The sequence below is a fragment of the Chionomys nivalis genome, chromosome 2 (genome assembly GCF_950005125.1).
Source record: "Chionomys nivalis chromosome 2, mChiNiv1.1, whole genome shotgun sequence".
NCBI lineage: Eukaryota > Metazoa > Chordata > Mammalia > Rodentia > Cricetidae > Chionomys > Chionomys nivalis.
This window is the reverse complement of record NC_080087.1, coordinates 132,569,719-132,696,600: the sequence shown is the minus strand read 5'-3', so window position 1 is coordinate 132,696,600 and position 126,882 is coordinate 132,569,719. Positions and strand designations below refer to the sequence as shown.

The following is a 126,882-nucleotide window of genomic DNA, read 5'->3' as shown; positions in this document are numbered from 1 at the left end:
AAGCCTCCATATGGTGGTCCATAGCCATCTGGAACTCCAGAGTCAGGAGATTCAGCACCCTCTTCTGACCTCTGTGAGCACTAGGCATGCATATGGTGCACATACATGCATACGGGTGAAATGCTCACACACATCAAATAAAATGAACAAATCTAAAAAGAATTTTAAAAAGGAATGTTATGCTATAAGAAAAATGTATACAGTTATAATAAAAAGACATGTTTGTTAACATGAGTAGTTGAAGACTTTTAAAAGGTTAAATGATAATTAAATTTAAATAAAATTTTCTGCTCCTCCAGTAATGAATGATTTAAAGTAAAAAAATAATTTATCAGATAAATATAATTTTAAATAAAAATTACTTCAGAGACTGATTCCATTTTTTTCTTTAAAAATGATAGTGAGACGGGGATGTGGCTCAGTTGGTAGAGTACTTGTTTAGCATGAAACTGTGGGTTTGATCACAGCCCATAGAAAGTAAGTATAGTGACGTGTGGCCATAGTTGGGAGGTGAGTTCAGGGGATTAGAACAGCCTACTATATATGATACTCTGTCTTAAGTTTTTTTAAAAATTAAATGAAACAAAATAATGGCAATAGTGGCAACCTGAGACGCCACAAGACCTTGGATGTTTCTGAATGTGTCAAGGTGTCTGTTTGGAAAGACGCAGCAAGAACTATGCTAAGCACCCTCCTCCACGTAGCAGTCTCCCACACACGCCCTCTGGAACCCGGGGGTGTGGAACAGCTGGAGATGCACAGTCATCGGCCTCTTACCTTTCTCAGTTTCCTTCTCTGTAGCTATGACCCCACAACTGTGGAAGAAGGGAAGGCTGAGCAGTAGCAGATTCCCAGGTATGGCATTCTCGCGTAGGGTTGATTTCCCCTTCTGACTGCCCAGCAGCTTCAGGCACAACAGTGGTAATAGAACTTGCACTGTTTTTTTTTTTCAAGAGCTCTAAGAAGTACATTCATTAGTAATAAAGATCCTGAATAATTCAAGGTCGCTCATCGTCTCTGTTTCAAAGGGTCATTTCCCTATTAGTTTCAGGTAACAAGGAGGAAAGGAAAGTATCTCCTAGAGCTGTAGGGAACATAGAACTTCTGAAACAATAACAAGGGCTCCAAGTCCCAGTGATGGCACCTTGCAAACCAACCCCAGAAAAAGAATTACACAGGAATGGAATCAAATTCATTTTATTAATTCTTTGGTAAATGCAGAGGTGTGCTTATACATTTTTTAAAAACCCTAAATATAATCCCAATCATCAGAAGGAGAGTAATAATTTTTGATGAATTCACACTTTCTCCTAAGTTAGAAATATAACTGTGTTTTATTTCTAAAGAATTCCAGACTTAAAACTTAGCTGTTTTAACTTTGTTAGGATCTTTAAAAAGTGTCATTATATAAACCAAATGTATTGAAACTTTACAGTAAAGAATATTCAGGATTTTGAACAGCTAGGGAATCAATTGTCACTTATTCAAAAAAAAAAAAAAACTGAGGTCAACCAGATGGCTCAGTGGGTAACCATACTTTGTACCAAGCTTGAAGATCTCAGTTTAATCCTAGAAACTACATGGAGAGAGGGAAGAACCAATTTCTACAAATTGTCCTCTATCTTCTATATATACACATGTACACTCACATAATACGCACACCACACATAGAGACAGACATACAGACATATACACACACACACACACACACACGAGGGAGTATGGAGACAGAGAGACACGGAAAAGAATAAATAAAACATATTTTCAAAATTAAATGAACAATCCACTCAAACTCAAAGCACAGGCATGTTAGTGCACGTGCAGACATGTAGTAGCCGGGGAGGCAGAATACCTACCTGAAAGTTCATGTTCAACTATGACAAGAGGACATGCAATCTCTCTAGAACGTCCTAGAACCAAGATCACTTTGAAGTGAATATGAAGCCAAGGAGAAGCAGTTTACTCTTTCCTTATTTGAAAAGCATTCTATTTTTAAAAAATGGAAAATGAAAAATGACGGGGGCAAGGATGGGATCAAGTGGGGATGGGAAAATGTCATCATTTTTCTGTGTCTACACATTGATTTCCTGTGAACAGGTAAGACAAAAATTCAGGAAGAAAGCAAATCTATTTGGCATTAAATCTCTACCTGGCTGAGTTCAGTGGACTTGGAGTTGAAACCTTTAGTTTTGTACATTATATCTCCTTCAAGCCAATATAGTTCCAGGTACTGGCAATGGGAAATGTCTGAAATGTTCAGATTTGGACAGTTAGATACCGTGGACTGATTCTGTCAATCAAAAATCTATACCCGTAAAAAGAGCTGTCTAAAATCCTAAATCAAACAAACCTAAATTAGATAATTTTTAAACACTAAGGATGTACTGAAAGTAATTTTGGTGAATTGACCATCAGTAGTCTTAAACTTGGCCGAACTTCTGGACTCATTGACTTTTGATTAATGGAAATTTACAGCTTTCTATTGCAAACCCTGGCTTAAGCCCAAAGTCACATAAAGGGTTTCTCTTTCCTTCTAGTCCCTTCTTACCCATCCTCTCTTTCCCCTTCTCTTTTTGTAAGTGTTTTAGGTTGTGAATCAAGTCCAGTTGCCATTTTACATTGTAAGCAATTGGCAAGGTATCTTTGCTAATGTGGCAGTTTCTGAAAATGCTGATTGGTAACCGAGTCTGTGTCTGGAACAGCTTCAGGAAGCAAGCAGGTAGGAAGGGTCAGGCTTCCTCTGCTACCACGACCTTTCCTGGGTTGGCTGTAGGGACTCCAGGCCAGCCAGAATCTCACTAGGCGATGACTCCTCTAGGCACACAGGACCTTACTCATGCTCTGTTTAGGACATAAATATAAAGAATGTGACTGGAGAGAGAGAGAGCAAACAGGGGCTTGGTATGTTATATTTGAACCTACATAGGCAGTCCTACATGTAAATCAAGAATACTTTATGAATATGTTTGTGTATGTTGAGTCCTTTCAGAGAAGAAGTTAAGCTGTTAACACCAATGTAAGAAAATAAAAGCCATCACCAAGGATGGTGTATTAAATGAGCTAAAAATATCATGTTCTGAGCCCACATGACTGTGTGTTTCAAGGATTTGCAGCTTTCAAAACAAAAGATTCTTAATTTATAATATATGAATATAATTAGAAGACACACCAGTTTATCAAATTCATTTTATGAAACAAGTAAAAAATTTTATAATGAAATAAAGGATTTATGATTCTCTCTGTCCCTTTTTTTCTGTCTCTGTCCATTCATTCATACACATGCTCACAAAATGTTTATGGGCCAATATTATTTACAAGCCTTTAAGAGAAAATTCTAAAGAAGCTATAAATCATGTGTTAAAAGACTACTCTAGCCGGGCGTGGTGGCGCACGCCTTTAATCCCAGCACTTGGGAGGCAGAGGCAGGCGGATCTCTGTGAGTTCGAGACCAGCCTGGTCTACAAGAGCTAGTTCCAGGACAGGCTCCAAAACCACAGAGAAACCCTGTCTCGAAAAACCAAAAAAAAAAAAAAAAAAAAAAAAAAAAAAAAAAAAAAAAAAAAAAAAGACTACTCTACCAAGTAGCTTTAATTCTATGGATACAAACAAGGATGACTGATATTTTGGAACTGATACCATATTAGTAAGTTCAAAAAGAGAAGTCTGGTAATCTTGGCAGATATTACACAGGTATTTAGTATAAATATTATTTTTATAAATTAGTCAGATTTAAATGACACAATTCTATAACTTGATGGACAAAACAATTTTTCTTTTTCTTTCCTTTCCTTTCCTTTCCTTTCCTTTCCTTTCCTTTCCTTTCCTTTCCTTTCCTTTCCTTTTCTTTTCTTGAGACAGGGTTTCTCTGTGTAACAATCCTGGCTGTCCGATAACTCACTTTGTTCACCAGGCTGGCCTCCATCTCACAGAGAACTACCTGCCTCTGCCTTCTGAGTGCTGGAATTAAAGGCATGCACCACTACTACCCAGCTCACTCAACACAACGTTTTTAGGTACATAAACATTGAGAAACAGATAAATTGAGCTAATATGTTTCCTCACATACTATTATTTTGTGGCAACAAAAACTCTACCCTCTTAGTGATGTCTTTCTCAAAATACATTATTATAATCTCTATGCGGTTATGACCTACTGTGCAATAGGTTCCTTGGACTTGACTTTTCCTGTCTAGCTGAAATTGTGTGGCCCTGAACTAACATCTCCACAACCCTAGGGACTTTCACCCTACTGTCTACTTGAGTTCAACAGAAATCTACATATAAATGAGATTACACAGTATTTGACTCTATGCGCCTGGCTTTACATTATATAATGATGTTCTGTAGGTTCCCCAACATTTGCATTTTTCTCACGAACTGTTTGTTGACTACATGGAAGTGCAGACATTTCTTTTCCCTGTTGTTTCCTTTTCTTTGCATGTGATCTCATTAGTGATAGCACCGACTCACATAGTTGCTTCATTTCAAAATGTTTACACGTTTATGTGCACGCACATGTGTGTGCATGTGCAGTCATATGTGGGGGAGGTATACACACGCATCTGTGTACAAGCAGTGGCCCCAGGTTGATGTTGGGAACCATCTTCCACCACTCTTGTTCGCCTCATTCATTGAGGCAAGATGTCTCAATCAAGCCCAGAGCTCACTGATATGGGTAGTTTTGCTAGCCACTTTGCTCCAGGAATCTCTTGTCACAATGCCCACCCAACATTTATGAAAGATTCTTGTGATGCAAACTCTGACAGTCCTTATGCTTGAGTGGCAAGTGCTGTTACCACTGAGCCACATCTCCAGCCCCTATTTTTATTTTTATTTTTGAGCAAGCTCCATATAGGTTTTAATAATGGCTGTCCTAATTTATATTGTTATCCACAATATAAAATGGTTTCTTTTCTCTATATCCCCACAAAGGCTTTTTGTTTCTTATTTTGGTTAATGGATGTCTCAACAGGTGTGAGGAAGAAAGAAACCGTGCTATCCAGTCAATTGTGAGTTTCATGGCTCTGCTACAGCCCTGCTGGAGTATTGTGTGTGACGTGGGTTTCGTCACCAGGACTGGGTACCATGTTGCATCTAAGTCATTCACATAGTCATTTAAAACTGTTTATACAGATAATTAGTATTTTAAAATTGATTTTAAGCATACAACATAGAAAGCTCCATCAAGACATTTTCACACACATCGATTGCTACGTTGTGTTCTTCTTCGTCGTCACACTCTTCCTCACCCTTCACTTTGATCCTGCCTGCCAGTCCCTCCCTCCTGTCTAAAGCCCCGTCCTCTGCTTTCTTGTCATTGTGTTAGCTGCTTCTCCCTCCCCCTCTTGTAGGACATCTCCCCCCATCTCATGGCCCCCTTTCTATCTTCATAACCTACATGCATATTCAAATCTAGATTCCACACATGAGGGAGAACATGGGGTGTTTGTCTCGCTAATTCTCGCTTGTTTTGCTTCACATAATGGTTTCCGGTTCCACTTACTTTCCTGCAAATGTCATGATTTTAATTTTCATTGAATAGACTCCACTGCATATATAAACTAAATAGTCGTTATCCATTCACAGACCCCTGGACCAGTTCCTTACTTTGGTTATTATGAACTGGGCTGCAGTCAACAGGGATTTGTGAGTATCTCTCAGGAACATTGACTTCAGAGTTCCTTGAGCGAATAGCCAGGAGGAATTTAACAGAGTCACAGAGTAGCTCTGTGTTTAGTTGACTCCCTGCCCGAGGGAATTCCACCCTGATATCCGCTGTGGATGAACTAATTTACATGTTTACTAGCAGTGTGTAAGGTTCCTCTTTCCCTGCTTCTTCCCAGCATTTGTTGTTTGTAATGGTTGCCATTCTGGCTAGAAAAGATGGAATCTCTATGTAGTTTCACTTTGCATTTCTTTGATGCATTTCTAGTAATGCTGAACATGTTTAAAATGTCTATGGCCCGTTTATAATTCATATTTTAAGAACTGTTCTCTTCATTAGACCACTCATTTATTGGGCTATTTGGCTTTATTGATATTTAGGTTTTTGAGTTCTTTATTTTTAATATTAACCTTCTCTCAGATAGTAGAGATTTTCCCCTGCTCTGAGGGCTATTTCTTTACTAAATAATTGTTTCTTTGTTATTTAGAACCTACGGAATTTCATGCAGTACCACTTGTCAATTTTAGATTTATCTTGAGCTATCAGAAAGTCCTTGCTCATGCTAATTGCAAAGTTTTCCTGGCCCAATAAGCCTCTCTGCCAACACAATAATCCAAATCAGACCGAATCAAACTGAATTAGAAAAAGCCCAGGTTTAATGGATACCAGCACTCTGGGTGGACCTCTGGGAAAACATGGGGGGTGGGGGGGTGGGGAGGGAGGTGGAGTTTGGACTGCGGCAACTCCCAGGGGAAGGGACTTGAAATGGAATTTTCCACTCAAGCATTTCAAAATGGACGTCAAGGGCTGGGGTGAAGCCCCACCCAAACATTCCAGACTCTTTGGATAAGGTGATGCTTCCAACCAAACACTTTTATCTTGTAGCGTTTCCCTCTAACAATTTCAGAGTTCACGTCTCACATTAAGGCCTTTAACTCCCTTTGAATTGCCTTATGTACAGGGTGTATGGATATCAAATTTCCTGATAGCATTTCTTGAAGAAGTTGTTTTTTCTCCAGTGTATGTTTTTGATAACTTTGAAAAGTCAGGTACCTGTGACTTTGTGGTTTTATTCTTGGGTCGTCTACTCTTGTAGAGTAGAGGTGACTTCCAGCCACCAAACTGTGGTGAGTTTTTGAGGCTAAAGGTTAAAATCATTCAGTGATGGCTCTGGTGAGGATCTTCTCGACTGTACCATATGGCAGAGGGCACTAGGAAGGGAGAAACATGCTGGAAGGAGGCATTACCTGGTCAGGCAGGAAGCCACACTAGATCAAAAATCTTGTTCTTTTTTATAATTATTTCAGAGCCCTATAGACCTACCTTGATCTTTTCTGAGGGCAGTGATTTCAATGGATCCACCATCTGGGACCCCCATCTGGGATCCATCACTTGAAACTCTCATCAGTTATTAACACTGCCACCCAGGGAACAGACAAAGCTTTGAGGGATAAACCACGTCAAATGCACTGTGTGGTGCTTTGAAGGCTCATCTGTCTGAATACCTGGTTCACAGTTGCTGGAACTCTCTAGGAAGGATTGAAGGGGTGGCTTTGTTGAAGCAGATGCATCACTGGGGTGCACTTTGAGGCTTAAAAATCACACACTCTTCCTAGTTAGCCTGTTTCTCTGCCTCATGCTTGTGGAATCAGATACTGTTCAGCAGCTGCCTGCATGTCTGTTTCCACACTCTTCATTATTATGGTCATGCACTCACCTTCTGAACTGTAAGCCCCAAAGAATTGCTTTCTTCTATAAGTGGCTTTTGTCATAGCGTCTTATCGCAGCAATAGAAAAGTAACCAGGAAACACAGCAAATATTAAAAACTCATTATAAGATTTTTGCAAAAACATATGTAATCTTGAGTGTGTACAATAGTTAATTTTGTAGCGCTGTTGGAATGGGACTGATGTATATTGTTCTTGACTAGGATGCATAGACTTCGTGGCCTCCTTTCCGGATATAGGTAGCATACTTACAGGAAGAGAGGAGTCTAAGCGCATTACAAAGATGCCCATGGCTTGTGGCATCTTTAGTAAAGACCATGCATCTCTGTACCAGCAAAGTGAGAGGCTTGTGATTAGATATCTCCCTGGGTTCTTAAATTCTGCCTGGAAAAAAGTTAATGAGAGGGGCAGAACAGATGCTCACATTGGGAGGTTACTAGCTTGCAGCCAACAGCTCAGCTGCAAGCTTGGGTAACCTTTCTGTGTCCTCTGCAACCCGAGAATGCATGCAGCTTTGGGCCAGAGCCATCTCAGAGATAAAGATGTTCACTATAAGGCCAGAAACTGAGCAAGTAGGTAGATATATATGACCTTACTTCACTTGTATCTTGTGAAGGCTAACAAGTCTCATCTCCATTAAATAAAAAGCATTATTAAGCCAGAAGACTGTTAAACCTAAAGAGACCCCAATAACACGGATTTGTGGGACCCCAGAAAGAAAAGACGTCATATAAAAAGTGGCAAGAAGCTGAGGTGCCATCAGGTCATGAAGACTGGTTAGATGGTGATGGCATTAAGAAATCCTAAAATGATTTCCCAGATCAGATAAGAATTCTGTGATCAGAACATGAAATCCAGACAGAAGTATCTGGAGCACAGGTGTGTGTGAAATGAATTCAAGGACTGGCTGGTTTAGTTGACTGTCCAGTCAGCCTGGGACAGTGGTTGTCCAAGTGTGGTCCTTACAGCTACAGCAGCACCTGGAAATATGCGAAAATGCAGATTCTCAGGCTCCACTGGTTGTCATAAATTCAGGTCTTTGTTCATCTGTTCATGGTTGAGACAAGGTCTCATGGAGCCAGGCTGGCTTTGAACTTGCAATGTAGCTGAGCTTTGGCCCTGAATTTCTGATTTTCCTGCCTCTACTTCTGAAGTTCTGGGATTACAAGTGTGTGCCACCATGCCTAGCTAGGAATCTGTTTTAACTGGTGGGCTCAATTGGCACTAACGGAAAACAAAACAACAACAACAATTATTGGTGGAGGATTGATGTATCTTGATGAATTTTCTGTCTGGGTCTGGGGAAATTATTAAGAATTTGAGACAACTCAGATTTTAAGCCTGGTTGAGTGGGAAAAGTGATTTGTTTATTTAAATACATTTAAAAAAAATTCCGCTAAATCACACTTGGAAGATATTTATCAAGTTATATAGATCTTTACAGAAGTTACCGAGAAGTAATAGAAATCCCCAGCTAAGAGGAGTTTAAGTCGCAGAGTTCAGTATTTCACCGAAGTTTAGAACTGGCCTTGGGTTGGCTGAGAGGCACTTGAAGCTCACCATGGCCAGGATTTTCCCTACATTTTGCATTGCTTTTTATCACCTTATTATTCTAGTGATGTGTCTCTCCTTGTGTCCACAAATAGCTGCCGATAATGAAGGCATTGTGTCTTGATAGAATAGCATTTTAGGAAAGAAGTACAAAACTTCCCCCTACCCCAGCTTGCCTGGACATCCGGAAGATGCTCCTTAGACAGCATTGTTTAAACCTGAGTCATATGACTACCCCTAGATCAGTTGCTGTCAAGCAAGACTAGATTACACACATCAATGTTTACTAACTAAGAGGACGGAGGCAGAACTCTGAAGAGAGAACTAGCAGTGACCTCTAAAGATCAAGGACTTTGACCACTGGACCCAGTAACTACTACCGAGTGCCCTTCCCATTGACATGCCCTAGCTTTCCATTGAATTTACTGAAAATCCCTCTCTTGTACCCCCACCATGCCAGCTTCAACAACACCAAGAAAATTATTTTTAATAGGATTGCATTAATGCTCTTTCTAATAGCAAAAACTAGATGTGAGATTCCCAAGTTGGTCTATTACATATTAGGCTACAGTAAGAACGAGGCATCAGTTGAAAAGCTGAACCTCCCTAAAGGGGGATGAGAAGCACTGCCTTCAATAAGCAGCAAGTGCTAACCCCTTCCTCCCAGCATAACCCATAGCTGATAATCGGGGCAAATGCGTGGGAATGGACTGTGATTAAAGTTAAGTTTTTTATTCACATCCAGGAATCTATTCCAAAACCTGCTATGCTGGTCCAAAGGCAGGACGTAGTTCATATGCATGCTAGGATTGTGACTGACTGTGCCCTTGAGAGGAGAAATCTCTGCCTTTGCTTCTCTCTAGTTCCTTGTATTCTAGTAGGAGAATCAGCTAATTATTTGACTGGGCGGAGTGGGGAATCGTAAATGGGCCGCTACACCGGAAGGTGGCATGTGTCTACGGTCGTAGTCACTGTTTTTTTTAAATTTTATTTATTTATTATGAATACAATATTCTGTCTGTGTGTATGCCTGCAGGCCAGAAGAGGGCACCAGACCCCATTACAGATGGCTGTGAGCCACTATGTGGTTGCTGGGAATTGAACTCAGGACCTTTGGAAGAGCAGGCAATGCTCTTAACCTCTGAGCCATCTCTCCAGCCCCATTGTATTCACTGTTTTAGCTTCTCTGCCTTGTACTGTGTGCTAAGTTAGTCAAAGTGCTGATTTAAGGGAACACAGTAAGATGTTCTACTTTGGCTGAAGACACATTTTCTTGACCCCAGATTCATTTTTCAGTATAATTCAGTTTTACCGGGGTTAAGGTTTACATGTCAGAAACGACATGCATACACCTTCATGTGTGACATCCATCTAATTACTGTGCTTTGTGGTCATCCTCTTTCGGCTGAGTACACATTGCAGGAAGTTGGTAGGATGGACCTCAAACCTCTACTCTTGATGCAGAATCAGGCTATCTGCACGGAGCGTCAGATAAAGTGCTAACTTTGGGAACAAGCAAGCCAGTTGTGTTTTGAGATTATCCATGTATTATCATGGTATGGAGGCAAGGCAGAAGCATCCGAGACGCCCCAAATTCCCAGGAAGCAGTTTGCACCTTAAAAGCTGCAGTGCTTCACCAGACTCCTGGGCTTCCATGAGTCCCTAAGCAGCATTGGTACACCGTCCTAGGAATGTGGAAATGTATGTGAACACTGATTTGAGTGGTGTTGCTTTAAAAAAGACTTTCATTTTTACTTCCATGGTGATGGAGGTGGGTCATCTTTCTATCTGTTGTTTCATTGGTTAAGTAATAAAGAAACTACCTTGGCCCCTTTAATAGGACAGAAAATTAGGTAGGCAGAGTAGACAGAACAGAATGCTGGGAGAAAGAAGCTGAGTCAGGAGTCGCCATGATTCTCCCACTCCAGACAGACGCAGGTTAAGATCTTTCCTGGTAAGCCAGATCGTGGTACTACACAGAATATTAGAAATGGGTTAGATCAATATGTAAGAGCTAGCCTATAAGAGGCTGGAACTAATGGGCCAGGCAGTGATTAAAAAAATACAGTTTCCGTGTAATTATTTTGGGGCATAAGCTAGCCATGCGGGCGGCTGGGTGCCGGGGACGCAGCCCCGCCGCTCATATTACAACAGAGTGGCGCCCAGCGTGCTAATGAACTCCACGTAAAACCTGAGAGGGCTTGAAAAGGAGAGAGAGAGAGAATTTAAGACAGCTTTTTGCTGTTTGTGGGTTGCGTGCGGCAAAGAAATTGTCCTGACTCAGCAACAGGAAAAAACTGGCTGTTTTAAAATGCCGGCTTTCTGGGCTGTGCCGCCATCGCGATCTCTGTCTGGCTCCTGCTGGAGACAGAGCTTTTGAATGGAGCATTTGGAGTAAAGTGCTATGGCTTGCTTGATGGCAATGTGGACTGCTGTGTGCCTGGAACTGTGTGTGGCTCAGGGGCACCAAATGGCTCTGAGGCAGGAGGGCTCAGCTCCACCATGCTAAATTGTGCTGGTCTCAGGCAGGAACTACCATAATTACCGTAATAACAGCGCAGTTAAGGTTTGGACTGAGCAGGACACAGGCGGTACCGTATTACCTGTACATGGTGCAACTTAAGTTTTTAAAAAGTGCTTAACATTTTAAGAAATGCTCCTGGATAATAAAAAAAAAATTATGGATTCACAATAGGACAGATTCAGACCTATAAATGGATCACACTGTTGGATGAATGTACGTAGGCTTGAGAGAGAAAAAAAAATATATAGAGAGAATAAAGTTAATGCCCTTAAAAAAGGGGGATAAAGTCTTTAAAGAGACAGAGTACAGATAGTTATAGATTAAAAGAAATAAAGAAAAATAAGCCACATAAAAATGAAAAATTCACAGAGAGTCTGGATTCTTTGTATTATTGTGTTTTCTTTAAAATTTTTGACTGTAAAGGAGCTAAGTACAGAGAGACATTTCATTATATGGGCTGCTAAGCTAAACCACAATGGATATAAGGGTATTATGATTTCAGAATATGGGTCTAAGGATATGATGCTTTGGAGAGGGTCTTCTTTTGTTTTCACAGAGGATGAGACTCTGTGGATTGTGTCTATCCCAATATGGTATGATAGACCACGCCCTCCTGAAAGGTTGCTGTGAACACCTTCAGAAAATTACTTCACTCAACTGCCAACTGAGATGACCCTGACACACAGGTTACCCCATAAAAGACCTGAATAACAGCGCCCCCATACAGCAGGAAGCAGTTTGGAGAGAAAAAACTGCGCCCATGTTCCCAAATATTGTTTATAAATGTTCCTTTACATTTAAAGGGGGAAATGATATAGGTATAAATAATTTGCATTGGTGTGGATTTGAAGGTCAATTTTGTTATATGTATATGCATATATCTAATCTTGATTAAGGTATTGTGATTGTATAGTTCATTTAAAAATGTAATGAATATAGGTTGTTAATGGATAATCATCAATAATTGTCAAGCTTTTAGTCATGTTAGTTAGATTTTCTAGATGTGCATAGATATATTTCACCTAAATAGGCATTCTTCATATCTTTCAAAGACTGCAGAATATGGCATTTAATGTTTTAATAACTTAGGGCTTTTTATGAAAATGAGACACATCTGCTCCTGACAGCACCAATCTACTTCAAGAGGAAGATGGGCATCGAAGAGGCTCCTTATGGAGTTTGATAGCCATTTGGGCAAGAAACTGCTCTTGCCTGGACTGTTGCATAAACTGGACACAGAGAACCCTCAGAGAGAGGACTACTGAACTTGCCTAAAGGTGAGATGGTTTTTCGGGGTTCCTGACTCATAAAAGAGTCTGCGAGACATTCTGCGTGACACAGCAAAAAGTGACTGAACTGTCTTTGAAATTTCCTGCCTCATGGAAATGTCTGCTGGATACTATGGGCCTGAAGGCTGAAGACAGATGCCCCAATGGTACAAAAGAACTTTGGGTGACTGTACAGGCAGCAAGATGTCTCTGTCATTTCTAGAGTTTTTGATTTCTTGTTTGCATAGGTAATATATCCTTCTGGAGTCTTTGATGGAGTTGAAGAATAAATAGATAGTTATAGTTTTCCTTAGTTATGATAAAAGATAAAGTAGATATAAATATTGTAACTGTAATTCTTGCTTGATAACTATTTTGTTATATGTAATCTTACTATGTTAAAGTGAAAGCCATTTTTTGTTTAAACAGAAAAAGGGGAAATGATGGAGGTGGGTCATCTTTCTATCTGTTGTTTCATTGGTTAAGTAATAAAGAAACTGCCTTGGCCCCTTTAATAGGACAGAAAATTAGGTAGGCAGAGTAGACAGAACAGAATGCTGGGAGAAAGAAGCTGAGTCAGGAGTCGCCATGATTCTCCCACTCCAGACAGACGCAGGTTAAGATCTTTCCTGGTAAGCCAGCTCGTGGTACTACACAGAATATTAGAAATGGGTTAGATCAATATGTAAGAGCTAGCCAATAAGAGGCTGGAACTAATGGGCCAGGCAGTGATTAAAAAAATACAGTTTCCGTGTAATTATTTTGGGGCATAAGCTAGCCATGCGGGCGGCTGGGTGCCGGGGACGCAGCCCCGCCGCTCATATTACAACACCATGGTGTGATTCTTTGGGAAAAATCTGCTTTTCTTTCAAAATTCAGACCATATCACGTGTCAAGTGATAGAAGCCTAGTTAGTCAATATTAACCAAACTATATTATTTGTTGCAGCGACTCTTATACCAAATATTTCCAAAGCAAGCTTAGCACATCTGGGTTTTCAGAAGGAGAGTGGCTTGACTAGACCAGAAGATCCCACAGAGTTTTCAGTTTTCTCGGTTTACTGCCATTTGCTGGACTTGATACCAACTGCTCATCCTCTTGTCTCAGCTAACAGGGTTCTGTGTGCAGAGGGATGGAGGGGAGAAGGGATGGGAGGCAGGGGAAGGAGAGAAGAGGAGAAGAGAGAGGGGGATGAGTTGATGACTCTGTTCTTTTTGGCTCTGGCCCAATCAGCTGAGGTGTTGAGGAGATGTGGACACATGGCCTTAGCGTCCCAGTTCAAGAATGACAGGTGGAAGCTGGGCGTGGAGGTACACACTTGGGGTCAAAGGCCAGCTTGTTCTATATAGCGAGGTCCAGGATGACCAGCTGGAAGGCAACAGGTGGTGTCCAGACAAAGATACGCTGATTGACGGCACTCGGTTAAAGTACTGACAACAGTGGTTGGCATCCATTTATTTTTGAGGACATGCAAAAATCAACAAAAGTGGGAGTAGACGCTGGCAGCACAGTGGCTGCACTGGAGCTGTTAGTCTGCTAACTGCTGTTTAATTGCTCTTCCCTAAATGCAGACACTCAGGGGTCTTCATTTCATACAATTTCAATTCCTTTGAATTTGGTCTGGTTGGAGCTATTGTTGGTCCCCAGTTTTTCCCTCAGAGTCTGTAAAGAGAAGAAAACATGGAAAGATGTAACAATCTCTAAAATTCACCGGTAACTTCTGTTTAGCTTAGCTGTGTCCTCCTCTCCCACCGCCCACCAGATTCCTGCCTCCAGTTTGGCTCAGTGACTGAGAGGAAGCATGTGTGGGGCAGGATCCGTGGTGACTGTGGTGAGTGAACCATTTCCACACGGCAGTGTGAATTCTGGCGTCCTTGCTGACGTGACTGCTTCCGTGTGTGTCTTCCTGTCTTTGCTCCTCATTCTGAACTGTGGGTGCAGCTCCAGTCTCCCCATTCCATCCCTGGGTCTCGCCTCTCCTCAGTGCACCCGTTCTAGTCCTTCGCAGCCAGCTCATTCCCAAGCCCAACACGCGCACTGTCAGAACAGGAAGTGCACTGGGCTGTGCTTACAGGATGTTACACACAAGGGGGAGGTACATCCTGACTTGTACAGGCCACTAAGAAAGCCATATCAACTGTTTTCGTAAGAAAAAGGGAGAACTTGGGGAGACCTCAGACAAATGCTTTGACGAAGGGAACTCACAAGGCTGGACACATCTCCTAGCTTATTCTATCATTCATCCTGAAGAAAGAATAGACGGCCCTTATCATGGGTTGGTCATTAGAGAGAAGAGGTTCCAGGGAAGCGAGTCAGCCACCGAATCTCTACCGCATTGTTGGGGGCAATTGTTAGGGGAGAATTGTACTGCGTGGAGCCCGGATCAGCTGCTAACCAATCCCGCTTGTAGAGGAAGACAACCGAGAGCTTATTAACGCTTTGTCTACCATCTACCATTTGTGGATTCTCGAATTTATAAATTTTCAGAGGTGAGCTAATAATTCAGATCTGAAAAATCCTCTGCAGCAAGTAGAGAATGAAAAGAATTACTATTTAAAGCGTGTCGACTGTTGTGGCCATTCTTGCTTTCTCCTGTCTCGTTCCTTCCTCCTAGGCACTTCCCCGGGGCCTTGCTCTATTAGGAGCTGCAAGGGGTGAGGCCACGTCTGTACGGAGTCCTGGCTCCATGTACCACAGAGCAAGCAGCTGTCCCGACAGAGAACTGTGCTCCAACTCTGCTAACTCCCACAAACGCTGGCCTCCCAGTGCAAATCACTGGGCAACTGCCCCGTGATGCCCGACTTTCTTCTACAGAAAGGGATCTGGATAAGCACACTGGATTGTTGTTTTAGCCACTGATTTGTGTGCGCACATTTAGAACCCATACTTGCTTCTGTACTGGTGTTCTCAAGTTTTCTCTGCCTACTCCCAGTTCAACTGCTGAGAACAAAGTTGTCAGAGTCAAAGAGCATTCTCACTTGGGTCTCTCGGGCTCCCGCTCTCGGGACTCTCTGAAGAGGACTCCCTTCTGCTCCGTTGGCTATTTTGGGCTTTGTAAAGGAGAGTTGAGTAGAGAAAAGTGGGGCCAGGACTGAGCTAAAGTGTCTTGGGAGTTCGAGGTTTGAGGAAGCGGTTTCAGTATGAGAGCAGTTACCAGTGCTTTCATCCCCTTCTCCAAGTGTTTATGGGGCATAAGGGAGAGACTGGGTTGTTCCTGAACCCTTCTTCCCACCGTCTCGAGCTCTGCAGCTAGACAGGAGCCTGACCGCGAGGTTCCACCACTCACCGTCTGACACTCCTGGCTCCTTTTCTTCAGCTGAGCCCGTGTTGGGATGTATGCTATCCTTACGTTCTGGAACTGAAATGTAAAAGTCAGGGTTCAAATATCACAAACAGCCTGTGAGATAGTCTGAGTTGGTGCTTTTCAAACTTTGTGCCAAGTTTAATAGTTAAATCTCTCTCTCTCTCTCTCTCTCTCTCTCTCTCTCTCTCTCTCTCTCTCTCTCTCTCTGTGTGTGTGTGTGTGTGCGTGTGTGTGTGTGTGTGATATCATAGTTCATCATGTTTGTGGACACGCAGATTGACTAAAAATTACTTTCCACAATACTCCTAATTAACCAAAAAACTGCTTTCTAATCTCTTTTTACTTACCATTCGTTTCATTTTTTTTTTTGAGAAAGTATCTCAATGTTTAGCTCAGGCTGGTTTCTGATTCTGAGAAGTTAGTTAACTACTTAAATACTAGGATCACAGGCAGGAGCACGCCTGGCTTCACATTGTGTGTATGTGTAATATTAATATATACATATTATTAAAGCATATTAACATACAGATTATGGTATTGATATGTTGTATACGCTATTATTAATATGTATAGAATTTATTTATCTATTGTTTTTTTCCTCTCTCCCTCTCTTTCTGCTGTCTTCTCTATTCTATTTTGTCTTGGTCTATCCTGTGCTGCCCTGGTCTATCCTGTGCTATCCTGGTCTGTCCTGTGCTGCCCTGTCCTGTTCTGTCCTGTGCTGCCCTGGTCTATCCTGTGCTGTCCTGGTCTGTCCTGTGCTGCCCTGTCCTGTTCTGTCCTGTGCTGCCCTGGTCTATTCTGTGCTGTACTGTTCTATCCTTTCCCAGTTCACTGGAAAAACAGCTCTCTTAACCCCCTTGTTGCTAGTTTTATAATATTTCAATGGGAAAGTCCTGGTGATTAAGTTGATTTTCTTAATAATTAACATTTTGCTGCCCAATTCAGAAAAAAACTATATGGTATGCTTGATTTTAATGCTTATTCAAAAAATCACACATATCCCCAAAGCCTGAAATCAGTGCCATCTTCTCTACTCAGTCAGGGGCCTCAGAGTTCTTTAGTCTGATATCTAATATCTTCGACTAAGGATATCACTTGGCAGAAGGTTAAGTACCTCAAATTTCAACTAGCAACTTAAACTGGAATTATTCTAGAGAATGTGTTTTCTATAGCTTGGTTTCTTGTCTGCTCATCCCAGAAATCAGCTAGTCACCTTCTTCATGACAGATTTTATAGATTCGCAGTTCTCTCCGGGCCTCTGCACTGCCAGTCAGCCTTCCTGCAGGAATAATTCCTCTCCGGATTAAATCCAGGCTTCTCAAGCTCTGCTGAAGCTGGGGCCCAGGTCTCTGGACAGTGACAGGGCTGTAAACGACCTCTAGAGGCTACTGAAATGGCCAGGGTAGTTCAGAAGGCTTGACCTCCAACTAGTCCATGATTTGGTCAACCATCCACCAGCCAAATAACCTATTATTGCCAAACATCACGTGATTGCTTCCTACTTTCCCAGGTCTGTCAGGTCTATTTTGCATCCCCTGTCCTAACCCTTATGCACCTCTGGCCTTGCCTTGGTTACCCAAAAGGCCTCTTTGCTGAGGGAGGTGCCTTTTAGTATCCCCCTCTCCTCTCCACTTCAAATACACACTTTTGTTCTAAATCCCAGGAAGGAAGGATCCATCACCACGCAGCCCAGCACCTACATCATCTGTTCCGGGAAGTCTTTCCTTACCCTCCCAGTTACCACAGGGACCCCCAACTGCTTCCACCCTGCCTAGGCCTCTGTCCCAGCACTGCTTCTCCACAGGATGTAAACAATTGTGTTCTGCACCCTATCAACCCATATGTTGAAGTGCAAACCTTCTCACGATTATACTGAAAGGTTGAACTTGGGGGAGGTGACCAGAGGAGGGTGTAGCATGAATAATAAAAACCCAGAGACAGATACTGGGGTTCAGCCTGAAGATGAGAAAAGCAAAACAATCAACCACTAGAGAGACCTTTTACTTATACCAAATCTTCAGACCGAAAGGGCAATTCTGCAACACTCTCCACCTACCTCAGACCCCACACTCCACTGAGTTTCTGTCTCTTCTTTATCTTCCTCTCTCTGTACAGCCATATAACTTCTGTCTCCACCTCCGCCTCTCTCTGTACAGCCATATAACTCTGTCTCCACCTCCTTAGTGCCAGGATTAAAGGTGTATGATTTCAAGTGCTGGGATCACCTTTGTGTGAGCTCCATTTCTCTTTTAGACAGATTCAATCTTGTGTAACCCAGGGTGGCCTTGAAATAACAGAGTTCCCTCTGCCTGTCTCCCAAATCCTGGGGTTAAAGGTATGTGCCACCACTCCCTGGCCTGTATGGCTGACTAGTGTGGTTGCTTTGCCCTCTGATCTTCAGGCAAGCTTTATTTATTAAAACACAATCATATATCACTATAGGAGGGTAGAGCCTTGGTGAATTCAGAATCACAGTCTTCTAAAACAGGCCCATAAAAATTTGTTTGGGCTTGTTTTCCATGTGAAGACAGAAAAATAAATAATAAATCTGGCCCTGACCTCACACTGAATCTGCCAGTGCCTTCTTCTCAACATGCTCCTTGAACCGTGTGAAGTGACTTCCAGTTGTTTTTTACAATAATGACCAGAACAAAGACATCTCTCAGAACTGAATTTTTCCTCTTTGCTCTGCTATTTCACATGCTATAAAGGAGCTACTTTGGAAGGCAAGCATCTGTTTGATGTGTTTTAAAGCACCTAGCATGGCTCCTCCCTCTCTCCCCACTTCTTCCATCTGTGATATAAAATACATCTCACATGAAAACTACCTCATGAAAACGTAGAAACACCATGCAGCACCATTAGCGTGCACACTGCTAAATGGCGGATTTCTAGAACTCTTAAGCTGAATGACCAATACAGTGCTGTTTCTGAACAAACACCCATTTAGTTCTCCTCTGCCGTCTTAGTTCTAAAGTAACTTTAAAACTTGTTTAGGTTTTCTACTTCATGTTACTGGATCTTTCCTCTCCCTCTGAATGTTTATATCGCCAATCATGTTTCCTTCATCTTGATTTTCTTCTTTCTTTCTTTCTTTCTTTCTTTCTTTCTTTCTTTCTTTCTTTCTTTCTTTTTTTCTTTCTTCTTAAAGATTTCTGCCTCCTCCCTGCCACCGCCTCCCATTTCCCTCACCCTGCCCCAATCAAGTAACCCTCCCTCGTCAGCCCGAAGAGCAATCAGGGTTCCCCACCTCCATCCAGGTCTACTAAGGTGAGCATCCAAACTGCCTAGGCTCCCACAAAGCCAGTACGTGCAGTAGGATCAAAAACCCATTGCCATTGTTCTTGAGTTCTCAGTAGTCCTCATTGTCCGCTATGTTCAGCAAGTCCAGTTTTATCCCATGCTCTTTCAGACACAGGCCAGCTGGCCTTGGTGAGTTCCCAATAGAATATCCCCATAGTCTCAGTGTGTGCATGGACCCCTCACGGTCCTGAGTTCCTTGCTCGTGCTCTCTCTCCTTCTGCTCCTGATTTGGACCTTGAGATTTCAGTCCGGTACTCCAATGTGGGTCTATGCCTCTGTCTCCTTTCATCGCCTGATGAAGGTTAATATTCAGGAGGATGCCTACATGTTTTTCTTTGGGTTCACCTTCTTATTTAGTTTCTCTAGGATCACAAATTATATGCTCAATGTCCTTTATTTAAGGCTAGAAACCAAATATGAGTGAGTACATCCCATGTTCCTCTTTTTGGGTCTGGCTTACCTCACTCAGGATAGTGTTTTCTATTTCCATCCATTTGCATGCAAAATTCAAGAAGTCACTGTTTTTTACTGCTGAGTAGTACTCTAATATGTATATATTCCATACTTTCTTCATCCATTCTTCCATTGAAGGGCATCTAGGTTGTTTCCAGTTTCTGGCTATTACAAACAATGCTGCTATGAACATAGTTGAGCATATAATTTTGTTGTATGATAAGGCATCTCTTGGGTGTATTCCCAAGAGTTGTATTGCTGGGTCCAGGGGTAGGTTGATCCCGAATTTCCTGAGAAACCGCCACACTGCTTTCCAAAGTGGTTGCACAAGTTTGCATTCCCACCAGCAATGGATGAGTGTGCCCCTTTCTCCACAACCTCTCCAGCAGAGGCTATCATTGGTGTTTTTTATTTTAGCCATTCTGACAGGTGTAAGATGGTATCTTAAAGTTGTCTTGATTTGCATTTCCCTGATGGCTGAGGAGGTTGAGCATGACCTTAAGTGTCTTTTGGTCATTTGAACTTCTTCTGTTGAGAATTCTCTGTTCAGCTCCTTGCCCCATTTTATAATTGGGTTGATTAGCCTTTTACGGTCTAGTTTCTTGAGTTCTTTATATATTTTGGAGATCAGACCTTTGTCAGTTGCGGGGTTGGTGAAGATCTTCTCCCAGTCAGCGGGTTGCCTTTTTGTCTTAGTGACAGTGTCCTTTGCTTTACAGAAGCTTCTCAGTCTGAGGAGGTCCTATTTATTCAATGAGGCCCTTAATGTCTGTGCTGCAGGGGTTATACGTAGGAAGTGGTCTCCTGTGCCCATGTGTTGTAGAGTACTTCCCACTTTCTCTTCTATCAGGTTCCGTGTGTTCAGACTGATACTGAGGTCTTTAATCCATTTGGACTTGAGTTTTGTGCATGATGATAGATAGGGATCTATTTTCATTCTTCTACAGATTGACATCCAGTTTTGCTAGCACAATTTGTTGAAGATGCTCTTTTTTTCCCATTGTATACTTTTTAGCTCCTTTATCGAAAATCAGGTGTTCATAGGTTTGTGGGTTAATGTCAGGGTCTTCTATTCGATTCCATTGGTCGACTTCTCTGTTTTTATGTCAATACCAAGCTGTTTTCAATACTGTAGCTCTGTAATAGAGTTTGAAGTCAGGGATGGTAATGCCTCCAGCCGATCCTTTATTGTATAAGATTGTTTTGGCTATCCTGGGTTTTTTGTTTTTCCATATAAAGTTGATTATTGTCTTCTCCATGTCTGTGAAGAATTTTGATGGGATTTTGATGCGGATTGCATTGAATCTATAGATTGCTTTTGGTAGAATTGCCATTTTTACTATGTGATCCTCCCAATCCAAGAGCAAGGGAGATCCTTCCATTTTCTGGTGTCCTCTTCAATTTCTTTCTTCAAAGACTTAAAGTTCTTGTCAAATAGATCTTTCACTTCCTTGGTCAGAGTTACCCCCTAGATATTTTATGCTATTTGTGGCTATCGTGAAGGGTGATGCTTCTCTGATTTCCCTCTCTGCTTCCTTATCCTTAGTGTATAGGAAGGCAACTGATTTTTTGGAGTTGATCTTGTATCCTGCCACGTTACTAAAGATGTTTATCAGCTGTAGGAGTTCTTTGGTAGAGTTTTTGGGGTCGCTTATGTATACTATCATATCATCTGCAAATAACGAAAGCTTAACTTCTTCCTTTTCAATATGATCCCCTTGATCCCCTTATATTGTCTTATTGCTATTGCTAGAACTTCAAGCACTATATTGAAGAGGTATGGAGAGAGTGGACATCCTTGTCGTGTTCCTGACTTTAGTAGGATGGCTTTGAGTTTTTCCCCATTTAATTTAATGTTAGCTGTCGGCTTGCTGTAAATAGCTTTTATTATATTTAGGTATGACCCTTGTATCCCTAATCTCTCCAAGACCTTTATGAAAAAGGGGTGTTGAATTTTGTCGAATGCTTTTTCAGCATCTAATGAAATGATCATATGGTTTTTTTCTTTCAGTTTATTTATATGGTGGATTACATTGATAGATTTGCATATGTTGAACCAGCCCTGCATCTCTGGGATGAAGCTTACTTGATCATAATGGATAATTTTTCTAATGTGTTCTTGGATTCGGTTTGTCAGTATTTTATTGAGAATTTTTGCGTCGATATTCATGAGTGAGATAGGCCTGTAATTCTCTTTCTTGGTTGGGTCTTTGTGTGGTTTTGGAATCAGGGTAACTGTAGCTTCATAAAAGGAATTTGGCAATGACTCTTCTGTTTCTATAGTGTGAAATACCTTAAGGAGTATAGGTATTAGCTCTTCTTGGAAGTTCTGGTAGAATTCTGCATTGAAACCATCTGGTCCTGGGCTTTTTTTGGAAGGGAGATTTTTGATAACAGTTTCCAGTTCTTTGCGACTATCAGGTCTATTTAGATCGTTCACCTGGTCTTGGTTTAGCTTTGGTATATGGTACTTATCTAAAAAAAAAAAGTCCATTTCTTTTGCATTTTCCAGTTTTGTGGCATACAGGCTTTTGTAGTAAGATCTAATGATTCTCTGAATTTCCTCTGTGTCTGTGGTTATGTCCCCCTTTTCATTTCTGATCTTATTTATTTGCATGTTCTCTCTCTGTTGTTTAATTAGTTTGGATAGGGGTTTGTCGATCTTATTGATTTTCTCCAAGAACCAACTTTTTGTTTCATTGATTCTTTGGACTGTTTTCTGTGTTTCTATTTTGTTGATTTCTGCCCTCAGTTTGATTATTTCCAGTCTTCTACTCCTCCTGGGCGCGTCTGCTTCTTTTTTTTCTAGAGCTTTCAGGTGTGCTGTTAAGTCCCTAATGTATGCTTTCTCCGTTTTCTTTAAGTGGGCACTTAGTGCTATGAACTTTCCTCTTAGCACTGCTTTCATCGTGTCCCATAGGTTTGAGTATGTTATCTCTTTATTTTCATTAAATTCAAGGAAGACTTTAATTTCTTTCTTAATTTCTTCCTTGACCCAGGTGTGGTTCAGTAGTTTACTGTTCAGTTTCCATGAGTTTATCAGCTTTCTGGGGGTAGCATTGTTGTTGCCTTCTAACTTTAGTCCGTGTTGATCTGATAAGACACAGGTGGACACTGATATTTTTTTGTATCTGTGGAGGTTTCCTTTGTTCCTGAGTATGTGGTCAATTTTTGAGAAGGTTCCATGAGCTGCAGAGAAGAAGGTGTATTCTTTCCTATTTGGGTGGAGTGTTCTATAGATGTCTGTTAAGTCCATTTGCTTCATTACCTCCAACAATTCTCTTAATTCTCTATCAGTTTTCTGTCTGATTGACCTGTCCATTGGAGAGAGAAGTGTGTTGAAGTCTCCTACTACTAGTGTGTGTGGTTTGATGTCTGCCTTGAGTTCTAGTAATATTTCTTTTACATAAGTGGGTGCTTTTTTTATTAGGGGTGTAGATATTCAGGATTGAGACTTCTTCCTGATGGACTGTTCCTGTTATCAGTATAAAGTGTCCATCTCGATCTCTTCTGATTGATTTTAGTTTGAAGTCAGTTTTGTTAGAAATTAGTATGGCCACACCTGCTTTTTTCTTAGGACCATTTGCTTGAAACACCTTTTCCTAACCCTTTACTCTGAGTAGATGCCTGTCTTTGTGGTTGAGATGTGTTTCTTGCAAACAGAATGTTGGATCCTGTTTTTGTATCCAATCTCTTAGCCTGTGCCTTTTTATAGGTGAATTGAGACCATTAATATTAAGTGATATTAATGACCAGTGGTTGTTTACTCTGGTTATTCTTATTGTTTTTGGTAGTAGAGTTTGTGTGTCTCCCTTCTTTGAGATGCTTTGGTGAAGGGTCACTAGATGCCTGAGTTATTGTAGGCAGTGTTGGCAATGTTGGATTCCTTGGGTTGTGATTTTCCTTCTATTACTTTCTGTAGAGTTGGATTTGTGGTTACGTATTCTTTAAATTTGTTCTTATCCTGGAATGTCTTGTTTTCCCCATTGATAGTGAACGATAGCTTGGCTGGGTATAGTAGTTTGGGTTTGCATCCATGGTCTCTTAGTTTCTGCAGTACCTCTATCCAGGACCTTCTGGCTTTCATAGTTTCCATAGAGAAGTCAGGTGTAAGTCTTATCGGTTTACCTTTATAAGTTACTTGGCCTTTTTCCTTTGCAGCTCTTAATATTCTTTCTTTAACCTGTATATTTTGTGTTTTGATTATTATATGACGAGGAGATGTTTTTCTTTGATCCAGTCTGTTTGGTGTTCTGTATGCTTCTTGAATATTCAAAGGAATATCTTTCTTTATGTTGGGAAAGTTTTCTTCCATAATTTTGTTAAAAATATTTTCTGGGCCTTTGAGCTGTGACTCTTCTCCTTCTTCTATCCCTATTATTCTTAGGTTTGGTCTTTTTATTGTGTCCCATATTTCCTGAATGTTTTGTGATGAGAATTTGTTGGCTTTGCTGTTTTCTTTGATCAGTGCGTTCATTTTCTCTATGGTGTCCTCAGAATCTGAGAGTCTTTCTTCTATCTCTTGTATTCTATTGATTATGCTTGTTTCTGTAGACTCTGCTCGTTGACCTAGACTTTCCATATCCAGCTGGTCTTCAGTTTGTGTTTTCTTCCTTGCTTTCATTTCAGTTTTCAATTCTTGAACTGTTTCCATTACCTGTTTGATTGCTTTTTCTTCGTTTCCTAGGGTATCATGTACGTGTTTACTCCTTTCTTCAAACTTTTTGTTATACTTCTCATCCATTTCTATAAGGGCGTTTTTTACATGTTGTTTAAGGGACTCTATTGCTTTTATAAAGTCAATTTTTCCCCCTTCTTCTGTGTTAGGGTGTTCAAGTCCTTCTGTTGTAAGATCATTGGGTTCTGGTGTTTATGTTGTTTTCAGATTGTTGGGTGAATTCTTGCCTTGGCACCTGCCCATCACCTCCTATTGATGCTATCTAATGGGTCTTTTAAAACCGGATCAGGTTTCCCTGCTGGCCAGGGGCTTACAAAATGCCCTCGCTCCGTTTCCTGGCTCCTGTCGCAGGCCAAGATCCCTCTCCCCACTCAGAAGGGTCTTCAGGAACAGGACCCGGCTCCCCGTTTGCCAGGGACCTTGCCAACAAAAGGCCTCCCTCTTTGATTTAATTGTAGTGGGACGATCTGCTCTCGGAGTTGCGCACTTGGCTCTCTGTGCTGCGCCGGGTCCCGCCGCTTGGCTGTCTCTCATCTTGATTTTCAAAACCCTGTTTTGTTAAACTGTGAGTCTTGATTTTCAAAACCCTGTTTTGTTAAACTGTGAGTCTTGATTTTCAAAACCCTGTTTTGTTAAACTGTGAGTCTTGGCATGTCATAGGCTCTTAGGCCCTTCTCCTATACAGTTTGTATGACTAGAGCTTCTGTGCTAGCAAGTTTTATGTCAACTTGATGCAATCTTTAGTCATCTGGGAAGAGGGAACTTCACTTGAGAAAATGCCTCCTTAGAACTGGTCTGTGGGCAACCCTGCCGGGCATTTTGATGATCGATATGGAAGGTCCCAGCTCACAGTGGATAGTGCCACTCTGGGCTGGTGGTCCAGGGAGATTTAAGAAAGCAGCATGAGCTGCCAATAAGCAGTACTCCTCCATCGCCTCTGCATCAGTTCCTGCTTCCAGGTCCCTGCTCTGACTTCCTGCCCTGACTTCTTTTGATGGTAGTCTCTCAGGTACAAGTGTAGGATGAATAAACCTGTTCTTTCCCAAGCTTGTTTCTGGTCAGAGTTTTAACACAACAACAGCAACCCTAACTATGACAGCCTCCTTATTTATTGTATTTCCATTGTCTCTCACAGAAATCAGTGATTCCGTGAAGCTCAAGGAATACTCTATAGTTTGCTACGAGGATTTATTAGTACCTTTAAAATATGATCTCATGTAGCTTGACATTTGGGATAGGATCAAGTATAAAATATGATCTTATTTTTTAGTACGGGATGAGGATTTTGAAGGTCTTAACTGTTTTATGGCTAACAGATGATTAAATTTCTTTATTTGAAACTCAGTGAAAATTCTTAGATTGAATGGAACATATTTTTCCTCCACCCAAGTCTACTTACTACTCATGGCCTTATACTCTCCCTGGCTGTCGTTTGTGGAGAAGTCAGAGATATTTTGACCTTTTTAAAATTTAGTTTATAGCATGAAGGTCAGATTATTAAGTATTAAAGTAACTGAAGAGATCTCACAAGCCTCCTACATGAATTTTCTCACTGATGAGCTAGTTAACAGAGATCTCCAAAATGAGAAGTACAATGCTCTGGTTATTTTTGGAATATCTGGTGATGGAGGAAGGTCATTGGTTAAATAATAAAGAAACTGCTTGGCCCTCATAGGTTAGAACATAGGTGGGTGGAATAAACAAAACAGAATGCTGGGAGGAAGAGGAAGTGAGCTTAGACACCATGCTCCCCTCTCCCGGGCAGACGCGATGCAGCCAGCCGCCAGGTCAGACATGCTGAATCTTTCCCAGTAAGACTGGTGCTACACAGATCGGGATATGAGAATTAGACAGTAAGGGCTAGAGCTAATGGGCCAAGCAGTGTTTAAAAGAATACAATTTGTGTGTTGTTATTTCAGGGCATAAGCTAGCCAGGTGACCAGGAGCTGGGGCGGCAGGAACACAGCCCGCAGCTCCCACTACAATCTGGGACAGTGGGCTTTATTTTTGGGGTGGATACAAGGTCCAAAGGTAACAAAGTAAAAAGCAATGTAAACCTTTGCTAATAAATAAAAATTCAGTTTATACCATGTCATATTCTTTCACAAGACTCTTCATAGTCAAGCATAGTTGAGAAATTTAGGACCAGTTACCAGTCAATGAGTCAAACTGAGGATGACAGTTTTGAAGCCCTTTCTAGAGGAAGAAAATTACATTCTTGCCTGCCAAACCCATGCAGCCACCCAGAGGACCTGTAAATTTTAAGAATAAAAGAACTCAAGTTAAAACCAGCTGCTCCTTGGACTTCTACAACCTGAACACCTCCCATCTTGCCTATGGGCTGTGTTTGTTTTGGCTCTGTTCTGGGGACTGGATCATCAGCCAAGCTCTGAATTCCCCAGTCTCACATTCTGTCCATATTCCACTAAATCCTCCTTGGTCTAAAGCCTTCTGTCAGTTTCTTCTCACTAGTTCATTCTGAAAGAAAGCAACCATCTTTGGTTGGAATTTGCACTGACTGATTCTTAGACGTTTAATATCACCTCTGGTTGGGCTTTGAAAACTTGATTTCTCATTATTTTTTCCTTCTTTGTGCAAATACAGACCCACCAAATACAGTCTATCTGTATCACAGTTCCTTTCAACCTCTTTGCCTTAGCCACTTCCTCAGAGGCTAAGCAAAACAACAAGACTGGTTTCTTCCATTCCCGTGTTCAATGTAGGTACCCAAATCACCCCAACCACTTAAAGCCTGAGTAATAAAAGGAGAGAAAGTGAGAAAAAGAAAAAAAAAACTTTAGGGAGATAATTTATTCTTACAAATAAAGTCAGTATGAAAAACCTTAGAGTAATATGTGGAACACAGCATTGATAGGATAGAAGCAAAATAGGATAGAAGCACACATTAATATTTAGGATAAAAGCACAGGCTAATATTTGGGGCATGTTCCACTTCTGCATCCAGGAAGCTGGGCATCGTCTTAAGGAATCCCACAATCACACTCTGGACTCTTGGTTTTGGTCTCTGACTTGCATTGAACTCCCTGTACCTTTTCCACATAATGTATCTCCTTTTCAAAATTAGTTATTTCCAGCTTCCCTTCTTCATTATGGTCTTTGACTCCAGAGATTTGCCCCTGCCTCCTGCTTTGTTCTGTGCTCTCCCTGCCCACACAGGCACCTCCCTCTGCAGCCCCACCCTCCAGACTTAACACTAGACATGCTTCTGGATTAGATCTGATCCTGTGTTCTGCCGTGAGGACTCATCTCACTCTGCTCTAGCTTCATCCTCTTCCTAATGGCAGCTAAACATTAATATTTACCTATCCAGCTATCTACCCATTTCTTTTTATTTTTGGATATGTATGTCCAATTTTTTTGGATGTGTAATTATCCACAAAACCAAGTCCAAAGGAATTAGGGACCACGGGTGAGGAAGTGTTCGTTTTCTAGTCACTTGGGACCTCCTCCTAGAGGTCCACATAGTTACCAGCTTCTTCTAAGAAATAAAATAATGGTTGCTGATCACTCCATCTCTTCCTTTCCCACCTAGATCTCTCTTATGCATGGAGACATGTGTCCATTGTCCAGAGGACACGTTCACTTACAGGATTCCTGAAAACCTGCTCCCTCTTCTCTATGCTCTCCCTTAATCATGCCCTGCCCGTCATCCTCATGAAAGCACACATAGCGAATGACGATGTCAGTCAATGCGGCCAGCTGGAGCTGTTGCTGTTCTTAGGACTGAGATCAATAGCTCCACATTGTTAACCCATTTGGTGCTTACTGTTGGGGAATTCTATTCCAGGGATAGTCTTAAATGATATATCCTAAAGCCAAAAATCCCCTGGGCACTTTGCTTGTGTGTGTGTCCATGTGTGCATTTACCCATGTGTGTTTATACATGTGTATGTGTGTAGGCAAGAGGTTGATTTCAGCTCTCTACCTTATTTGAGAAATGGTCTCCTTGAATCTAGAGTTCACTCTTTGTCTAGCCTGTCTAGCAAGCACCAAAGATCCTCCTGTCTGCCTTCCGCCTGCATCCTCACCCTTGCGACCAAGGGCTTAAGCTACTGAGCCATTTTCCCATCCCAAACTCTTGGGCACATTGTAGACTCCCTTGACTTTTTCTTCCCCTCTGTTTGAGATTTCCCAACTTCTGTCAACAGTAACTCTTTCCATACTGCCATGGCCACTGCTTTGTTCAAATCTAGCTGCACCTCCAAACTGCTATGGCCACTGCTTTATTGGGCTCTCCTCTGGCTGCAGAGCTGGTCTTCTTGCTTCTAGGTTTTCTTTCAACTCATTCTACCATATCAGACATCACAGATAACAACCACTCTAAACTTAAAATTTACATCTGTCTCTCTCCTCTCCCTAATCACTTGTTTGTTTAAAATGGTTCTTTGTTCCGTTCCCGGTCTCCAGACATTCCTCAGGTCAAGCTCTACTTCTATAGAAATTGTAGCAGTTCTCTGAGCATTTTTCCTTCCTTCTTGTGGACGTTGCTCCCTCTGACTAGAGCCCTCCTATTCACCATTCTTCCCATGCTTTCCTCATAACTCAGTAGTTTGCCATCTCCTTTAGAAAGTCCTTCCAGTACATTCCTCTAGCCCAGAGCATTTAGCGCATGAGCTCAACAATCTAACGTCCTTTCTGGTCTCATGTCTTCCCTTTTCAGTCCATAAAATTATTCTCACCAAAGCTATGAGTGACTTCTAGGCCATCCATCCATTGGGTGTGTTTGGGGTCTCATTTCATGTGACCGGCCCTCTTCCCCACCACTGTCAGCCTCATACAACTTGGTCTTCCTTCCATGACATCAAATCATCTCATCCCATCTCTCCGTCAAGCACCTTTGCCAACCTCCTCTGCTCTATTTAACCCTCATAGGCTGGATCCTTCCTTATCCTCTTGTTTTCCAGATAAATCCATCATAGTCATGTGTCCATGACTGTTTATGAGTCAACAGCTCCCAATTTGACAGCTATAGTCCAGGACTTTCTGAACTCTAGGATTAAGACATTATCTCTCTGATATTTCTGTTTTAGACATTGCATGGGTATTTCACTGTCAGAATGGTAGCCCCTAATTTGCCCTTCAGTTGCTTTCATATTACAGCTCCTCGTGTCCCACTCACACCCTTTACTGACACACACCATGTGCTTATCACCTATTCTGAATGATGTCGCTCTCTCTGCCATTTCCCCTGTCAACAAACATACACCTTTGCCCAGTTTCGAGAGCCTTGGCTGACATTCATCCTTTCTTCATGTTAATGTGCTGCTCTCCTCATCCCTTCGCTTTCTGTGCACAGCTTTGCTTTTTGAACTATTTACACACTGGACCAGACAGCATTGCCTGTCCTGTATGGCTGACTCTTCTGCTCCTCTTTCATCATCCCTCTGCCGCCTGTTCCCAAAGTCTTCCATTAACTGGCACAGCCATTCTTTATGGCTCTGCCTCTCTGCCATTCTCCTTGGGCTTCGGCCACCCAAGTTCTTCTGTTGTTCTTCCAAACAAGTCCATCTGTGTGTTCCTGGCCCAAGGTTTTCTCTTTTATTCCCAGGCATAAGCACCCCCAGAATCCCTTTCTTCTCATTCCTCAGGTATAGAGAGACGCCATTTGCATCTGGCGTGGCCACTATCTATTTTATCTCCCCTGTACTTTCAGTTTCTACTGTCAGCTCACTGTTGGTACTCCACAAATATTAGTGGAAGAAGAGAATCTGAGGTTGGGAAAGACATTAGGTTAATGCTCTTTGCATAGATAAGTGTATTCATTTCAACATGTCTTCTTCCAGATGTAAACTGAGAATTTGCTGTTGTTTTTGCTTGTTTTTCTTTGCTCTGCTTTTCAAGACAGGGTTTCTCTTCAGAGAGACTATGTAGACCAGGATGGCCTCAAACTCACATAAGCCTGCCTTTGCCTCCTAGGATTAAAGGTGTGTGCTACCATGCCCAGCTGGGAATTTTTTTTTTTTTTTTTTTGGTTTTTCGAGACAGGGTTTCTCTGTGGCTTTGGAGCCTGTCCTGGAACTAGCTCTTGTAGACCAGGCTGGTCTCGAACTCACAGAGATCCGCCTGCCTTAAAAGGAGAGAAGGCAGCACTTCCTTATGAGTTCATGATTAGAAAACCGTCAAAGGGAAAAGTATGTTTACTGATATTTACTGGATTGTAAATAAAGTTATTTAAAAGTAAATATGGTATAATAGGTTAGACTGTGCTTCCCCAAAGATAGATAGCAGTTTTAACTGCTGGTGCCTGCACTTTTAATCTTGTTTGTAGACAGAGATAATCGATTTAAAATAAGGGTCTTATGGGGGCTGAAGAGACAGCTCAGCAGTTAAGAGCATTTTCTGATCTCGTAGAGGACCAGACTTTGGTTCCCAACACCTACAAGGAAGCTTGCAAATGCCATGTCCAGGGGACCCAACACTCTACTGTAGTCTCTGCAGGCTTTTGCACTCATGGGGTACACATAAATCATGCATGTACACACACATACATATAACAAAAAATACAAATACAAGATTTAAATGGAGTCATAGTGAAATCAAAACTGGTCTTAAATGCAATGAGGTCTAGTCCTTGTGGCTCGAGAGATTTGGAAACACAAACATCCAGGGCACATACAGATGTGTGCAGGCTGGCAAAGAATGTGGTCTGGTTCCGACTCAACACTGCCAAGCACCTCTACTAGAAGCCAGGCTAGCCAGGAAGGGTTCTTCTCTAGAACTTGCAGAGAACAGGGCTTTACTGACATCTTAGTCTTAGGCCACCTGGTGCAGGCTAACTTGTTATACTAGTTCTGAAAAACTAGTAAATGTGGAATATACAAAACTTACAAAGCCACAGTATTCTAAAAATGTGATTTCTTTAGCATTTTATGCTTTATTTCTAAAGACACATTGAATTTAGCCACTTATTTTGCTAACAATTTAGTTTTAAAAACAAAATATGTAGTCTAGTTATCTATATTAGTATTAAAAGCAATTCAGCTATAACAAGCATTTCATAGCTGTGTGTATGCATGCACATGTGTGTGTGAGCACTGCATGGTATGTGAGTGTGAATGCAGGTGCATGGGCCTGACCATGTGTGCACAGAGGCAAGAGGAAGAGGTCATGGCTCTTCTAGCTCTCTCCACTTTGGTTTTTTAAGACAGGGTCTTTCATTGAAATGGAGCTTGGTTGACAGCTAGCAAGCCTCAGAGACCTTCCCATTTCTTGCCTGCCTGAAGCGTTGGGAGTTACAGGCACACATGTTTGGCCACACTCGCTCTTCTTTGTGAGTGCCACCAATCCAAACTCCTTCTTGCAGAGCAAGTGCTCCTACCCACAGGCCACCTCTCCAGCCCTGTGGTACCTTTTAAAAAAATTTAAAAAGATTTATTTTTATCTTATGTTTATGAGCATTTTGCCTGTCCATATATCTGTATACCACATGCATGTCTGTTGACAAAGGAGGCCAGAAAAGGCTACCCTGAAACTGGAGTTGTGGATGCTTGTGTCACCAAATGGATGTTGAAAAATCAAACATAGGTCCCTCGAGCAGTCAGTGCTGTTAACCACTGAGCCTTCTCTACAGCACCCTGTAAATACCTTTTCGGCATCAGATCAATGAGTCAACAAATTTATGAGATTACCTTCTTTAACTGGCTGAAAAGTTATTAAGTCTCCAAATGCAACACGTTTTTCCTGTTGAAAAAGTTATAATCAGAGCATTAAATGACAGCAACTGCTAAATCATTCTTCAGCAGAAAAATTATTTGATACTTGATTTAAAACAAATATTTTTAGCATACTGAAAATTATAAAACCAGATGCATGACATGTTTTTGATATATTTTCCACACCTTTGCTACTTTATCGTTTTCAGGAACATGATAGAAATTGAGCTCATGCATGTCTTAGCTGCCAGAACCATTTTGAGATCGTTATCAAAGCCAGCTCCTTCGTAGGCCCTCTGCCATACCTGAATCAGGTCATCCGTGAGCCAGTTTATTATCTGCTTACTCAGCGAAACACCCTCAAGGTCTGTAAGAACTTCCCACATTCCGTTCTCAAATTTCACAGGCATAGAGAACACGACCCCTTCTGGAATACCAAATTGGCCTGAAGGGAGCATAGACAGGGCAAAGCACAAGTAAATAAAGAATTTGGAAAAAGGACTGAAAACAACACACATAGTACATGATTTTAAAACTCTGTGTGTGTGCGTGTGCGTGTGTGTGCGTGTGTGCTCATGCATGTACCTAAGGAGGCCAGCAGAGGGTATTAAATGCCCTGGATCTGAGGTTATAGGTGGTCAGGTGGTGTGAGCTTGCCTGATATGGATATTGGTAATTAAATTCTGGTCCTCTACAAGAGCAGGAAGTGCTCTTTACCCCAGAGTCAGTACATGATTTTTAAGGACACTGGTGGTACTAAGTTTCTAGAATTCCTGTCTGATTAGGACTGGAGCACCCATTCAGTCCTTAATGCACATCTGTCCTAGTTCTGACCATTCTTCCTTCTCTTTCATATCTTTCTTTTCCAAGCCTTGTGTATAATTCGTACCTGTTTCCCATAGCTGTCCTATGACTGCATGTAACACACGAGCCTGAACCACTCGAATAATTTGGCCTTCTTTTCTAGCTTACTACATGTCTTAGGGTTACCATTGTTGTGATGAAACATCATAACCAAAGCAACTTGGGGAAGAAAGGGTTTATTTGGCTTGTGCTTCATCATTTACGTAAATTGATGACATGGCCAACTCCATGGTATGATTAAGGGGAAGATTTTTATTGTAGATATGGGAGAAAAAGAACACCCAGATGAATCTGGAAGAGTCCAGAGAAGAAAGAGAGAAAGAAGTAGTTTGAACATGTCCAGCAGCCTGAACCTAGACACAAGAGAAGTAGGAACAGATCAGAGAGTGTAGATAGAAGTTTCTGTCCCATCTGGTCCTGCAGCAGTTCAGTTCCAACAAAACATACAGAGGCTTATATTAATTATAAACTGGTTGGCCTATTAGCTCAGACTTAATATTAACTAACTCTTACAACTTAAACTAACCCATAATTCTTGTCTATGTTAGTCATGTGGCTTGGTACCTTTTATCAGTGAAGCATTCTCATATTGCTTCCTCTGTATCTGGCTGATGACTGCAGACTGAATCTTTCCTCTTCCTAGAATTCTCCTAGTCTGGTCACCCTGCCTATACTTTCTGCCTGGCCAATGGTCGATGAGTGTTTTATTAAACCAATACAAGTGACAAATCTTTACAGGGTACAAGAGCATTATCTCCCAGCAAGAGAGATAGAGGAAGAGAGAGAGATAGACAGACAGACAGACAAACAGACAGATAGATAGATGGCAAAGATAGCAGGGTTATAAGTATAGGGTAAAGGGACCGTGACCCTGAGACCACAGCCAATTCACTGACCCTGACACCGGAGTCAAAAGGTTAAAAAGGGAAAGAAACACACTCTGGCCCTGACTAGCTCAGCATGAAAACCAACCAATTCCTGAGCATGGAATCTAGCTAATCCCTGAGCTTGTCCAAGTTTAAGGATTGAAATCTGACCAATTTCCACCCTGATAATCTTCACCCTGGAAAACCTCTGCCTCTAAGAAACTCTATATAGGCCCTGTATCTGTTCAGTTTACAGCTGCCTTTTTCCAACCTCCTGGATTCCTCCCTCCCAATAAATCTCTTGAATGTGGTTTGGGTGAAGACCTTTCACTGGAATGCAGGGGAGTGAGGCAGAGAAGTAACACTTTTCACAGGAGCAGGAGCAGAGCAGCTACATCCCTGAGGGAAAACCACCCCCACCAGAACAGAGCTGTAAATATGGCCTGGCTTTTACAGGATATCTTCCCTTCCAGAGCAGTAACACTTACAGTAAGGAGAATGAGTAGCTGGGGAAGGACAAGGAAGAAGCCATGAGCTTGAGGGAGTAGGAAAGGAGGTTGAGAGAGCTAGGAGATTAGCATGGACTTTGAACTGTGTAACAGGCACTTGTGATACTGGAGGAGCCTGGAGACCAGCATGTACTTCAGCGTGCAAATAGGCATGGCGAGTAGCCATCTGTCCATTCTGCCACAAGTAAGGAGATGATTTCTTTTGGGAGAGGTAAACCAGGTTCACAAACTCCTGAGAAATTCTGACTTTTATCTAATAACCAGAAATTCTCCTATAGTCCAGATTGAGCACATTTCTGGATATTTGGACAGCCTTTTGGAGTTCTGGGAACTAGAGTTTCCTTTGGATCTAACAATCACCATTGTTTATCATTGAATGAAGTCAGGACAGGAACTCAAACAGGGCAGGAACATGGAGGCAGGAATTGATGCAGAGGCCATGGAGGGGTACTGCTTACTGGCTTGCTTCATATGACTTATTCATCCTACTTTCTTAAAGAACCCAGGGCCACCAGCCTAGGGATGGTGATGAGGGATTCCCCTTTGTATACTGTGAATATGATTGGTTAATGAATAAAGAATCTGCCTTGGCCTGTGATAGGACAGAGTAGAGCTAGGTGGGGAAAACTAAACTGAATGCTGGGAAAAAGAAGGCAGAATAAGGAGACACTGTGTAGCTTCTGGGAACAGATGTGCTGGAAACTTGCTGGTAAGCCACAGCCACGTGGTGATACATAGATTAATAGAAATGAGTTAAATTTAGATGTAAGAGTTAGCCAATAAGATGCTAGAGCTAATGGATCAAGCAGTGATTTAATTAATATAGTTTCTGTGTGGTTATTTCAGGGCTGAGCAGGCAGGAACAAACGAGCGGCCTCCTACTATAAAATGGCACCATCCACAATAGATGGGGTCCTCCTGTGACAATCACTAATTAAGAAAATGCTTTATACACTTGTCTGTAACTTGATCTAATGGAGGTATTCTTTCAGTTGAGACCTCCTCCTCTCCAGTGACTCTAGCTAGTGTTGAGTTGACATAAAACTAGTCAGGACATTATAGCAACCATGTAGTCAATGTCTGCTAGGCTAGGAAAAGAAAGGAAGTGGACAGGAGACCTGGTTATTTCCTTGCAGCTTCAGTTCTCCATCTTTGTTCTTGTAAAGCTAATCATACTTCCTTCCTATTCTAGTCACTTCCTATGAATGACTTTCAGTTGGTAAATTGCTAAATCCTGGCATTCTGCATACCAGAGCCATTGTTGTCAGTAGCTGTGGGAGGCCCAGCTCAGTACTGGTCTGTAGGTGGCCAGGGTTCTTTTCAGAGACCCCACCAGGGGAGAGATGAAGGTACTGAATTACTTTGCAGATAACAATTTCAGGACAAGTCAGTATAAAACAAACCTGGGTTTTCTAAAGCAGGGTTTACTAAGTAAAGGGCTTCAGTATACACTTAAAGGTAGGTGTAGGCTTCTTGAGAGAATCACAATGGTGCCATCTTGGACAGTCATCTTATTCACAGAATTTGAAGGCTGTGGATGTTATTAATGAGTTAAGGTAGAGAGAAATGTGGAAAATTATAGGACTATGTCAGAACAATCCTGAAAGTTCATTTGTTCTCCCTTTCTTCTTTTAATGGAGTTTTCCTGGTGTGCCATGGTGTCAGATGCATTGTGGGAATGGGCAATTTTGCAAGGCTAATGATGTGGAAACACCCCTAAAATGAGGAAAAGAAAGGCAGTGGTCATGTGGGTTAGCCATGTTGATTCCAGCAGCCTAGAGAGTCTTGCTGCAACAGCCCTGTGATCTCATTTTCTAAATACTGCTAAGTTGTCCTACGGCACTGCGTTTACCTAGTCTGTCTCATTGCCAGATCTGCCCATGGTGCCCGTAACCTATCTGTGGAGAATGTGTTTCATCGGGACAGAGTGTATGGTAGCTTATCTAACAGGGTCTCATGAGAATAGAATAAGAAACAAATAATTTTTAGTTTTGAGTGGAATTCCTACAGAAGTTAATAAAGCTTACAAATATAGAGATTTCTCTCTCTCTCTCTGTCTCTCTGTCTCTCTCTCTCTCTCATTCTCTTGGGTGTGTGTTCACATACACACATTTGAAGGTCCTCTCCTTCTTCCATATGAATTCCCAAAAGCTAACTGAACTTAGAGTCACTTCCATGTCCCATCACGGGGTTTTCAATGCCTGTCTCTCCACAGTCTTAACCCCGGGGTGGCAATGGCCAGGCATTACCACTTAAGCTGTTCACTGTGGCCTGAGTGTCACATAAGATGCTTCTCCCATGGAGATGTAGCAGGAGACACAGAGGGAGCCTACCCTCAGTGCAGAGATTCTAATGAAGAGGATACATGCATCTACAAAGGCATTATAGAATATTCTGTCTGACAAATGAACTGAGAAACAATTAGGGAAACAACACCTTTCACAATAGCCTTAGAAAAATACAAAGTATCTTGGGATAACTCTAACCAAGTAAGTGAAAGATTTGTGAGATAAAAACTTCAAGTCCTTGAAGAAAGAAATTGAAGAAGGTATCAGAAGATGGAAAATTCTCCCAGGCTTATGGATTAGTAGAATTAGTGTGTAAAAATGGCCATCTCACGAAAAGCAACCTACAGATTCAATGTAACCCCCATCAAAATTCCAACATAATTCTTCACAGACCTTAAAAAAACAATTCTCAACTTCATATGGAAAAAAACCAGGATAGCTAAAACAATTCTGAACAATAAAACAACTGCCGGAGGCTCTCACCATTTCTGATTTCAGTCTGTACTACAGAGCACTAGTAATAAAAACAGCATGGCTGGGCTGTGGTGGCATACACCAGAGGCAGGCAGATCTTTGTGAGTTCAAGGCCACTCTGGTCTACAAGAACTAGTTCCAGAACAGGCTCCAAAGCTATAGAGAAACCCTGTCTCGAAAAACAAAACAAAATAATTTATTTATTAGTTTATTAATTAATTAATTAAAAAACCAGCATGGTATTGGCATAAAAACAAACATGTTGATCCCTGAAGACCAAGCCATAAAGCCATGCACATATGGACACTTGATTTGATGAAGAATTCAGAAATGCACACTGGAAAAGTGGGAGCATCTTCAACCAATAGTGCTGACCAAACTGAATGCCTGCAAGTAGAAAAATTCAAATAGATCCATATTTATCACCCTACACAAAGTCCAAGTGGCTCAATGACCTCAACATAAAACCAGATACGCTGAACTTGGTAGAGGAGAAAATGGGGAATAGCCTTGAATGAGTTCCCACAGGAGAAGGCTTTCTAAACAGCACCCAAAGCACAGGTATTAAATCAACAATTAATCAATGGACTTTGTGAAATTGAAAAGCTTCTGTAAGCAAAGGACACCGTCATCCAGACAAGGTCCAGCCTGCAGCACGGGAAAAGATCTTTACCAACTTTGTATCTGATCGGTGACTAATATCCAAAATCTATAAAAAACTCAAGAAACTAAATATAACAAAACTAAATAGCCCAATTAAAACGTAGGGTACAGGTCTAAATAGAGAATTTTCAATAGTGAAAACTCAAATTCCTGAGAAACTATTAAAGAATGTTCAATGTCCTTAGCCACCAGGCAAATGCAAATCAAAACTACATTGGGATTTCATCTTTCAACTATCAAAATGGCTAAGATCAATATTTGAAGTGAAAGTTCACGTTGGTAAGGATATGGGATAAGGAGAGCACTCATTTATTACTGGTGGGAGTGCAAACTTGTACAACCACTGTGGAAATCAATATGGTGGGTCCTCAGAAAGTTGGGAATCAATCTACCTCAAGATCCAGCTATAACACTCGAGCATATATCCAAAGGACGCTCCATCCTACCACAAGATACTTGCTCAACCATGTTAATTGTTGCTTTATTCATAATAACCAGAAACTGGAAACAATCTAGATGTCCCTCAACCAAAAAAATGGATAAAGACAATGTGGCAGATTTACAGAATGGAGTACTACTCAGCTGTTAAAAAATAACATCATGGAATTTGCAGACATATGGATGGAACCAGAAAAAATTATTGAGTGAGGTAACCCAGACCCCAAAAGACAAACATGATCACTGCCTCACTCAGTCGTTGTCAGAGAAGTTTCCTCAAGCAGCATATGGGAACAGATGCAGAGATCTACAGCCAGGCATTACACACAGAGAGAGTCTAAAAGGAGGTCTCCATCAAATCCCTTCCCTCACAGTTCAGGGAACCCTTTGGAAGAGAAGGTGGAAAGAGTGTACAAGCCAGACGGGGTGGAGGAGAGCAGGAGAACAAAGCCTCTGACTCAGCTGAGATAGGTGCATGTGACCACAGAGACTGGTGCAGTGGGCACAGTGTCCACACTGGGCTGCATCAAGTCCTCTGCAGAGATAGCAGAGCTTCAACTTATTATTCTGATGGAACTCCTGAGTACAAGAATGTGTGTGTCTCTGATTCCTATGCCTGCTCTTAAGACTTTCCTTTTGTTGAGCTGCTGTGAGCATATCTGATATGATGGTTTTTGATTTACCTTTTTGTTTTGTTTTGGTTTTTGGCACAGGGTTTCTCTGTGTAACAGTCCTGGCTGTCCTGAAACTCTCTTTGTAGACCAGGCTGGTCTTGAACTCACTGAAATCTGCCTGCCTCTGCCTCCCAAGTGCTGGGATTAAAGATGTGTGTCATCACCAGCAGCTAGTTTTTGCTTTATCTTAATTATATTTTATTTTGTCATCTTTGACAAAAGGAAGGGAGGAAGGAAGGAAGAAAGGAAGGAAGGAAAGAAAAAAGGAAGGAAGGAAGGACACACCCACAAATATTGTGTTTGTGTGTGTGTGTGTCCTTTTGACTCATAATTAAATTTCTACAAATTCTTCTGACATTTGTCTAAATGAATGTCCAAACATATATGCAAATTTTAAATTGTAATGTTCTTTACAGGGAAGGGGGTGAGGCAGCCCAACTGTTCACAAACAGGGAAAGTTACCTAAATGATGGCATGATGGAATGATGTGAAATTATTTTAAAGAATGAGGTACATTTTCATATTTTCATGTGCTAATAAAAGATTTGCAGGGGACTTTGTCCATAAAAAAAGGAATATTCTGTCTGAGCTGAGTGATGGTGCATGCCTTTAATCCCAGCACTCAGGAAGCAGAAGTAGGCAGATCTCTATGAGTTTGAGGTCACCCTGGTTTACAGAAACAGTGCCAGGTTACACAGAGAAACCCTGTCTCAAAACAAAACAAAACAAAACAAAAACCAACCAAACAAACAAATAGGAATATTTTTTTTCTCTCTGTCTGAGAGAGTTTGGAGAGAGAGAGATATTAATTCTCATACTAGAGGTTTTTGGAGACATCTCTGAGATGCACTGAAATTGGAGCGAGGAAGAGATGGTGGTCCTACTGATAACACAAGCGATGCCAGAGGGAAAAAAGCCGGCGGGTTCAGGTTACCCTATGTTGGGTTCACAGCATGGCGTTGACATGACCATGTTTCCAACCGACTGAGGCTTGAACTCAGTAGAGAGGCCAGGGCCTGAAGATCAGGGAGCCAACAAGATGGACAGAAACAAAAGGGAGGAAATGCTGAAGGCCGAACCTACAGAGGACACAACAGCAGCCACTGCCTTTGCTGGTTTGTAAGAGTGATGCAGACTTCTACATACTTCTTAGCTTGTAGCATACCTCTGCAGTGTTTACTGATGGGCAGCAGCCTGTTGTGGATAATCTTTTTGTACACTGTGAAAATGTTTCACTCTGATTGGTCTAATCAAAAGAAGAACGGCCAATCACTAGACAGGGTTTCCAGGCACAGAGGATGCTGGGGAGAGAAAGGGTAGATACTCCAAGTATGCAAAGGAAGCACGGTGGGCCCTATGGAGTAAGGTGATAAGGCCTTGAGGCAGAAAGTAAATACAAAGGAATGGGTTAATTTAAGTTTCAAGAGCCAGTTAGAAACAAGTCTAAACTATCAACTGAGCTTTCATAATTAATAATAAGTCTTCATGTCATTATTGGGGAGTTGATCGTATGACAAAAAAAGTCTGACTACAAATGACATCCAACCATTTGTTATGTGGGCTCAAATATCCAAATACAGGACCTGAGAAAGTGGGAAAAAAAGTTATAGGCAAAGAGCCAGACGTAACTTCTTAGTTCTGCAGTCTGTCAGCCTGGTGCTCAGTGTCATACAGAGGCACAGCCACCGGCTGATGCCTGCAGGCTGGAACCATCTACCACCACCATGTGCCAGCGCTGTGAGCTAAGCTGACCCATGCAGGTGGCTGACCTAACAGTTTAAGATTTGTCTCACACGATCATAGAATGTTGCAAATACTTAGTAAAGACAGATACAGATGGAAAGAACCTCTAAACAGGTTATAGTGTGTTCAAAAGTGTGCACAGGCTTAAGAAAGAAAAGAAAATGGTATCAACAGTCATAGAAAAAAGAAAAGCATTTATAAATAATAATAAAAAAAGCAAGAGAGGCAGGCGGATCTCTGTGAGTTCGAGACCAGCCTGGTCTACAAGAGCTAGTTCCAGGACAGGAACCAAAAGCTACCGAGAAACCCTGTCTCGAAAATCCAAAATAAATAAATAAATAAATAAATAAATAAATAAATAAATAAAGCAAGCCATGCAACCAACCTATACATTTTAAAGATGTTTTAGCTTCAAAATGGAAGCAAAAAAAAAAAATGTTACTATGAGGTTATGCTTTTACTTCCAAGGAAATAAAAGGCTGTGGATTTATTCAAGGTCAAAAGAGCTCAGATTTGATTGGGTGAGTACCCTTTGAAAATCCTGACTACAGACATGAAGAAACAACCTAGAAAATCAACAAGGCAGGTGATGTACATTTTAATGCTCAAACATAAAACAAGAAATCACCTTTGGCTGGCTTGTGTACAGTGCACACTCTATACTTGTGTTAATGCAGTTATATATGTTATCTTCAAAAGTTTGTGTGTTTTCAGAGCAAGGGGACCAGACACCAATGAAAGTGGGCGGTCCAAGTGATTCAGTCTCTCAGAGTGCCCCTATTTCAGTTTCCTCAGAGTTCTGCATCCAGAACAGCTTTAAGGCTGTTAGCTGAGATGGTCCAGCCTCAAAGACTATTCTAGCCAGGATTTGACCATTATCCAGTTTTCTCAGGGTCCCTTAAAAATGCCAGTGCCCCCAGGAAGCAGCCTGAAGAACATTATGGCCACTTTCAGAAGAGGTAGGGTGGGAGGTTTCTGTTATTGTTAAGGGGTTTGTTAAGCTAATCAGAGGAGATTAGCTACAGGGATCTTTTCCTAAGGGAAAAAGGGAGACTATAATATAGAACCAGTGAGATAAAAGGGTGGATCATTGAATCTACTTTTGAACAACCACTAGTCTTAAATATTTTACATTGATTTGGATTTTTGTATATTGATGCAATTTAAGAATTTTGTGACACTGTATATATGTTTCTATCTTGTTTAAGAGATTGTACCTATGCAACTTATTTAAAAATGAAATGTAAAGTTTTAGTCCTTGAAAGCTATTTAGGAGAACAAAGAAATACAGGTTTTTGTCAATCATCTATAACAATTAAACTTATAGTCATGTCAGATGTGTTTTCAAGGTCAATTAGAGACATTTTAAAAAGATTGTCTTCAAATACTTTGGAGACCTACAGAATATAGCATTTTAATGTTTTAAGAGCACAAAGATTTTCATGACAGTGAGACATGTCTGCTCTTGGAAGCACCAATTTACTTCATAAAAGAAAGATGGCCACTGAAGAACCTCCACAAGGTGTTTGCTTTCTTTATGGCAAAAATTAGCTATTTGGGCAAGAAACTGTTCTTGTCTCAACTGCTGACAGTATGCTGTCCAAATTGGACAAGCAGGATATCAAAGAAAATGACTGCTGAGCTTTTTAAAGACCAGGTACAACTTTCTGCTTTATAGGAAAGTCTGTAAAATATTCTAGACTGAAAGGCCAAAGATGGAAGCCACCAGAATTACAGAGGAACCTTGGGTGACTATCCAGGAAGCCAGCTGTTTTGTCATTTTTTATAGTTTTGGAAGGTGCTTGCTTTGCACTTCCTATGCACTCAAGTAATATTTTATCCTCCTTGGTTCTATGATAGGAACTCCAGACTAGAGAGTTATAGTTTTATAGTTTTCCTTGTTACCAAATCCAGAAAAGAAACTTATATAAGAGATGTAATGTTTAGAAGGTTGAGAAACATAAAAGCTTAAGTTGTTTATCTAAAAAAATGTTTTAAGGTCTAAAAAGATATTTTTAGGATGATAATACAAGTTATGAAAAATGGTTTAGATATAAATTTTGGGCTAAGATAGGATATATAATGGAATATTTTCTATAAATTTTCAAAATGCAAATGGACTGGGCATTGTAAATGTAATTCTTACCTGATAATTGTTTTTATCACATACAGTTTTACTGCACTGGAGTTAAAACTTTTTCTTTTTTATCTAGACAAAAAAGGGGAAATGTTGTGGAATAGTCTTTTTGTACACTGTGAAGATGTGCCACTCTAATTGGTTTAATAAAAATCTGAATGGCCAAAAACTAGGCAGGATTTCCAGGCACAGAGGATGGTGGGAAGACTAGGGCAGAGATGCCAGGGACACAAAGCAAGCAGGATGGGCACTAGGGAGACGAGGAAATAAAGGAGAAAGTAAATTAATAGAAATGGGTTGATTTAAGTTATAAGAGCCAGTCAGATACAAGCCTAAGGTATTGGCTGGGCTTTCATAATTAATAATAATAAAATTAATAATTAATAGCAAGCCTCCATGTCATTATGTCATTACTGGGGAACTGATAGCCCTGTCGAAAACTCTGACTACAGTGTTCTTTCGGCATTCCTGGTTCTGCTTGGTCTCCTGAAGGTTGGGTCTCCTTGCACATTTGCATACTGACTCTGAGTTTTCACTATTGGTGTTCAGTGCTCATCCACAGCCTTCCAGGTCAGTATCAAAGACTTCAAGATTTCCTGCAATACCTTCTCTTCACAAAGCCTGGCCTGCCTCCCTGTCCCTGTCTAGAATAGATTTGGATTTCTTTTTCTCAGCTGGATACAGAGATGAAAACACCATGAGCCTTTCTAGCGACCTGGCTCTTCTTGATTCTACTGAACTGCTTTCTAAAGGCTGCAATCCCTTGTCTGCCTCTCTAGTACATTCACAATAAATATTGTTGAGTTTTTGAGTGAGCAGTTGGATAATGAATGAATGAATGCTTGCATTATGACCCTGTTAAAACCTACACAAATCATATACCATGCTATGATCTAAACAGAGCATTAAGACAAGAATTATTGCCAGGCAGTTGTGGCACATGTCTTTAATCCCAGCACTCGGGAGGCAGAGGCAGGCAGATTTCTGTGAATTGGAGACCAGCCTGGTCTATAATAGCTAGTTCCAGGACAGGCTCCAAAGCTACAGAGAAATCCTGTCTTGAAAAACCAAAAACCAAACCAAACCAAAACAAAACAAAAAAACAAACCAAAAAGCCAAAACAAAAAACAAAAACCCCAGGAATTATTACCTTCACTCATTATCCCCAAGGAAACAATCTCTCCAGGTGGTGAGCCATGATACCAGTACTTCAGTGTGGTGGCTATGCTGTGTGCAGCCAAAATGCCACCAAATTCCTTTCCAGTGCTGCTCAAGTTCCGAAGCTTCATCACAAACTCTTTCGTTACCCACTCACTGCAAGAAAAGAGAAAAGCAATTTCCCAACAGAGAGAGGGATGGAAAGGATATCCTCTGAGCCCTGGAACTCAGCACAGAGAGCTATATGTGCCATCTAGACAGCAATGTGACCCAATACCCTTTCTTCTGGCGTCCTCATTACCTATGAAAGAAATGCAATTGGGCAGAAAGGAACAATTAAATTTCAGTCTGAAGTGTAGTAGTAAATTATGGAACACTGAAAAGATACCATAGGCTACAAGAAAAATTTCTTTTATTCTAAGTAATTAATTATATGTTGATGCTTTCTTGGGATCGATCAGACCCTTCATTTAAAATCAAATACATTCATTAAACAGTGAATCATTCACAATGAGATTTGGGGTAACATGTTTTATGGTCTTGAAGAATAAACTCAGGAAAGAGCTGAGCTGGATGAGAGCAAGGCTTGCCTGATTAGCCAGTCAGAGAATGGTCCCAGATCCCTGCAACATTGACCCTGTGCAGGTAACACATGCAAAGGACCGGGGTTTCAGGAGAGGGAGACCAGCACACCCGGTTCCTTGGCATGTATACCATCCCCCTGGTCTGAAGAGGGCGGGGCAATAAAGGATGGGGGAAAAGGAAATGCTGCACTGGGGAACCAGGGCAGAGATCAGAACGGTGCTTCAGGGAGCTCGGGCTGCCTCTCCTTTCTCATCATTATATGGGTGTTAAGATGAATTCATCAATTTCCCCATTTCTTCTATATGTGACAGGCCACATCACCATTTCCATTCTATCAGTAGAGACACGGAGGCACAAATTTGATGTAACTTCCTTAAAGCCACACAACTAATAAATGATGTTGAATTCCACCTCAGGAGGTTTCCTGTTCCTGGGACACATGGCTTCTCAGCTCTGCCTCTCTTGGGACTTATGGTAAACCTGACAGTGGCCTGCTCGTCATCACAACTCCTCTTCCTCCAAATGCTCAACTACTTTCTCCTTGATATACACCTGTCTTTATATTGACATCTGCTTTGCATACACCTACTTTAGAGACAACTTTGACAGAATACATAAACTACCTTCTGGGCGACTTGAAATGTAAAAATTCATGATTTTAAACCAAATCAAATGGGGATGAGAGCCAATAAGTTACTATTCTGTGGATTTTTCTGATTCTTTGGTAGAAAACAGAAAAAAATGTGCATAAACAATACAAGTTATTTTATACAAATTTTACAAGATGTTTCAATAGTGCTTTCAACTGTTATATATCATTATATTATTATCTAAGTCTATATACACTATATTATTATCTAATGTTAGTATATTTCACTTAAAAATATACTGTACCTGTCAAAAATCAAGTTTAACACCGAGTGACAATATCCAGGAGGTCCCTTAATAGCACTGTCATAGTCATAAACTTTGGCTTTCCTCAGATCAATGTAGTTATTTCCACTGATATTGCCCCAAATTATTACATCTTTGATGCCTATACAGAACAGAAACAGAAATAATCATAATAAGGGCCATCAATATAAAATGTACTTAAATGCAAAGCTTTGTATATATTTGTTTTAGGGTTGAGCCAATGAATCCAAGCTCTCTAGCCTGTGCTGAAACTGGGGTTCACCTCCCTAATTATCAGGGCTTGGTTGTCACTAATACTGCCTTGGGAATCATGGGCTAGATGGGTAATTCAAGCAATACCAAGAACCTGCCCTGAGAGATTGCTAATGGAAATTGTATCCTTTGTGTTGCTCAACCTCTCTCTCTCTCTCTCTCTCTCTCTCTATATATATATATATATATATATATATATATATATGTCTTTCACACACACCCCCACACACGGCTGTGTAATGCACAAGTGTGTACGGGTGAGCGTGCTCGTGTAAGCTAGAAGTTGCATTGGGAATCTTCCTCAGCCACTCTTCACTGTATCTTTTCAGAAGGGACGCGGCTGGCTGGCCAGTGAGTCCTGGAGATGTGCCTGTGTCCATCCCGGTGTGCTAGGGTTACATGTAGTTATGCGTGTAGTCGCACCTGATATTTTACTGACTGAGATGTTTCTCTGACCCTAAGGGAAACTTTTCAACTGTTTGGATTTTGAAAATGCACTTTTGATTCTAGACTGAAATAGAAATGTACATAAATGACAACTCTCTGGTGGGTTTCATCACTTGCAAAATAACATTGTTCATGGGAGGTACTTTTAGAAACAAGGTTTGGACCAGGCAGTGGTGGCGGGACACACCTTTAATGCTAGCACTCGGGAGGCCGAGGCAGGCAGATCTCTGTGAATTCAAGGCCAGCCTGGTCTATAGAGTAAGTTTCAGGACAGCAAAAGCTACACAGAGAAACCTTGCTTCGGAAAAACAAACAAACAAAACAAAGAAAGAAAAAAACAAGGTTTAAGAGAAAACAAATCAGCCAAAAGGATAGAGGGGATGAATGAGAAAACAATCCTACAGAGTTATATATGTTAGCTATATGATAGAGGGGATGAATGAGAGAACAATACTACAGAGTTATATATGTTAGTTATATATCTAAGGAGAAAAATAAAAGAATAGGAGCTGAGGAAAATAAGAATTGGAATTTAATATTTTGATTTTGCAACTGTTGATTTTCTAGAAAGGTTTACACAATTTAAAAAAGAATTTTATTTATTTACTCACTTATTGTTTTAGTTAGGGTTTCTATTGTAATGAGATCATGAGTAAAGCTATTGTGATGGAAAGGGTTTATCTGGCTTACAGTTCAACTCTGTAGTCTACCATTGAAGGAAGTCAGGAGCTGATGCAGAGGATACAGAGAAGTGCCCTTTACTGGTTTGCTCCCTTTGGCTTTCTTTAGCACAGAAGACCACCACCCACAATGGGCTGGGCCCTCTCCCATCAATCACTGATTTAAAAATGCCCTACAGGCTTGCCTACAGCCCGATCTTATGGAGGCATTTTCTCAGGTGAGGTACCTTCCTCTCAGATGACTCTAGCTTGTATCAAGTTAACATACAACTAACCAGCACATCTATGTACTTAAAATCTGTGTCCAGGAGATTAAATTCTTGTCTGTTCGAATAAGCTTTAGGGTAAATGTGAATCTGCATGCAAGAAGACAGAAGTATTCTGAGCATTCCTGCCAAGAGATGACTGACAGCACTGTCTGGTCCTCGCTGGCATCCTGTGCTGCACTGACTTAAACGACTGTCAGTTCACGTCCACTGTCTCCCCAACTTTTGTTTCCAGCGTGCCTGTAATTTCATCCTTAGGGATGCTGTTAGTCTAGACATAAAGGACCAGCTCTAGGGATGCAGAGCTAAAATACACTAAATGTGATCCAGTCTCATTTTCATATGATTCTGATATCTATCGAAAGATCAATAACAAAATTTAATTAGATATAATAAACCTGTAGGTTTAATCTCTTTTTAAGTTTTACCATGCATCAGGCAACTCTTATGGGCACTTTTGAAATACTGACTGTGGTGGTTTGAATGATAATGCCCTCATAGGCTCATATGTTTGACTACTTGGTCCCAGCTGGTGGAACTGTTTAGGAAGGATTTGGAGGTGTGGCCTTGTTGGAGGAGGTGTGTCCCTGGGGGTGGGCCTCAAGTTTATAGGTCAGATGTAAGCCCGCAGCTACTGCCCCAGCAGCATGCCTGCCTGCTGCCATGCTCTCTGCCGCCATGATCATGGTCTGACCCCCTGAAACTGTAATCAAGCCCCCAATTAGATGCTTTCTTTTATAAGTTGCCTTGGTCAAGGTGTCTTGTGACAACAGAAAAGTGACCCTGATGTTGTCTCTTTGGATCTTCACATTAATTCCAGGAGGGAGTTGCTGTTTTTTAAAAATGATAATTCTGAGGACAGCAAGTGTGGAAGGAGGCAAAGCTGTTTTTATAAAGCCTTGAGAATTTGTAAACAACACACACTACTTTCCCCATTTTTATTGTGGGAAAAGTGGGATATTAGGTTAAATTATTGCTTGACTAATAGATATCTTATTACAACAAATATTTGCTAATTTTATAATGATGGGCAAAGTCACAAAAGTAGATGAAGAGAAGTTTGCACAGCCCCTCTCCTCACCCACAGGCTCATATTCCAGGGTTGCCTCAGTTAAACACTTTCTCTTTTTATGGAGGATGCAGCAGGTTCGGTGCTTGCCTGGGCTTTCGGGCCTGCTAGGCAAGAGTTCTACAACCAACCTACAATTCTGTCCCTGCACTTGATTATATGAAAAATTCCAAAAATAAGCAGTAGGTAACTTTTAGGTCACTTTAATTATTGTATGTTGTTATTTTTAACTTATTAAGTTATCACTCTTTACTGCTGTTAGTCTTTTATGGCCCCGAGTTCATGAATTAAACTGATCACAATATATGTATATGTGTACAGGAAAAAGCTAGTTGGGAGGATGGGGTTGTCAAGTGGCATCCCCCAATGAGGGAGGACCACACTGGCTCCACCCATCACTCCTAAGACACTCCTTACATCTCTTTTCTACTTCTGTGTCACACACCCTAGGTGGTCCTTAGGACGCAGTTTTTCTTTCCCCGCCTTTTGAACCCATGTATCAGAACACAAACAGGACGGTAGGCGCTCACTCACTGGCTGAGGTTGTTTTCATCTTCCGGGCCACTGCTGCTTTTGCTTGGCCTTCCACCCCCAGAGCCACTGCAATGATGTTGTGCGCGATATTAGGGGCATATTGCATAAGCAAGGCTGTTTTAAGATTCACAAAGGTTTTCCCGCCCACGATGACCTTGACGGACTTGTGAGCATTTTTTTCCATCAGGTAACCGTAGAGGCGGCACAGCGGCACCCTGCTTCTTAGGCAGCTCTCCAGAGTGTACACTTCCTCGTCTGTGCTGTCGTCCAGGATGACGATGACTTGGGCCCGGAGGAAGGCATCCTCCGTGTTCGTGCAGAGGGAGACGCTGCGGAGGACGGGCGATGCCAAGTCCTCGATTTCCACCACTAAGCTTTCCAGGTAGTTTTCCATCTGCTCCCGGTCAAACAGGGTCAGGCTGATCTCTCTGTGCGTCCCAAACACTTCTCCACTTATCAAGATGGGGATTATGTGGTAGCATGCAGTATTGCTCGCACTGATTAAATGCAAAAGTTGAATGGAAAATGGTTAGGTCCTTTGCTCCTTTACACGTTTCACTCTTAACAGATATTTCTGTGTGTGCTCCACAGCATGAGTCACTGTTTTCCACGGAAATCCTCCCACCTGCACAGACATGCCTAGAGATCCCAAGTGGAATGAGAACGTCTCACTCCTCACACATCTTGGCATCTAGGGATACCACAAAGTAAGAGCTGACTGGTGTATTGGATGTTTCAAATGAAAGAGCTTGCTCACGTGCAGAAAACAAAGCAAGAACAAATAACTAAGCGGGCCAAAGCTCCCTTCAGACTGCTCTGCTTCTCTGTGGAAAGAAAAAGGTGCCTGCTTCCGTTAGCCACAGCCTTTTCCATCTTTATCTAGGAGTGAATGCCTTTAGTTTGGGGCAGACTATCTTTCCCATAGTCTCACAAAGCAAAGGCTTTCCTGAAATAGCGAGGATAAGCACTGAATGTTCACTCTATCCGAAACTAACTGTACCTGAGTATTCTATTTCAGTGATGATCAACTGTGGGGAGTTGGAAACTGCATCTGAGAACATCTACTGCTCTTGGTGGACTTGGGGAGGACACAGAGGTGATATCCATTTCAGTTCTTTCTTTTGGAGAGGGTCATGGATATCTATGTAAAATTTCTGAATCTTTTCAGTGTTTGTAGTTTTCCATAACTGTACATATTTCCTTCAAGCAGGTGTATGTTAGGATGCCACATATTGCAAGAAGGACAATGTGAGTTAGCAGAGGGGATGGAAACTCAGAGAGAAAGAACTACAAAGAGAGAGGGCAGAGATGGAAAAAAAGGAAGTGACAAGTGGGGACAATGAGAAGCACACCTGAGAAGGAGAAAAGGAAGACTTTGGGGATCAGGATTGCGTGAGTGCACAAGAACCATGGGAATCCAGCAGGTGGGGAAGAGGGAGGGAGAATGAGCAGAGGACACATGCCAGCAAAGCTGGTTTAGATCGTGTGAAGACGCGTACACACATGAATCCTAAATCACACGGGGATGGGTGCTGAAGGATAGAGAAACTTGTGTACATGCACTAACCCAGACCTGTGAACACAATCATACACACATGCGTCTCGAACATTTTTTGGTGTTCTTCCATTATGCAATCAATCCTATCCCACTGTCCTTTCTAAAAAATAAAAACCCAGACTCCTAAATCCTGGCGCTTCACCTGGCAATCCAGACCTGCAGGGGGGTGATGAGATCTTTCAGGGTTTTTTTCTCCACCTCTTCTTCTATATGTGCCTCCAGGTTCTCTTTAGCAATGAGCATCATCAGGTCCGTTGTCATGCTGGAAGTGACACCATAGTAAAGCTAAATATCAGAAAAGAAAAGCTCAACCTCAGAGAACAGAACATGGTCAGACAAACACTAGAACAGAAAATAGGCAAGGAGAAAAATGATGTAATGGCTTAGAAAGCAAGACATTTGAAATACAAAATAATGTCAAAAGAAGGATGTTTGAACAGATAAGCAATGCAGTTCCCACACCTGGGCGTGCTCCAGGAATTCATTGTATCCTCCCAAAAGCAAGCCCTTGCCTCCACGGTCCAGTAGCTCTCTCCAGATGATGGGGGAGGTGCTGTGGTCCCATTTATTCTGTTCACAAATGTCTTCTAGCCACTCCTGTGGGAAAATATTCCAATAAAAGTCATATATTAAATCTGCCTAAGAATTCAGTCCAGTATTGTTGGATTTAGACAACAAAGGATCAGCTTGCTTTTAATGCTACTATGTGTGCATAATACATTTAGATACCTTCAAATGGTAAAATATAAACATAGAAAATGGTGGTGAGCCTGGTTGCTCATGACTTTAATTGTATCACTGGGGAAGCAGAGGCAGGTGGATCCCTGTGAGTTCCAGGTCAGTCTGATCCATATAGGAACTTCCGGGTCAGTCAGGGCTAATGGTAAGATCTGAGAAGCAGGGAGGACAGCATTCTTATCGGTAAGGTACAACTGAGCAGTCCTAAAGCCCCACCACTGGAGGCACATGTACTGAGGCCATCTCACAAACAAACTATTTCTAGCTAGTTCTGAAGATGTCCGTGCTCTCAGTTCATCCCAAAGCAAGAAGACAGAGATTTCCAACACGGCCTCTCTAAGCACTGTACCACTTGGCTGGTGACACACTGGGCTGGGGGAAGAATGTGATCTACTCCAAGAGACTGTTCCAAGGAGAATATGCCAATGTTCTTTCAGGCCCTGGAAGAATGTGTAGGACCAAATACTCAGAGTCCTGAATCTGGAACGGAACCTAAAGATGGGCAAGAATATTTCTTCAGTGTGACTCACTCTTCTGCAGTTTGGGAGGGCACACCCCTGTGGAGACCCTAGAATACAGTGGTAATGTATTACTTGATTGGTAGTCAGAAGTTTGGGAGGGCACACCCCTGTGGAGACCCAGAATATAGAAGTAGTATGTTACTTGACTAGAAGTCAAAAGTTTGAAGAAAATGATTACTCAAATAATGTAGAAATAGTAAACCTGCCAGGGAGGATGTGGAAGCAGAGGTCAAAGGTGTAGGGCACAGCTAGTGAGATGACTCTGTGGGCTACAGTGATTGCCACCAAGCCCGGCCAACAATTCCATTTCTGGGACCTGCATAGTCAAAGAATAGAACTGACTCAGCAAAATATTCTTAGCAAAATATTCTCTCACCTTCCCTTACATCTTAGCACATGCAGGCCTTACCACAAAATAAATAAATACCTAAGTTAATTTCAAAAGGCTAGTGGGCACAGGGTATGGGAATCAACCACATTTTGGGGGGCCAGATAATGCTTGATTCACCAGAGTCACAAGAAATACACTGAAAATAAAAGGAACCTTGTGTGGCTGCCAACTGGGATGATAAGATATGGAGGTCCAGAGCATGGGAAAATGTTCTCTAGAGAGTATCAGCTTTGAGAGGAATACTGGCCAATGCCACAGACGTGATGACATGCGCAGTCACAAGGAGTTAGGCAAGAGTTCAAGAGAAGGGCCTGTAGTCTTAAAACCCTAGGTAGTTCTTTTTTTTTTTTTTCTTTTTTTCTTTTTTTTGTTTTTTTCAAGACAGGGTTTCTCTGTGGTTTTTTTGGAGCCTGACCTGGAACTAGCTCTTGTAGACCAGGCTGGTCTTGAACTCACAGAGATCCGCCTGCCTCTGCTTCCCGAGTGCTGGGATTAAGAACCGCCCTAGGTAGTTCTTATCATGGCTGAAGGATCAGTGAGCCAGTGACAAAGACCAGTGCTAGAATTTGATGACAGCACCATCCTTTGAGGACGTCAAAACTGCCTCTGTGAGAAACAGAAGACTCTGGCTTCTCTTCACAATGTAAGGCAAACAATCTGTCTAGACTGAAATGCTGGGTAGGGAACGCCCTTTCCTGCTCTTCGGGCTTTCAGCAGAAACCCTGCCAGGGACTTTAGGAAATGCTTAACCTGCCAACGCTAGGTCCCGCACATACCTGTGAGCCAAGGGGATTGCTTTGTAAGAGAAGGGGTACAGTGCTGAGCATCACCAAGCTTGAGAGCGGGGCAAGGCAGGCCAGCAAAGCTGCCGACAGCAGCTAGAAGACTGACACACGGCAAGGACGGCCCCGTCCTCCCCGTCATAAAATGTGATACGTCAGTGTAGTCTTTCCAGCCATTAGGAAGACTACACAGAGTTCAGGAACCAAGGGGCAGAATTAAGAGAGACCTTGTTCCATCATTCCCAGGGGCCCTCTTGGAGAATTTATGCTTCCCTAATTTTTTTTTTTTTTTTACTCTAATCTGTGTGAGTTGAAAGGTTTTAAAAGTCTGAAGAGGAGCTTTTCTGGCAGAAGACACAAGACCTTTAAGCTATAGCTGACACTGGCCACAGTGAGATGAGAGACCAGCGGGCAAAGAAAGAAGCTGTTGCTATGGAAGGGGTAACTGGGCCTGCTAATTAAGAGAATGTCCAACAGCTACCGCCCAGAGTAAAGCATATTTAACATCCAGGTTATAATTTGAGCATCTTTGCTCAAATTTTGACCATACAAGGGGCAAGGTGTAATGGCTGTGTCTTTCAAAGGGACTGGGGCTCACATCCCCTAAGTATACAGAAGTAGGCCATCATACCTAACAAGTGGCCTAGAGCGGTAGAGGGAGACCTCTAATGGAGGGCAGGGAAGAGAGATGAGCGCCAGTTTGGCTCTGAAACCATGTGCCATGGGGAACACAGTTCATTAACAAGCCTTCCCTTAATAAAGTCTTCCCAGGGAAAGATCTTGATCTTCACCCCAGTAGAGCTGTTACCAGACGCTGTGAATTTCCTTAATGGAGCACGTGGATTCAGAGGCACGGCGGGTGGACTGTAGCAGATAGTCACGCACAGTCCAGGTTCCTTCCCGCCTATAACCAAGGCATTTGTGGCCTCAGTCCCTAGAGATATCAGAGGCCAATGTTAAGGACTGACCTCAGCTAAAGAAATTCCCCTTGACTAAGAGTAAGCCCCCTTCCTTGGGGCAGTGCCCGTCAGGTGACTGGTTGATGCTCGCTACCTGTCTTTAGCATGGGGTGCCTCTGGAGGACCTGCTGACGCCTCTGCTGTAGCTGTGTCGTAGCCCCCCCCCCACCTTCGCCTAATGCTGCTGCCTTCATCTTCATTTCTTCCTAGGATGTCCTAAGAGCGATTTCCAGTAAGTCTTCCTCTTCAAATTCTCCACCTTAAAAGTCTGTTTAGGGGGCCACGCAGCCACAGATACGGATTTCTCAAATAGGTCCTCACACCAGTGTGACTCCGAGTGAAGGAGACAGAAAGGCTAAGAGCAGTGCCTGCTAAACACGAACTGCCTGTTTTCTTGGCAGGGGCGGGGTGGGCTCAGCACATTTACCCCACTTATTGGAGTCTCCTTTGTGCTATTAGGTGTGGGAAAAGAACATGTTTTGAGGCTGATAAGTAGGAACTCCTTTTTACTAGTATCCAAATGCCATTAATCCATCATCATCAGAATACAGTTATCATCGGAAGCCCAAACGATACCCTAGCAAGTATTTAATCAAAGTAGAACCCTTTCTCGCATAAACACATTTAATAATTGTAAAGGTTCTTACCTCCCACACATCAGGATGCTGTGTGATTTTAAAAATCCGAAAATCAGGAAGATTCTTTTGCAAATAGTCTGCCAGGAGTTCTGCCTTGGCGTAGTACGGGCAGTTTGCTTTCCCTGGAAGAGTTCAAGTGAGCTAAGCTTTCTTTTGACACACACAAACTGCCATTCTGCTATCAGGACTTGACAGACACTTAGAGAATGCACCACGGCCATAATATATTATAACAAAATTACAAAACAACCTTCTATAACACAAACCTCAAGTTTTCGTTATATTAATAAAAATAAGAAATATTTCACAGATAAGGATCTTACCTAATAAAATGTTGTGGAAAAGAGAATGTTTTAAATATTTACCCTCCTCCAGTACTCTGCCATACCACATAGGAAACTGTAGTGTACTATTTAAGCATGGCATACTAACACTGACAGTGAACTACTCATTAGAAGCCACCCCAGGGTCCAGGAAGGCGGCTCGGCTGATAAAGGAACTTGCCTCCCAACCTGATGACACGAGTTTGATCTCCAGGACACACGTGGTAGAAGGAGAGAAGTGACTCTTGTAAGCTCTCCCTTAACCTCTGCAAGCTCCTCTCCCCTGACTGCACACATAAAACAGATAAAACCAACACCAGAAGGTAAAAGGAGTGGAAATACAACCCCTATAGACGTGACACATGGTCCAGAACTGTGGGGAAGCTGAGGGGGAAGGACGCATCTGGAGCTAACTTCTATTTCCTGGCTGACCTTATCTGAGAGAATCATGGGTGAGCTGTTGAGACAAGTGCATTAGGAAGGACAGGCAGAGCACATGGGCGCATAACAGTGGGAGGGCATCTGATCCAACCTGGGGTGCAGGCGCCAAGGGACAGCTGCAGGTGCACATTTTGTAGTGAGGACCACATAGGAAGTTAAACCTCCCCAAGAGAGCAGGTGGATGTGAGTTTAGGAAGACAGACAAAGTGCAGTAGCTCCTGTGCAACATCCTTCCTTAACCTCATGAACCCCTCAACATCAATCCTTCTCAACACCTCTGTATGTATAAACCTCTCTGTCTAGTTCAAATCCATTGTTAATTACTTCAAACCCACTTTATGGCTCACGTTTAATTATCCTGTCCATTTCCTGGGAAGTTAGCTTGTCAAAGCCCTGAACCCTGCATGAACTCAATTACCTGCCTTTTCTGAATCTGGATTTCTTCTGCCCAGACATCACTGAGAAGATAATGGACTAAAGAATGGAGAAGCTTCCAAAGGAAAGGGGTCTTGTACTCTAACTCCCGCTTTTGTCTTCTGAAAAGCCTTGCTCAACAAACTATTCCCACCCCATTAGACACTTTTTTATGTTTCTAGTGTCTCCTTTCAAGAATATTTAAAATGCATTCAACTTAAACTTCACTCTCTCCTTCCAATAAGTCCATGTCTCTTTTTCCCAGGCATTGCTTTCTATGTGCCCCTTTCTATTAAAACTTCTTTTAAAAATCCTCTGTCCTTGGCGCTTATATTTTCATTTATTTATTATTCCACTATAACCTAGCATTTCTCACCATTTCCAGGAACGAAATTGTATTAAGTATACATTACATATTTTTGCATAATTATACTTCATATTATATACAAGATGCTAAGTAATTATTATATTAAGTTTATTAAATGTAAGTTAAATACAAAAAAATTAAGAACCCTGAGGTCCTTAATACAATAAGCAGCTTTTGATTCTTTCTCCTTGGCGCTGGTAGTGTATATCAGTCTTGCTTGTTTCCACTTCCTGTGGCGTAATTCCTGGAGTGCACCACTATGGTGGTATACTCCGCAGGTTTTCCTTCTAAATCTCTGGCTAGTCTTTTCTATACTTTGCAAGTTCCTGTTTCTTCATCAATCCATTGGATGGTACCGTTCTGCAAGGCACATATTTTCCATATTTTCATACTTTTTCTGTATATTTTGCTGGTCAAGTTCCTTGTTTTCAAGCAGCAATCTATTCCTGTCTCAAGCACAGTGTCTTATGTAGACGTCTGCACTTTCCCGTGTTCCACCATCTCTTTCCGCATGTGTCACGGGCGCTTGGATTCCCTTCTGAAACAACCGAGGTAACAAGCACCATCTCGTTCCAGTCCTTACTGGGTTTGTTTAAATAGTTCTCAGCCCTCCATTCCTCCAACGCCCCCTCCCCCCAATAGTTGTGTCTGCCTTGGCAACACATTTGAGATTTGTGTGGCCTTGACCATGTTCTGGATGTATTAATCAAAGTAATTAACACAATTTAAAATAACTAAAAAGACATCATTGAAAAATAATTGTCTTGGTGTGTCTGAAATAATTACTAAGCTCTGCCGGGAATGAGTTTTTCAGCAATACTCTGACCCTCACCTAACTTCGATGCAAATTACAGATGTAAAAGGTAGGTTTTGCCTTTAAAAACGCTGTACCTGAGCCTGGGCACCAGGGGACTTTTCAGAGTCACGAGCCCACTCTTATTCTAGCCATTAATAAAAGAACTAAAAACTTTTATTGGCTTAATCAGTGCAGTTGACAATGATTATCTCATGTGGGTCATTTCAATTCTAAGTTCTAAATCTCCTAGAGTAGTTATGTCAACCCATCTCCTTATTTAAGAATATTAAGGGTAGTTGGGTCCAGTGGCGTATACCTTTAATTCCAGCACTCTGGAGGAAGAGATAAAATTTGAGTCTAGCCTCAAATCAGCCAGGGCTACACAGCGAGACTCTGTCTCGAGAGAGAGGAAGTGCTACGAGTACCCAGATTATTAATCTTATTCTTCTGATGAAAGCTTTTCAGACAACCCCAATCTACCTAGCTGTCCACTGTTTGGGAGTCTAACTTTTCCTTTATTTCCTGCGTCATTTAGTGAACTAGACGTCTTTTCCCACACATTTTGTCTCTCAGATCGCTCCCTAGTCCATTTGCTTTTCTCCATTCATGTTGACCACAATGCTAACCCCGTTGCTTCCTACGCTTGCTCGAATCTTCTAACTGTCCTCTTGTTGCATCCATAACACTCAGGTAAGATAAAAAGTCCATTGCCTTGTATCCTTAAGGAAAATCTCCCACATACTTTGGTCAAAGTCTAAACTGTGGGACGTGCCTCAGGAGGATCTGTCTTCGGCTTAGGACACTCTTCCCTGCACCCTTTCTTCCAGTCCTACTCGACTCATTTCAACTGCGTGACCATCAAATCCTCTCAGTTACCACCAAATTTGACTATGATTTCCAGCCAGACCTAGGGACTGGGACCGTGGCTTCGTGGTTCTCTGGCATCTGCACCACCAAGTGCCCTCAGATATTGTGGAATATTCCTTTACACTGTGTGAAGCTATGTCACTGGGGTTGGTTTGATAAAAAGCTAAATGGTCAATAGCTAGGCAGGAGGTATAGCAGGACGTTCTAGACAGAGAGAGCTCTGGGAAGAAGAATAGCAGAGTCTCAAGCCAGTGGCAAAAGAAGCAAGATGGGCAAAATGGAGATGTGGTAACAAGTGCACGGAAGAAACTAGGTTAAAAATATGGGTTAATTTAAGTTATATGAGCTAGTTAGAAACAAGCCTAAATTAAGGCCAAACTTTCATAATAAACCTCCATGTTGTTTTTTTGGGGGGGAGCAGGTGGGACAAAGAAAGAAGAGTTAGGGGTTCAAAGTTACTACCTGAGTGTATTGGGTTTCCACACACAACCATACATTGTTGTTGTAAGGGCCACAGACTCCAGTACTGCTCCAGGTGTTAGCCACACAGAAATTATTCTGTTTCTTCCTGCATCGTCTCTGCTTGGTAGCTAATTGTTCAGTCATCTGCTTAACCACCTCTCTCCCTGGAAGCCCTGACTAGGAAGGTCCCCTGCCCCTCTCCCCTGGAAGCTCTGACTAGGGAGGTCCCCTGCCCCTCTCCCTCTGGAAGCCCTGACTAGGAAGGTCCCCTGCCCCTCTCCCCTGGAAGCTCTGACTAGGAAGGTCCCCCTGCCCCCTCTCCCCTGGAAGCTCTGACTAAGACATCCTCTGCCCCCTCTCCCTCTGAAACGCTGCTCTGTTACTGTTATATACAAAACGCCATGAAACTTTTCTACTGTATTCCCACAATCCAGTCTTCTAGTGCTAAAAATATCTGAAGCAGTAGTGAAGCAAAAGAGTACTTCCAAGGAGATGGTAAAGATCAATTGTGTCCAGTGTAACAGAGACGTCCACAGGGAACAGGGCTCCAGACCTTAGCACACCTGACTCCATGATGGAAGCACCATTCAGGCTGTAATACTCAGCATGTAGACAGCACCACCTCCCAAAACTAAAACAAAGGTCCACTCCATCGAAGTCTTATAGTTCTGGGGACGTCTCTAAGTGTGCTAACCTTACCTTTGGCTTCTGTAGTTCTGCTTCTGGGTAACTGAAATGTGTCAACCCAGAACATGGTTTTGTGCCCAAAAGCTGACCCTAAGAAAGACTCAGGGCTACCCTGGGATCTGGAACACCCAGTGTAGTTGCCAGCTGGCTAATAAAGACTTTCTGTTGGCTTAAACCCAAGTCGGAGCAGTCTTCTCCGGTGTATACCCCAAAATAAACTTAGACAAAAACTGAACAGTTTATCTAAGATTGGTGATTGCAGGGGGAAAAAAAACCCGTTTGCATATAAGGCAAATTAGAAGCCAGACTGAGTGGAATGAAGGGCTAGAGATAGAACAGCCGGGAACTCTTTTAAACAACTCGGGGAGAAGGGAGGAGGCAGACACACAGTAAGCATCCTGTTGCATTAGGTGTTGTTGTTGCTTATGGCTGCGGAGATGAGTTTTTTAAAAACGCAAATCCACTGACTCTATTTTACTTAAATTCTTTCAATGACACTTCTTTGTGTTCAAGATTTAGTTCAAACATTTCCCCCTAGGTGTTTGTAAGATACAAGAGTCTTGTTTCTATTTTGTAAGTCTAACCCCATGTCCTGCCATACTCCCGCATCCAGTTCCTCCATTAGACTGCAGCTCTTTTAGCCCTTATCTGGGATAGTGCCGTTAACAGTTTCTCTGCTTAGTTCCTTGTGTCCATCCCTTGTCTATCCCACACCCCCACATTAAGAGAATATTCGCCCAGAGGCCTGTGCACCTCTCCGTCATTGCATTAATCACGGCAGATCAAAGTAATTCTCTATATATTTGTACCGCCGTGGGAATTAAAACTCGCCAAAGCCAAACAAAGATGAACATTTTCCCCATCCGGTCTCCAGTGCTCGCTAGAGTTTGGCACACCGCCACTGCCTAACATCTTGGAACGAATGCCTGTAAAGACTGAGGTGATCCATCAGAGGATGGATTGCGGGAATAGAAGGCAGTTAACAAGGCTGACCAGCGGCTATGGGAAACTGAAGAAGAACTCACCCGCGATCACGAATTTGGCCATGATCTCTAGCAAGACCTAGAGTCTGGGACCACGGCGTCTCGGTTGCCTGGCAACCGCGCCTCCGCACTAAAAATGGCGCAGGCGCTCTCAGAAGCTGCCGCTCTGCCAGTGGCAAGTTCAAAGTTACTTCTTGAACGTGTTAAGTTTATAGAAACAACCATACATGCTCTTTATAAGCTCCGTGGCCTCTTACGGAGACTCTTGCGTGGTCTAGGGTCTATCTCTTCATCTGAGAAACCATTCTTCTGGCAGTTTCCCCCCCCTCCCCGCCCCCGGAACACGTGGCCGTCTACGGCCGCCGCGAACTTAGGCTTTTTGACCTATACAGGAATCCGTAGACTGTCCCAGACGCGGCTTTGAGCGGGACTGTCATGGCTGCGCCCATGTGCAGCCAGGGAGTACCGTTCTATGGTGAGTGAGTAGTGAGCATAAGCAAGATCGTGGGCGGTATCGTGGTTGTCTTTTTATTGGGTAGAGAAAAGTTTGAGAAGTGTCTTCGATCTTAAGTTTAGGGTGGTGTGTTGATGCTGGGTGGCCCAGTTGAGGAAGGACGCTGACTCCGGTTTCGGGATCTTGATGAGGCTTACTGATTTAAGGACGGAGAACATCGTTTATTTTTTGTTTTCTTGTTTTGTTTTGTTTGTTTGTTTTTTTCGAGTCAGGGTTTCTCTGTGTAGAAACCCGGCTGTCCTGGAACTCACTCTGTAAACCAGGCCGGCCTCCAACTCACAGGGAGCCTGCCTCTGCCTCCCGAGTGCTGGAATTAAAGGGGGAGCCATCTGCGCTCGGCCGCTTTCATTTCCGTTCTGTCCAAGTACATTTTCTTTCTTTTTAAATTAATTTTTAAAGAATGATCTTTTCTCATTTTACATACCTGTCCCAGTTCCCACTCCCTCCCCTCCTTTCACTCCCCACCCCATCCCCTATCCACCTCTCAGAGAGGGTAAGGCTTCCCATGGGGAGTAAACAAAGTCTGACACGTAACTTTGAGGCAGGACCAAGCTCCTCCCCCCGCCCCCCCCCCCCCCCCCCCGTAAGTTTAGGCTGAGCAAAATGTCCCTCCAAAAGGAATGGGCTCCAAAAAGTTAGTTCAAACACTAGGGATAAATCCTGGACCTACTGCCACCACACACCTGTCACCCACATTCAGAGGGCCTAGTTCGGTCCTATGCAGGTTCCTCTTGCTGTCAGCCACTAGCTCAGGTCAGTTGTTTCTGTGGGTTTCCCCCATCACGGTCTTGACCCCTTTGCTCATATTATTTTTCCTCCCTTTCTTGGACTGGTCTCTAGAAGCTCAACCCAGAGCTTAGCTGTGAATCTCTGCATCTGTTTCTATCAGTTTCCTGCTGAAGGTTCTGTGATAACAATTAAGGTAGTCGTCAATCTGATTGCAGGGCAAGGCCAGTTCAGGCACCCTCTCCACTGTTGCTTAGGGTCTTACCTGGTGTCATCCTTGTGTATTCCTGGAGGAATTTCCCTGGTGCCAGGTTTCTTGCTAGCCCCATAATGGCTCCCACAATCAAGATATCTCCTTCCTTGCTCTCCCCTATCTCGATCATTCCATTCCCTCATGTTCTCCTCCTCCCTCCCCTCCTACCCCTCTTCTCCCCTACCCAAGCTTCCAATTTTCTCAGGAGTTCTTGTCTATTTCCCCTTCCCCTAGGGATCCATGTATGTTTCTCTTAGGGTTCTCCTTGTTCCCCAGCTTCTCTGGAGTCATGGACTATATATAGGCTGGCTATCCTTTGCTTTGCATCTAATATCCACTTATGAGTGAGTACAAACCGTGCTTGTCTTTCTGGGTCTAGGTTACCTCACTCAGGATTTTTTTTTTTTATCTAGTTTCATCTATTTGCATGCAAATTTCAAGACATCATTTTTTTTTTTTTTTAAATTCCACTGTGTGAATGTACCACATTTTCTTTATCCATCTTTCAATTGAGGGGCATCTAAGTTGTTTCCAGGTTCTGGCTATTATGAATAATGCTTCTATGAACATAGTTGAGCACATGTCCTTGTGGTATGGGTCTGCATCCTTTGGGTATATACTCAGGAGTTGTGTTGCTGGATCTTGATATAGATTGATTTCCAATTTTCTGAGAAATTGACATATTGATTTCCAAAGTGACTGTACAAGTTTGCACTCCCACCAGCAATGGAGGAGTGTCCCCTTACCCCACTTCCTCTCCAGCATAAGCAATCATTGGTAATTTTGATCTTAGCCATTCTGACTTGGGTAAGATGGTATCTCAGAGTTGTTTCGATTTGCATTTTCTTGGTGGCTGAGGATACTGAGCAATTCCTTAAGTGTCTTTCAGTCATTTGAGATCTGTTGAGAATTCTCTGTTTAGATTTGTTACCCCATTTTTAAAAATTGGATTATTTGATATTTTAACGTCTAGTTTCTTGAGTTCTTTATATATTTTGGGGAACAATCCTCTGTTCGATGTGGGGTTGGTGAAGATCTTTTCCTATTCTGTAGGCTGCTGTTTTGTCTTATTGACTGCGTCCTTTGCCTGTCAGAAGTTACAGTCCATGACTCCAGAGAAACTGGGGAGCAAGAAGAATCTTAAGACAGACATACATGGATCAATGGGGAAAGGGGGAAATAGATAAGATTTCCTGAGAAAATAGGGAGCATGTTGGGGTGGGGCAAGGAGAAGGAGGGACAGAACATGAGGGAATAGGATGGTGGAGATGGGGGAAGGACAGAAAGGGACAGCAAGGAAAGAGATATATTGATTGTGTGAGCCATTCTCAGTGCCAGAAGGTCCCATTTATTAATTGTTGCTCTCAATGTCTCTGCTACTGGTATTATATTTAGAATGTGGTCTCCTGTGCCCATGCATTTAAAAGTACTTCCCACTTTCTTTTCTGTGACATTCATTGTGGTTGAATTTATGTTGAGGTCTTTGATCCATTTGGACTTGAGTTTTGTGCATGGGGATAGATATGGATCTATTTACATTCTTCTACATGTTGGCATCTAGTTATGCCAGCACCATTTGTTGAAGATGCTTTCTTTTTTTCCATTGTATGATTTTAGCTTCTTTGCGAAAAATCAGGTATTGATAGGTGTGTGGATTAATATCAGTGTCTTTGATTTGATTACATTGGTTTACCTGTCTTTTTATGCCAATATCGTTTTTAATTACTGTAGCTCTGTAGTAGAGTTTGAAGTCAGGGATTATGATGCTTCCAGAAGTTTCTTTCTTGTACAGGATTGTTTTGACTATCCTGAGTTTTTTTGTTTTTCCATATGAAGTTGAGTATTGTTCTTTTGAGATCTGTGAAGAATTGTGTTGGAATTTTGATGGTGATTGCATTGAATCTATAGATTGTTTTGTTAAGATTGCCATTTTTATTATATTGATCCTACCTATACAAGAGCATGGGAGAACTTTCCATTTTTTTGATATATTCTTCGATTTCATTCTTCAAAGACTTAAAGTTCTCTTCGTGCAGGTCTTTTACTTCTTTGCTTAGTGTTACCCCAAGATACTTTATGTTATTTGTGGCTATTGTAAAGTGCGATGTTTCTCTGATTTCTTTCTTAGCCCTTTTATCATTTGTATATAGGAAGGCTACTGCTTTTTTTTTTTTTTTTTTTGAGTTGATCTTGTATTCTACCACATTGCTGAAGGTGTTTATCAGCTATAGGAGTTCCCTGGTAGAATTTTTGGGGTCACTTATACATACTATCATATTATCTGCAAATAGCGAAAGTTTGACTTCTGGTAGAAATCTGCCCATCTGGCTCTGGGATTTTTTTTTTTTTTTGAGACTTTTGATGACTTCTATTTCCTTAGGGGTTATAGGGTCTATTTAAATTGTTTGTCTGGTCTTGATTCAATTTTAGTATCTATTACCTATCCAGAAAATTTCTTTTAGATTTCCCAATTTTGTGGACTATAGGTTTTTGAAGTAAGACCTAATGATTCTTTGAATTTCCTCAGTGTCTGTTGTTATGTCCCCCCCTTTCATTTCTGATTTTGTTAATTTGGATCTTCTCTCTCTGCCTTTTGGTTAGTTTGGGTTAGGATTTGTCTATCTTGTTGATTTTCTTGAAGAACCAGTTCTTTGTTTCATTGATTTTCTTTTATACTGTTCTCTTTGTTTCTATTTTATTGATTTCAGCCCTCAATTTGATTATTTCCTGTCTTCTACTCCTCCTGGGTGAGTCTGCTTCTTTTTGTTCTAGAGCTTTCAGGTGTTCTGTTAAGTCACTAGTGTGTGGTTTCTCCATTTTCTTTATGTAGGCGCTTAGTGCTATGAACTTTCCTCTTAGCACTGCTTTCATAGTGTTCCATAGGTTTTTTGGGGTATGTGTGCCTTCATTTTTGTTAAATTCTATGAAGTCTTTAATTTCTTTATTTCTTCCTTGACCCAGGGGTGATTCAGTTGAGCATTGTTCAATATCCATGAATTCATAGACTTTCTGCAATTAGTATTGTTGTCGAATTCTATCTTTAAGCCATGGTGATCTGATAAGATACAGGGGGTTACTCCATTTTTTTGTATCTCTTGAGGTTTTTGTATCTTTGTTACCGTGTATGGACCAATTTTAAAGAAGGTTCCATGAGGTGCTGCTGAGAAGAACGTATATTCTTCTGTGTTTGGGTGAAGTGTTCTATAGATGTCTGTTAAGTTCATTTGAGTAATGACATCTGTTAGTTCTCTTCTTTCTCTACAGACCTGTCCATTGGTGAGAGTGGGGGTATTGAAGTCTCCTGCTATTAGTGTGTGCGGTTTGATGTGCGATTTAAGCTTTAGTAATGTTTCTTTTATATATGTGGCTGCTCTTATATTTAGGGCATAGATGTTCAGAATTGAGACTACATCTTGATGGATTTTTCCTGTGATGAGTCTAGAGAGCTGGGCTCTCCATACTTGAACACAGACTCTCACCTCTCTAGGGGCAATCAGGGCCAATGCTCCGGTGATCAGACCTAAATACTTCTTAATGTTTTGGTTTTGGCGATTGCTAGATCATTCTGTTGAAAGTGTCCATCAATGATACTATTTTCAGTGGAGGCCTCCAAAGTAGCATTAACAAAATTACTCTTAGCAGAGGAAGATTTATTGAACACCTACATGGGAAATAATAATAATAATAATGTTAATAATAATAAAAATTATTATTATTATTAACCAGGAAGCTATTTTATACCACTGCTAAAATGACTGACCTGGGTACTTTACAATGATGTGCACATTGGAATAAAAGTGGAAGAGACATACTGGGGATATAGTTTTGCCTTTTTAATATGAAGCTCTAGTGGCTCATAGGTATCCATGCAGGCTCCTGTTAGATGCAAAAAATTTTAACTGTTATTTCTTTTGTTTGCCTATCCCCTGCAGGATAGTCCACAGCATATGCTCTATTTTAGGAAGAAGTCAAATTTTGTTGCATTTTGAGTATTTGGAAGTGTGCCCGTGGAGAGAAAAATGAGTAACAAAGCACATTCCTTGCTCTGGAACATCGGACAGTTGAGTGCTGTGCTTCCAAGAAGCAGAGTTTTGAGGATATATCTTCTGGGATTTTGTAGACCAGAAGTTGTTTATTCAAAATGGAACCCAAGAAACCACCTGTTACATAGTTTTGAGGATGGACTGCGGCCATCTGTTAGATACCTCTTTCAGGGTATTTTCAAATCAGTAGATGATTGTACTCAAACTAAAGGCGTAAGACATGCAGTTGTCTTTAAATTTGGCAGAGAGCTTTGTCCTAGAAGACTGTCCTCTGACTCAGAACATTCTCTTGTCTCTGATGGGGCATCTGATCGTGATTTAATGAAAATAAACTTCCATCATAGCTCCAGTGAAGACGTGCTCACCAAGAAAATGAGACCAACCCCTATGAGTCATAAAAAGCTGGCCCAGGAGTGTAACTCCTTGAGTGATGTGCTCGATACATTTTCAAGAGCGCCCACATTTCCTAGTAGTAGCTATTTCTTAGCGATGTGGACAATTGTCAAAAGGATATCTGGAGACAAGAGGCGCTTTGAGATACAGCTGATGTTCAGTCACCCCGTCTTTCATCAGCTGTGCACGCAGATGATGAGAGAAGCCAAGATTGTGCACTATGACCACCTTCTCTTCAGTCTGAATGCTATCATGAAGCTGGGCATCCCACAGAATGCTCTTATGGTTCAGACGTTGCTGAGGACAATTCAGGTAAGTCAAATGGAGACTTAGATGTGGCTTTACTGTGTTTAACATAATTTGAATGAGTGAGGGGAAGGAGATGTGTATAGCTTCCTTAAAGGAAGGGGCTGTCAGGGGCTGGAGAGGTGGCTCAACCTTTAAAGGCTAGGCTCAGAACCAAAAATATAAGAAGAGACTATCAGTGGAATATATGTTTTTAACGTGCATTTCTGTATTGTATAGTATATGTCTAGGAGACCTTAAGTTAGATAATTTTTTGCTTTGGAAATTTGTGGAAGCCTGCTCCACTTACCTTCTCTAGGGCTAAGTAGGAACAAAGAAGCTAAAATGAAGAGAAAGGCAAGCCATACAAAGAAAGGTTGGTAGTTGAAGGAAAGAAGGGTAGGGAAGGAGGTGAGCTAGCAGTTTCTTTGCATAGTGACCTAATCTCCTCACCAGCTCTGAAGACAAGGAAACAGATTTAATGATACCAAACTGCTTGCTTAGCAGCTCGTGGATTCCTTGATTCACACAGCGAACGCATATTAGGTGTCAGTCATGTACAAGGTGCCACAGTTTTATGCCCACTGGAGCTTGAATTTGCCGGTAGGCTTAGGAGTTCATTGGAGAATTTCAGGCAAGGGACTGGCATGCTCAAGTTTGCACATTATGTCATTTATATGGCACCAGATGTGAAGAAGTAATCACTTACTTTTAAAGAATGGCTATGTCAGACGTCTAAACTCAGTAATTAAGGAAATATCTTAAAATGCATTAAATGCCTGGAGATAATGTGTCACATACTCTTGTTTCACTGGAATTCATGAGTTGAGTTTATAGGTAGATGAGTTTTTAATTTTTTATGTAAACTTCATATGTTCTCAAGCAAGAACTATTAAATTTTATATTTTGCTTGTTAAGCCTTGTATTTGTTTCTTGTCCAGCCACTTGCAATGATTGGTATGACTCAGTTCCCACTACAATGATGACTGGTGTGACTCGGTTCCCACTACAGTGGTGACTGGTGTGACTCGGTTCCCACTACAGTGGTGACTGGTGTGACTCGGTTCCCACTACAGTGGTGACTGGTGTGACTCGGTTCCCACTACAGTGGTGACTGGTGTGACTCGGTTCCCACTACAGTGGTGACTGGTGTGACTCGGTTCCCACTACAGTGATGACTGGTGTGACTCGGTTCCCACTACAGTGGCGCAGCTATGTAGTAGACCTTGCATAGGCATTCCCAACTGTGCAGCATCCTCACCAGGAACATAGTCAGCAAATCTGCATGTGCCTGTTCCTCCATAATATGTGGGTGTCATAAAGACGCTTAACCAGAGGTGAGAGGGCAGTGTGCCGTCAGTGCATCTGAGCCAAATAGTCTCACCATTCACAGCAGTCAGCACTGTTCTCTGCCCAGATCTCCACTGGCATTTCTGGACTAAACTAGCACCTGACTGAGACCCAGAGAGTGGTGGTCAAATGCAGTGGGTCACGTGAGTAAGAAGATTCACAGGCACTTGTAGCATGGTGCTCAGGGAAGGCTATGTGGAAGTTGTAAGGACAGCCCTCTAAGGCTCGTTGAGGGGAGCAATTGGCCTATGTACTTTAGTAGAGCTTCTGTTATTCTATGGTATTCTACTGTGTTACTATATCATAACTTGTGTTATTCTTACTTTTAGGGGAGCAATTGGCCTATCTACTTTAGTAGATCTTCTATTATTCTACTCTGATGTCCCCATGGTGGTTTGGGGTCCCATGAAAGGGTAAAAATGATGTTTAATGCAGTTATTTCACAAACAAAGGAATAAAATCAATATCAGATAGATTTCCAGTGATGCATAGGAAAGTGTTGATGTTTAAAAGGTTACGTGTCAATTATCTGGAAAAGCCACTGAATTGTCACAGCTTCCTTCCTGGGTATGTGTGTGACGGACTCCGTGACTTGCTGGTCTGGTACTTAGTCCTGTGAAAGTGTGGGTTCAGAGGTTTTGCTGGGAAAGCTAGTGCACATCTCATGGCCTTTGCTGTTTGCAATTGTGTTTTCCCAGGAGCGCATCAATGAGTGTGATGAGAGATGTCTTTCAATTTTGTCAACTGCTTTAAAGACTTTGGAGCCATGCACGAATGTGAACGCACTTCGAGCAGGGTTGCGGTAAGAGCCTCCTAGGTTTCTTCATGTGGTTTCCCTGTGGCCCTGATATGGGCAATTTAGAAGCCCAACGAAAATTGATTCCTTTTTTGGGAGACACTAATAAAGTAGGCATTGGTGATGGTTAATATTTTATTAAGCTTAAAATTCCAACTCTGAATGATATAAACCTGAAGATAGTAATTTTTAAAGGATCTCTTTCTAAAAATTTGTAGGTAATATTGAAATTAGTTTTTCTTAGACTCTAGTACTGATGTAAAGTCAGGGGGAGAGCTGACATGTGTACTAAATTCAGAATGGTTACTAGGACACTGTGGGATCACACTGGATCTTATGAAGATATAAAATTGATCCAAGTGATCTGACGTCACAGACTAGGGAAGGTTATGAGGATACCTTTAATCTGATGTGATTTGTTCATTAATAAAGGCAGTACAGTAATGTAAGAGGACGTATCCTAGAATGATTTAGGTTCTTCTCTAACCGCTTATACCCTCTAGGGCAGGTAGACCACGTCTGTAGATTTCTTATTCCTGGTCTATTCCAAGTAGGGGCTGGAGCAAATGAAATCTTCAGATTTCTGCTATGGATTCTAGGATTATCCTATTTCTTGTATCTAATGACAGAATCCTAGTTGATCAGCAAGTTTGGAAGATAGAACACATCTTTACATTACAAACAGTGATGAAATATATCGGGAAAGACACGCCATTTGCTCTTAAGAAGAAACTGGAGGTAAACACCTGGCTTTTCTCAAGTGGATAAAGTTTGAAGAAACTGTCCTTTGACCTGTCACTCCCTAAAGTCGGTTTTGAAGGAGGATGTGGCTGTACTTTTGCTGAAATGACTTAAGACATCTATCTGTGTGTGCAAACATATCTGTGTATATATATTTACTTCTGTATTTGTGTACACCTTTCTTAAGCCTCATGCTTGTTTCTTCAGCATTAAATTTTCCACAGATGGTAATTAAATGCAAGTTTGTTTTCTGTAGATGAAAGCCTTGAAGGAGTTGGACAGATTTTCTGTCTTGAATAGCCAACACATGTTTGAAGTACTGGCTGCGATGGATCACCGCTCTGTTGTCCTTCTGAATGAATGCAGTAAGGTGGTCATAGGTAAGGAGGCTTTTCCATATTATCTGCAGTCTCTGACCATTCACTTGTTTTGAAATCTTGGCTCTTATGATGCAGAACTGATAACTGGTTACATATAAATTTTGTTTTTGGCCGTTGTTTTGTTTTCCTTCAAAATAGTGTTGTTTTTTTCCCAAAGAAGGTATGAATATCTTGAATCTTATGCTCAAAGCCATCTGGTAATGCTTGCATATTTAACTCATTCTTAAAGATAATATCCACGGGTGTCCTTTTAAAGTCTTGATTGGCATACTGCAGTCCTGTAGAGACCTGCGATACCAAAATGAAGATCTCTTCAAGAGCATAGCTGACTATGTGGCTACAACTTTTGAAATGTGGAAGCTGAAACAGGTGAGTTTCTGTTGGGGGTATACCAGAGAAACTTTCAGGAAGCTTGTTCATTCACTTGTTTCTGCTTAGAGAGGTCATTATGTCAGAATATGCCAGAATATTCCAGTGGTAAATTAGCTCAGCACCATCTCCTTCTACAGGCTACACACTGATAGAGTAGACCCTCTCTGGTCAGTTTTCTGTGGGAAACAAAAGTTCTTCTGCTTGGTTATCAGAGGGTTTTATGATAGGTGAACTAACTATTTAGCCTTGTGGATCCTATTTTCTTATTAGCTTTGAATAATAAAAATGGGTCTAACTAATGATGTATGACAGGCTCATGGTTTTGAAGAATGAAATGTTACTACTTTATGATCTTACCTATTGTTTTCTTTGTAGTCCTAGACTTTCAGGATCCATGTTTAACAATCCAGATGTCTAAATGTAACAGTGTGTGAACCTTACTTTTTCTAGTGAAGTAGGTGGAGGCTGATCAATGGATTCAGTTGGTTAAGAGAGTAAGATGAATTTTGAATTTATTATTGAAATTGAGTTCAAAGACAGTAATTCTTGTGGTAAATATTACCCAACAGGAAATTAGAAGTGAAATATATCTTAATCATGATATTTCACTTCCATATATTAATATAAAATAGACATATTTGAGTTACAACAACAAATTTTGTTTGAAAATGCCATAAAGAAATGGAATACTATGCATACTAATTTTAAAAAAAGTTAAAAAGACAAGGAAAGATGGGAAAATATTTGTGCCTTATTAGTGTTAAGGCTCGGATAATCCAACTGGACTTGGTGGCACACAGCTAGGATCCCATGTTGGCAGAGACTGTTCATTCATTTCCGACTGCTCACACCCAAATAGTCACACAGAAACTATATTAATTACAACATTGGCCAATGACTCAGGCATATTTCCAGCTAGCTCTTACATTTGGATTAACCCATTTTTATTAATCTATGTATTGCCACGAGGCTGTGGCTTACCCGAAAGGTTCCAGTCCTTCTCCTTCGGCAGCTACATGGCGTTTCTCTGACTCTGCCTGTTCTCTCTCTATATCTCTTCCAGCCTGGCAAAATTTTCCCCTCTTCTAGACTGAGGCAGCTTCTTTATTAACCAATGGTAATAAAACATATTCATAGCATACAGAGGGAAATCCCCCATCAATCCACCTAGCCTCTCAGGAGGCTGAGACTGGAGGATCACAAGCTCACGCCAGCCTATGGGTAAAATAAAAGGAAAAAAATGTTTGAGTTGCCATATATATGAGAATCTAGGCAGAATTTAGAAGTGGGAGCAGTTCAAGCACAATATAAAGTAATTTTTAGATCTTATGAAAAATGGGTAAGAAAGGATTTGTTGTTGTTGTTTGTGACAGGGTTTCTTCGTGAAGCCTTGGCTGTCTTGAAGCTCATTCTATAAAGCAGGCTGGCCTCAAATTTAGAGGTCTGCCTGCCTCTAGTTCCCAAGTGCTGGGATTAAAGGTGTGTGCTACTGCCTCCTGCTAAGAAAGATTTAAATGAGGTATGGAGATTATTCTTGGCTCTTGGTTATTAGTCTTGGTTCTCAGCTTAGAAGAGATTGCTCATTAAGTTGATATCTGATTAAAGACAAAACACATCATTATCCTTTTGGGGTAGTATTTTGTTGCTTAAGTTCTTTGAGATTTAAAACCACTATAGTAGCTGTTGAGTAACTTCCCCTCCTTTCTGTTTTTAAGGTCATCTTTTTTCTCCTGTTATTTGAAGACCTTGGTTTTCGACATCCTGATTTGATGGATAAGCTTATGGAGAGGGTAGTGGAGGAGCCTGGTGCTCTAAACATGAAGAACATTGTTTCTATCCTTCACGTGTATTCTTCTCTCAATCACGTCCGCAAAGGCCAAAACAGAGAGTACGTACTGATTTCCTTTACATTGTCACAGGTGTGCTTACAGAAAGGCCTGCAGATCTTGGGCTTCCCACACTAGTAAGCATGACCGTGTTCCCAGCCACCATGTCTGGAAATACAGCAGCATTTATTTTTAGAGTTGAATAGAATAGTCTTACCTTTGTGGTTCTTTGTTTGCTTGTTCCTTTGTTCTTTAGGTGCAGTTGTTCATTATAGAAGTTTTCATTTTGAGCTTGTCTCCTTTACTATTAATTCCTAAATTATTTGTCCTTTTGAACTTCATCAAAAAGTCAAGAAATGTCTCTTTAAAATTCATTGTTTTGGGCAAGAGCGGTGGTTTACTAGCAACTTTCAAGTGGACAGTCCAGTGCTGCTGACTCCAGGCGTAATACATCTGCCTGGAGCTGCATCCTCCTCCATATTTGAACAATCCCTGATGAACAGCTTTTCCTCTCTTTCCCCTCTTTCCTTCCTCACGTTTTTCTACTGTTTCTCAATTTGGAATATGTGCTATGTGTCCATCTAGACAAGCTTATTCATTAAACACAGTGTACTCCAAGTTCATCTGTATCGTCATATGGAAGGATTTTTCTTCCTTTAAAGGTTAAATAATATTCCAATTGTATATTAATAGCATGTTATATTTATTCATCTATTGATGGACATTTAGGTTTTTGGCATAAGTTAACTTTTGTGTTGCACATAAAAGTATACATATCCTGTTGAGATTCTGATTTTAATTATTGTAAGTCAAAATGTACTTGGAAAACTTGCTGTGATTGCCATGCCTATAAATCCAGCACTTAGACAGTTGGGGCAGGAGGATACCTGTGAGCCAGAGGCAAACCTATGCTACAGACTGCAACTCTTGCTTCAAAAACCTAAAGCTAAAAACAATAGAGAGAGAGACAGAGACAGAGACAGAGACAGACAGAGACAGACAGAGACAGAGAGAGAGAGAGAGAGAGACAGAGACAGAGAGAGAAAGAGAGAGATCCCTGAATGTGAGATCAAGATATGGTAGCCCTCTTATTTTTTGTATTTGGGTTTTATTTTTTTGAGGAATCCTCACTGATTTATTTAATTTTCTCCCAGTAGTGTATGCAGCATGGAAGGGCTATACCTATAATAGTGTGCACTACTTAGTATGGAAGGGCTGCTCCCCCAATGGTGTGCACAGTGTGGTGTGCCAGGGCTGCTCCCCCCACGGTGTGCACAGTGTGGTGTGGGGTGGCTCTGGGTCTCCATGTCTTCTCGTCTTGCTTTTAGCCATCCTAGCAGGTACAAGGGCACATCTCTTCATGAAATCCAAACAGGTTTGCATTACCTGTTACTTGTGTTGAACATCCTTATTATAGCTGTGCACTGCATGTCTATTCTGGTGATTCTTCTGTCATTCCCTTTGTCCGTTTTCTGATCATGACAGCATCTGATAATGCTGTTAAATTGTAGGCATTGCTTCTATGTTTTGGATGATAATCCCCTGTTGGGTGTGCAGTTTGCAAATATTTTCCACCCTTCTTTGATTCTGTCAGCTACTTCATTTCTTTAGCAGAAGAATTTTAGTTTGCTGTTGTCCCCTTGACTATTGGTTTTTGTTGACTGTACGTTTCATATCATAGTCTAAAAATGATTGTTCTACACAATGTCATAAAATAAAGCTTTCCCATATGTTTTCCTTGTAGGAGCTCAGTTCTCATGCTTACTCAGTTTTAAGTAGATTTTTATGTGAAGTGTAAGACAGAGATTTAGTTTTATTCTTTTTATGTACATACCCAGTTTTCCCGATGCTGTTGTAGACGTTGCCCATTCTCCATTGTGTGTTCTTGGTGCCTCGTTTGTTTTTCTGCAGAACTGCTTGGTCTTCAGTTACCACAGCTTTGTGATCTGTTCTGAAGCATGAAGGTGTATGATTCCCACCTAATTCTTTCTTCCTGGATTGCTAAGGGATTCAGGCAACTTGGTTCCCATATGAATGAATTTCAGGATTTTGTTTGTTGTTTGTGTTTGTGTAAAAACATGCTATTGTTAGTTTGGTAGAGATGGCCTTGGGTCACTGAGCCACTGCACATAACACAGACAATTCAACAGTGTTGGCTTCCAGTCATTGAGTGAGTGGTGTCTTGCCATGTTTTATTTGTACCATCTTTAACCAGTGTTTTATAGTTTGCAGTGTGTGAGTCTCTCACTCCTTGGTTGGGTTGTTCCCCTGGAGTTACTCTTTTCGACGATACCATAAAGGAGACTGGAGAGCCCGTAGTGTAGAGAAATGAAGCAGATGCTACTTCTCTATTTACATCTTATTTATTTCCTTTCCCTTTTCCTGCTTTAATATTTATGGACCTAGTTGTATTTTTATTTATTTATTTATTTCACCTTAAGCTAGAATTTCTAGTACTGTATTAAATAGAAATGGGCAAGAGGAGGTATTCTTGCCTTATTCCTTAGTTTTTCACCATCTGATATGCTGCTGATTATATGGGCTTTTCACATATGACTTTATTATATGCCAGGTATATTGGGAACTTTTATCACAAAAGGGTACTGAATTTCTCAAATTCATTTCTTCAGCTTAAAGTAATGGTGTGATTTTTCTTTTAACCCTTCCGTTTATGTGACATATAGCATTAATTGATTGCATACACTGAGCTACCTGGGTCTCACTCATTTGTGGTTTATCTATGATCCATTTTCATGATACTGAATTTGGTTTCCTACTGTTTTGTTCCATATAGCATGGTGTGAAGACGATGTTGGGCTTGTGAGTTGAGAAGAATGTTCTCTCTTCTGTAGATGTTTGGATGAGTTTAAGAGGGTTGCGTTAACTTAATTATTCTCCTTCTCAACACTTGGTAGGATTTACCAGTGGATTCCCCAGTGAAGCGCTCTGGTTCTGGACATGCTCATTGTCGAGAGGTTTGTTTTCTTTTTCAGTTATGTGGGAGAATGCTTTGCCTGCACTCTAAGCCACCGCTCCATATTTTTTTGTGAAGTTTTTGATAGCTGATTCAATCTCTGTATTCATTATTGGTCTATTTTGATTTTCTTTTACTCATGCTTTAGTCTTTGTTGTTTATATATGAATTTATTTCTTCTTGGCTACCAATTTGTTAGCAAATGTTTTCCATAATATCTTATTAGTCTCCTTTTATTATTGTGTTGTGCTAGGGAGAGGCTGAACATGTACAGACTTTATTGTCATTTTCCTGTGAAAGATCGTATCACAGCTAATTATGTAGAATTGCATTATATTAGATATTATGAATAATTGAAAGATGATTAGGAGTATACAAGACCATGTGTAAAGATTACATGAATCTTTTTTAAACTTGAGCTCACTATGTAGCCCATACTGGCCTCTAAGTTTTGATCCTCCTGCCTCCGCCTCCCAAATGTCAGGGGTTATAGGTGTGCCCTACCATGTCTGGTTCATGGTACTGGGGACTGGACCCCAGGCTTCAGGCGTGTGAAGCATTTTACCAAGTAAGTGACGTCTCTGTGGCATCAGTGCTGTTTTCTGTCTCTCGTTTCTGCTCTCCAGATTACTGTCCTTACCCTACTGGTTTAGTTGTGGGTTTGCCACTTTGGTTAATCATTCTCTCTGGTTCACATTTGTTTCTGCTTAAATCTTCATGACTTTCTTCCTTTACTGACTCTGGGTTTGGGTTGTTCTTTTTCTAGTTTCTTTTTTTTTTTTTTTTTTTTTTTTTTTTGGTTTTTCGAGACAGGGTTTCTCTGTAATTTTGGTGCCTGTCCTGGAACTAGCTCTTGTAGACCAGGCTGGCCTCGAACTCACAGAGATCCGCCTGCCTCTGCCTCCCGAGTGCTGGGATTAAAGGCGTGCGCTAGTTTCTTTTCTTTTAAAGATTTATTTACTTTTATTTTATGTACATGGGAATTTTGTTTGTAAATATATGTGTATAATACATATGTGCCCAGTGGCTCTGCAGCCAGAGAAAGAAGTCAGAACCTGGAACTGGAATCAGACAGTTTCTGACTAAAATTTTGTTTTTTCTAACATAAATATGGCCACTCCTGCTCTTTAATCACCATTTGTTTGTGTGTCTTCTGTTCTTTCACTTTCAGACCATGTCTTTAATCTAAAGTGAGCTCTTTGCACATAGTATATACTTAGATCTTATTTGTTTTTATTCTAGCTTTTAATTGTAGCATTTAATACATGTATCAGTTATGTTTCTCATTGCTGTGGCAAAAATGCACGGTAAAGATGTAAGAAAAGGTGTCCTCTGGCTGCCAGTTTAGAGTTTAGCTGATCATGGAGAGGAGGAGCATGGTGGCAGAAGCATGGGCTGGCCAGTGCATCCACACTTAGGAAGCAGAGATGACTTCTGCATGCAGTAACTTTCTCATCTTTATTTAGTCCAGGGTCCAAAATTATAGGATGGTGTTTCCCGAATCGAGGATAGATATCTTCCCTTCTCAGTTTAGCTTTTCTGAAAATACCTCATAGACATCCTCAGAAGTCTGTGTCCACGCTGATTGTAAGCCTGTGGAGATCAATGATTGCAGTACAGACATATTTAAAGCCTTTATTGGTAGAGATGGCTTTATTATTGGCATTTAGTTTTTTGCCTTAGAATTTTTTTTGTTTTTTCTCTTTCACTGTGTCTTTCTTTGTAATTTGATATATCTGTTTTCCTTCATGTATCTTTAGTAGGTATTTTTGTGGTTACTATAAGTTTTATGTAATTATGCTATTACAGAAGATAGTTTAGGCAGCCACGTAGAAAATCTAGACAGTTTTATTCTTTCTCACTCTTTGTTATTGATTTTATAATTTATATCTTTTTTTTAAGATTTATTTATTTATTATGTACACAGTGTTCAGCCCCATGTATGCCTGCAGGCCAGAAGAGGGCACCAGATCTCATTACAGATGGTTGTAAGCCACCATGTGGTTGCTGGGAATTGAACTCAACCTTCAGAAGGGTAGTCAGTGCTCTTAACCTCTGAGCCATCTCTCCAGCCATATAAATATATCTTTTAAGATCATATATTTACTAACTGTTTAATAATTGTATTCGTAGTAATTTTTCTTTCAAATTTTGTACTAGATTTAAAAGTGGTTTACATCCTCCTATGACTGCTGCGTGAGCCTGGCTCAGTCAGCTCACAGTTTAATACCATTGCCTTGCTATTCTCAGGATCTAGTGTGTGTTGTAATATGAGTGGCGGGGCTGCGTCCCCGGCACCCGGCCGCCCGCATGGCTAGCTTATGCCCCGAAATAATTACACCGGAATTGTATTCTTTTAATCACTGCCTGGCCCATTAGTTTCAGCCTCTTATTGGCTAGCTCTTACATATTGATCTAACCCATTTCTAATATTCTGTGTAGCACCATGAGCTGGCTTACCAGGAAAGATCTTAACCTGCGTCTGTCTGGAGTGGGAGAATCATGGCGACTCACTGACTCAGCTTCTTTCTCCCAGCATTCTGTTCTGTCTACTCTGCCTACCTAATTTTCTGTCCTATTAAAGGGCTAAGGCAGTTTCTTTATTTAACCAATGAAATTAACTCCTCTATCAAGTGTGCTTGTCCCTTCCTGTGGAACTTTATTCTCTTAACCTTGCAGGTCTTACTGCTGCCCTGGCCTCTGAGACTCTCCAGTTGGTCTCAAAGTCTGGTCTGCACCATCTTGTCAGTCTGAGCTTCCTTCCAGACTCACTTGCCCTTGACGTCATCCCTGACCCATGCCTTTATCATACTGTTTTACTGACAGACAGAGCCTGTGCTCTCAGGGCTCCATTCAGATGGTCTCCCCTTTCCTAGCGCATCCACCCTTCAGCTTCTCCCTGAAGCTCCTCTCTCCCGTCTACCCTGCCATAACCATCTGTAAATTTCATCTTTGTGTGTGTTGTTCTAGGGATAACGTACGCCCTGAGAGTCTGTCTAACCCGGCTGCAGGGAAGTCCACCATTTATTAACAGTGTCACCTCCCTGAGTGTTTTCCTCCCTCTCTGTCTGTGCTTAGCCCTGTTTATACCGTACAATAGCTGTGACTGCTAGGTTTAGGCTTGTAATTCTTTACCAAGAATTCAATGGTTAAGAATTTTTCATTGCTTATAACATGAGAGCGGTAGTCCGGGCCTTGTGCAGACTGTCTGAAGAGTAGAGGGGTTTGGTGCCGGACCATTCAGGTTCTTGTATGAGAATAATAACACTGCCGCCCCGTAGACCTTTAATAGGGTGAAATGGTTGAAAGCCTATGAAAACATATCAGGCAGTATATCCACAGTAGCGATTTATTAGATATGTACACTTACCATGGGGTTACTATGTCCTGCACTGTGTATGGATGCTTATTTACAGATCTGATTGGTTCATCTTATTTCTTTGCATTCACTAAAGAGCTGGGTTCTATGGCATGGAATCAGCTCTTCTGCTCCCTTGTCTTGTAAGTTTATTTGAAATCTGACTTCCCTTTGTTCCCCAAAAGGTTCCTAGAGGCTATGACCAGTGCTCTGACTGTCCATCTTCACCACATCTCTGCTGAAAACCTACTAAATACTGTGTATTCGTTTTGCCTGATGAATTATTTCCCCCTGGCCCTGATTAACCAGCTTACTGAAAAGAACATCATCAACGAATTGCTGACTTCAGGTAGTGTGTCACCTTGTCATTCAGAGTGGGCTTTTTAGAGCAGCTTTAGTTCAGATGTGCAGAGCAAATGTTGCTGAGTATAGCTGACAATGGTGAAGTCAAAGACCTGTGTTTCAGACCACAAGCCCAGAGAGCCACCTTTAGTGACATACCCTCAGGAGGGGAAGGTGCAGGGTCTGCCCAGCTGTTACCTTTTAGCCTGCGCCACATGCATGGCGTTCACTGTCTGCACATATTCGAAGCTCAGTGTTCTACACCAGAGGTGTTTGCATTCCTTTTCTCAAGTACACCATTAAATAATCAACCCAAGTCACCAAGAAAAGTCACTCCTGGTCTGGAATGTGATGCCTGTTACATCTAGTGACCAAATTAGTCGTTCTTGGATGTTTTTTGGTTTGTTTGTTTCTTTTTTATTTTTGTTTCTTTTCTTTCTTTCTTTCTTTCTTTCTTTCTTTCTTTCTTTCTTTCTTTCTTCTTTCTTTCTTTCTTTCTTTCTTTCTTTCTTTCTTTCTTTCTTTCTTTCTTTTTTTGTTGTTGTTGTTGACCAATCTATGTAGCCCAGGGTGGCCTGGAAATCACAGACATTGCCCTGCCTCTGCCTCTCTAGGGTAGAATTCCTAGGTGCTGGAATTAAAGATGTGTATTACAATGCCCTCTAGTTATTGACTTTAAGTGAAGAACAATAATATTTGGGTAGATGTACAAAATTTAATAATGTGTCTTAAAGTAGCTATAATTCATTTCATAGACAATACTATAAAATCCTGAAATTGAATTGTGAAAAGTCAACCCTATATACTGATTTTATAAGAAATAGTTTATTGTTGGAGAATAGGCTTGGAGGCCTGTATTCTAGTCCAGTTCTTAGAACTTTCTCTCCTATAAAATGATTTTAGACCAAGTTACTTTTAAAGATAGCTTTAAGTTTGAAACATTGGTAGTACAGGCTACCAATCAAATCTAGACATCAAAAACCAGGGAATCATTGAGAGAATCTGGGAACAAAGAAAAGACGTCAAACTCTTCCTGCAGAGTGAGCTGTACAGAAGAGTGGGCAGAAAGACTCCAGAGGGGATAGAGAACTCCAATGAAACAGTGCCGTTCAGCCCTAACAGGACTGACACACACATGAGCTCCCCAAGACTGTGGTAGCACAATAGGCCCAAACCAGGGGGCCACCAGCACCGAGAGGGGTATCAGGACACAAGTCCCCATCCCAACCAAGAGGCTGTCTGCCATTGATGTTACTTGCAAAGTAACAAATTAATTTTCTCCAGTGGAGTCTCAGTGGGCTACCACACTTAAGGGTGCCCCGTGCCCGACAGTAGACGGCTGCTATAGAATGAACTCAGTGGTATTTTTGTATTTTGTCTTACATTACCTTGTCTGGGCTTTTTTTTTTTTTTTTTTAATTTTTCTGATTTTTTGCTTGTATATTGTGGTTTCTGATTTTATGCTTTTGTGTGTGTGTGTGTGTGTGTTTCTTTTTTAAAATTCTGGTTTGTGTTTTTTTTGTTTTGTTTTGTTTTATCTTTTTGCTTGTTTACCTGTTTGTTTTCCAAAGAAAGAGGAAGGGTTTGGTATTGCATGGGCGGGAGGATCTGGGAGGAGGTCAGGGAGAGGAAGCCGTGACCAGAATATAGTGTATGAAATTTTTTCTTTCAGTGAACAAAATAGAACAAAGTGGAGAGGGGAAGGAAGGATAACTGAGGGTAATAGGGGTGGGTGAATATGATCAAAGTTTTATATAGATAAAAAGGTTTTATATATATAAAAAAAAGTTTATATATATATACATGCAAATGTAAGCCATTATTTTGTACAGTGAATTGATACACACTAAGCAAAAAGAGTTTATGAGGTAATTAGAAATATAATTATATTAGTATTTTAAAATATGGCACTAATGTTTTAATCATGTGTTTGCTTTTGTATTTGTAGGTGACACAGAGAAGAATATTCATAAACTTCATGTTTTAAATACTTGTCTGAAACTTGATGAAAATGCTTGTTACAAAGCTACACACGTACCGCTGCCTCTGCTACCGCTGTCCCCGGCGCACCCCAATGACAGGCTTGCAGAGGTGCTCAGCAACCTTTTGGAAGGTGATGGATGCTTCTCGAGAAATGTGCAGTTGCCACATAATTATCACATTGGTATGAGTTTCCCTTTACTTTGTTTTATTTTTAAATTTTCTTCTGTCTGTCCTGACAGAGGAGTAGGAGATTAGATTCACACACGAGTACTATATTTACATCAGTTCTCCTCTCTTTCCCTCAGCTCTCTCCCTGACACACTCCAGACCCGTCTCAGATTCATGACCTCTTCTTAATTATTGTCATACACGTGCACATACGCACACATGTAAGAATAAATACAGCTGGCTGAGTCCATTGATTGCTGCTTTTGTTACCACTGACCACTTGGAACCAGATTATCTTAAGCCACCTTTTTGGGGTGACTCCTGCCATGATCCTAGAAGCAGTGAGTTTGTATGTTCCGGGGTAGGGCGGGAGCATTAGAAACATTAGGTAGGAGGAACAGACATAAGATAGGAACACAGAGACACAGATAGTACTGGGAGGGCAACTCAGCGGATTCTGAATGCTGAATTTCCCCTGCATGTACTTTTCATAGACTTTTATACCCAAATAAAAATGGGGGAAGAAGGCAAAAAGACTGCTTTAACATGACACAAAGGACAACCAGAACAGTCACTTGTTCCAGTACTTGAGACATCAAGCCTGACATCAAGAGATTGGTTCCTGAGTTAAGCATTTGATGTTTGCGGCAATGAACCCACCCTAGACCAAGTATCTCATCGGCAGCCACTCTTCCTAAGTCAAACCTCCTATTTCAAAAGAAGATAACAGAAGTCTACTTGAATTCTCTGACCTCTCTGGTCAGGGTGAAGCACATCTACCTCTACCTCTATGGGCCATCTTAATGTCCAAAACATCAAGCAGCCACACCCTAGGTCAGGATGTCTTGTTTTGTAGCCACACCTGTTGTCAACAACTTTGAAAGAACAAAAATAAGCTCAAATGAATTCTCTGACCTGCAGACAAGGTGGAATAGGCTCACATTTTGGGTCCCCACACCAGATTACATATCCTGAGGCTTGTCCCTGGATAAGACTCAGTCTTCTCTCAGAGGTCATTAATTCCTGGAGTCTTCATCTATGGGTAGGGCCTTGTGAGATTGTTCCCCATCCATATTGGCATGCCAGCTGATGGTGGTAGTGTACCGGTTTTTTCTGGGTGACCACACTGTTAAGGTCTTCTAAGTGTAGTGTCCCTGTCCCATGTAGAAGACACCATCTCACAGCAGATGCCACATTCCTCTGGCGCTTACAGTCTTTCTTTCTGTGCCTTCGCCTGAAATGTTTCCCAAGCCTTAGATGTGGAGACTGCTCTGTAGGGGTTGGGCATTTGGACCAGTTGTGGCTCTCTGTGAGAGTCTCTCCTTCCTTAGAAGGAAGCTTCTTTGCTGACAAGTGAGAGTTGCCCTTATCAGTGCTAAGGGTAAGTATTTAGAATTCAGTTAGAAATTAAAGTGACAGTAGGTTCTTTTCTATTGTCTGTGACCTCATCAGCAATAGTTGTTGGCTAGGTTTATAGTACCAGGCATGGATTCTCTCCAATTGAGAGGTCTTAAGTCCAATTAGACAAGTGTTAACTTGCGCCCAAGATAGAGGTGCCACTATTGCTCCCTGGGGGCTGTCTGCTGTGCTGGGCACTCTTGCTGCCTGGGGGCTGTCTGCTGTGCTGCTCACCATTGTTGTGTTCGCAGGCTTCACATCGGGGTAGGACTACTGATTGATTGGCAGCTGGGGTAGGACTACTGATTGATTGGCAGCAGGGGTAGGACTACTGATTGATTGGCAGCTGGGGTAGGACTACTGATTGATTGGCAGCTGGGGTAGGACTACTGATTGATTGGCAGCTGAGGTAGGACTACTGATTGATTGGCAGCTGGGGTAGGACTACTGATTGATTGGCAGCTGGGGTAGGACTACTGATTGATTGGCAGCTGGGGTAGGACTACTGATTGATTGGCAGCTGAGGTAGGACTACTGATTGATTGGCAGCTGAGGTAGGACTACTGATTGATTGGCAGCTGGGGTAGGACTACTGATTGATTGGCAGCTGGGGTAGGACTACTGATTGGCAGCTTTCCTGAGATGCTTGGATACTGTGAGAGCCAGGGAGGAGCCTGCAGTCAGTTCCAGATTTCTCTCCAGTCCTATATCTGAAGTGTGTGGAGGCTTCAGCAATAGGGTCTTATCTTTAAGTCCTAGGAGGCAACCAAGGATATTCTGAGAATCCCTGACTCCCCTGACGTGAGGAATGTCCTATGCCTGACACTAGTTTCGTTAGTCTTTGTATTCTTGCTCTGTAGTTTCCTAGTACAGTAACTTGAGGAGTGTAACCATCCCTAGTGTCTTTGTCTGAAAAGGCAACAACAGTAGTGCACAGGATTTCATGACCAATACATGAATTCTGCAGTAAAATCCCTGGACTAGTGTCTGCCACATTATAAGTTCTTAGTTTTATTTTAACTACTGTTTTTGTGCTCTCTGGCACTGTTGACATTAGACTTTTGTGTAGATGGAGACTGCCCAGACGTGAATAATCACACAGAAGCTATATTAATTACAACACTGACCAAAGCTTAGATATATTCCTAGCTAGCTCTTACATCTTAAATTGACCCATTTCTATTCATCTGTGTATCACCATGAGGCTGTGGTAAGATTCCAGCGGCTGTCTCCTTTGGCAGCTGCATGGTGTCTCCTTGTCTCTGCCTGCTCTCTCTCTATATCTCTGTTCAGATTTTCTGCCTGACTATCCTGCCCTGCCATAGGCCAGAGCAGCTTCTTTATTAACCAATGGTAACAAAACATTTTCATAGCATACAGAGGGGAATCCCACATCATTTTGATATATAGAAATTACTTTGAGCAATGTGTGAGAAATTAATATCAATTTTTTTATTTCTTTCAGATTTTGAAATCAGAATGGATAAGAACAGGACTCAAGTATTTTCATTTTCTGACGTAGATGCAACTTCTGCCACAAACATGCAAAGGTAGTTTATAGACTGGGCATTCTGAGTTAAAATTTTAGTAAAGAAAGACTTCATATTAAATAGCAGTATCAAAAAGACCTTATGCATGCATGTAGCTTGCAGTATATCTGCTGCATTTGGTTAAATACAACGGCCTGGGATTGGGATGCCTGCTGAACCAGAGTCTTTAAAAATTAGTATAAAAGACAACAGTTGAGTTAGACAATATTAACATAACTTAAACTATCACTGGGTGGTGGCCCACGCCTCTAATCCCAGCACTTGGGAGGCAGAGGCAGGTGGATCTCTGTGAGTTCAAGGCCAGCCTGATCTACAAGAGCTAGTTCCAGGACAGCTAGGGCTGTTACACAGAGAAACCCTGTCTCGAAAAACAAAACAAAACCCCCCCAAATCCCACATAACTAAAACTACTATCAGTGCAGTGAAAACTTCAGCCAAGATAATACAGTGATTGTAAACTTAAGGCATCTACACAAATTAACTACCCAATGCTTTTTCCGTTCCTCCTGGTCCTTTCTTTATAGCTTTATAATTGGTATTATTTGTGGATCGGAGCACATTGAAGCTAATCCAAGTCATTTCCCTGATTCACATTACATATAATGTGCTTCTGGAAGAAACATAACATCATGCCATGAAACAATACCCTGCTTGTTCAGTAGAAGCATAGATCACGGATCCTTCCCGCACACCTGTGTCAGTCTTTGTGAAAGGTTCTGCTGGGCCTGCTGGGCACAGAACGATGAGCCTTACACCTGCCACTGTCCTGGACTAACACGTACATAGAGTAAGAGGAGCAGGAACAAGCTGTAAGGATCCACCCTTGCCTGCTCATCCTGTTCATTCGCACAGTGTTCTGTGTCTTTTTCTACATCCGTCTGCCTTATTCCTTGGTGTGTTCTTAAGTATTATGTTACCCAGCTGCCCTTAAGAAAGCCTCTCACCCTACTGAAACCTCATCCCCCTTTAACCTACTATTCTGACATGAAATGGTAGCATGAAAGTGCTGGGAAGTGTAAACGCTGAGTGGTGTCTGGTAAGTGTAAAATCTCTCCTCTCTTCTGGAAGCTGGTGACTGGGGGAAGACAAAAGGGGTAGAAGTATCTTTTGTTCTTTTCTTTGTTCTTCTAGGGAACTTCCAGAAAGGAGGGAGTGATGAGATTCAAACCACAACTTTCCACTTTGCTTATAGAATTCCCCATTGGAGGAGCCCGTCTTAGGGTTTCCTGAGTTTGGAAGATCATGTGCCACTTGCTGCTGCCCTCACCGGTAGCTTTACTGAAGAATTGTATTTGGGTCAGAGCGTAGCACTGTCCCAGAAATCCTTACAATGCGTGTTTTTGTATCAGCAAGTTTTCCTCCTTAGAAAGTACAGTCTTTCCTAAAGAAGGCTGGTACGTAATTATGTAAAACATTATGTGAGATGTGGCTTTACAAAGTAGTCGTGCACTGCATTGGCTGTAGAGGCCGAGTAACAGAAGTAAAGGACAGAGCGGGGCGTGGTGAGGACAAGGTCCATGAAGAGCAGAATGTTTAAAATTCCAGGTGCTCACTCTTTGTGCTTGGTTCCTTTCTTTTCAGAGTAGCAGTGCTGTGTGTTCCTAAGTCTGTTTATTGTTTGAATTCAAGCCACCCCAGAGGATTGTTTGCTATGAAAATTCGACATTTGAAAGCAATGGGTTTCCATGTGATCTTGGTAAGAGAGAAAATGTGAATGGACCATTTCCTGTGTTAGCGTTGTGCACCCTCCCAGCTTCCGGATACTGTGGTTGAAGGTGGCCATTAGGCTCCAGGGGAGTAGTCAGCATGACGGGAATTCATATTTCAGCTGTGGTTCTCTGTCGGGGCTTTCTAGTATGTGGTTTGCCTTCTACTCAGCTGAGTGCTGCCATCTAGTAGGGATGGTCAGCCTTAATCTCTTATTAATGAAGAAGACGATAAAGAATACCTTTTCTTACTGAACTTAAGACACATAAAGTTACCTCCACGATTACCTTGATTGAGAAATGATGCTAAGGTGTTTGTTTTCTGGGCCAGTGTGAGATCCCGCAGTGTGTGCTTGTTGCCCAGAGAGCTGGAGGAAGACCCTTCTCATCAGCTTCCCTTTGACCCTCAGGGCCATGGCTTTTCTTGAATGGCCTTTTCAGGTCTCAGGGCCTTATGATGATTTTGGCTTTATCTACCTGCTACTCGTGTGGTCCTGCACACAGTGTGAAGTGTATAGGCTCAAATCTCCTATTATTGTACTTTAATCCTGAAGGGGACTGGGCTTGCCTTACTAAGCTTCTGCTAATGTACCATTTAAAAGTCTGGAATCGAGAGCCTTTGGAGTTTTACAGTTTCCAGTGTTAATACGTTTCCTCAGTCCTAGACTTACTAGGTTTAGAGTGTGAACATTTAGTTTTTGAAAGTTGGTTTGCTACTTCTTTGATATGCTGAGATCTCTAAAGTCCTTTTATTTTTACGTCTGATCATTTTCTCACAAACTGCTTTCTTTTTCGGCAGATCCATAACTGGGAGCTGAGAAAGCTGAGGATGGAGGATGCAGTAGCATTTGTGAAGGCGAAGATCTACTCCCCCAATGCTCTTCCCACCACTGATGCAACTGTGTAAAGCATGGGTTAAAGCAAGCAGGAGCCTCTTCACACTGGAGCACACGAAATGACTGTAATAAAGGCTGTGATTCAATTATCAGTGGATAAGATGACTGATTACTGTAACAGTGTTATTTCCGCGCAGGTTAAAGATGACCTTAAGGATGGGAGGTGTGTGGACACTGGTGTTTTAGAAAACAGTGAACATTTCAGAAGTGTCTTTTGCTCCTCTGACTGCCCAGATATATATACATACATCTGGATATATATATCCAGAAGCTGTCTGTTTACCTTTTCTCGTTAATGTTGATGGGATAAAAGCTGACTTCTCAGTTGTGTTGTGATAGCTCACATGTAAGTTGGTATGGGGAGCTCTTTGTCTAACATCTTAGTATTATACTTCTGCTGTCAGCTGCTGTGAGGCTCAGGGTTTATACTTCAGCTCACATAGCATTCTTCTCAAGTGGAAGATGGTGTAAGAATTGGTGGGGTGGGGTAGGAGGGTGTGTGGGGGGAATGGGAGGAGGGGAGGGAGTGGGGACTTGGAAAATAAAAATAACAGAATTGGTGAGGTAGCCTGCTAAACATGGGCGAGGGGTCCGGGAATGGTTGAGTGATTATGATGTTTGGTGTGCACAATGTGGAGGATATGAGTTTGGATCCCTAATGCCCATGTAAAAAGTCAGATGTAGGGATGAGGACCAGTAACCTTTGTGCTTTTGTCTATGTGTATGGGGTCAGGGGAGGTTAGAGATGGGCAGACCCTAGGGGCTTACTGGCCAGTTACCACGTTAGATGATATTGTAAAGTACAGAGGAAGACATCCCGACTTTAACCTGCACAGTCAGTCACACCCGCACAACACGGGCGGTCACACTCACACAGGCACAAAGCAGACAGGAGAAACATGCAAAGTAACCCATGTTTGTTAAAAAGGATAGACTATGAGTTATGTAATGTTTGCCATTTTTGAGATTATTTTCTTTGTCCTCGTCTCTTCCACCATTGCGTGAGGTTTTTAAAATTCAGTATATAGCTAAATGGAATTAGACATCACTATCATTTCTAAATTCTGTCTGCTTTTTCTTTTGCTCAGGTTTGAATATTTTGTTCATTGTATTTGTCTGTCCACTAACTTGGGATATAGTAGTGAATGTGTATGGTTGCTCATGTGACTATGGCTTGGGTTCCATGCACAAGGAGGGATTATTCCACCCCTCAGCATCCCAAATGAGCAGTTGCTGGACATCTTCCTATTTGCTTGGTATGGCTAAGTATTTGTATTCTGTTTTCATTATCTTAAAAACCCTTTGAAGTGTAGCTGCACCTAGGATTCTCTGTGGGCTTTTATGTCCTCTAGCATGTGGGGAAGTTATTTGTCAAGTCTACAGAAGCAAGGCAGGCTAGGGTTTGAATGTGAGCTGACATGAGCGTGTAAGAATTGTTGAGGGTTCCCCCAGCTGGCCAATTAACAAACCACAGCGGCGTGACAACAGCTGTCAGATTGTATCAGTGCACAGACGCATGCAGAAAGGTCAGAGCTGCAAGGAAGTTTAGAGATCTCTAAGTGGGCGGCCCTGGCCCCAGCGCTCGCATGCGCACGTACCCTCACACACACGCGTGCACACACACACATACACACACACACTCACACACTCTCACAAACTGGATGCAAGTTAAGGTGCTAGGAATTTCACTTTTCTCGGTCATGCCATTGATTTCCACATCCTCTCATAGACCGTTTACAGTTTGTGTCCCCGGAGGTCTGGCTTCTGGTTCCGTCATACTGGACATTGTCTAGCTTTGTGCTTTTAGCCGAGTGATCTCAGCTTTAAGCTTCAGAGTGAGGTGGAAATGCTGTTGTTTGGGAAACCAGGAGTCATTCTGTAACTGTTTAGTGCCCATCAGTTTCTCCTAGTGGCTAATGATAATGTATATTCCAAGGGCTGAGCAGATTTATTGATAATTAACCCAGTGTTTGGAGCAGTGTTTTACTGAGTTTGGCTGACTGGCACATGCACGCAGGGCACTCACTCCTCACTTACTAGTGTTCTTCACTGTTGGTGCAGAGTCAGGATGAGCATCGTGCAAACACTCTGTCGGCTGGTGAGCACACGCTCATCCCAGTGACCGAGCTGTTTCCGCCGCTGCCATCAACAGGCTTCTTGTTTCCTTTTAAGAATTGCAGTGTTGATGAAGATGGAATGAGGCAAACACTTGCATAGGCTGCTGGCAGAATAGAAATTAATATCACCTGGAATGTACTTCTTTTATATTTAAAGAAAATGGCTGCACGAGGGTATAAATAGCTTATACTAAGTCTGTATTTATTTAAGGTGTAGCTTGGTACTTGTCACATGCAGACATGCTTGGGAAACTATCCCCATGATCATGTAAGCGACCATCACCTCTGAAAGGTTGCCCTCTGCATGTTTCCCATCTCTTGGAAACCACATAGAGCAGTGGTTCTCAACCTTTCTTTTTTTCAATTGTTTTGCAATTGTTTTTGCTCTGTTCCCTTTCCTCCCCCCCCCACCCTCTCCTGTGACCCACACACTCCCAATTTACTCAGAAGATCTTGTCTTTTTCTCCTTCCTATGTAGATCCATGTATCATGTATGTCTCTCTTAGGGTCCTCTTTCTTGTCTAGGTTGTGGACTGTAGGTTGTTTTTTTTCTTTGCTTTATGTCTAGAAGCCACTTACTTATGAGTGAGTACATACTGTATTTGTCTTTCTGGGTCTGGGTTACCTCACTCAATATGTGTTTTTTTTTTTCTAGATGCGTCCATTTGCATGGAGATATCAAGATGTCATTATTTTTACTGCTTGTATAGTATTCCACTGTGCAAATGTATCACATTTTCTTTATCTATTCTTCTATTGAGGGGCATCTAGGTTGTTTTCAGGTTCTGGCTATTACAAATAATGCTGCTATGAACATAATTGAGCACATGTCCTTGTGGTATGATTGAACATCCTTTGGTTATATACCCAACAGCGGTATTGCTGGGTCTTGAGGTAGATTGTTTCCTAATTTTCTGAGAAATCGGCATACTGATTTCCAAACTAGCTGTACCAGTTTGCACTCCCACCAGCAATGGAGGAGCATTTCCTTTACCTGCATCCTCTCCAGCATAAGCTGTCATCAATGTTTTTGATCTTGGTCATTCTGCAGGTGTAAGATGGAATCTCGGAGTTGTTTTGATTTGCATTTCTCCTATAGCTAAGGATGCTGAACATTTCCTTAAATGTCTTTGAGCCATTTGGGATTCCTCATGTTCTGGTGGCCCCAACCATAACATTTTTTTTGATACTTTATAACTGTAATTTTGCTTCTGTTATGAATCATAATGTAAATATGTGATATGCCAGCCCTTGGGTCACAGACTAGGAAGGATAGTGCCCCACTGGCCTGGTTATAAGGTATTTGAACAGGGAATGATAGTGCCCCACTGGCCTGGTTATAAGGTATTTGAACAGGGAATGACAGTGCCCCACTGGCCTGGTTATAAGGTATTTGAAATATCTATTCTCAGATTTATAGGGAAAAAAAATATTCTGCTTATAGAAGAAGGTATCAGGGAAGTTATTAAATACTTCTTTGTGAAATTCCAAGAAATGTTATAGACAGAATCATTGGTCTGGCTTTCTACATATAACTTACATGACGTGCTGTGTGCTGAAATACCTCCATGCAATTCTTAGGCACGTTGGTAAATTCTTCGGTTCTTGGTAGTAACCATTGATAAGAAGCTCTGTGAAAGTAGCTGCTAGAACAAAGCAGAACTCTTTTTCCTGCCATTCAGAGCCTGAGGATTCTGTAGCACACGGCTCTTCCTTTTCTGCGCATCAGCACAGTGTTGTTGTTTGCTGAGCGTGGTGATACAGAGAAATCCCAAATTCACTTGAACTCTTAAGTATCAAATCTTTTCAGTGATGAGGATCAAATTCATAGTGATGCTGGGCACAGGGGAGATTGGGGCATCTGGTGGAACGGTACTTGTCAGAAGGTACCGTTTCTCAAGCTGACAGCATCTTACCGAAGTTGTGTAGCTGCTGGAAGAGCCACGCCCACGATGGCTCACTCAGAGCAGGTGGCTTCTGGAGCTGCCTAGGAGGTGGCACACTTGACTGAAAGTGACAGAAGGGCCCCATGCTATCATCCTTATGGCCCGAGGGGCGAACATTAACCCCATCCTGTTTGAGACCTTCCTGGTAGCTGTAGGTGAAGAGTTACCTACCAAGAGGGTTTTGGTTACCCAGCTTTTTGGCCACTTGGAAGCTGAGGAATTCAACAAGGTCTTGACATACTTGTGGTCCATTTTGTGTATATGTATGTTCTCACCTGTGTGCCTAGAAAATGGTCCAGTCTGTATTTTGTAACTTCCAACTTTGAAAGATAAGTTGGGGGCTGGAGAAATGGCTTGGCGACTAAGAGTGCTCTCTGCTTTGGCAGAAGACCTGAGTGTGTTCCCAGCACACATATCAGGAGCTCACAACTGCCTGGACTTCAGCTCTTGGAGGATCTGATGCCCTCTTCTGGCCTCCGTGGGCTCTGCACTTACATGCACATACCCATACACAATTTCAGAAATAAAATCTAACTTTAAAAAGACACCAGGCTAGTCGAATGAGATGAGCTTCTCTGCCAACAGCTAAGAGCATCTGCTTTTTCTACAGTAGCCAGAGTTGCCACGGTGCAGCATGGCAGGACTGGTGGGGAGCGCAGCTAATGTGGTAAAGCTCTGACAGGCCAGCATCCAATTTTCCAGTTTCTGTGCTCTAAGCAGAGATAACAGCTCTTTCTAGCTGTGGTGTCTCTGATGGTGCTCTCTATCATTCTTGGAGGTTCACTGAAGTCTTCTTGGGGCTGCTTTGATATGTGATCTTACTCTCAGCAGGAGGAGGGAGGAGAGAAAGCACCCCACTTTTGTTTCCCTCCCATTCTTTACACTCAGTTTTGACATTGGTGTCCCATAGTTCTCTGCCCTCTTCCCAGTGACCTTTCAGGCAGTGTTCTCACCCTGGAATCCACCGGCATCCTGAAGAGGGAAGAGACAGTGTCATCAAACTTTGACCCAATAGCCTTAGAAAAGCCTTTCCTTGTTTTTGTTAAATGCAGAAAGGAGGTGTGGGAATAAGGTCTTTTATGTATAGAATCATATCTGCGAATAAGGAAACTTTGACCTATTCCCTTCCCTTGGTACCATTGTTTATTCCCTGTTATTGGTCTAGCTAAGGTGTTAGCTCCATATTGAATGCAGGTGTGGAGAGTGGATATCCTTGTCTTGTTAGGAATGTTTTCTCCATTGAACATGCTATTGGCTTTGTTGTGCATTGTATTTATTATGTTGAGATATGTGCCCTGTGTCTCTGAATTCTCCAGGGCTTTTATCACTGATTTTCATATGTTAGACCATCCTGACATGTCTGGGATGAAGCTATCTTGATTGTGGTGGGTGATCTTTTTAACGTGTTCTTAAATATCATTTCCAGATATTATGTTGATAATTTTTACATCTCTGTTCATTGGGGAGATTGTCCTATAATTTACTTTTGGTGAGTCTTTAGCTGATTTTAATATTGGGTTAATATTGACTTCATTAAAGGAATTTCTGAGTGTTCTCTCCTTTTATATTTTTGGAATAATTTGAGTAGTATTGCTGTTAGTCCTTCTTTGAAGGTATGGCCTAATTCTATGCTGAATCCATATAGACCTGGGCTTTTTTTAGTTAGGACATTTTAAATTTCCTTCTGTCTTATTTGTTATAGGTGTGTTTAAATTATTTAGTTCTCATCAGTTTAACTTTGGTAGATTATATACATGTAGAAATTCATTTCTTTTGGATTTTCCTCCTTAGTAGAATGTAATTTTTAAGATTTTATATGTATTTATGTGTGTATATACACACACAATGTATATGTCTGGTTCCTAAAGAAGCCAGTACTGGGCACTGGATCCCCTGGAACTAGAGTTATAGATTGTTGTAAACCACCATATGGATGCTGGAACCCAAGCCTGGTGTCCCTGTAAGAGCACCAAGTGCTCTTAACTGCTAAGCCCTTGGAATATACCATTTTATATCATTTTGTTTGTTTGCTTTTGTTGTTGTGGTTGTTTTTAGAGACAGGATTTCTCAGTGTAGCTTGTCTCGAACTCACAGAGAGCCACCTGCCTCAGCCTCACAAATTCTGGGATTAAATGTTGTACCACCACCGCCTGGCAAGGCTACTCCCTTTTTTTTTTTAAAGATTTATTTATTATGCACTTGTACACCAGAAGAAGACACCAGATCTCCTTATAGATGGTTGTGAACTACCATGTGGTTGCTGGAAATTGAACTCAGGACCTCTGGAAGAGCAGCCAGTGCCCTTAACTTCTAAGCCATCTTTCCAGCCCATACCATTTTAAATTATGGCCTTTGAGTCTGAATTTTCTCACTGCCTATTGCAGTGTCTCCCTTTTCACATCTAATTGTATCAATTTACTTCTTCTCGCTCTTTATTTTAGTTTATTTAGCTAAATATCTCTAATCTTTAATCTTTTCTAAGAGCTAATCTTCATCTCATTGCTTCTTTGCATTTTTTTCATTTTCATTTCATTATTTTCAGTCGCATTTTTTTTGCTTTATTTATTTATTTATTTCTTAAAGATTTCTGCCTCTTCCCCACCACCGCCTCCCATTTCCCTCCCCCTCCCCCAATCAAGTCTTCCTCCCTCATCAGCCCAAAGAGCAATCAGGATTCCCTGCCCTGTGGGAAGTCCAAGGACCACCCACCTCCATCCAGGTCTAGTAAGGTGAGCATCCAAACTGCCTAGGCTCCCACAAAGCCAGTACGTGCAGTAGGATCAGAAACCCATTGCCATTGTTCTTGAGTTCTCAGTAGTCCTCACTGTCCGTTATGTTCAGTGAGTCCGGTTTTGTCCCATGCTTTTTCAGACCCGGGCCAGCTGGCCTTGGTGAGTTCCCGATAGAACATCCCCATTTTTGATGATCTGTTTCCAGCTATTGTATCAAAATGATGTTCTTGTTTACCCGAAGCTGTCCAGTGCCTCATGACATTATTAATTGGAGCTATCTCAGTTCTTTTGACATATGCACATGTCACCATAAACTTTCCTCTTAGGGCTGCCTTCTTTGTGTCCTCTGGACTTCTGTATATTGTTTCTACATTTTCATTCAAGTCTAAGAATTTTTAAATTTCCTCCTTGATCACCTTCTTGATCTAATTATCCTTCAGTAGTATGTTGTTTGGTTCCATGAGTTTGTGTACTTTCTGTTTTTTTTTTTTTTTGTTTGTTTGTTTGTTTGTTTTTCTGGTGTTAATATCTAGCTCTGTTTCCTTGGTCAGATAGAACGTAGAGTACTGAAGACACCTTCAGACACCTTCTCTCACTGTGTGGGAGTTAATCTCTAGTTTTAGATCTAATATACCTTCTATGAAGTTAGGTACATTTGTGTTTGATGCATAGATGCTTAGAAGTATAAAGAATCTATTTTCAGGGGCTGGAGAGATGGCTCAGTGGTTAAGAGCATTGCCTGTTCTTCCAAAGGTCCTGAGTTCAAATCCCAGCAACCACATGGTGGCTCACAACCATCTATAGTGAGGTCTGGTGCCCTCTTCTGGCCTGCAGACAGAATATTGTATTCATAATAAATAAATAAATATTAAAAAAATCTATTTTCAATAAAAGGAAAAAATTAAAAAGTAATGCAATATTGTCTTGGTGAATTTTTCCTTTCGTGAGTATGAAGTGACTTTCTTTTTTATTCAGATGAGTTTTGGTTTGAAATCTATTTTATTAGATATTAGGATACTTATACCTACTTGTTTTTAGTTCTATCTGCTTGGAATACCTTTTTTCATTCTTTGCCCTAAGGTGCGTCTATCATTGAGCACTGGTATGTTTCTTGGGGACATCATGTAGATGGACACTATTTTCTAATTCAGTCTGCTAGCCTGCTTTTCACTGAGAAATTGATTTTATTGATATCAAAAGTTATTATTGAAAGGTAGGCTGGGCAGTTGTAGCACATGCCTTTAATCCCAGCACTCGGGAGGCAGAGGCAGGTGGATCTCTGAATTCGAGGCCAGCCTGGTCTACAGAGAACCCCCCTGTCCTGAAAACCAAAAAAAAAAAAAAAAAAAAAAAGAACGATAATTCTGTCATTTGATCATTTAAACCTTTCTTGTATTTACTTAGGCCTCATGTAATTAACCATCTGGCATCACTTACGCCTGTGACCTCGGATGAGCTCACCCTTGTCTTTGAGTTGGAATATCTCTTCCAGTTACCTCCGTAGAGCTGCCTTAGTGGCCACAAATTATTTAATCTATTTTTATCATATAAAGTTATTATTTCTCCTCTAACCTTAATAGATAGGGTTTTTTTGTTGTTTTTGTTTGTTTGTTGTTTTGCTTTTTAAGACCGTGTTTCTCAGTATATCTGGCTATCCTCAAACTCACAGAGATCTGCCTTCCTCTGCCTCCCTGAGTGCTCAAGCCATATGCCACCCCCGCCCAGCTTTGTCAGATAGTCTTGCTGGTAGACTACAATCTAGCCTGAGAGTTGTGATCTTTCAGAACTTAGAATATACCTTTCCAGGACCGTCTGTTCTGATTGGCCTGCCTATATAAGTGCCATGGTCTTTCTCTCGACTTTTGATTCCTTCTCTCTAGCCTGTGTCTTTGACTATTTTGATATCTGTAGAGCGTTACTTTTCTGGTCCTGTCTACCTGTCCTTCTGCAGGCTCCTTATGCCTATTCTCTAGGTTCAGGAAATGTTTTCCTATGGTTTTACTGAAAATATTTTCTATGTCCTCACTGTGATAGTCTTCCTGATACTGTGTCCATAATTTAAAGGTTGGATGTCTCAAAGTTCTCCCATGTTCTTTTCATGGTTTTTAAAACGTTTCTCTGACCTTCAGTGATGTAATTCCTCTGCTTTGTCTTCCATCCTTGACTCTGTTTTTGATGTGATCCATTCCGTGTGTGACGTTTTCCACCAAGGTTTCTCTTTGGCTTATTGACTTTTTCTTGTCCAGCATTAAGTTTGGCTTCCTTCATCAATTCTATCTACTTACTGAATTCTATTTTCAGATCTTTAACGGATTTAATTCAGTTCTTTGTGCTTGTCTCGGAGGATATTCTTACCTTCTTTGAGTTATTTGAATGAAGTTATGATCATTCTTTTGAAGTATTTGTCTGGATGATCTTTTAGATCATTCTCATTGGGGTTCATTACTTTGCGATTAGTAATTTTGGAGGGGCTGTATTATCTTGTTTGTTTTTTTATATATTCACTTTTATTTCTGCACTGAGATATGTGTATCTGAAATAGTTACCCCTCTTTTGTTTGTTCAAATCTTCTTTCCTTCCTTCCTTCCTTCCTTCCTTCCTTCCTTCCTTCCTTCCTTCCTCCCTCCCTCCCTCCCTCCCTCCCTCCCTCCCTCCCTCCCTCCCTCCCTCCTTCCTTCCTTCCTTCCTTCCTTTTCTTTTTTTGTCAGTGTAGGCATGAACAATGTCCAGGACAGGAATAAGTTACAAGAAGGTTGTTTTATTTTGTGGAGTTGGTATTGTGGGCTGAAGATTTCATCTATAGTTTTTGCTATTGTCTGCAGGAATGAACACTTTCCAAGAGCCACCACATCGTTTGCTGGTCTGCTGCTACCCTCTGCTGCGGCCCCAAGTCTGGTCCTTCTACCTTGAATAAGCAACTAGCAGTTGGGGACAGGGCTGGGAAACTGGGTGTGTAAGGAAGCCTGTGAGGTGAAGACAGTCGAGGACTACTTAGAAGCACTGGGGAATGAGATGCCAAGGAAACAGTCAGTTTATAGGGCAGGAAGGAGTAGGCCTAGTCTGAGGGATGGCGATAGGAGAGCCTAGAGGAAGAGTTGGTCAGTCTGGAACTTGGACGTGTCGTCTGGGAGGATCTTGGAAGTTTGTATGGTGAGGTAGAATGATGTATATCCAAGGGGTCAGAAATCAGAAATCAAAGAGATGAACCTCCTCCAGGTAGTAGGAAGAAGCAGAGACTGGTTGATGGTTGCTATGGGGGTCCCAAAGAAGAGAAGTAGCTATGGAGAAGGCAGGAGTCAGGCTTACCTAGCAATGCAAAGGAGGAATGACCCAGAGGGACTGGCAGACCTTTGGGGTCAGAGGCAGCAGACCTAGCTACACAGTGAAGTCTTAGGGAGCCCAACTGATCTGTGCTGGGGTAGGAAGGAACAGGATTCCCTGAAGTCCTAGAAGGGCCAGGAGAGTCCGTAGGATAGGAAGGATGGGCCAAGGCGACTGTGCAGAAGTCTTGAAGGAGCCTAGTGGGACTATGTGCTGGGAAGGATGGGACCTAGCTGGTGGCATGGGAAGGAACAAGCCCCAATATACTTTTTATTTTTACTGTTATTTTGTTTTCAGTACTGGCCTAGGACCTCATGCTTGCAGACTGATGTTCTACCGCTGAGCCACACTCCCAACCCTCTTTGATTTAACTACTCTCAAAAGCAGACTCACGGAACACTTTCCCCCTTTCTTCCTGATATACTGGAATTTCCTTTCTAAAGCACATTAATATTTTAGTATATGTATGTAGAATGTTTGGGCTATATCTTGATCTGTTGATGGTTACTTGGACTGTGTCTACATATTATACCCATGTGTGTGTTTTTTCTGTTCTAGAAATTTGATCTCTTGAATGTCAAACTGTTTTAATGTTTGGTTTCTCATCTCTAGAGGGTTTTGCTGATCCAGAAATTTTTAATCTTTTATTATCTCCTTTCCCAAGGAACTTTATTGTTTACTTTTTAATGAATTATATGTTACCACAGCGTATTTTCTGTAGCCAAATCCATTCACCATGAATTTCCCTTGTAGAAACAGGAGAAAGTCATGTAGGGCAATGGCCAATGAGAGCTGAGTCATTCGGTTCAGGAGCAGCCCAGCCCTCTATCCGGTGCCTATGATGGGGGCCAGGGCTGCACTCGCCTTTTACACCGTGATCTCCTTTATTTCTTGCCACACTTGTTGGATGCTAACTGATAAGTTTCCATATTCAGTCTATAGACTAGGAATATTGATGAGGGCTCTAAATGGTTTTCTTAAGAGAGGATGTTTAGGGAAGAAATCAGAGCCAAGTCCTGACCTCCTCCCCCGATCTCAAACTCACAGCAGCACCGTGCCAGTATTTCCCAGCGTTCCTGCTGATAACAGTCGTCAAGGGCCTGCCAAATGATCCTGCTCCGCATCATGGAATTGCATCGTATTTTCAATTAGCCTGTAACGTGCTTTTGAAATAACCCCGAGACGATGCTCTGCTCCTCCAGGCACGACTCCCACAACAGTGCCCTCCCCCGGGCGCAGTGCCCTCCCCCGGGCACAGTATTTGCTGTTGGAATGGCACTACAGGTTTTGGAGTGATGTCTTTGGAGGATAATAAGTCACCTAAGTGAGCAGCTCGCAGATACACATGATAAATCTATTATAGACCTATATAGATCATTTCATAGTGAAGACAGTAAGTCTGCCATGGCTTGGGGCCAGGGAAAATCTCTTAACTCTCCAGAGCCTTACGTTTTTTCATCTGCAAACTGGGGGTGCCAAGAGCCAACCTGAGGGACTGGTATGTATGCTATAAGTACATTTATATACTGTCCTCCATGGGAGATGCCTAACAACTGGTGCTTCTTATAATGGGAAAGGAAATTCCCTCCTGTGAGCTGCAGATATAAACTGCAACCCTCAGCAATGGTCTCTGTGCAGTAAGCTAACTGACTAGGGTTTCCCACTGAAGTCAGTTTAAAGTCTGAAAAACATGGCTTTCTCATAGGGTGTGGACTGGGAGTACTGAGAAATTTTACCAGGAACTTCAGAGAAAAAAAGCAAGAAATGAATGACTGTGTCCCCTAGGTGGTGCTGAACCATCATGTATAGAAAATTGGGGCACCTGGTATTTTCAGGGGTGACTTCCTTCTAGTTAGAATTTCAAATAAGAACAAGCAGGCCTGCTCCCTGGGGTGTCTGGGAAAATGACCAGGCAGGAAGAGCCTTTTTGATTCAGAAGGACTGAGTCTGCAATACCCTGGTGGGCCTGGCCTCTTAGGATTCCGGCTGTGCCTCTGTTGGGAATGGGAAGCAGGATCAGTTTTCCTTGGTTTTCTGAGCTGCTGGAGCTGTGACTGATACTGACAGATGAAAACCTGTTCATGAGAACAGTGAGGAGAGTTTAGCCTGGGCCATTAGTGCTATTCACTCCAGTGAAGGGGTTGAGAGGAAGTGGGGACCTCTCCCCGCCTCCAAAATACACAGCAATGGCTGCTACTGGATTCAGCAAGAATTGCCCATTATTGTTTGGTGGAGAACACCAAATGGTGTGCATTTCTTAGCTCTACCCAAACTCAATTGCTGGGCCACCTGTTTTTCCTTCTACAACAGAAGTACTAGCATCTGATGAAGTCTGTCTGGCAGCTAACATCTTTCTGTCAAACCCGGGGCAGGAGGCACCGAGATGCTCCGGTGTTAGGTCAGGGTCAGAAATACTGTCCCTGAGGTCTTGGTTCTGGGTCTAGTATAGGGGCCACGTGTAGGGGTCCCAAGACTCCACTTCTGGAGTTCATTTCCATTTTGGCAAAATGTGAGTGGTTTCTAAGGGAAACCGCTCATATGTATTAAAATGTCTCCACCGCTGTCGCCCTGTGTCATCCACCAAAGAGTCTGCCATTCATCCCCATCTTCCAACATCTTTTCCAATGTTGTGCCTTTCAGAAGTAACTATAGCAACTAAGCTTCTTCAAAAATGACTGAACCTAGGCACTGAAGAGGCACTGTGATATTTTACATCGGGAGCTTAGAGGGCACTAGTGTAGTCGCACCAAAGAGTTCCACAATAATGCAGTATAACAAAGGTTTATAAGGTAGCAATCTGCAGTCCTCTGTGTGTGCTGGGAACTGGAACTGAATCCAGCAGCAAAGAGGGCCCAGCATGCTTTTTATCTGCACTTACAGTACATGAGACTACGCCTAATCTTAAAGGCTATTGGCTGAAGAAGTTCCCACAACACACTGATGAATCTAATCATTGTATATGCTGAATACTGCCGTCTCTGTAGTAGGCACGGTACTACATCGTATATGCCGAGTACTGCCGTCTCTGTAGTAGGCACAGTACTGCATTGTATATGCGGAGTACTGCCGTCTCTGTAGCAGGCACGGTACTCCATTGTATATGCGGAGTACTGCCGTCTCTGTAGCAGGCACGGTACTCCATTGTATATGCGGAGTACTGCCGTCTCTGTAGCAGGCACGGTACTCCATTGTATATGCGGAGTACTGCCGTCTCTGTAGCAGGCACGGCACTACATTGTATATGCCGAGTACTGCCGTCTCTGTAGCAGGCACGGCACTACATTAAGAGGTTTAATTCTCACCACAGCCCTGTGGGGTAGTCATCATTATCTTCTTTGGTGGCTGTGGCACAGAGATTTGGACAGATGTAGCACAGCTATTTTGATTCTCCTGCCTGCAGGAAACTAGGAGGCATCCTCCAGTGTGTACTCTGAACTTAGTACCATGGAGCCACGTGGAAGATGTTCAAGGCACTGGCAGAGCTGTGGACCCGGCCCCATCTCTTGAACACCTCCCTGCAGTGTAGAGTTTAGAGCTCCCAGGGGGATTCATCCATGTCTCGCAGCAGGCCTTGTGACTGTTGTGTCTGTTTATGAACGAGACAATCGAGAGACTGATAGGTTAAATGATATTTCTCAAGGTCACCATGTAGCATTCAGAATAATTAAACCACAAATCTATCTCTGTCTATCTACTTAATCTATCATCTATCCCATCATCCAATAAACTATGCCTTCATAAGAATTTATTAATCTAAAAAACATTATGTGTCATTGGCAAGATTTGAAGGATCACACGATTCATTAGAAGAGTCACAGAATCTAGATAAAGAGATAATCTTGGACATGAGTGTTATAGAAATGCTGTTTATGGGTATCAGCTTCTATATGTGAGAAGTATATATTCTAATGAAGCAAAAACATTCATATTAAAGTATTGGTGTGAAGTCATACATTTATGTCTCTAAATTGTTTAAGATGATGAGAAAAAGGATGTTAGTCATAATATTTTTCACCAAGTAGAAAGTTTGAATACTTGAAAGAGAAAACTATCTATATCCTGCAGAGATACCAGCTATGCCAGGAAGGCAGTGAGAGAGGAAGGGTCAGGCATTGCCCACTCACAGGAGCTTGTTTGCTGCCTTAGTCTTGAGTGAACTAAAGTCAGGGCTCATACTGACTCAGAAGACTGCATTTTAGAGCCTGATGTGGCCCAGTGTTGGTGGGACTGGGAGAAGGTAGCAGAGAGAGAAGCCTGGCTGTTGCCTGGAAAGGCCTGGAATTCTGTAGTTACTTTTGATGGCAGAGGAAAAACAGACACCGTGAGAGGCTTCAGGCTTCCTTCCATCTTTTCCTGGGAGAGAGGGTGACACGGGTGGTTCTCCTGTGGAGTAGATGACTGATGAGGACACTGGCAAGTCAGAGATGCTGAGAGGTGCTGCCCTATAGGACTTGCGGCCAGAGTTTGCGAAGGAGGCTGTATGGAGTCTTCTAAGTTCAGAAGTCCATTGTGGGTCCAATTAGGACCATGGGTGTGAGAGTTGCAGGTACAGAACAAACTGGGGTAGGTAGACAAATATTTCTTTAGGAAACCCCCAAAAGTACAAGCACCAGAGCCAGCATCTGTACATTACAAAGGACATCCTCATAGGATCACTAGTTAATAAACCTTGCCCTTGTCTGTCATTAACCCGGTTCATGAGCTAGAGGCAACACAATGAATGAGACAGGAAGAAAGAGAAAAGGAAAGATGGACAAATTACTAAAGGAGACTGACAGCCTCCTCCCCCAAACTATAGGAAGGAGAAGGACCTAAACCTGGGTGAGAGATGGCACTTTTAGGATACCTGAGAATGAGGTTCTAGTCACTGGGTGTGAATAGAATACTTTGTAAAAATGCTGCAGATGTTCTTGCTGGGTGGGGAAATAACTGAAAGACCGGACCAGAGAGAGGACAAGAGAAATCCTGTCTATTTTCAGACTCACTTCTAAGCCAGCCCATTGAGTGACTTGGTTTTCTAGTGGGAGCCTTCCCAGCATATGACATATTTCCATATGAGCCTCTAGGTTTCCCCTCCTTGCTAGTCACCCCGGCAGCAAGGCTCACATCCCGTATGCTCTTCCTTTTAATGTCTAGTAGGCAAAGCATGCCCTGCCCTTCCTGCTTGGTTTTACATTCTTGCTCCAGGGTTATATCACCAAGGAGAAAGACTTTTTCCCATAAATTGCAGACAAGAGCTATAAACTCCCTCTGGATTACTTGGTTGGACCTTCAGGATGAGATTGGAATCTGAAGGGAGCAGATAGCACAATTATAAAGAAATTGTATCAGGTAGTAAAACATCCTCTAATATTGTTCCTAATAGCATATAACATTACACGGTGTGGGGCCCAAACAAGATGTGCTCATCTGCAATTCTTCATGCTCACCAGGGAAAGAGTTTTCTCTTTGTTTATTGTTTTAATCATGATTAACAAGCAGTATGATGATAGGGCTATGGTGATAACAGCATGAAGAATGAGATCTCGAGGTGCAAGTTGCAGGCATGATATTGACCTTCTGCTCTGAAAGTTGCTGGCAGAGCACAGGAGGCAGCTGGTCTACCTTCAGTGGTTTTGTATGTATGCTCGCGTGCACGCACAAGTGTGTGTCTTGTGTATGTGTTTGTGTGTGCGCTTATGTGTGTGTTTGTGTTGTGTACATGTGTTGTGTGTATGGTATGTTTATATGTGTGTGTGTGTGTGTGTGTGTGTGTGTGTATGGTGTGTGTGTATGTGTGTGTGTGGTGGAAAAGGGTAAGGTAGGCGATAGTTTATCCTGAATAAAGGCTCAGATATCCTTTGCTTTCCAGACGCTGCTTTGGGTCAAGGTCAAGAGTGCATGAAGTTCACAGAGGTTTTTCTTTCATTGTGTCCTCCTACAGAAGGGACATTAATCATTCAAGAACTGCAGTAATCCTTCCTGCTTGTGTGAATACACATGTAATTGTTTTGGACAGCGAGTAGTACTCAAAGGCTTCCAGAGAATTAGAGAATTCTACCTCCCCTCTCCCTGGCTGCCCTGGAGTCCTCTACACCCTTATTCGGCATTTTCTTACCCTGGGTCCAGGCTTTGTTTGGTTCCTTGGTGAATGAGTTTCTCCACGCTCTTCAGGAAACAGAGTTTTAAGCATCCTCGGCAATGTCAAATGTCTGTTGTTTAGAATCTGGCATCATTTGAGAGAGAGAGAGAGAGAGAGAGAGAGAGAGAGAGAGAGAGAGAAAGAAAGAGAGCGCTCCCCACTAAGCACAAGAGGAGGAAATGTTTAATTTTGTTCATGGGCTCGAGGTGTCACGCCGTGCTGTGAGAGCGAGTGTTTGCCGAGTCTGTTAGGCAGAGTTTGTAGCCTCCCGCTTCCCCAAAATACAACAGCCTCTGTCTTTTCAGCATTTCCTCTTGAAGTTTAAGTAAATTAACTTCCAACTTTCAGAACCCTCATACCCATTTCACAGGTGAAGAAGCCAAGGCTTTTCTAAGTCACATGATTCTTAGACTTGATACTGCAACTACATTCCACATGTATAATTTTGTAGCAAGCAGGGGCAAGTCATTTTAAAACAAAGGTCTTAATGTTCTCATTTTTATAGTAGGATATGAAGGTACCAGTGCATGGTGAATGGGTGGTTGTTTTCATTTTGAAATGAATTTCACCTTGGATTAGAAATGGCATTCTTATTTTCTTTTTGCCTGTTCATCTATAGGGATTCAAGGGTGGCGCTCCTGCTGGGCCAAGGGCGAGGAGACCCAGGCTGTAGGCCCTGCCTCTGCCGTTTGGTTTCCTCTCCTGCATGAGAAATGAAGCTGGAGTTGACCCCTTTAAGATGAGGCACTCTCCCACCTTTACAGTTCTTAGCATAAACTGGGATTTTCAAACCCATTTTCCCAAACCAGGCTTTGAGCTTATGGCCAGACGGGGCTTTCATCCCGGGACCGAGAACATGAGGTCCTCCGTAAACCAAACTCAACATTAAACTGCACTGCAAACAAAAAGTTTCACACGGGTTCGGATGTTGCAGTGTGGAATTTAATGAGCTCCATATGCCTGACCTCTGGAAAGAAACGGTGTTGGGAACTGTAGCTGGGGAGGAGTCTAGGGGTATCAGCATCTGCTGCGAGTTACTTGGAGTGAAGGGAATCGACCGCATTTTTGTATCGCTGCCAAGCTGGAGAGGTGGAAATGCTTTGCAATCTGTGCGCTCACCTTCTGAGCGCATGCTGACAGCTTTCCAATCTTTCCTTGCTCATCAGGAAGTTGTGGAGGACAGCAAATTCTAACTTCCTTCCTACAGCTCCGCCAAGCATCTCACGTCTATTGGGCCATTGGGTTTCTGTCTGGCTGGAGAGAGCAAGATGTCCTAGGGACACATCAGTGACATGACTGACCCTTTATAGTTCTTTTTAAAGAGTCTGCTAGTCCTGCTGAGTCCTTCCCAAACCCACACCTGATAATATCATCCCTTCTCATTATTAAAAAGGAAAAGAAATGGGGGCCTTCTCACTGCTGCGTGGACTGTCAAGTTGGACCAGGGTGCACTTCGGAAGAGCACATGGCCTTTGTTCCCTGTCTTTGACCTCAAGTGTCCCAGCTGTGGGCTGTTCAGCAGCATTGGGGTTTCATCTTGCAGGGCGTTCCATATGCCCTCTCTTCTGCAGGACCCCTGCCTTCCTTCTACCGTGTAGGATGTCCCTCACCACACAACTCACACACCACTCCCCACTTCCTTCTCCCCTCTTGGCTTCGTCTTTGCTGTCCCATGACTATATGAGGGTGAGGAAAGGACCTGTGTGGTCTCCTCCCAATAAGTTGGAAAGGTCTTCATGAAGGAGAGACCATGTGGGGCCCTTGCCTTTACTTACTGGGGCAGAAAACAGTCTCCTTTTGTAAATGTTTTTGGAGTAAAGATATGAAAGAAGGAAGCTACGACCTGAAAGTCTTCAGAGCAATGCAAGCGCCTCTCTCTTGAAGCTTCTTCGATTCCACTGATTACCTTGTTTAATATAATTGATGTCTATCTGATGGTCGTGTGGCACTTGCATCCTTTCTGAAGACCGCTGTTTAAGGGAGGAGACAGCTCCTGTTCTTCTGACCACAGGGGTTGCTAGGAAACAGGGCAGAAAAGAGCACAGCAGTCTATTCCTAGTTTTCACAAGATGGCGCCATGCCCTGTGCTCAGGCCCAGAAGGACACTTCTCTCAGAGATGTGCTTCACAAAGTCATTTCCTGTGCCACTCTTCGCAGCCAGTTAGGTCTTTTGTCATAGCTAGAATTCCGTTCATATTGTATCCCCAGCTTTATTTCAGTGTTGCCCAGAACCTGAGCTATCTATCAGCAAACTATTGCTTTTCTTTTTGGTACAAGACTCAGAAAATAAAGGCTATTTATGTTTTAATTTTTATTAGTAGTTGTATCAAACTAAAAAATCAGAATTCTGGGTTGAAGTCTTGGTTGAGGCAGTATCCAACACATTGCCTCACAAGAGTTTTGTAATGGTCTCATGAAATGGACAAGGCAAAAATTTAAACTCATTACTCATAAGTGACTTAAAGTCACAGAGGTATAAGGTGGCATGATTTTATGGGTAACCCTGTAAGTGTTTACAATGAAGAGACCCCCATGCTCTGTGGAACAGCGTGTGTTTGGTTATCTTTGCAAGCTTGGTGGGTGCCATGTATTTCCCGTTGTCATGCTTCTCTGAATCCATGTGATGGGACTAAGGGAGGAAACAAGAAGGACTGGCCATTTTTGGTGAAAGTTTTGATGCAGACTTCAGCTGAACTTACTTGGAGGAAGAGACAGATTGTGAAAATCACTTGTTTTTGTTTTAACTGAGACTGTCCCCTTACGCCATTCTCGGGGAAATTCTAGAAGCGATGATGGGAAGGAAGGTGGTGAGTCCCTTTGTCAGAGAACCTGGACCCTCTTCAGAAAAGGTGAGGATGGGCAGTGTGTGAAGAGCTCAGTTAAAATTATGGAACAATTTCAAAGCAGGTAAGCTGGGGGTTCCCTATCTTCACATGCTCTCATTAGAAAAATGGAATTCGAGGCTTTAAAACACAGCTTGTTTCCAAGTAATTGCTGAGTTCCCCCAAATTTTGTTCAACATATTGCTGGGATAATGCATATGAGATGGTTAAAAATGGAAGGAAGAAAAAAAAATTCCCCAACACCCTTAGAGGAATTTGCAATTCATAAAGTTACTGCCAATTTTGCTTTATAGTTGTCATGGTAACCATGCTAGGCTTCTGCTCAGACATCCCTCAGAAGGGGAAGAAATAGTATAATAAGCTCTTCAAGTGTAATTTTTTTATTGTAGTTGAATTAGTGTGTAATTCTCGTGTGAGCAACCCTGTAATCCATGAACGCGCACTCCAGTAGCACCGCCGGCTTCTTATCTTCCCGTGCTTGTGCAATCTATGAAAACCTGCTCTCTGCCCCCAGTGTTTACTAATTCATTATAAAAAAACACAAAAGCATTATCGACAGTTAATTAGTTATGAAAGCAAACACGCAAACAACAAAAACAGCATTTCAAACAGGACTCAGAGGGCCTGACTCACTCGCTGATCGAAAGTCCTTCCAGTCAACCTCTGAGACTGAGCTCGCGGCTCACCCTGTCCCCTCCGTGTTTACCCTCAGAGGAGCCCTACATATTAAATGAAGGAAGTATCAAACACAGCTGGCTGGACCAATTAGACCAAAATAATACTTTGTTCTGTTGTCTGTATAGGGAATCTTTTTGAAGAATGGTAATTGAGTCTTAAATGTTTCTTTACTTAGCTTCTAGTTGAGTGAGTCTAAGAGCTGAGGCAGGACAGCCCAGGTCTGAATCAAGGGCAGCTTTGGCTTCTGTGCCCACACCCCGGCTTGCATTCTCTAAGGAAGAGACATTGTAGACAAGCCATTTTTATTAGTTTGGTTTGTATTAGGACAAACCAGCTGAGGATGGGCACTTCATAAAGGCAGGAGGTTTATTCAACCACAGGTTTTAGAGCTGAAAGCCCCCAAACATTGCATCACGGCGGTTGGCATGGTGTGGGAAGCATATGTGAGTGGGAAGCATGGTGAGATAGGAGCCAAACAGAGGAAGGGCTGGGCTCTCCCTGACCTCGATCCCACAGACCCACATTCACCTACAAGATGGGATTTAGATGTGACCCAATCAGCGTGCAGAAGACTCCACCACTTAAAGGTTCCCAAATTGAGCTTTGTAAAGGGGAGCCCCTAGGGGACATATTCAAGACAGTAGCCCCTCTTGACGTTTGGGGCCTGAGTTTCTCATTTATAAAAATCACATGATCAGGGTTTTGTGGCAGTGCTTGCAGGTGTCAGGGACAACCGGGTATAAAACAGCCCTAAGTTCAGTACAGTGTATTTATTTCCTATTGTTTTCCTAACAACCAACTACAAACTGCCTCCAATTCTTACATTCACTGTTGTACAGTTCTGGAACCGGAAGTCCACGGTAGTTCTAACCAGCTTAAAATTAAGGAGTGGGCAAGATTGTCTTCCGCTGGAATTCTAAGAATCAAAGTTTTGTTGTCCTTGCCTTTTTCAGCCACTGGGGTCAGCACGGTCTGTGGATTGGACCCCCTCCCTCCGTCTTCAAAGCTAACGGTATCCAGTAGGATCTTTCTCACATCACGCTGCTTACTTTGACACTAATGTTTCTGCCTTTCTCTTCTACTTTTAAGGGTGCCTATGGTGAGACTGTATGCCCTCTCTGCCAAGACAGAATTAACCCTATTTTAAAGGCCGTTAATTAGCAACCTTCATTTTAATCATAATCTCATGAATTTTTTTTTTTTTTGCCTTTCCATGTAATATTTGGCACTGGTTAGTTAACACATATAGTTTACAAAAGTTTTTGTTGGAATTTTTTGTTTTTGAGACAGGGTCTCAAGAGTCCCATCTGATTTCAAGCCCCTATGCAGTCAAGGCTGAGTGGAAACGGCTAGTCTCCTTCACTCTCTCAGTGCAGAGATTGCAAGCATGTGTCACCACGACTGGTCTGTTAGGTGCCAGAGGTTGAACTCAGGGCTTCCGTCATGCATGCTAGGCCAGCACCATTCTAACTGAGCTACATGTGCAGGGGCTGGCCTCTCTGTGTTAAGTCTACAGAGCCAGCGAGGAAGAATTGACATATTTGGCAGCATTCTGTTCCCACATGTGAATACAGATTCTCCCTGTTGGTGTTTGATGTGTTATAGGTACGGCCACTGAGATGGGACACCATGACGAGAAGCAAGCTGGGGAAGGAAGGGCTTATGTGGCCTACACTTCCACAGCACTGCTCATCACTGAAGGACGTCAGGGCATGAACTCAAGCGGCAGACACCTGCAGCAGGGGCTGATGCAGAGGCCATGGACAGTGCTGCTTACTGGATCACGTCCCATGGCTTGCTCAGCCTGCTCTCTTATAGAATCCAGGACCACCAGTCAAGGGATGGAACCACACAGAAACAGTACAATGAAGCCACACCTTTCCTTTCTTATTCCTCCCTAAGATCTCACATTGAAAACATAAATAACTTTAGAAATCCTACAGTCTTTACAGATTCAAGCTCATTTAAATTTCAATTTCTCTAAAAAAAAAATTTCCTATTTTAAAAGTTCAAAGTCTTCCAGCTGTGGGTTCTTGTAAAAAAAAAAAAAAAATTAAATTAAAGAGGGAAGAACCAGGGCACAGTCGCAGTCTGAACCAAGGAAAACCAAACTCCAACAGTTTAACTAACTCATTAACTGTTCTGGGTTCCTCCAAGGATCCTGAGCCACATCTGCAGCTCCTTGTGCCCTCTGTAAGACACACAGCTTGTCTTTTAGTGGTGCGAGAGAATTGTCTGTATTCTGTCAATCATGTTTTAAATAAGCACTGATTGGCCAGGCAGGAAGTATAGGTGGGTCAACCAGACAGGAAGTAGAGGTGGGGTGATGAGAACAGGAGTATTCTGGGAAGCAGGAAGCTCCCTCTGTAGTTCTGCCCAGACCACCAATGGAGCAAGATGTGAGCTACCCCGCTGAGAAAGGTACCGAGCCATGTGGCCAACATAGATAAGAATAATGGGTTAATATAAGCTACAAGAGCTAATAAATAGCCTGAACTAATGGGCCAATCAGCTTTATTACTTATGGAGATCTCTGTGTGATTTTCTTTGGGGCTTGCCAGCTGTGGGGAACTGGGCGGGACAGAAACCCCAACAAGCAGGCCACTTCATGTTACATTTTAGGTTTCGGCTGGCTCCACTCCACGGCTGTTGCTGTTCTTGGCAGTCATCCCCCGGTACTGGCATCTACAAACTGCTGGGGTCGTCTGCTGCAACTGGGGTACACTTCCACCAATAGCCTCTCATAGGTTCTCTTCATGGTGCCAAGATTCAACATCTCTGCATGACCCCTTCAGTCCTGGGCCTTCAACCACAACTTAGGCTGCCCCTTCACCTAATGACTCTCCTCCTTTCTCACAGGGCCAAGCTTCAGATGTTCACCATGACCCCTTCATGCCTTCAACACCAGTCCCACCCGGGTGACTCTTACACTACCAAGTTCAGTTGCCAGCATGCGGTACAACCTTGGTCACCTCTGGAGCACAGCTTCTGTGTGTTTACTCACAGGAAGCACTTCCCAGGAGACTTCACTTCAGTGATGCTGGTCTCTTTTTATTTGCCACTAATTTCTTATCTCTAGCTAACCAGCATCAGGTATCCAAACAAAACAAAGGTTTCAGTTTAGTAGCTCTGGTCTCTTGTTAATCACAACTGATTCTTCAGCCCCAGCTAACCAGACACCACAGAACCTTAAATCAAAACAGTAAATGGACCCCCATAGAGTCTTCAAACTTCCCTCTGAAACTTCATGATCCAGGCTTACACCCTCTGCACTGCTTTCAGTAGTCTTATCTCTAACCTCCTACGGAACATCCCCCCAGTTCTCAGTGCTCAAAGGCTTTTCTAGGCCCACGTTTCAAAATCCTTCTGCAATCCTCCCCAAAACACAGTCAGGTCTGTCACAGCAATACTCCACTATACTGGTACTAACTTGTCTTAGTGAGGGTTACTGCTGCTGTGATAAATACTGTGACTGAAAAGTGAGTTGGGGAGGAAAAGGTTTATTTGGCTTACGTTTCCATATCGCTGTTCATCATGGAAGGAAGTCAGGACAGGAACTAACAGGGAAGGAACTTGGAGGCAGGAACTGATGCAGAAGCCATGGAGGGGTGCTGCTTACTGGCTTGCTCATCATGGCTTGCTCAGCCTGATTTCTGGTAGACCCTAGGACCACCAGCTCAGGGAAGGCTCCACCCACAATGGGCTGGGCCCTCCCATATCAATCACTAATTAAGAAAATCCCTTATGTCCAGATCTTATAGAGTCATTTTCACAATTAAAATTCCTCCTTTCATGCGGCGAACTCCCTGACCAGCAGGAAAAGACGACCACCAGATGAGGATTCTTCCCAAATCACGCTTTATTGGAGCCTCTTGGTTGAAGGGAGAGCGGAACCGAGGGACCCCGAGTGCCAAGCGGTGGCTGCTTATATAGGGGGTAAGGGAACGAGTCGTGCCTGGATTGGCCGATGCGCGCCTGCCGATGCTCCTGGCCACGGGATTGGCCCTAAGCACATCATCGCCACTGCGCAAGTGAGAGGCACGGTTCCACTGCATTGCCTAGTATGGAGTTGTTCACAAGCGAGGCCGGGGCCAAGCGCCATCTTGTAATGGCGGCCACTCAAATCGGCTCCCAGCACTTTCAGATAACTCTAGTTTGTGTTTCAAGTTGTCCTAGGACTAGCCAGCACAATATGCTTATCAAATATTTTTAGTTTCCATTTTAAAAATGTATATTCTTTGTTAAATTTATACCCATGTGTTTCATTTTATGGTTATTAATTATAATGGGAACTTTAAAAAATTGCAATAATTATTCATTCATTAATTGTTCACATGTAGGAAGATATTTGCTTTCCTTTATTAATTTTGTGTCCTTTGTGAAGATGGGGTGTGCGCTACTTTGGTATTGAACATGGGATTTTGTGTGAGCCAGGCAATCACTCCACCCATGAGCAAAATGTCCAGCACCCTATTTACACCTTATTTTTAGGCAGGATCTCACTAAGGTGTCCAAGCTGGCCTCGAACTCACCTGGTAACCCAGGCAGTTCTTGCCATTCTCCTGCCTCTGCCTTTCACTGCCTATCAAGTAGCTAGAGTTCCAGGCTTGTACCACCGGGCCCAACAGATTCGTTCATAGTTTCTATATAGTTGCTTATCAATGAACAATGATAATTTTATATCCTTTTCCTTGTCTTAGGGCTGACATGAGAAGCTATAACTATGACAAAACAAGGCCCACCTTGACTCATTCCTTTTCTTACCAGGAATGCTTCAAGCTGGTTAGAAACCTAACTGCATATGTAGGCCCCTCCTCTCAACCGGTAGTGTACAGCATTCTCGTGGCTTCTGAGGGTGAGGGAATCTTTGGGAATGAGGAAGGAGGTCTATACTCTGCTACCATCCTCAGTATGTGCTAACAAACAACACTGAGGTGTTCACGTCAGCATCCTCTGTAGTATTAACAACAATATACTTACTCTGCCAAAGAAAGGCTCCAGTAGGAGGATCTAGAGGAGAGAGGGCTGGCTGCATCCCATGCCTGTCTGTCGGCCTGGCTGTTTGGTTGCCTTTCTGTGCTGAAGGATTTGGGTGTGTGCTTACCACTCATCTCTCTGTCTTTCTACCAAAGGATGGAGGTTTCCTAAGGTTTTTGCTTTAGCGTGTTTTTAACTGCAAGAATCACTATCTTATTGACACAACTTTAAAATCTGCTTAGCCAAAGTGGACTAATTTCTAAAGCCCAGTGTGTGAGCCAGGAGGTGACAATGGGATTTGATACTATTCTTCAGGGGGATGATGTCTTCACACCACAAGGTAAGGCTAGCCCTCTCAACCCTGTCCGTATAGGCAGTGAGGGGCCTGCTTGCTCTCTAGTTCCTTAAAAACAGAATGAAGGAGAATATTCTTTTGGCTTGGGTGTCGATTAGTAAGAAGGAAAACATTCTGACCAGTTCCACCCTGGAGACGGTGGCCAAGGAAGACCATGGGATCTGCTCTCTGGAAGTCTCATTTGCTTGCCACAGTTGAGGTGTGGCTCTGGGGAATGTCAGGCAGGTGGCCAAAAGGACACCCATCCCTCCTCCGTTCCCTTGTGAGTCAGTGGATTTTCTTCTCTCTCTCTCTCTCTCTCTCTCTCTCTCTCTCTCTCTCTCTCTCTCTGTCTGTCTCTGTCTCTCTCTCTCCCTCTCTCTTGGGTGTGCGTCATTACTTCCGTAGTTACCTCCAGGGCACTCACTGCGCTTTCCCCTATAAGGTAGAGGTTCCCTGGCTGCCTTCCATATACTGTGCTTTGGGGAAGCAACTTCTGAAGGCAGCACCCTGGATAAGAATTCTTCTGTAAGAAGGCGTTATTTCGGCTGTTCTTTCCCCTTCTCATTAACATGGGTTTGCTCTTATTGGCTTCTGTTTTGTTTTATGTTTTTTTGTTTCTCCTATAATTTGTTCTAACTCCCACTATTCTCTCTCTCTCTCTCTCTCTCTCTCTCTGGACTTAATATTCTTTTGTTAAAAGAATTTAATAGTGATTCTTCTGTGAGAACAAACACTCTTGCAGGATAATTGTTTTCCAACTTGATCTGCATGAGGAGAGTGTGGATGAACCCCTCGTCAGATGTCCTAGCAAGGAGCAATGGGTATGGCCTAAAGAAGGAGAGTTAACTGCACTCATGCCGAGGAAACAGCCAGACACCCGCTTACTTGTGTTTCTTCTGCTATTTCCATCTAGGGTTTTTAAGCCAGTCACTTGCTAATGTATGGATTTCCCACCTCAGGCAAGGAAGGGACTGTAAAAGGAGAAATTCACGATCTTGTTGGTTTCCACTTTACTCAAATTGACCATCTATTGAAGACATTAGCTGTCCCTCCTGTTGCATAAAAGGAGACAGATGTTGCTGTTTACCAGTGGTAAGAGAAGTGGGAGAGGAGACCTCCAACAGGTGGAGTTGTCCTTTGGACTCAAGCACTCAACATGAGAGCAGTCCAGTAAATGATATTTACAAAATAATGACTTTACAGTCGAGCTAAACAATGGAAGGCAGCAGCCGGAGAGATGGTTCAGTGGTTAAGAGCACTGGCTCCTCTTCCAGAGGTCCCGAGTTCAATTCCCAGCAACCACATGGTGGCTCACAACCATCTATAGTGGGATTTGATGCCTCTTCTGTCATGCAGGCATACATACAAGTAGAGCCCTTATATGCATAAAATACATACATAAATAAAAGAGGGATGGCAGGGGCTTCACCTCTTCTTTTCATTTCTTTCAATTATTTCCAGTCTTTCTGATACACAGCCAGAATCCTCTTCAATTCCCCCTTTCAGTCTTAATGCCCATGCCCCCACAGGCTCGGTTCCCAGAGGAATGGACTCAGTCAGCATCAGTGAGGAGGAGTCTAGACAAAGGGGTTTCAGTGGCTGAGTGGTTGCCTCTGCGGTCAGACTAACAGAGTTGTGTCGTGATTCTGCCATCACTAGCTGTGTGGGCAAGTTTCTTAACTAGCCAACTTCGGACGCTTTGGGTAGTGCTCAATAATCATGGCAGAAACATGGGAAATAGCTCTAACAGGATGATGGGTATGGATGAAAGTGGCTGTGGTCCAATTAGGGTGCCTCACACCCAACTCTCAGCAAGATGGACCCCTTTTCCTCTGGAAAGGACGTGGGACAGTTACGAACATAGAAAAAGTTGCCACCCGTGATACAAAACAGGGTACTCAGGATAGAGAGAGTGATGCTACTAAAAGTCAGTGGATGTTAGTTATTATAGTAAGTACATATCCAATTCTTCATATCCCTCAGGGCGATCTGGCATGGTGAATAGTACCAACAGCTGATATCTAGCACTTTATTATCCTGCAGAACCTATCAAAAAGTCCCGGGTTTATTTCCTTTAGAAACAATACACTGTAGTAGTGCCACAACCCCCATGCTTCCACCTAGGTGTGTGCGCATGCGCACTCACGCAAGAGCGCTCATGCACGGGCGTGCTCATGCACATACGTGGACATGCTTGTAGAGAAGTCTACGTCACATATATTCCTTAGTTGCTCTCCACTTTGGTTTCTGAGACAGGACGTTCACTGAACACAGAGCTTGCCAATTGGCTAGACTCTCTGGTCAGCAAGTGTCAAGGTCTGCTTGTCTTCCCCTCTTCCGGGCCGGGATTACAGACATGTTGCCATGCCTGCTTTCTATGGGATTCTGGGGCTCTGAACTCACAGAATTCATGCTTTCATGCTTACACAGCAAGCACGTTATCAACTGAATTATCTCTCCAGATCCCAGACTGACATTTTATAAAATCTCCCTCACTACAGAACAAACGTGCCCTTTATTATAGAGCCAAGGTATATGGAGGAGGCTCTGACGGTTCTCTGATTCTGTTCACAGCTGTCTGCTGCAATCCTGTCAACATGAAGTTTCTTGAATAAAGGTGGCCTTGAAATGCCAGAGAAACCTGCATGACAGTTTCAGAGGTCTGCCATGGGTGTTTCCCTTGCAATAAAGAATCTGCATTTAGATAGGAGACTCTACTCTGTTTCCTAGCTTTGTGTAAGAGAGAAATGAGAACAGTAGATTTTAGAATGGTCTCAATACAGTGGCGATGAGCATACATGTCAGTTTTCCGGGAAGCTTGTGGTGGCTTCAGGAGGACCAATGCTTGGAAAATACTTTATGATTTGAGAAGGATCTGAAAAACTCTTCCACAGAGCGGCACCAGGGATCAAGCTAATTTGTGCCTGCTCCTGATTTTCCAAGATACTGATCATCTCTTGAGGGTATCTATGGATACATGTTTTCTTGCTGGCATCATCAAGATGATAGACAGTTGAATTATTGATGACTTGTCTCTGCTAAAAGCTCCATAAACTAGCTTCATGAGTGCATCCAGTCACCTGTCCATTCATTGAGCTGTGCATTGGTTCATCATATGCTTACCCAACATACTATTAGACAGTAATGACAAAGGATTTAGGGAGATAATATTCAGTGCGGACTCTGGTGGGAGGTTTGTAAAAGCAGTTACAGTTCTTCACCTTTGAACTCTTTGCTATATAACTTCAGAGACTCTGCTCTCTGACATGACTTAGTCAAGGAGTTGTTAGTAAGCCAGATACAAGCAAAGCTTGGCCAAGCTTGTGGAATAAAGCTGGTTTGTATTCACATCTCTGTAAGAATATGTATTTTATCCTGTTGGATGGTTAGCGTAGTGTAGAGATATTATTATTCAAGCCAAGAATATCCTACATTGGCTGAAAACTGGCTGATCTGCTCAAGTTAATGTATCTCCTATACCTGTGAGCTTGTCTGATTGATACAAGATGAGTCCCCTAAGATCAGTCAGAGCTGCCAGTCACCCATCCCAGCATGAATGAGAATGGCTTGTTGATGCCTCTGTTGAGGCCTCTGTGAGACTAGTTAATGGTATAGCTCCAAAGACTCTTCCCTGCATATCTTCTCTCCTTGACAACTCTGCTCCTATTTTTCTCGAGATGTATTGAGCCTGCCAATGTCATGCTCTTCGACAGCTCGCCGTTATTTATTTAGAAGAACGCAATGGCAGCTTGAGATTTTATCTCTTCTGTGTTCGTGGTGCTGGGAAACGCGGGTTGAAGCTACCGAAGTCTTCGGAGTGTAGGGGAATTCGTGCTCACATGCGCACTGCTCACTCGGTGCTCAGGTCACGAGCTGGAGCAGATCCACTCTGGAGGCGGGAAAATGCACGAGGAGGTCTATTTGTACAGACCTCATGTTCTCCTGGAGGATGCTTCAAATGTGTAAACAAATAACATCCAGCACAGTACAGAGAGTCCCCTTTGGAAACACTGAGCCCAGTTTTTATTTTGAAATATAGAGAGATACCTGCCAAGAAAAGCACTACAGACATGGTAAAACACAGGCAGATCATTTGCTCATTCATAAATGCATCCCGAAAGATTAGTGTGGGTAAATAGTAAACGAGATGCTTGAGGTTTTTTTTTTTTTTAATCCTTCAAGTGCTTAAATTTAGCATTGTGAAACTGATATAACATATAAGGTCCGCAGATCAAGAACATAGGTTCAAAGAGTAATTCAAGTTGGAAACAAGGAGCTCTCTCTGAGTTATTAAGAAAACCACAGAGGGCTTGAGAATGCAGTGTTGGGAAGGCGTGTCAGAGTTTTAAATGATTTGGGTGAGGAAGAGCGTAGGGGAAGGGCACTAGGATGCAATGGGTAGTGTGCCTCCTGTGGGCTCCATGATTTAAAGGTGTGTCCGAGCCACTTCTCTCAGCCCATTTAAATGTTTTCACAATAGAAATGGGTAGTAGTGATTTTGAGTGACCTATACAGATCCTTCCAGCTCTAAGACCCGAGCAACTTCCTTATTTGCCCATATGCTAAAACTTAATCAGTAGCTAGTAAATTTGACATAGGCCACTGTGGCCTCTCACCGAGTGATACCATAGAAACTCTATTTTTACAGCGACAGAACCCGTAGTCCATTTTAAAGATGGGTGGCTAGGCTTTGTAGAAAATCTGTTATTGAGTACACAGCGCCTTAGGCATACCTGAGCTTGAAGTCGATGCAATCTCCAGGAATGTGATTCTGTATAAGACACTTGGCACTCTGCCTTGGAGTTTAAAATGAGGATAATAGCCCTGCTTCATAAGGCAAAGAATAAAGAGTGCATTGTGCTACACATTAATAGTCCAGTGTGGCTAATAGACAAGTGAGCAGGTGAGGTCTCTGCATGAATACATATTTTGCCAAATTCAAGAGCTATGATCCCAAAAGATCATTGTCGTTTAAATTTTAATACCTTTCTCATATTGGGAATGGGCTGTTTTAAACGTCCCGTTGGTGACTCCCCTTGCTAAACAATGCATTGTCTCTTAGATTACATTGAAATTTGAATGTCCACATCAGGATAGTTATTTACTTAAAGCATAGCTTCTAAAACCAGGCTGAGTGTGGAATAAATAGCAAATCACCTACTCAATATTTACCACCCAATTCTTTCTTAGTGAATTATTATTTGAAACACAAACACAAAGATGCTCATCTAACTCAGCCCAAAATGCATCGTTTCTCTCCCTGAGGAGTGACCGATGTGCTATCAACTGAAGTCCACAGGGAAGGCACCGGGAAGAGTCCCCTTTGACCCTTTTTCTCATCCTCATTTCCTTGGCTGACATGGAAGTTGGCTGTCTAGAGACCCACAGACATTTTACAGTCCTGAGAATGGAAGTTGAACATCCAGGATGGTGCAGCTGCATCCCTGATGACTTTGCATCTGCAGTATCAGGCCAGCATCGCCTATCTTTAGATGCTCTCTTCTGAGGTGGAGCAATCAGCTTCTATTTTAAGTCTCTGTGAGCTCTACTCTCTGATACTAGCACCTCACTGTCATTCCTAACTGATGTCTCTAGCGATGGTAACAACATCATCAACGTCACTGAGCTGGGGTGGGTTTCAGAACTGGACATTGCAGAAATAATCGCGCCAAGCCTCTCTCCAAGCAGTTCACTTAGGCCTGATCCCAGAAGACAATCTTGGCAATGATTCTGTTTGTCAGGAAAGTTTAGCCAACATCCATTAAGACACTGGGGAGTCATACTAGGAAAAATCTGATCTTGGAAATGCTGGATACAAAGCAAAGCCATAGTTTTCTAGGCTAAGCTAAAGATGGGAAGGGGTGGGTGGTCACGGGGAGGGTGTTACTAGCGAAAGGAACAGGATTTGCAGAGGCCAGGTGAGCTTGATATGTTTGGGGAATCTTCAGGTTCTTATTAAATTGAATTCAGTGTCAAAGAGAAGCATGGCTTGTGGACAGAGGCAGCAAATGAGGCCAGGAAATGAGACAGAGAAACAGATGATGTACTTTTTTAAAATCACACTCAGGCATTTCACACATATCCTTCTTGAAAGACCATTTATGATTGATGGCAAGGAAGATGAAGACTGACAGGTGGGTGGTAGCTTCATGGTGCAAGGTGATGGTGCATCATGGGTATAGCATGGGTATGCACAGCAATGCTGTGTTTATCCAGGCTGTGGCATGGGGATGTAGAATAGACACAGATTTCAGGGCATTGGGCAGGGTAGAACTGCTAAGACTTGTGATTGATCAGCTTAACCAGATTTCTGGCCTATGCTTCAAGGTTGAAGAAAAGGCACTTGCTACTAATGAGAACTATGGAGCACAAACCTGAAACTTTCAAGGTGGCACTAACTGTATCCTCTAAGAATCCTACATGTCTGTTTCCTAGTCGAACATTAGTTTGACAGAAACTGGCTTACTGAAAATTAAATTTTATTGATGAGAAGGGTGTACCATCTGGCTTTTCTCTGACTGGTAGAGATCTATTTCCTTGGATGTAATAAAGATGTAACCTCTGCCACAGGAAGCTATTACCTGATATTATTTATTTCCTGATAAAAAAGGAGCAAATCATGGCTGGACATCTGTGGAAAATGAGTTTGTAATAAAGGTAAGGTAGTTAATGTCTAAATGGAAGTTTCTCCTGTGATGATAAATGTCTTCTCTGTTGAAACAGTTTCCATAAAACTCAGTAAATAAGAAGGTAGAGAGACTGTGTAATTGTCAATGAGGCAATAAAGGGGGTGTTTGTTTATGAGGCTTACAATAAAAAGTGAACCCTAATTCCTATGAAAAAATGAAAATAATTTTGGTGTATCAGTTTTGCAATTTAGGAGCCTCTGTTTTGGAAAAAATATTTTAGTATGTGTTTAATTAGCACTCGCTGGCTAATTAAAAGAGAAAGAGAATTGCAGCATACCATCGGGAAGAACAGTTACCACAAGTAGGAGCAGGAGGCTGATAGCCCAAAGAACAAATAATAGCCTGATGCTGACCATTCTACCCAGACAAGGGGTCCTAAAAATTGTTCTGGGTGATTATTGCATATAAAATCTTCTGTTTGATGGTTGTCTGTATTGGTAGCGGACAGGATGTGGCACCATCTTTACTTCAAATCCCTGCTGCCTTTCTCTTTCAAAGACCTTGATGAAGAATGACAAGTGTCTTTGTGATGCTGACTGTAACAGCAACCCACTGGCTCAGAAGACTCCAGATGAGAATCTCATTGTCATGCTCTATTGTGGGGAGTAGAGAAAGCCCTGAGTGAATATGTGCTGTTGACATGGGCACAGTCTTTCCAGGGACACCAATGTCTCAGACCCATGGAAATGACAAAGTCTTCCATGGGTGAGGCTCAGAGAAATGGCAAAGCCTTCATCTGATACAAATATGAGTGTTGATGAATGTTTGACCTTTATCTAAGACCAGAGTACAGCAAGCATCCACTGTAGCGTCCTTCTCCAGGATATTTCCAACGTGAAACTGATTCTCTACATGGACCTCCTACTGGCGCTTGCTAACTCCTCCTCTTTGTGCCATCCACAGTAAACAGACCAAAGTTCCATGTTGCACAGGGAGTGCCCTCCATCAGAGCAAGCACAGCCCACCCGTCCTAGCCGTTCTGTGTGTGTGTCTGCTATTTCTTCATTGTCCTCGCATTGCCTGAGCTCGGGTTTTCAGAACTGACCCGTGCAGAGCGAGACACTCTGTTGCTGCCTCTGCCTCAGGCTGGATAGGGAGAGTAAACAGGGAGGCAAGAGAGATGTAACCACATCCAGGATATTGGTGAGCCTTCAGAACCATGGTTCTCAACCTTCCTCACTCTGCGACCCTTTCATACACTTCCTCATGTTGTGACTCCCAGGCATAAGTTATTTTCATTGTTTCTTCATAACTGTATTTTGCTAATGTAACTGTGATGTGCAGGATATCTGATATGAGGCCTCAGTGAAAGGGTCATTCAACTCCATAGGTTGAGAACTACTGCTACAGAATATAGTTGTAGTGGCCAGTGAGTTCTAGTAGGAATCTTTGGATCCTGTAGCAGACACCAGATAAGGCTCCTCCCTTTGGAATTGGGTATATAGAGATAGTTATTCAAACTAAGCTGCCACAGCAGAGAAACTCAAGCATCAGTGGTCAGAAAACCTAGACATTTTCTCTTTATTCACTGCAGGATCCAGAGCAGAAGAGAAGCGAATGTCTAGGGTAGGTAGATGACTCTGTTCTAACAGCCATCATGGTTTTCAATTTCTACTCATTGCTTTGCCTTCTATTGGACAGTGATTCACAACTGTGCCTAGTCAAAGTCAGCCTATAAGAATCACACCATCTTTCCAAGGGAGTGGGAGAAAGAGGAAGCCAGGGCAACCTTTGCCTTGAAGATACCATCAAGAAGTTGCTCTTCTTATTGGACATGACCACCACATTTACTTTCAATGATCCTGAAAAATGAAGTATCCCACTGATGGCTGAGGTACCAATAAGAACTAAGTTTTCTAGTCCCTAGAAGAGTGGGAAGATGAGCGTGCTGGGAGTGCCTAGCAGTCTCTGCTACAGAGCCCTTTGCTCCGCTTTGCTGCTCTCATTCTAATTTCATGGGTGTTTGAGGAAGAGTCTACATCATTTTGTTGTTGTTGTTGTTGTTTCAAAACTATTTCTCTGTGTAGCCCTGGCTGTCCTGAAACTCACTCTGTAGACCAGGCTGGCCTTGAACTCACAGAGATCTGCCTGCCTCTGTCTCCAGAGTGCTGGGATTAAAGGCGTGTGCACCACCGCATAGGTTTACTTATTGATGGTTCCCAGATGTTAATTCCTTGTTACTAAGGAAACTATTGGATTTTAATGTAATAGTTGAAGCGATACAATTTGATTATTTCATGCATTTTAGTTACTCATACCCGGAATTACTTCAATCCTAACGTGAGAAACTTAACATTTTAGTGACTGTATTATTCATTATTTCTGTCTCCCACCCTAAACTATATTCAAGAGAGATGTCTTTGTGTGGGGATAAGGTTTTCTTGTAGTTTCATGGCCCTGACCAGGGAAGTTGGCAATTAAGATTTTCTAAGAGGTTAATGACAATATTTGAAATCCAGTGGAGTGCCTTGTGCATTTACCAGTGAAAGAAAATGTATCAAGAGTATTTGTGTGTCTCAGAATAGAAAGCTGTGTTCTATCAAAGTCAAACATATTTAGAAGAGTTTAGGCCTTTGTTTGTTTTGCAATGGCAGATTGATATTTTTCTAGAATTACTGCAGTGCTCTGTGATGGGGTTGTGGTTGGTGAATTGAAAGTTTAGGACATTGAGAATTTCCCCTCCGGGTAGTTCCAAAGAACCATTTGGGGATCATCCAGGACTCTCAACAGTGTTACCACACCCTAAAAATATTTTGTGACAATTACTACATTTGTAGTTTAGTTATCTGTTTTTAAATACGAGAGACCCCAAGCTAATTGATGATGACTGTCCTCCACAACTTTGCTTCCGGGACTTACGATCCAGGTGGCACAACGTTGAAACACAGAAGAAATGGGGAGGAAGAAGGGACTGGGGCTGTAGCTCTAAAGGAAAAGAGGAAATCCTTATGTGAACTGAAATAAAAGAGGAAAACTTGGGTGTGGACACAGAACATCCGGGTACTCCCATCTGACGGTTTTGATCTAGTCTGGGAGATATGAGGGACTTCGTTTCAACTGCTCAGAGTGGTATGCTGGTTTGGGGGTGGGAAGGTCGGAGAAGGAGGCTTTGGAGTAAGCACTGTGGGAAATGAGACAGTTTTGTGGTCGCTCTGACACTGTCTTAGTAGCCTCTTTCCTCTGTTCCTTTACTTTTTGCTATTGCAAAGCTGCTTGCATCTTAAACATACAAAACATACTCAAAGGTCCAGTCCACCATTCAGCCATGCCCTTCTCTTTGTTCCCCATTGAAGACAAGTCCCTGAGAAGAGCCGACATGCCCAGTTGTTGGACTTTTACTCTCCATTTTGTCCAGCCCCCCACCTAGCCCCAGCTCCTTTCCTTCGCTGAAGTCAGGCTCGACCAGTCCTGATGTGGTTCTTGTAGGAAATATACCGCCGACTCCATCCTTCCATCGCCTGACTTCCAAGAAGTGCCTCACCTAGCATTTTATTATAAGCGTACGAGTGTCGCCCACACGTATGCTTGCCCACCATGCACATGCAGTGCCTGCGAGGCCAGAGAGGGCATTTGATCCTGGGGACCTTAGTTACAGATGGTTCTGACTTACCATGTGGGGTCCCGGGAATGGAACCCATGTCCTCTGGAAGAGCAGTCAGTGTTCATAACCACTGCGTCATCTCTCCAACCCCCAGACAAGCTACAGACTGTCCCTTCTGTCTTGTAATGTCCTCCCCACCAAGCTCGGACAACGTCCCTGTGTCTCTCATCTCTCCTGTCGCACCCTTGCAAGTCCCGTTCTGTGTCTTCTGAACTGCGTCTGTTCCTGCCGGGTTTCTTTGTGTCTTCTCTTCTCTTTTCTTCTATCTTCTTTCCTCACTCAGGCTTCCTCACCTGCCATGTAACATTGTTGCTCCCATGTTTTGAGTCCCGTCTTTAGGCCATTAACTACAAACCTGCATTTCTGGCTCCCACTCCTCTCCCTGTTCCCTACCCAAATCTGCAGGTGTTTCTTGGACATCTATACCAGCAACCCCTAAAGTCGTCACACCCACCACTCGCCTCACCGCCATCCTGCCAACATCAGCTCTTAGCCGTATGCTACCTCGCCTAGTCAAAGGCACCGTACCCATTTGTCAGTCAGCTGGGATCACAGCATAGAGCCTGTCAAAGCCCCATTGCCAGATTGTTGCTTCTTTAAACTATCTTAGGCTATTGTGCCACACTACTGCCTCCCTGGACTAGCCACAGAGGCCTCTTACTTCAACAAACTCTGCTTCTAGTTCATCTCCTGCCAATAACCACAACACAAATCGCCTTGTTATAGTTGTGTTCTAAGTATACATGTTCTCATTTATCTCCTGCTTCAAGTTAAGAAATGATGCCCCTTTCTCCATCAATATCAAACTTTTATTTGGAATACAGTTTTTGTGGCTTGACCACAGATTATCTCTTGAGCTCCCCACCCCACCTGGAGCTTTAGGTCACCTCCAAACTGACTTTCTTTTAACATTTAAGCAAGCTCTATTTGTTCACATTTCAATGTAGTACTTTGTCTGTTGGAAATCTTTCTTTTTTCCTTCTTTCCCTCCCTTCCTCCCTCCCTCCTTTTCATCCCCTCTCTCTCTTTCTTGGCCTGATTGATATTCATTTGGCAAATATTTTGTTAGTAAAGTGTAGCATTATTGTGACACTAAGGGCGGAGTAGTGAACAAAACTACAAAGTGCCTGTCCACCAACATCAGCACTGTTTTAATCACGTTCTGAGTCACTTGTCACCAATGGCATCCAATTAGAGCTTATTTGTAGTTCTGAGGGACATTTTTCACTACACCTTCCCTAGGGAGACATAGTGAGTGGCTCCCCACACTAAATGAAGAGCTGAATGAGGAGGCCATGTAGAAACAATACTCAGGAAAGCGCTGGGATCAAGTAGTAATTCTCCATTGGAAATGAACCTGGGAATCTCGAGTTGGTTGCACATGGTGTTAAATTGTTGTGACTCAGCTCTAACTTCCTTTTTAAAATGAGGAAATGATGGAGGGTGACTCTCATGAGTCCCATGGCTAAGATTAAAATCTTTTAGTAAGGCAGGGAAACCTAAGCTTTGCATGTCAGCTCTGCAAGACAAGCAGGTTATAGAGAACTAGTGTAGGAAATGTCATGCAATCAGCAAGAATGTCTTGTACAAAATTTGCTAAGAGGGCGTATTTCATGTATTCTTATAAAAGGGGGAAATGCAAATTATGGAAGGGAATCAGGTTGACTTATGATATGATTATATGTCCTTGGTTGGATATCTGCACCTGCCTTTTGAAAATGAGTCTAGCAACTGGAGGTACCCAAGGTAGGATAATAGTCCAACAGGAGATGGTGATAATTTGGACTATGGCAGCAATAGAGATGGAGAAAATACTTGGGCTCAGTAAATCTAGGTAGACGGAGACTAACGTTATTTATAGAATAAAGTCATTATCAGATGGAGAAAGTGCTGGAGAGAGAGAGGAGAGGGGGGAGAGGGAGGGAGGGAGGGAGGAAGGGGGGAAGAGAGAGAGAGAGAGAGATCAGTTCGTAAAGTGCTTGCATTTTTTTAGCAAGAGGACCTGAGTTTAATCACCACAATGCATATTTAAAAAGACAGGTTTGGTAGCAAACACCGTAGTAGAGGAGAAGGCTCCAGCAGACGCCCTCAGAAGAAAGGCCTGTAAGGGAAAGAGGAAATGGAATTTCCCACCATTGTCACAGAAGCAGTAACAGATCTCTTATGTGGGTGTCTGGCCATTCTTTGAGTTCATGATCTGCTTTCATCACCCTGCAGTCTTTAAGCCTTTATTTTTATTCGTGTGTATACATGTAGGTGTGTGTGTGTTTGTGTGTGCGTGCACGTGTGTGTACATGCATGTGTGTGTGTGTGCGTGTGTGTGTGTGTGCCACATGTGTGTGCATAGGTTCTTACAGTGGCTAGAAGAGTGCATTGGAATCCCTGGAGCTAAAATCACAGGGACTTTTGAACCACCCAACAGGGGTGGTGGAGTTGAACCCAGGTCCTCTGCAAGAGCAGCACTCACTCTTAACCACTGAGACATCTCTCCAGCCACTTCCCATATTTGAACCCTCTGTCTCTGAGATGGAGTTCACGATGTAGGCATGGCTGACCTGTCCTCAAACTCATAGATGTCTACCTGCCCCTGCTTCCCAACACCTGACTTTTTATGTAGATGCTTGCATAGCAAGAAATTTACCAAGTGAGCTGTCTCCCAAGTCTCCTTATGTATATTTTGACACTCCTGATGTAATCTATTACTATTAAAAGCTTCATAGATAAACACACCGAACCTTATGATATGTATGACATTGTTAACAACCCAAACGGTATTTTGTTTCTGTTCTCCACCATGCTTATTGTCTCAAACAGAATAGAACCTATATAGTTAGTTAAGCCTGTTCTCCCAGGTTTGTCAGGAAGTCCTTCATACTGCGTGCTGGCTTAAGTCCGAGGCTGTGCACTGCTCCAAGTCTGTGCTCTGGTTAGACTTTCTATATAGAACATTAGAGCTACAGGGATGTTATGTGGTCCTACAACCCAAGCACCATTATTTACTATTATTATTGATTTTCTGTGTGTCTGAGTGTTTTGCCTGCATCTATGTAATTGCATTACAAGTGTGTGCCTGGTGTCCATGGTGGTCAGTAGAAGGAATCAGACTCCCTGGAACTGGAGTTACATATGGTTGTGATTCGCCATCCAGGTACTGGGAATCAAACCCGATCCTTTGCAAGAGCAACAAATACTCTAAAGCACGAGTCATCTCTCAGGCCCTATCCAGGACCTTATTATTTTGGGAGTATTTAATATGACTTAGCAATTAAAATTATATATATTTAAAGTGTACGACTAGATATTTTGATACACATACTTATTGTAATCACTGCTATCAAGCTTCCAAACTCTTTTAACTCAGAAAATCAATAGCTTAAGGAAGCATTTGATCTGCTGTGCTGATTTCTGTATTCTTCACCGTAGCTAAAGGATATAAAAAACCAACTCCTTATGTTATTTTTAACTGACACAAGACATTTCTATGTATTTATGATATACAGTAGTATAGTTTATGAATACAATGCATTATGAGCAGATTAGGAAAATTAGCGTTTTCATTTATTTATAATTTCTATGTCTTAGGAAATTTCAGACCCTTCCTTTGTATCTATTTTTCTTTTTAAAATAAATTTATTTTTTATTTGTCTATTTATTTATTTGGTCTTTTTGAGACAGGGTTTCTCTGTGTAGCCCTGGCTGTCCTGGAACTTATTCTATAGAACTTAGAGATCCACCTGCCTCTGCCTCCTAAGTGTTGGGATTAAAGGCGTGATCCACCACTGCCCAGCAACTACTTTTATTTTTTTTAACAGCATAAACAAATGTAAGAAAATATTAAAAGAAACATCCTTGATGTTCACCCCACAGTGTGGTGGTATGAACCAATGTACCCATACCTGCATCTCCCTTGGAAAGAGATGTCTGTAAGGAACTACTACATGACTGAGACTGGGAAGCTGGGTTGAGAGACAAGCTTGGTCCCAAGTCAAGCAGGACCCTTGGCAGTCCTCTGGGAAGCACAGGGACATGTGGCAACCCAACTTAAGATTGACAGGACACACGGCTAAGTAAATAAAGCCAATGACGCACATGTTTGAAATGAAGACGAATGCATATTAGGTTGATTTTTTCTCATTTCTCTACAGGGAAACAAGTGGCCCAGGAGTACCGTAAGTAGAATTCACATTAATCATGACAATTTACCTTCTATGAAGGAAAAAACAGCTCCCTGAAGTTCCACATGTACAAGCTGTTTCTAAACTTCTGGTGCATTTGAAAAGCAGAGTCTCGTTCTTCCACGCAGTTACTAATGATGGAAGGAAGCGAGGACCAGTGGCATCAGATTGGGCTTGTGGGGTGCTTTCATTTAGGGCATTTATCCTACGTGGGAAAAGACAAATAAATTCTGACGTTGTTGCGTTTCTACCCTTGCATGGTTCCAGGGCAAACTTTCTGTGGAACCCTGAAAGAAAAAAAACAGAGGCTTCCTAGAGGAAAAGAACAGAATTGGGCAATAATCTGGAGATCTGAAACTACAATCAATATTTTTTCATAACAAGTAGAAACTAGATCTCTCTATATATCCGCATCTACATCCATGTTGGTCTCTTTTTGATCCTTCTGCTGCCTTCCCTCCTGCCTGCATGGTGCGCAATGTTCTGATTTCTCTGAGTCTGAAGAGCCTACACCAGGCAACGTCTAAGGACACACCCTGGCAGCAACAGGGCAGTCAGATTCATTTGGTCTCACTGTAGTTTGCCTCATACACATGTAACTGTGTAATGTGGATAAATGCTTCTCTGTGCTGAGTTCTGCTAAACAATAGTCATATAGACAGCTATGGCACTCTGTATTGGACCAATTCAACTCCTCTTTCTACTTCTGCCAGTGATAGCATAACCCTTTCCCCTAATCCTTTCTCCTTTCCTTATTCCTTCCTCATTTCCACTTAATGGATTCTCCATTTTTCCTACTCACACACACACACACACACACAGACACAGACACAGACACACACACACACTCAATAGGTTTGAAGTTGCTTTGAGAAATACATCAAATACAAAAAAATTAATAAGACCTGTGCTTGCTTCAGCAGCACATATACTAATATTGGCATGATACAGAGAAGACTGACATGGCCCCTGAGCAAGGATGACTTGCAAATCCATGAAGCATTCCATATTTTTTGGCCATCTCCTGTGATTAGATTGGTGACTACCCTAATTGTCATCAGAGAGCCTTCATCCAGTAACTGATGGAAACAGATGCAGAAATTCACAGCCCAGTACTAGGCTGAGCTCAGGGAATCCTGTGGAAGAGAGGGAGGAAGGAGAATTGTATGGGTCGCGGGTGGAAGTGGGAGAGTCGAGGGATGTTCAAGGGGAGGTAGGGGGATGAATGGGAGGAGAGGAGAGAAAGAAAATGCAGTCGGGATGTAAAATAAGTGATGTAAAATAAGTGAAAAAATTGATAAAAAAATGAGGACTATGTGAAGAAATTGAGGTGAAAGGGGAACTAGATTGCAAGAATGAGAGGCAGCAGGGCTGAGGCTAGCTTCCAGCAGAAGAGATAATAGTTCTGTCTAGAAGCCGGAAGCTCCTCCACCACAAACCCTGCTTTGAGTTTCTCAAGAAGAGAGAAAATGCAAATCATTTTGCTTGTTAGTTTTTTATCAACTTGACACAAACTGAGTCACCTCAGAAAGGGAAAACCATAATTGAAAAACTGCCTTCATCAGAATGGCTTACAGGCAATGTCTCTCGTGCATTTTATTGATTTCTGGTTGATGCGGGAGTGCCCATCCCACCATGGGTAATTCCACATC

At 42.2% G+C, this 126,882-nt stretch overlaps 2 protein-coding genes and 1 non-coding gene across 4 annotated transcripts; 2 read left to right on the top strand and 1 right to left on the bottom strand.

Annotated features, from left to right (window-relative positions):
• Nucleotides 1-14,356: 14,356 nt before the first annotated feature.
• Mdh1b (malate dehydrogenase 1B) lies at nt 14,357-59,739 on the bottom strand. The gene is made up of 11 exons (XM_057762618.1): nt 59,682-59,739; nt 54,309-54,421; nt 50,733-50,867; nt 50,413-50,555; nt 48,713-49,209; nt 45,444-45,585; nt 43,957-44,120; nt 32,456-32,595; nt 32,127-32,178; nt 16,023-16,094; nt 14,357-14,398 (listed from the first exon to the last, which is right to left on the bottom strand). Exons 1-11 carry the CDS (start codon nt 59,701-59,703, stop codon nt 14,367-14,369), a joined length of 1,512 nt encoding a protein of 503 aa, XP_057618601.1. The 5' UTR covers nt 59,704-59,739; the 3' UTR covers nt 14,357-14,366.
• Nucleotides 59,740-60,052: 313 nt separating this feature from the next.
• Nucleotides 60,053-85,802, top strand: Fastkd2 (FAST kinase domains 2). Of its 2 annotated transcripts, XM_057761778.1 has the most exons (12): nt 60,053-60,114; nt 65,065-65,880; nt 67,902-68,005; nt 68,629-68,737; nt 68,997-69,120; nt 69,350-69,489; nt 71,208-71,380; nt 77,836-77,999; nt 79,941-80,156; nt 83,007-83,091; nt 84,673-84,787; nt 85,597-85,801. In XM_057761778.1, the coding sequence occupies exons 2-12, from the start codon at nt 65,152-65,154 to the stop codon at nt 85,702-85,704; spliced, it is 2,067 nt and encodes a 688-aa protein (XP_057617761.1). In that variant the 5' UTR covers nt 60,053-60,114; nt 65,065-65,151; the 3' UTR covers nt 85,705-85,801. The 2 variants fall into 2 exon arrangements, with proteins under 2 accessions (XP_057617761.1, XP_057617762.1); XM_057761779.1 differs by lacking the exon at nt 60,053-60,114 and having other exon boundaries at nt 65,127-65,880; nt 85,597-85,802.
• A 40,335-nt stretch (nt 85,803-126,137) lies between these two features.
• LOC130870649 (U6 spliceosomal RNA) lies at nt 126,138-126,244 on the top strand. The gene has a single exon (XR_009056784.1). It is a non-coding gene; the product is annotated as a U6 spliceosomal RNA (small nuclear RNA).
• The last annotated feature ends 638 nt before the right edge of the window (nt 126,245-126,882 follow it).

What these genes read in the sequence shown, in the direction of transcription:
- Fastkd2 (XM_057761779.1), top strand. Translation starts at nt 65,152, where the DNA reads ATGAGTAACAAAGCACATTCCTTGCTCTGGAACATCGGACAGTTGAGT. An exon ending in AAATGTGGAAGCTGAAACAG is followed by an intron (nt 69,490 to 71,207) that starts GTGAGTTTCTGT and finishes TCTGTTTTTAAG; the next exon opens with GTCATCTTTTTTCTCCTGTT. An exon ending in TGGGTTTCCATGTGATCTTG is followed by an intron (nt 84,788 to 85,596) that starts GTAAGAGAGAAA and finishes CTTTTTCGGCAG; the next exon opens with ATCCATAACTGGGAGCTGAG.
- Mdh1b (XM_057762618.1), bottom strand. Translation starts at nt 59,703, where the DNA reads ATGGCCAAATTCGTGATCGCGG. An exon ending in AATTCCTGGAGCACGCCCAG is followed by an intron (nt 50,556 to 50,732) that starts GTGTGGGAACTG and finishes TCTGATATTTAG; the next exon opens with CTTTACTATGGTGTCACTTC. An exon ending in CTTGGGGATAATGAGTGAAG is followed by an intron (nt 32,596 to 43,956) that starts GTAATAATTCCT and finishes TGCTCCCTTCAG; the next exon opens with GCCAATTTGGTATTCCAGAA.